Raw genomic sequence first — 144179 nt, forward strand, 5'->3', positions numbered from 1 at the left:
CAACTGCACCAAGACTTTTGAAACTCCCTATTTTTCCATGCAATTATTGTATCACTATACTATTACTATATGACATAGTAATACATAACTCTACTAAAATTATAATGTAGACTAAAGGAAAAAAAAAGATCAGGGAATGGAAATAGTAATAACCATGATTCTCGAATATTATATAACAGTTTTAAGGTTTTTGAAGTGCTTTAAATGCACTATCTTGAAGCTTTAAAGTGCATTATCTCACTTAGGATACAGTATGAGGTCCGAGAAAGAAAATAGCTTTTCTAGAGTCAAGAAGGCCTCCTTTGCCTTGTAGAACATCTACCAATCCAACAGATAGGTTTGAGGAGGGGCATCCCATAAAATATGATGAGAGTCCAAGTGCATAGAGGCCAATTGTATGGTCGTGGTTTAATTTTGTTTTTCATTGTTATTTTAATGAAAAATAACTGCATATTAGAGAGACAGAAACAGAGAGCGAGACAGAGAATGAGACAGAGACAGAGAGAAAGAGAGACAGAAACAGAGAGAGACAGACAGACAGAGAGAGAGAGAGAGAGGGAAGAAACTGTGTACTCTAGTGTGGCTGAAGCATGATGCCCATGGAGAAGTGTGAAACGAGGCTGGAGAAACAGAAAGGTAAACTCATAGATTTAGATCTGGAAGAGACCTTAGTGAACTTTTAGGGAGTCATTGAGTAGCAAAGAACCTTGAGTGCCATGATAATGAATATCACTGGAAAGGCAATGAAAGGGCTCTGGGGGAAAAATTGGGTAAAATAGCCAGATCTTCAAGTAAGGAAAACTGATCTGGTTGCAATATGGAAGCTGGAGAAGAGGCTGAGAAACCATCTAGAAGATGACTGAAAGAGTGGAAACTAGGGTTTTGCATGGTGGTATTGTGACTATAAGCAAAGGAACAGATTCTTCAGTCATCATTTTAAACTCCTGTTCTTCCAGGTCTCTTGTTTTTGTTTTTAAATTTTTTTTCAATTGTGAGGCATTTGTTTTCTTCTTTCCTCTTGCCTCCTCCATCCCTCCACTGAAAGAAAATAAACAAAACAAAACCCTTATAATAAATATTCTTAGTTTATCAGGGAAAATTCCTATATTGGTCAAGTCCAAATGTATGTTTTTATTCTGCATGATAGGTCCATAACTTATCTCCTGATTTCTTTATTTTCATTATGGGCCTTCTGCTGTAATATGTTAGCTATTGTTATTATTCTAGCCTTCCAAATATGTGCCTCAGATTGTTCTTTTGTGATTATTTTTTTTCCCTTTTGCAAAAAATATTTGGTGGGATGGGTTTGGGGGATTATAGATTGTTGGAAGAAGGGGAAGAGGAAGTTGTTTCTTAAAGCCCCTGACTATGGTATTTCTAATGGATTATGCTATATAACACTCTCAGTTACCCCTGCTAAGGCCCTTTCTGTCAGTTCTTTCTGTAATATTGCATACTTCCCTCTAGATAAAGTAAGTTAGGGAACTAGCCTTTTGCTTTAGCTGTTATTTATGCAATGGAAGTTGGCAGAATAGGACAATGGAACAGAGGAGTGGCTATGCATTTAATTCTTATTTTCTCTCTCATCAAGAAAGGGGAGAGAAGCCCAGACGAGTAATTTGGGGAGAGGCCTCTCCCTAGGCATTTACAAGTCTGGTATTTCTGGTGGAAACTGAATTTTAAGGCAGACTATTGGTGATAAGCTGGAGAAATAAGTAAAAGGAATAAGAGAGTGGTCTGTGAATGGAAACTTTGTTCTCCTAGATTCTCTGATACTGTGTGTGTGTTTTAGTAAATAATTACTAATCAGTCCCAAAGAGATACTAAAGAAGGGAAAGAGACCTGTGCCAAAATGTTTGTGGCAGCCCTGTTTGTAGTGGCTAGAAACTGGAAAATGAATGGATGCCCATCAATTGGAGAATGGTTGGGTAAATTGTGGTATATGAATGTTGTGGAATGTTATTGTTCTGTAAGAAATGACCAGCAGGATGAATACAGAGAGGCTTGGAGAGACTTACATGAACTGATGCTAAGTGAAATGAGCAGAACCAGGAGATCATTATACACTTCAACAACGATACTGTTTGAGGAAGTATTCTGATGGAAGTGGATTTCTTCAACAAAGAGAAGATCTAACTCAGTTTCAGTTGATCGATGATGGACAGAAGCAGCTACACCCAAAGAAAGAACATTGGGAAATGAATGTAAACTGTTTGCATTTTTGTTTTTCTTCCCGGGTTATCTTTACCTTCTGAATCCAATTCTTCCTGTGCAATAAGAGAACTGTTTGGTTCTGCACACATATATTGTATCTAGGATATACTGTGACATATTTAACATGTATAGGACTGCTTGCCATCTGGGGGAGGGGAAAAATCGGAACAGAAGTGGGAGTGCAAGCTTCATGGAAAAATATGTAGTCATAACACACTATAAAGTGTAAAAACATTATTAATAATTTCTCCATCACTTTATTAAGATCAGGCAAGCCACAAAACAATAAATTAAGCCTTGATTTTGTAATTTTTTGGGTCAGTTTCCAAGGCATAAATGCTTGCACTAAAAATTTAACAACTGGAACTCCTCCACATGTGATAAATGTAGCAGCTTTTTGTGGTAGCAAAGAAGTGGAAATTGAATAGATGCCCATCAGTTGGGAAATGGCTGAACAAGCTATGGTATTTAAAGGTAACAGAATATTAATGTTCTAAAAAAAGTGTTGAACAAACTGATTTTAGAAAGGCCTGGACAGATTTATAAGAACTGATGCTGAGCAAAACAAGCAGAACCAGGATACATTGTACACGGGAACAGTAAGAATGTGCTGCTCAATGATTCAGTGATCCAAAGCAATCCCAATAGACTTTGGACAGAAGATGCCGTCTGTATCCAGAAAAGAAAAAAAAAAAAAAAAAAAAAAAAAACTAAGGAGACTGACTGTAAATCAATATATTCACTTTTTTAAAAAATCTCTTCCATGGTTTTTCCCTTTTGTTCTGATTTTTCTCTCCCTAATATGATTCAGAGCAATGTGTATTAAAACAAATAAATTTACAAAAAGTTAAAAAAAACACCAAATAATTGGCATTCCTGGCTAGTTAGAGCTAGCTCTAGTATACACATATATGTCTATATATGTATAAATATATTCATATAAGTATATATTTATGGAAATATATGTATATATACTTATATGTGCATATATCACATTATATACACACATGTTGTGAACTTGCATATACAGATAAGTGTGTGCACGTATTTCTAGCAGTCTTCAAAACTATCACTGGGGAAATAAATCCTATGAAGGGGCCAGCCATCCTCACTCCTACTAACCTATCTCCATGCACAGGACAAGGCAGATATCCTGAGGGAGAGACAAGAGGCAGCCTCAATCCACTCAAGTCAAATAACCATCATCATTATTTCCTCTCTAACTTTGATGGAAACAATCTGGAACCTTGATGCCCCTTTTGTCCCCCCAAAATAATACCAGCTTTCTTTCAGTCCAGCCCCCACAACCATTAATGAGGGGAGAAATCATTATAGAAATTATGAGGAAGGCTCACTTTGTTCCTCACCACTGGCAATAACTGCTGACCAACTGCCATCACCAGCCATTTAAGTACAGGAGTCTTGAGAAAAGTTGATGCATTTCCTGGACTACCATGAGTCCTTCCTTTCAACCCAACTCTCACAGCCATGCTCCAGGGAAACAAACCCAGTGAAAAAGGGAACTGGTCATTTTCACCAACTGCCATCCAAAGCAGCAAGGCACCCAGAGGGAGAGACAGCCTGGCCAGGTAAGTCAGACCACCAACTCGACCATCTCTGCTCAGACCTCAATGGAAACAGCCCAGGATCCTGAACCCATTTCTCTTTGAAAGGGCCATGTATCTTCATGGGAAACAGCCGTTATGGGGATGCAGCTTGGAGACTTGTCCATCAGATGCCACGGCCACAGTTCTTGAAGACCAGAAAAGAAAGTTCTTGCCACCCAGGCTTTGCCATCAGCAGATACTTCACCATCAGAAGCCAATGTGATTTTTTCATTAAAAGTGCAGTGAAACAAGAGGCTTTTGTCTACATGACTGCTGCATACTAAGGGTCTTCCTCTTTTAACAGTTCATGGGCATGCTTTGTCTCCTCAATTAGAATGTGAGCTGCTTACTTTGTGTCCCCAGTGCTTTGTCCTCAGTCCCCAAGTATCAAGCACATAGTAAGTGTTTAGTAAATGCTTCATTTATTTAAAGTACTAGTTTCCCATGTGAGCTTGGGCAAGTAACGTTCCCACAGGCCTCATCTAAAATGAGAGTGAATCATAGAACCTCTAAGATCCCCCCTAATCCTGCTTCTACAGTGACCCTCGGTAGCAGAAGAGCTGCATAACCCACATGTAAGGAAAGTCTGCATGTGAATACTGGCCCTCTGAGCTCCTTTGCTGCCTCCCTGTCACCTGACCTGCCATTTTTCTGGTCTCTCTTTGAATTTCTGTAGTGCTCCTGCCCTCTTTATAACACATAATTCAACCTCTGATCATGTCTTTGTTCTCTAATTGCTACTTATTGTGTGCCCTCTCTGTGTGGCCTGTTAAGTTATGTGGAAATTCACTTTACAAATCTGGAGTTCATCTTCCTTATTTTGTTGCTATAATGTATATATAGCTTTAAGGTCAGCAAAAAGCCTTACAAATATCACCTCATTAGATTCTCACAACAACCCTGGGAAGTAGGTGATTATATCCCATTTTACAGATGAGGGAACAGGCAGAAAGTAAGTGTCTGAAGCTGGATTTGAACTCAGACCTTCCTGATTCCAGGTCTAATGATGTCATCACTGCACCCACCTAGATACCTTTATACTTTTTCCAAGAGATATGTTAAGAGATCAAATGAGCTAATAACAAATAGATCTAATAGATTTAATAATAAAAGTAAAATGATAAAAAACTTTTTGCCTTTAAATAATTTCCAAGGTAATTGTAATTATTATGGCTTTTATTATTGACAACAATAATAAAAATTATAAGCACTATTGTGTACTCCAGAAGTCCTCTACATAAATTTCATGACAGACTGGATAAAGAGAATTAAGGGAGAGTCCAGCTAGTGCAATATAAGCCCATCACTGTTTTTGGAGAAAAAACTCTCAAAGCCATGTTCTTTTGACTATCCGTAACCCTTTGTTTCCTCAGATGTAAAATGAGGGAGAGAAGAGGGTAGGGAAGGGAACAAGCATTTATGTAGCACCTACTGCATGCCAGGAATGTGCTAAATGCTTTAAAAATATCTCATTTAATCAAATAAAGTCATTTAAATCATTTAAGCAAAAATCAAACAAATATTTAAATTAATGGGGATAATAGTTGTAGTGCCTACTGCAAGTGGTTTTTATGAGGCTCAAATGAATATATGTAGTAGGGGACCCATACCATTTTGGAACCTCTATCTCAGATGTGTTATGGGATGTGTCAAGTAATCAAAATGAACCACTTTAATGAATCACACACCTAGGCCAGCATCTAAGGCATCATCTACCAATAAACCAAGCAGAAACATAAATCAAATAGCAAAGCATTTAATTAAGACAGAAGAGCAAAGTAAATAACAAGGGAAAATCAAGTCATTGAATCACTCTCAGACTCCCCATACATGAAGGGGTATACTTTCTCACAGACTGCCACCCTGTTGGGAGAGGACCTACTCCCCAGATGATTAACACCCCTAATGTTCTAGAATACTTGTCATGATTCTACCTTGCAAGAACAGGTTGTGCCTTACTACTACAATTTCGATTATTTCTAAAATCAGAGCTATCCAAAAGTGACTGGGCTGCCTCTGGAGATCCTGGATCCCTCACCGTAGTCTTCAAGCAGTGGGTAGATAACCATTTGTGGGTTATATTGTCGAGGGGATTTTTTTTTTCCAGAAAAGGCTTTATCTAGATGGCCTCTAAGGTCTCTTCCCACTCAGAATCTGTGAGTTTATGAAGGCAAAGATTTATCTGGCTTGTAGTCAAGAATATATTCTATTTACCTTTTGTTCTTTATGGAATAGACAAGATGTAAGAGGGAATAAATCCTTAGCTAAGATCACATTAATCAGGATTGGATTAGATATTCTCTAAGATCCATTCCAGTTGTGAAATCTGGACTTTTCTGCTTTTGCTAATTTTATCTAGACACTATTTGAATATCACATCACTTTTTCTAGAACCTTCTTGTGCTCTTTACTGACTTCACAGTAAGTCTGAGCTCCTTTGTTTGGCACCGAATATCTTCTATGATCTGCCTCCCATCTACCTTTCTAATTTTCCACTTTTTTCTGATGAGCAAAACTGATATCCTCACTTTCTCTCCCAAGAAATCATACATTTCCCCTTCCTACTTTTGTACATCTTATTCTCCCCAAATATCCCACTCATCTCCACCCATCCAAATCTAGCTATCCATCAAGACAGTTCAAGTTCATTTTCTTCATGAAGCTTTCCCTAATCATGCTAGCCAGTGATATTTTTTCCTTCCTCTGAATTTTGAAAGCATGCTATATCATTTGGCCCTCATTGCATTGTTTTGTTATTTTGTTGCCTAAATATGGCTTCTCTCTCACTAAACTGTAAGATTTATAATAGCAGACTTTTGTTTTCCCTTGTTTCCAAAAGGCTTAGCATAGGACAGAATAGGTATCAATTCAGTAAACACTTCCTTGAATTGATTCTTTAGTTAGAATGCCTCAACCATTTTTTTTTTTTTTTTTGGTGACCTTTTGTGGGGAGAAAAAAGAGGGAGAAATTACTCATGCAATTCCTTCTGCAATCCACTTAGAATCATAGAATCTCCCAGTAAGAAAGAACCTGACAGTTTCCAAGCCTAGTTGTACTGAACAGGATTCTCTTCTTCAATGTCCCAGATGCCAGTCATCCAGACTATCTGAAGACTTCATTTCTACTTTTGGACAGCTCTAATTATTAGAAAGTTTTTCTCACCCATCGTGTCTCCCCCTGACTCCTGAGGCCAAACAAAACAAGTCTTAGGGATAATCCCTAAGATGACAGTCTTTCAAATAAGAAATCTGTGCCAATTGTAATTGCTTTGTAGTGTGGCTATTTGTACACCCATTTAATTTCTCCCATTAATTTCTCCTGGAGAACAGGTTATACCCTTCACATTGCTATATATTCCACAGTGCCTAGAATGGTATCCCAGGCATAACAAGTACTCAATATTTACTGAATGACACTTGGCCATTTTCAAATTTTTTCTTTATTCAACTATTCTCCCGAGACCTCTTCTCACCATATAAGTTGAATCCAGTCGATGGGCACAATTGTGGAAAAGGCTTTTCTCAATCAGTGGGTCTCAAATTTTCTGGCCTCAGGAACTCTTTACATTCTTAAAAATTATTAAGGACCCCTCAAAAGAGCTGAGTTGTTATACTTACTGATATTTATACCATTTTAAAAATCAAAAATCATAGTATTAAAGTGTTTTGTATTTAAATACAAATAGCATTGAAATAAAAAAAATCATAGTATTAAAGTATTTTATATCATAAATCCACAAAAGGATCTTATGAGGTATCCCTTGACCATACTTTGAGAACCACTTTTCTAGATAATTCTAGATTTTGCACTGGCTAGTACTGTCCAGGATTAATGGGGGGGAGGGGTGCAGTAGGACTGGTGACAGGCCTGGGAATACATTCTCACATCAAAGCTTGATAAGCCAGATTATTGGGGAAATAGGTAGCCCTCAATAAATACTCTTGTTAACTGGAGTTTAAGTAGAAACTCCTTTTTTTTTTTTTAATTGTTATAATCCTTATTAAAAATCTTTCAGTACAGGGAGGTGTGGGGCAAGGATACAATCTGTCTTGCAGATTTTAGAAGTAACATTCTGAACATCAGTCATTTTCCAGGCTTAGAAACTGCCACTGACAGAGATGATAGGGTTAAGTATAGACTGGTCCCAAAAGATATACTGCCATTTGGTGGTACAGTATGATTTGGGAGAGAGATCACTGGACTTCAATTCTTGTCCCAGACCTGCCGCTAACTCAGTTTGTGACTTTAAGTCCTCAATTTACTTGGGCCTCAATTAACTTCCTATAAAATGATAGCTGGACAAGATAATCTCTAAAGTCCCTTTTCCACTTCCAACATTCTGTGACTATTCTGTAACAACATTCCTATCTCAGCTTGAGTTATCTTTTTTTATTAAAATTGGAACATAGCAAAAGCAAACAATTAAAAAAAGCAACTTCTGATAAAACTGGATTCTAATTGAGTTTTGCTATATGCAGCCAAACTGGAGAAAGCTCCAGCACTGTGAACATGTCAGTGTTCCATCACCTGTAATCTGGACACCCCTTTTATTTTGGGGGTCTAGGAGAAGCTAAAAAGACAAGAAAAAGGTTCAGAAGCTGCGAGTTCAAAAGGGATGGCATGGAGGGCTGCCTTCTCATTGCTGCTCCCAAGGCAAATCCCTTCCAAAGTGGGAGAGAAGCAGGGGTCAGAGTGCAAGGGAGGGAAAAGAAGTAATTTTTTTTTTTTAAATAAATGCATGGAGAGCCCCAGGGCACTTCATCCCACCCTCAGTGGACTTATTTTTTTTTTTAATTTTTTTTTTTTTTTGGTAGGGCCATGCAGACACACAGACACAAATAATGTGGCCCCTGGGGAGTTAAGGCCCTGGGGCCACATAATAGATGCACACATAAAAAAAGGGAGTCAGGTGGCGCTCTCTAAAAAAAAAAAAAAAACAAATCCAACAACAACCAAAAAAACGCTCACCAGGCACCATGACACGTTAGGATCAATACCCATAACTGTCTTCAACTGTACAGATAGCACCAATTAAGAGAGCCCAGGGGTTAAGGGGCGAGGGAGGAACCACAGCCAAGGCATCTCAGAACCTCGGCTGGCACCTACTTGACTCTTGGGAAGAGTCTGCCCATCCTTCTGGCATCACAACTCTAATCCCTCTTTACTATCCTGCTCCTTTGAGAAGCTGGATTAAATCAGTTTTGGTCCCTTCGGCAGGACAAGATCTGACTCCAGGGAAGTGCTAGCCCCTTTTTCTCATGCAATCAAAATAAGATGCAGCTCTATCAGCTCTTGAGGAAGGAGATAGGCCCCAGCTATTCCTCCCTCAAAAGCTCAGTGAGATTTGCACAAATTGCAGCAACATCATCTTCAGCCATGGGATGGGGCACAATGTGAGCCATCTGCCTTCCTATTTCCCCCACCTACAACAAGTAACCACAAGCACTCCTTGTTGGTCCTAAGGAGGGTGGGCAGGAGAGGACCAGGCTGAAGCATGTGCTCACATGACTGAGGTAGGACAATATGGTGGAACAGCACAGGCACTAGACTAGAAGTCGGGAGGATCTGAGTTCTGGTCCTACTTTGTGACTTCAAGTAAGTTGCTTAGTCTCCCTGTGGGTCAGTTTCCTTATCTGTCAAAAGGACATAAGGCTATCTTGACTCAAGATCCATCACCAGCAAAGGGGAAGATCTAGGGTATCTGATCCAGTGGATAAAGAAGGAGGCGGTGAAGGTGAAAGGAGGAAAGAGCCTAGAAAGTGCTTTGTGAACATTTAAAGCACTATTCAAAGACAAAGTGGTGCTACCATTGTAGATCCCATTCCTTTCTGCCTCCCTTTTTTCTGTAGGGACTCTCCTACCTGCAGTATAAATGATTGTCCCTTCAGGCCTGGATGGGCCTGAGAATCCCTGGTTCACCACCCTTGGGCTCAATGCTGTTCCAGGTAATCTTGGGTTCACTGCTTCCCTTGCTCTGGATGAATGTATCCAATCAAGGAAGGAGCAAAGGGAGGGTCCCCTCCCTATCCCTTACCTGGTTAGGATTGAGAAGCACAGCTGGGGTTGAGAGCTGACTCAGGCCCAGTAGCACCAACCACTCCTAATTTACAGGTGTTCAGTCTAAGACTTCTGTACCATCACCTTCTGAAACTGTTCCCAACTCTTGGGTAGGGTTCTACTGTCAGCCCCTTTGGTCCATGGTCCAGTGGGTGAGTGAAGACCTGAGCTCTCCATTCAAGCTGGGCAGGGTGGATCAAACATCCTTGCCCAGCTTTCAAGGGGCTGATGTGGAGTGCAATTAAGGTCCCCAAACCCTAGGACCATGTAAGGGGCATAAGGAGGGGGAGAGTTACTAGTAATTTGTAGTTCTCCTATCTGGTTGCCTGTCCTGTGTTTCCTCAGAGGGTTTCAACCCTCCCACCTTCCTCCAACCTCATTCTATCACCAGATTCCCCTACCCTCTCCCCCCATATCCCACCCCCACCCCTCAGCACTGGCCTAGTCCCGTTCCAGTGCCTGGTGGGGCCGAGAGGTCCCAAGGCTGGCGCTATGCACCCGAAGATGGTCCTTGAGTGACTCCTTATATCGGAAACTCTTGCCACACTCACTACACTGGTAGGGTCGCTCGCCTGTGTGGATGCGCTGGTGTTTAAGCAGATTTTGCTTCCTGATGAAGCTTTTGCCACACAGGGCACAATGGAAAGGCCGCTCCCCAGTGTGTAGACGTTGGTGATTCTGAAGGTGCTCTTTGCGGCTATATGTTTTCTCACACTCAGAGCATTTGTAAGGACGCTCACCTCTGTGGGTCATCTGGTGGCGGATCAGGCCTGAGTGGCAATTGAAGCTCTTTGCACATTCAGCACACTCAAAAGGCCGATCTTTGGTGTGGCTCCGGTGGTGAATCATCAAACTCTTCCGAACATCAAACGTCTTGCCACACTGAAGACAGAAGTGTGATTTGTCTTGTCCAGGGGAGAGGAAGTGACTCCGCTGATGCTCACCTGTTATGCTGCTACCATCACCAGTGCCACTCTCACCTGTGGGGCTCCCTGGAGGACTATGGAGACCTTCACAAAGGCCCCGTTCCCTCGGGACCATTGGGAAAAGATCATCTAGCATCCCCACAACTCCCCGGCTCGGCCCCCCACCTGGATTCTCAGTGCCAGGGAGTGGGGTCATATTTTGTTGGTGGGACTGGTGTTGGGGTACAGGTAAGGTAGAATTCTTGACCATTAGCAGCCCATCACCTAGAAGAGAGAAAATGATTGTGACAATAATAATGATCCTAAGCCCTTTATCTTTTAAGGACGTTCACCAAGCTTATCTCATTTGATTTTAATCTCATAGCCCTATGAGATGGGTAACATGTATATTTTATTAGCCAAATTATAATAACAATTAAAATAATCCTCTGGTAATGCTAATCTGATGATGCCTATTGGCAAAAAAGTAAACAGACTTTTAAAGACCAGTTATTCTGGAAAGCAATTTGGAACTGTGCTCTCAAAGTTATTAAATTGTGCACAATCTTTAACTCAGCAATATCACTAAAGACAGAGGAAAAGGACCTAGATGTACAAAAATATTTATAGCAGTTCATTTTGTGGTAGCAAAGAATTTTAAACCAATGGGATAGCCATCAATTGGGGAATGGCTGCATAAGATATGATGTATGAATACTATTAAGTTGTAAAAAGTGATGAGGATGGTTGCAGAAAAACCTGAGAAGACCTTTAAGAACCTGGAGAACAATTTATGCAATAACAATATTATAAAAGTAATCAGCTTTGAAATTTTTAATAACTTTTATCAACACAATGACCAATCAAAATTCTAAAGGACTCATGATAGAGAACCAATAGACTCAAAGGATAAACTGAAGCATACTTTATTTTTTCTTTATTTAATTTCTGACTTTTTTTTGGTGGGAGGAGCACATTGCTAATATGGGAATTTATTTTGTGTGATTATACATATCTGTAACAATTGCCTTTTCAATGGGTGGTGAAGGAGAAAAAAAAGAATAATTCAGATCAGAAAAATTGGGGAGACAACTATCTTGAAATTAGATACTTTTCTATTTTAAAAGGTTTTTCTTTCTGTAGGCAGAGAAAGGAAGAAGGCACTTTTCCTGGCTCTCCTTAACTAAATTTGATGGTTACAGTAAGGAACAGTCAGTCATCTCTCTTTGCCACCGTCCCAGCCAACTAAAGTTGAGACAGCTTGGGAGGCCCTAAAGAGTCTAGAAAACTTTACTCAGCAAGGAATAATGGTTACATGCCCAGGGACTATTTACTCGAATAGCACTCAGCTGATGAAGTCGCAAGCTCCTTGAGAGTTTTTTGCCTCTTGACTCTCCAGTACTTAGCACAGTGCCTGGCACATTTGTTATTGTTCAGTCATTTCAATATTGTCCCACTCTTTATGCTCCACTTGGGGTTTTCTTGTAGAGATACTGGGGTAGTTTGCCATTTCCTTAACCAGCTCACTTTACAGATGAGGAAACTGAGGCAAACACAGTGAAGTGATGATTTGTCCAGTGTCACACAGCCAGGAAATGATTAAGGCCAGATGTGAACTCTGGTGTTCCTGATTCCAGCCTGGCATTCTATCTACTGTACCACTTAGCTGCCCTGCCTGGCACATAGTAATCACTTAATGTTTACTGACTGATTTATTCTATAGGTCAGAAGTCACCAAAGGATCAACAAACATTGTGTCCATAGTCACTCCAGGATGCCCAGCAGAGCAAGATGGGCCCTGCATGGAGCAGACTCAGTGAGAGGATTTGAGGGGATGTGACCAGAGTGACTTGAACCACTGACAGCTATTATGGAGGTCTTGCATGGAAGGAGTTACAAAGTGTGGGGGGTAAAGAAGAATTTAAAGTGGGCAACAATGACCACTGCTATTTGATACAAGCACATGAAAACCAATCTGGAGGTCTTCATAGCAGGGCCGTAGTGTAGGTGATACAAGGAGGTCTCCTCCTCCTCCAAATGAAGATGCTAAGGCTCAGTGGTTTGTCCAGGGCACAGAATCTGGTAAGTGGCAGGGGGGGACATTTCAGCTACAGGGACCTTGCATGTCCCAAGGAACTCTTGCATTCTTCATTATATCTGGGCATCCATCTCCTTTTTCAAAAATTCTAATTCAACTTCTTGTAACTCTAAAATGGGCCAGCTAGGTGGTCCTGTGGACAAAGCACTGGACTTGTCATAACTCAGATTCAATCCAGCCTCAGACACATGCTAGCTATGTGACACTGGAAAAGTCTATTATTTGCCTCAGTTTTCTCCTCTGTAGTGAGCTGGAGAAGCAAATGGCAAACCACTCCAGTATCTTTGCCAAGAAAATCCCGAATGGGGTCATGAAGAGTGGGACAACACTGAAATGACTCAACCACCACCAACTCTGCGACACACTAACTGCCTCTGAGATGTTCCATGATGAGAACTAAAGACAGTCCACAGACTGGCTCTTTGTTATGGGGAATGGCCATTACCCAACAAGACTCCTCCCTCTAAGCAAAGGCTCAAAGTGGCCTTTTCTTTCAGGAGCTCTAGCAGTTAGCAAGTCAGAGAATATAAAACTTGGACTCGTTTATCTCAGGTCAGTATTTTGGAAGGATTAATGTTCCCCTCCAAGTATATATTGATGGGTCGCTCGGACTTACAATAAGATCTCTTCCTCCACAGTTGCTCCTGAAATTTACCATGTTGACTTAATTCTTTGCTCTCAGATTCCCTTTGGGGTATTACTCACCAGCACTCGCATCAATAGCCATATCCCTTTCCATTGAATCTGATGGGCCCCAAGGATATGGCTCCTCTTCCTGTTTTATCCATGATAGAATATCATGTGCTGAGATCAGAGATTCTGGACATGTCAAAAAAAAAAAAAAAAAAAAAAAAGCAGCATTAGACTTAGATGACTCCAAAAGAGCACCCAGCAATTTGTGAGTCAATGTCATTTCAGTATTGTTATTATAATTATCATTCTTTGAATATATTTACCAAATTTGACCTTCTAACCTGAATTCACAAAAATGACTTCATTTGATCCTCACAATATCCATGTAAAGTGGATGCAGTAAGTACTGCCATTCACATTTAACTCAGGCGAAAATGAGGATCAGAGATAGGAAAATGATTTGATTTGCTCAAAATCAATAGGCTGTGTAACCTCTCTGATCCTCAGTTTCTTCATCTTTGGACTAGAAGACCTCTGAGGTCTCTCTAAACTGGGTTTATGATCTTATGATTCCCTTTCTTGGGAACCTTGGGATATTTCCACTAGTTTCCTAGTTTTCAATGTTATAATTTAAAACATAAATAAAAATAATAAGCAGTAGAAACTGTAAGATTAAAGAAAAAAGTCATAAATAACAGCTGCAAGTGATAATCTTGAAGCTTTAGGACTCTTGATGAAAGCTGGGTTAAGATTTTGGTTTTTTCTTCTGCCCTGGATGAGAGAGAAGTTTTTTTTTTTTTGCTAATCAAAAGAATTATATCTAGGAGCTACAAGGAGAGCTGGAGTCTTCTCTGGTTTCCTCCTCCTGCAAAATAAAGGGATTTGGCTAAGGTTTTGAAACTATTAAGTACTAAGATACTATCTGTCTCTTGTAGCCTAATGAGTTGTCAGCCAGAAGAGATTCTACCTATTTTTTGTTCTTCTAGAATATATCTTCTCCAAAAGTCTCCAAAGGGCAATTCTAATTAGAATCAGGATCAATTACCTAATAGAAAAATTCCCCTTTGACACAGACATTCATGGAACTATTAAAATCTCTCTATTTTGTTCAGGCTGCTTCAAAAATGAGAGATTAGGCTAGATTAAGTACTGCAGTTAAATGAACACAGCAATACATTGTTCTGAGGATGCATGATATGCTGGAAAGATGAGTATACTAGGAAGTGGGAGATTGAAGCTCAAATTTAAACAGCTCTACTAGTTACTTGTCATGTGACCTTTTGCAAGTCCCTTAACCTTTCTGTGCTTCAGTTTCCTTAACTGGAAAATAATGAGTAAGAGATTTCTTAAGGTTATTTCTGATATTCCATAATTCTCCGATTTTTATGAAATCTTTTTATGAATGTTGTAAATATTCATGCTTAGAAATTCACTCTAACTCTATAACTTAACTCAAAAAAAATCAAACTGTAACTGCTCTATGCTTTAACTATTTTGAAACAGCCTCTTGGCCAATTCCTGTAAAATCTCAGCACCCAGACTTTTATGAAAATGCATTTACCTGATCAGTAGGATGATTTCAGGGAGGCTTGGAGAGACTTACATGAACTGATGCTAAGTGAAGTGAATAGAAACAAGAAAACATTGTACACAGTAGCAACAAAATTATGTGACAATCAATAGTGATGGGTGTTGCTCTTTTGAACATTGAGATGATTCAGGCCAATTCCAATATATGTGAGATGGAAAGAGGACTCTGCATCCAGAGAGAGAGTCATGGGGACTGTGGATCACAACATGGTATTTGCACCATTTTTGTTATTATTTGCTTGCTTTTTTTCCCTCATTTTTTGTTTTTGATCTGATTTTTCTTATGCAGCATGATAAATGTGGAAATATGTATACTATTGCATATGTTTAACATACATTGGATTATTTGCCTTTTAGGGGAGGGGGGAGGGGAAAAGGAGGGAGAAAAATTTGGAAAACAAAGTTTTTCAAGGGTGAATGTTGAAAACTATCTTTGCATATATTTTGAAAACAAAAAGCTATTATTTAAATAAAAGAAATGGGTTTACCATTTGTCCTTAGTATTTTGTAACCAATCAAGTTTTCCTCACCTGAATTGGGGTCTGTGGGAATGTCCCTTTCCTCCAAATCTTGCTGATCCCACACACAATGTTGCTCCTCCTGCTTAATCCGAGATAAGATGTCCTGGGTAGAAATTGGGGAGTCTGTCATGGGGGTAAAAGGAAAAAAAGGAATTAATTTGTTTTCTCATTTCTTACACCCTATTAGAATTGGTTACAGCAATCTCAAACTATGCCCATTTTTCATTTTGAGGAATTACAGCAGTCAAGCAGGATACAATTCAACCTGAGGTCCTTTCTTCTAGCCTTATTTCTCCACAATAGCTAAATTATACCACTTGTCATCTCCTTTAGACATTCAGCATTTTCTCATTCTATGTTTAGACTCAATCTTCCCCTATACTTGGAATGTCCTCCTTCAAGCTCCTCTTTCAGAAATTCTATCTATCCTTTTTTTTTTTGGGGGGGGGCTGAGGCAATTGGGGTTAAGGGACTTGTCTAGGGTCACACAGGTTATATTTGTTAAATTTCTGAGGCCGGATTGAATTCAGGTTCTCCCGACTTCAGAACCAGTTCTCTATCTACTGTATCATCTAATAGCCCCAAGTCTATCTATTCTTTAAGACTTAATTCAACTACCACTTCTTCTACAAAGCTTCCCCTGGTCTCTCTGGTAAAACTGGCCTTTCCTTTCTCCAAACCCACTATGTTGCCTGTTTCATTCAATTCTGCAATATACTGCTGAATATTAGTATATATTTCATACCACTCTCCCCTCAAACAGATTGCGACCTTCATGTAAAGCAGCAACAATATCCTGATTATCTTTGCTTTTTCCTCAATTCCTAACAGTGCTTTGAATATAGTAGGTATTTTTATAAAAGATTGATGAATGAAAGGCATTTTTTCAGCCAAACAATAGGTATTTTTATAAAAGATTGATGAATGAAAGGCATTTTTTCAGCCAAACAACAGAAGTTAATTCAATGACCCATAGTTCCACTTTACTTTACTTTTTTTCCAAGTAAATTTATTTATTTTTCAATATACATTACTTTATGAATCATGTTGGGAGAGAAAAATCAGAGCAAAAGGGAAAAAAATTTTAAAAAACAGAAAAAGGAAGTGAATATAGCATGTGTTGATCTATATTCAATCTCTTTAGTTCTTTTTCTGGATGCAGATGGCATTTTCTGTCCAAAGTCTATTGGATTCTTTTGGATCTCTGAACCACTAAGAACCAAGTCTTTCATAACTGATCATGGCACATTCTTGCTGTTACTGTGTACAATGTGTTACTGGTTCTGCTTGTTTTGGTCAGCATCAGTTCATGGAAATCTTTCCAGGACTTTTTAAAATCAGCTTGTTCATCATTTCTTAGAGAATAATATTCCATTACCTTCGTATACCACAACTTGTTTAGCTACTCCCCAACTGATGGGCATTTACTCCTTTTCCAATTCTTTGCCATTACAAAATGAGCTGCTACAAATATTTTTGCACATATAGGTCCTTTTCCCTACTTTAGGATTTCTTTGGGATACAGACCCAGTAATGGCACTGCTGGGTCAAAGGGTATGCACAATTTTATAGCCCTTTGGGCATAATTCTAAATTGTTCTCCATAATGGCTGGATCATTTCACAATTCTATCAACAATACATTAGTGTCCCAGTTTTCCACATTTCTTCCAACATTTATCTTTATCTTTTCCTGTCTTCTTAACCCATCTGAGAGGTGTGAGGTAGTACTCCAGAGTTGTTTTAATTTGCATTTCTCTAACCAATAGTAATTTAGAGCATTTTTTCACATAACTATAGATGACTTTAATTTTTCTTTTAGCTACTTTTGTTGAAAATCTTTCAAAAATATATTCTTAAGTAATATATATATATGCTGGAAATAATCCATTATTAGTATAAATTTCTAAGATTCCTTTTTCAAGTCCTATATCCTCTTTTCCAATTATTGATTCTATTGTGCTTTATGACAGACATCCTTGTATGTTACCGAGGTACACAATGCTATTTGCCCCTACCCTAAATGGTCTTGAACTGCTGTGTTGTTTTCTTTTTGATGTGATTCTTTGGTCCAGGTTTTATAGTCTTTCTTCTACTTCAGTCCTCCTGTTTATCAGTGTGTTCTGCTGCACCTTTCTATTTATTGTTATTATTTTGACACATGAGGCTTTTCACTTATAGTATTCTTATATAAAAAAACAGGTAAGCAAAACCACTTAATATGGTGATTTTGACAGATGATATATGATGCTTTCTATTTTTTAAGTTTACCATTTTCCACTTTCCTAATTTATCATTTATTAACAGAAAGGAAGGCTGTATGCTTTAATCATTGGAAGCAAAACTGTCCATTGCATCTGACCTGAGTTTTGCGGCTAGTCCTAATTTAACACTGTTTTCTTGGCCTTTCTTCACCTTGTTCCAATTCATACAGGTTTTCTCAGGTTTCTCTGAATTATTTGTATTTGTCATTTCTAACAGCACAGATTTGCATGCCAAGATTTGTTTAGCTATTTCCTTGTTGCTGTTTCTAGCACTTTACTATTTTAAATAGTGATGCTCTGAATATTCAGGTAGAAATGGGTTCTTCTTTCTGTTATTGACCTCCTTTGGGTATAAACTCAGTACTGGTTTTTCTAGGTCAAAAGAGATGAAAAATTTTGTAATTTTTCTTACATAATTTATAATTGTTTTTGAGAAAGATTAAATCAATTCATAGTCCTACCAACTGAGAATCACAAGATCACAGAATTAGAGAGTTGGAGGGAAGAATCAAAAACAATCAGACTTAACTTATGTATGAAAGGCATTCCCACCAATTCCTACATGACAAGTGGCCATCTGGCCTTTTCTGGAAGACTCCCACAATCTCTCAAGACAGCCCATCCACTGTAAGATGACTCTCACTGTTAGGAAAGTCATTGGGGTTTTTTCTTGTTTTTTTTTTTTTTTTTAAACATCAAGACCAAGGCAGACTTTTTTGCACTTTCTGTCGAGTTCTGCCCTCTGGGGCCAAATAGAACAAGGTGAATTTCTCCCTAATATGATAGCTCTTTAAAATTTGAACATAGTATTTTCATCTTTTTTGTTGTTCGCTTGCTTTTTGCTTTCTTTCTCATTTTTTTTCCTTTTTTAACATGAAAATATGTAAAGAAGAACTGCACATGTTTAACATCTATTAGGATTACTTGCCAACTAGGGGAAGAGGTGGGGGGAAAGGAGGGAGAAAAAATTTGGAACACAAGGTTTTGCAGGGGAGAATGTTGAAAATTATCTTTGTATGTATTTGGAAAATAAAAAAGCTATTATTTTAAAGAAATAAAATTAATGAGGTAGCTCCAATACTTCCTTTTTTGAGCTTCATAAAAAAAAAAATTTTGAACATAATTATTGTGTCTTCCCCGAGTCTTCTCTTCTCCACCCTAACAAGTCCAGTTGCTTTCCTCACAACATTCTCTACTAATCAAGGACTTTCTTAAACCATGGCACCCAAAAGGTCTAATGAGGTCAGAGAATAGTGGAATTATCACCTTCCTAATCCTAGAAATTATGCCTTTTAATGCAGCTCAGCCTTTCTGACATTGCCTTTTTCCATCTTTATCAACTTGATAATATAGAGAATCTTTAATTCTAATAAACAGCTAACACATAGCACTTACTACATGCCAAGGGTTGTGCTAAGTACTTCACAATTATCATCTCATTTGATCCTCATATAATAACCCTGGGAGGCAGATGTTATATTATCATGCCCATTTCACAGATGAGGAAATTGAATCAAAAAGAGGCTAAATGATTTGCCCAGGATCACATGGTTAGCAAATGCCTAAGGCACAATTTGAACTCTGGGTTTTTCTGACACCAGACCTGGTACAATATCAACTGTGCCCCATAGCTGCCCATCTATTCATTTACAAACACGTGCTAAGTACTGGTGAGCCTAAATCAGCTATTTTAATGTGCTTTTCTGATTATTAATCCTGCTTTCTTTATTTCTTTTTTAAGAAAACCATTCACATATTTAATCAAACATCTATTAGGGAATAGTTCTTAGTTTATAATATTTTGTGTCTGATTACTCCAGGTTTGGGATTTCAGACTTTTTAAAAAGATGTTTGATACAAATATTGCTTTCCAATCCATCTCTTCCCATTCCATTTCCATTTATTTATTTGTTGTTTTCTTAGTAAAAGACTTTTAAATTGAATATTTTTGAAATAACTACTTGTCTTGTTCATACTCTTCTTTATCTGGTACTTGTTAAGAACTCTTCCTCTAGCCAGTTGTGAACCATGTAACTTCCTTTGGAAGATGACCGAAAGAACATGGCTAGGACAGAATGCTATTTCACAGTGAATAATGGCAAATATTAAGAATTTTTTAATAGCAAGATTTGTATGGATTGAGGTAGAGCAAACTAAGTAGAAGAAAAAGAACAATGTGCACCTCTGACTAAAACATAAATTAAAAGGTCACTAAAAGGAATCTGAATTCCAAATAAAAACTAGTAAAAGTCCCATAGAGCAATATATAAATATACCTACCCCCTCATGGCAGAGAGGCAAAGGACTCAAAAGATGAAATGCTGTCTGTAATAGGCTTGTATACGCTTTTCAGCTGTAGTCACTGTAGCGGAGGTTTTTATCTGTTTTTCTTTGTCAGGAGGATTTATATGGAAGGAGGGGGGAAGGGAAGCATTGAAATTATTGTGAAGACAAAAGGTAGTGATGAAATATATAGATATTTTTAAAAATATGATCTTCCTTTCTCTAGTCCTATTCCTTCTGTTCTGTGCTGCTTTAACCCATTAATTTGTTGGGATAATTTCTTAAGATAGTTTGATGTTGAAAGGCTTAAAGAGAGGCAAGGCACATGCCACTTATAACATAGAAAACCTCTCCCCTCTACTGGAGCAGCTGAGAATGGAGTGATGATAATAATAGTTGACATTCAGATCACAATTTAAGGTTTGTGAAGCATTGCTTTTCCATTTGATCCTCACAACAATCCAGAGAGGTAAATGCTATTATTATTCCCATTTTACAGATGAGGAACTGAGGCTGAAAGAGGTTAAGTGACTGGCCTGGGATCACGCAGCTGAGTATCCGAGGCAGGGATTCATGTTTCCCAGACTCCTAAATCCAATGCTCAATTCATTTGGTCCTTTAGCTGCCTAATTAATTATAGCTCTGCCATGGCATTTGGGTCTTTGAACCCATTGGCAGATTTCTGGTGTATGAGAAAGTGGATGATTGAGACTAGTTTTGACAAAGAGAATGAAATGTAGATCTGAGAGAGAGAATCGGGCATGAACCATAATCAAAGGAACGGTGCCTCAGAAGATGTGAAAAGATGGCCTACATCTGGGAAGGACCAAAGGGATCTGGGAAGCAGGGCATTGCCAGAGTGGGTGTCATCTATCTAATGTGGGGGGTCACTGATTGAAGATCGAGGCTTGGCTGCCCGGGAAGCACCACAGATTCACACCTTTGGGAGCATAGAGTGATGGCAGTTTTGAAACCAGACCCAGTGTTGTACTATTTGTCTGAACCAAGTCAGCTGAGTTTGCTTCCAGTGGCTCTGAAGAAGAAAGGACCCCTGGGAAAGGAGCCGGGTATTCTTAACTGCCTTAGTGAAGTTCTAGGGGTGGTTTCCCACCATTCCTACAAAGTGAAATAAATGACCTTGGGACAACTGTCATCCCCTACTTTGAAGCATAATCCCTAGTTGAACTTGCTGGACATCTGACCTACAGAGAGACCTCTGCATGTGAACAATGTGAATCCGAGGCTCAGGGCAGAAAGGCCCGGGTGGTGATCGAGTTCATCCACACCTCCAGCATCTGTCCCTACCTGACAGAGCCCCCCTCCTCTTTTCCTTCTCCCCAAAGTCATCAAGTGATCTTTCCACTCACTTACCAGTAACAGTGTCTGCAACAATTTCTCTTTCTTCTGAGCACTTCTGAACTCTGGAACACAATGGTTCTTCCCTCTTCACCTGAGAGGAAGCAGCTGGTGCTTGGATCAGAGCTTCTATAGCTAGGAACAGAGAACTGCATCATTACACCAATTTTTTTCTCCCTTGTAGTTTTTCTACTATCATTTCCACAATGGAATCCAGAGTAGCAGCTGGCTGGCAAAACCACTGGGGGAACACATACTTAAAGTGGACCAACAGAGTAAAATGGGAGGGGGAGGGGGGTTAGAGTCATGGGGGATCCTGAATAACAAAGAGAAATGGAAAGGGGAAGTGGTCATCCTAATAAGGCATGATGTCTGTAGATCTTTTTAACTTTTACAAGGCATCTGGTATGCAAGTATTTCTTTGGACACTCTTAACAACACTCCGGGAGGTAGATGACACAAGCATTAGCCTCATTTGATGGAGGAAGAAACTGTAACCCAGAGATTACCTATGATCATAGAGCTATTTAGAGCCAGAGGTGAGATTCAAAAGCAGGTCTGCTCATTTCAAGATCCCACTCTCCTCTCATAGTGGGAGAAGATCAGAGAGAGCACACCAAAAATAGGACTAAGCAGGAACAGGACTGTTGGTACATTTTTAGAGCAGGACTCCCTCACCCTTTGTGATGTCAAGAGAGATGCCTTGGGCAGTTTGGTAAAGACTTATAGACCCTTTCTATGGATAATTTTTAAAGCATAAGTGTAAAAGTAAACCAATTATATTTAAATTCCAAATATATTTAAATTTATTTAAATATAAATAAATAAATATTGATATAACTATCAAAAAATTTTTTTTCAATAAAACCAAGTTCTGTGGTCGTGAGTTGAGGATTCATGACTCAGAGCTTGGTGCCAGCAAAGCTATTGGTTTCATTCCCATGCCGACAGCCAGCTTTGCTCTTTTCCCTGGCCCTAACCAGATTTCCTGTAAATACATGCTGCTGGTCCCAAAGAAGAGGTGGAGAATGTGGGACTCCTTCAGAACAAACCCATTCCTGACATGTATAGGACACCATGTGCTCCTCATGGTGTTCCATAGTGCCATCTTTGGATAGGTTGCTGGAAGCAGGCAGGTGGTGCAGTGGTAGACTGCAGAGCTTGAAGTCAGGAATATCTGAATTCACATCTCTCTTCAGACACTTAGCAACCATTGGACCTTGGGCAAGGTGGCCCCTGTTTGCCCTAACTGTGAAATGGGGATCAGCAGCCCCAGGTAGGGGGTTCAAATGAGATAATAATTGTAAAGCACCCAGGACAATGCCTGGCACATGGGGGCTCTTGATAAACACTTGTTTCCTTCCTTCTTCTATGAAGACAAATGAATCCTAGCCACTCAACACATCCCATGGAAACTCAAAATGGTCACATTGTGCTGAAAAGTTACCAAAGAGTAGAAGAATGGGGAAGGCTGGGATCAGAGAGAGAGAACTACTGCCTATTCTTGTGGATAGTGGTGAAGGCAAGGTATAGGGAAGGCAGGTAGCTTCTGTCTCAGGGCTAACCTCAGCTGTCTGGTCTCATTTCTGTTTCCATCTAGTTTTTCTTTGGTGCCCACTTCCCACAGTTTCTAGCTCTACAAAAAGTTGTTTCTTCTTCTTTTCTTTTCTTTCTTCCTTCCTTCCTTTCTTATTTATTTTTTGTTGTTGTTGTTGTTGTTGTTGTTATTAAAAGGGTTTTGGAAATTAGATGTATCTCTAATATAGTAGTTATTTTGTGTGAACTAAATCTCTTAATAAATGGTCAGGACTAGGACAATGTACTCAAACTAAGAAGTAATTGAGCTTTCTAATTGCTGGATGCTTGCTTTTAGAGGTGCCCACCTGTGTTAGGATCCATTGGAATTTCTCTCTCCTCTGGATTATGCTGTTCCCACACACATGGTTCCTCCCTAGGTTCTACCCGAGACTGGACATCTGACTTGGGCACTGGATTCTCAGCACCTGTGAACAAATTTGATGGAAATGAGAGAGTGCTCATTCAGGAACATTTATCAAGAGAACTATATACAAGGTAACAATTAAGATACATGGCCCACCCTCTTCAGATTCCATTCAAATGTGTGAATCAGAGAAATCATAAAAATTGATATAAGACAGTCAAATCTCTAGTAGAGAGGGCAGTCAACCTCAAAGAAAATCAACTGATCAAACTGACTTTGACTTCTTTGAAGCCTATGAAACTGGAAAAAAGAGGCAGAGGGGAGTAGAAAAACCTAAGTAATGAGCATCTTAACATCATAACTTTAATGTAATTGGCTTTACAATGAGCAGCCTGAATGTTGCAAGGATACATAACCATGGTCCTCAGTGGGAAAACCCTCCAGAGATACAACCTTTGAATCCACTACTCCTCTTTAAAACAGACAAAAGCATGTATATTCAACTATAAAACCTAATTACTTTGGATTGACTTGTGAGGAATAAGAAAGTAAATTTTGAATTAATGATAAGTCTAAATACTAGAATTCTACACAAAGACTGGATTTTTATTTATTCAAACTAAAGCAACCAAAATGTTAAGCAGCTATCTTAGAGACACTACTTTAATAAAGAAATAAGACTTGAAAACACATGTGTGAATTGATGCAGAACCAAGTGAACAATTTATACAATAACAACATTGTAAAGATAATTAACTTTGAAAGATTTACAAATCTTAATGTGATGATCATATGTGATTGCAGAGGTCTCATGATGAAGTATTTCCTAACAAGTGATAGACTCAGGATACTGATGGAGACATAAACTCTTTTGGAAATAGCCAATATAGGAAATTGACAATGCTTATTTGTTATAAAGATTTTGTTTTTCTTATCTTTTCTTTTTTTGATGGAGAGAGGGAAAAGGTAAGAGGGAGAGAAAACAGATTTTTATTCATTGGAAATAAATGAAATTAATTGTTTTCATTTGAAAAAGGATAAGCAGAAAGAAGACTGTGGGGACTGAATGTGGATCACAACATAGTATTTTCATCATTTTTGTTGTTTGCTTGCTTTTTGTTTTTTCTCACTTTTTTCCTTTTAGATCTCACTTTTGTTGTGTAACATGATAATTGTGGAAATATGTATAGAAGAATTGCACATGTTTAACATATATTGCATTTCTTGCTATCTAGAAGAGGGGACAGGAGGGAGAAAAAAATTTGGAACACAAGGTTTTACAAGGGTGAATGTTGAACACTTTGCATATATTTTGAAAATAAAAAGCTATTATTTTTATTGAAGTTTTTTATTTCCAAAACATATGCAAGGATAATTTTTCAACACTGATCCCTGAAAAATCTTCTATTCCAATTTCCTCCCTTTTCTCTCCACCTCCTCCCCTAGATGGCAAGTAATTCAATATTTGTTAAACATGGTAAAAATATATGTTAAATTCAATATAGGCATCCATATTCATACAATCATCTTGCTGCACAAGAAAAATAAGATTAAAAAAGGAAAAAAAAGAGAAAGAAAATAAAATTTGAGCAAACAACAACAAAAAGAGCGTAAATGCTACGTTCTGATCCACCCTTGGTTCCCACAGTCCTTTCTCTGGGTGCATATGGGTCTCTTCATTACAAGACCATTGGAACTAGTCTGAATCATCTCATTGTTGAAAAGAGCCACATCCATCAGAACTGATCATCTTATGATCTTGTTGTTGTTGTGTACAATGATTTCCTGGCTCTGCTCATTTCACTCAGCATCAATTCATGTAAGTCTCTTCAGGCCTCTCTGAAATCATTCTGTTGATTTCTTATAAAACAATAATATTCCATAATATTCATATGCCACAATTTATTCAGCCATTCTCCAATTGATGGACATCCATTCACTTTCCAGTTTCTTGCCACTACAACAAGAGCTGCCATATACATTTTTGCACATATCTCTTTCTCTCCTTTATAATCTTTTTAGTATACAATCCCAGTAGATATACTGCTGGATCAAAGGGTATACAGTTTGATATTCTTTTGAGCATAGTTCCAAACTGTTCTCCAGAATGGAGATCTATTTACAATTCCACCAACGACGTCCCAGTTTTCTCACATCTCTTCCAATATTTGTCATTATCTTTTCCTGTCATCTTAGCCAATAAAGAGAGGTGTGTAAAGGTACCTCAAAGTTGTCTTAATTTACATTTCTCTGATCAATAGTGATTTAGAGCATCTTTTTATATGACTAGAAATGGTTTCAGTTTCTTCATCTGAAAATTGTCTGTTCATATCCTTTGACCATTTATCAATTGGAGAATGGTTACAAAGCTATTATGTAAAAATAAATAAAGAAAAAGAAAAAGGATAAGACAGACGTATAGTTAATATTTGCATGCAGTAAATCATTTGCACAAAAAATAATGCTTCTAAAGTGTTTAGAAATAGTTTGTTCTCTTAAGCAGTTTTAACATGCACCTGGAAATCCTTTTGTTTTTCCATTACTAATTTGCTCAGTAAATCCTTCATTCAGAAATAGGGTAAAAATAAAGGTCAGCCTAGTTTCTCTGCAAAGGATCATAAATTACATATAAGTGGGATCCAAACTAATGGGATTTTACTGTACTTTAAAACTGATAGTAGTGTGAGACTGATATAACAGGAGATCCTACTTTTATTAACTCTACTGTAATTACCATATCAGTTTTAAACAAATTATTCCTCTAAGATATGCTAGATGCTTTGCTTAAAGTATGAGTATAAACTTGGATGACAATCTATTTGTTTATAGCTTTATATTTTAAAAAATACTTTCACAGGTAAAGACTCTACCTATGATTTCATTTAATGAAACAATTTAGGGAAACTCCCAGTGAGAAAACTCCTTTTACCCAAGCCTATCTGCAAGTATTCTGTAACTTGTCCTCTTAGAGGGGAGAGCTGGAAAGCTGAGAACTTAGGTATGCTACCCAAATTCATAGAGCCAGGTGGCTTTCTGGGACCCAGGCCTTCTGGCCTCCCAGACTGATTGTCTAATCAGTACACAATGCTGCCTCTATTCATAGACACAATCTTTATTTTATTCCTACCCCACCTCTCTGAGATAGAAAGGAATTATTCTCCATTACACAGAAGAGAATACTAAGGCCAGGGGAGATCGCCTAGACCAAACAGCTATCCCAATTCCTAATCCAATGCTCCTTCATATTGTTTCGGGATTTCTACAGTCTCAGCCAAGCATAGACAGAGAGAGAGGAGAGTAGCAGCTTTTACCTAGCGACATTAAGGTTTTGTAGTTCTCCTTCACGAGGTTATTGTAAAGCTCTTTCTGCCACTCGTCCAAATTCTTCCACTCGTCCTCAGAGAAGTAAACGGCTATATCGACAAAAGTCACAGGCACCTGAAAAGACAAGTGTCCCAACTCAGTATCTCTGGGAATTACTGCCCTCCCACTTTCTGGTAGAACCAAGTCCACAACTCCGTGGTGAGAACCACATAACATAGCTCTTTCCCATCTTTCCATCTTTATTTCCCAAGGCGTATCTTCTATCCAGCCAGCATCCCTCTCTCTCACCCATCTGGCATCTGTGACTTTGTTCACCTTGCCAGGAAAAATATCCATCTTATTTGTTTTTCCATTTAAAGAAATCCTAGTCATCCTTTACAGCCCACCTCAAGTCTCTTCTACAAGAACCTCCCAAACTACTGCAATCCACACTGAACTCTAATCTGCAATAGCAATTACTTCCCATATTACTCATTTTAATTGATCAGCAAGCCTTTGATAAGGGCTATAGTGCAAAGTGCAAGGGTTATAAAGAAAACAAATAGTTCCTGCCCTCAAGGAGCACACATTCAAATGGAGAAGACATGTAAATATCTGTCTGTACAAGATAAATGAAACAGAAGAGAAAGGAAACCTGAATTAGGATGGCACTAGCTATGAGGAGAGGAGGAAGATGAAGTGGGGATAGTAGTACCAAGTCTTGAAGGAAGCCAAGGAAACTAACCAACAGAGCAACCCAAATAATGGGCCGGAGTCCAGGCACAATGATAGGTAGACTGGTATAGTTGGATCACAGTTTGTGAAGGGCAGTGAGGTGTGAGAAGGCTGGACGGGTAGGAAGGGGCCAGGTTACAAGGAACTTTAAATATCAACAGAGGCTTTTATATTTGATCGCAGAGGAACAGGGAGCCACTGAGGCTCAGCAGGCTGGGGGTGGTGCGGAGAAGGTGAAAACTAGCTTGGCAGCTGAGGCAGGGGACGGATTGAAAGAGGGTGAGCCTTGAGGCAGGGACAATATTTAGAAGGCTCCTGAAGCAGTCCAGATGAGAAAGGATGACAAACAGAATGAGGGTTGTGAATGGAGGAGTGACAAGGTGAGAACTAGAACCTTTGAGAGTTGTGTAGGAAGAAATCAGATTTGACAATTTCTGGGCCAGTGAGAATCTGAGGAATGAAGGATAACACCATGGCAGCAAGCGTGGGTGACCAGGGAGGGGAAGTGCCCTCAGCAGTAACAAGGAAGTCTGAAAGAAGGAATGTTTAGGGGGAATGAGAGATGTAGGCATGTCTAATTAGCTTTTTGTGTATTAGGTAGCTACCTAATACACCTATAGGGTTCTTACTAGAACATGGAAAACGATACACACTTATTTATATATTTTTACATATATATAAAAGAAATATCAATTTCATATACATTTCTCATTTTTTTCTATTCTTTGTTCATGTTTGTTCAATTCATAATAGTAAAAAAACTTAACAAAAATATAACACCTCCCCCCTCACATGTATGGGATCTAACTCTGGAGGCATGCCACTGAAACCTTTGTTGTATTATAAAAGTTAAGAATTCATACATAACAGTGTCCTGAAAATGAGGAATTTACTTTATTCCTCAAATAAGGCAGAATTGGTAGCCAGATCATTAGAAAGGTTTGTGGTAGAACAACAGATATGGGATTGAGAATGTCTTTTTGTCAACCAAATGGAAGAGTGGTGTCCCTCTGGTTTTGGTTTATCAATGACTAGATGGAAAGGAGGAACCAACCAGTCTATGACATTACCTGTTCCATGGTGTCTTCTTTAGTAATTGTTTAGTATTTCTAAATGCTATTTCTCAATTGTTTAGTAATTCGAAATCACGAAATGCTGTACTTAAAAAAATAACTGCCACATTGAAATCTAACTTTTATTTCACAAAGAACTATAAGAATGTGTACTGAGAACTGCTTGAGGAAAGGAAGGTCTTTTTTGAGCTAGCAGTGGGGATTTTGCAGTCACTTGTACATTTATTAAGTGACATGTCTGTTCTAGGGATGTGCTATGATTGAATCAGTTCCAAATGGCTTAAAAGAGTAGATTGTTAATTTATCCGTGTAAACATTTATACCTTTGACACTGGGAAATGCTACAAAATCAGGGTTTGATTTATTGTTTATTGCTTATCTAGACTTAAGAAAATGATGGAGAAAATGTTAACAATGCAAATTAAACTTAAAAGTATGTCCTGTGAACATCTCTTCTCATCCCTTGCCTAAGGGTTGATTATTAAACATTTACCAGCATAACACTGTGCCTCTGGCAAATTTGGCTAAAAAATAACAGTAGATTGTTTCTCTTCCACATAACTTTAACAGCCTTCACTTCTACTTAGAGATCAAGGCCATATGGTATGAATTCTTATAATTTTTCTTGTGCTCCTTGCCTCCTATTTTAGAGAACTAAATGCCTTTCCCTCCTTTTCAAGGCTAATTCCTTTTCCTGTGCCCTTAATTTTCACCTCCTTCAGGATCTTAGTCCATCAGTTTCTTTTCCCTTATCCCCTTCAGTCTTTCTCTTTCAACTTGCTCCCTCTTCTCTGCCTATAAACATGATTAGGTTGTCCTATCCTGGAAAAAAAAGAAAAAAAAAACTTTCCTTTGATCTTTTTACCACCTTTGAACTTTCATCTTTACTTTTACAGTAAGATTTTTTAAAAAATGTATAATTTTATCTCTATTTCCTAATAACCTACTTGTTCTTTAGTCAAATAAAATCTAGGTTCCTTTCATCCAATTCATTCTGCTCTCTGGCACCAAATTAAACTTCCTAAAATACAGTTCTGATAAAATGTCTCCTTTACCAGAGGTGTCAAATGTGTCCATAGCCATGTGGTCCACTCCCAAGTTCTGTCCAAGTCAGATTAAAATGTAATTGGGAAAAATGTAACAGAGTAAAAATACAAGAAAATACAGATAATATTACATTTTAGAACTAAGTAAATATGTGGGCCATAGGGAAATAGGTATAGTTAGCTGGCACCTCCCCCCATTTCTATTTGTGTTTGATACCATTGTCCCACCTCATCTCCTCAAAGTCTCAATATATACCTGTTGTTTAAAGAATAAAATAAACCTCAATCAACTTTTCTTGTCTCCCAGTACTTCTCTTCACATATGCTATGTACAACCAAAGTGGAATATCTGTCAATAGCAAAGGACACCCAGCTACTTAGAACAGAGGAGTCTGCCCTTTATTCACACATACAACATAATAGGGATCAATGGGAGGTTCTAAAACTATGGAGTATCATGATAAAATCATACATATTGTTTGCCTGTCTCCCCCTACCATTTATGGTTCACAGCATACCTTAGGGACCTCGCCTTTACTGCCTGGGGGGAGGCGGAGGACCCAGAAGTTCCTGTTTCTCAGCAAATTCTCCATGTTTTCCAGTCTCCTTTGCAGAAGACCATACTCCTGGAGTAGGGTGCCCAGCATGGCCCATTTGCTCTCCATGTGGTTCCCAAACTCCACTGCTGTCTTCTCACAATCAGCAAGCTTTTTCTCTGCCGTCCCTGTCCGCCCCTCCAAGTTCAGCAGCTGACTGGCCTGGGCATCCACCTTCCTCTCCACAGCCTGAATGGCAGCCACCACAGTCCAGAGGGAGATCTCAGCTGTGGGCAGCTGGGGCTCCCTCATCATTCGGTCAGGGTAAACAGGTGCCCTCTCTGGGAAGGTAGGAAACTGAAAGGGCATTGGACGCCTGGTGTCCATGTCCCATTCTTGAGCCTGATGACAAAGAAAGAAAAAAGTTAGATGAGGATGATGATCTTTCTGAAAGGCAAGAGACTGGTTTAAGCAAAAGTCTTTAAACAGGAGTTGGCCATTCAGCATTGGATGCTTTTCAACAGCATCACAACCTTCTCCTTGCCTACAAAAGATAGCTTCCATCACTCAAAGAATTTCTCACACTCCTTGCTTCCTATAAGTTGATTCAAAATTTCTAACACCTTTAGTTTTGACAGAGTCAATTTTATCAACACCACCCACCCCTGGGAAAGAGAGAACATTAGTTCACCAACTTGACAAGTCATTTTTAAAACAATGCAGACCTTCAGCCTAGAACATCAACTATCATTGTCTTTGAGTAGGATGTCACATTCCTTAAAGGCTGCACATAAATAACACTGATATTTATCTAATATTTTATAATACTTTTTAAAGTACATATAGATCAATGTACCTTTTCACATGTGCCAATGTGTATGTGAACAATGATGTGGAGAGTTGTGATGAGAGCACAGTGAGTAGACTACCTTAAGGGTAGCAAAAGAAGACTAAATTACTTTGAGCATATTTTCTTAAGCAAAGCAAGGGATATATATGTGATACATTTTAGAAAGTTTTTTTTCCAAAATGTTAAAGAAATTAAACCACCCCCATTCCCAACCTACCCCTCACTCCCAGGCTTTTTTGGTTCTTTAAATTTGGTGCTTAGATTATCTGAAAAACTCACTAATTCAAGTAGGCAATTTTCTTCAGGTAAGTGCATACACATGCAAGCTTATATACTTATATACCAATACTAAGTCTTTTGTAAGACTAAAAGGTCTGTTAATACCTAGAAAGATTTCATCCCATCCTGACCCTATTTTAGTTCCTTAAGGTGATTCAGTTTGTACTCTGTTGGGGAGGGAGTGAAGGAGGAAAGAAGAGAGGGAGAAAGGGAGGGAAGGAAGGGAGAGAGGGAGGAAAAGAAGTAAAGAAGGAATGGAAGGCATGAAGGAGGGATGAAAGAAGGAAGGAAGGAAGGAAGGAAGAGAAAGGAGGGAAGAAAAAAAGGGAAGGAAGGGAGGGAGGGAGGGGAGGGGAAAAGAAGAAGGAAGGAAGGAGGGGAAAGGAAGGAAAAAGGGAAGGAGAGAGGAAGGAAGAAAGGAGGGAAAAAGGAAAGGAAGAAAGGGAGGGAAGGAAGGAAGAGAAAGGAGGGGAAGAAAAAAAGGGAAGGAAGGAGGGGAAGAAAAGGAGGGAGGCAGAGAAGGAGGGGAAAGAAGAAAGGAAGGAAGAGAAGGAAGGAAAGAAGGAAGGAAGGAAGGAAGGAAGGAAGGAAGGAAGGAAGGAAGGAAGGAAGGAAGGAAGGAAGGAAGGAAGGAAGGAAGGAAAGAAAGAAAGAAGAGGTAAGGAAAGGAAGAAGAGGAAAGGAGGGAGAGAGGAAGGGAAAGCAAGGAGGGAGGAGAAGAAAGGGAGGGAGAGAAGGAGGGGAAAGGGAGGGAAGAAGGAAAAGATGAAGGGAGGGGAGGGAAGACTCCTGGGCAGGGTCTGGGGCAGGGCAGGGTGCTGGAGCAACCCGACCACATCCCGGCCAGGCCTGGGGCTTCCGGAAGTAGGACCCAGTGGCCCTTGCTCAGGTGCGGCCAGCAGAGAGGGCAGAGCCCCCAGCCCAAATTGTTGGCCGCCAGCCCTTAGTAGCTCACACCCGGGCAAGGTGGGCCCTGCCTGGCGGGAGAGGCGGGGCCTGCTCTGAAGGACCAAAGGCCTCCTACTCTGGTGCCAGCCTCTTCCTCTCGCCGGGCCTCAGTTTCCTGTTCTGTCGAAAAAGGGGTGGGGGCCCTCTTTCGGGCCCGGCGGGGAGCTGGCGGCTGCGGTTTCCCCACCCCCCGGCTGAAGAGGGGAGCGGCTGAGAAGCTTCCCTCGGCCCCCACTCTCAGACGCTGGCCTAGGGCTGGGGGGAAGGGGGGGGGCGGTCCGCACCTGCATGGGAGGAATGCCCTCGGCCATCTCCCCTGCTCGCGGCGCGCCGGGCTCCTGGGGGCAGACCTCGTCGGGGGGCAGCGCCTGGGCCCAGCTCCAGCTCGCGCTGTCCAGTCCCAGGCCCTGGATGGCCAGCTGCTGGGGCTGCGGCCGTGTTGACACAAACTGCATCCTGGGAGTCCTGTTCCCCTCTCAGGCCGGCCAGCGAAGGGAGGAGCGGTTCCCAGCCTCCTTCCCCCTCGCCGAGGCCGGACAGCTCCATCTACAGCCCGTAGGAGCAAACAGTCCCCCTCGGCTCCCCCCCTCCCCGCGGCCCGCGCGCCTGCCTGCCGGGGCTCCCGCGCTGGGCCCCGCCCCTCCTCCTGGGCCTCGGCCCCTGCTTGCAGCGTGGGGATGGGGGCGAGAGCGCACCCCGGGTAGCCCCCCACTTGGGGAATGAGGGAATACACCCCGGAAGTCCCTCATTGTGGGAATAGGGGCTCGGAGATCATTCCCTGGACTCTCCAACGTGAGGGGCGTGAGTCCCCGAGTATACACACCCGGGTCTCCCACGGTGTAGGGACAAGTAGCTCAGAGGGGATATTTGGGGTCCCAAGTCTGAGTATACACAGAAGACTTGCTAGCCCAAAGCGCACACCCTGGGAGGGGGCTGGGAATGCAGAGAGCACAATCCGGGGCTGCTCGGGAACGAGGAGGGGGAGGGCCCACATTTTACATGTTGGGCTCCCCAGCATGGGAACAAGGGGCCCAGAGCACACCTAGGGTCCCCAGTCTCAGAATGTGCCCATCAGGGACATTGGACCATAGTGCACAGTCTGAGTTACTTGGTGGTGGGGGACGGAGGAGAGGGCGCAGCACAGAGCCTGAAGTGCACATCCAACTCTGAGCCCAGCCCATAGGCGGGAGGCCCAGAGCACATCCTCCGAGCAGCGTGGACTGGTGCATTCCCTTGCATTTGTAATTGTGGTCTACTCAGGGTGGATATGGCTGAAGAGATGTGGATGGCGTACTGGGCCTGGAATCAGAAAAACTCAGTTGAGGGTTTAGACTTGCTAAGTGACCCTGGGCAAGCCACCTAACTTCTATTTGTTTCCTTAATTGTAAAATGGGGATAATGACAGCATCTACCTCTCAGGGTTGCTTCCACGATCAAATGTTATATTTGTAAAACATTTAGCTCACACAGTGTACAAGGGGGAGGCTTGCTGGTGGAACAGTTTGAGGCGTAGTGAGACTTTGTGCCTTCCCTAAATCATAGCCTGAACAGGGTTACTTTCTCAGTGTCTGGGGAAAACCAATTCATCTTTGTCATCAAAGAGCTCTCTATAACTACTTCTTTTCATAAGATGGTTAGATGAGAAAATGAGAAAGGTTTAATATAAATTAATTTCCAGTGACATGGTAGTATTAGACCCAGAATCAGGAAAACTGAAATCTATATTCTGCCTTAGGTGCTTATTAGCTGCTTAAGATACTTACTAGACCCTGAGCAAGTGACTTATGTGACTCAGTTTCTTCACCTGTAAAATAGATATTAAAAGTTTCCTGCTCCCAGAGTTGTTGTGAGAGTAAAATGAGGCAAAGCACCTTGCAAATATAAATTGCTAGATAAATGATAGTTATTATTACTCCCAGAAACAGTTCAGACAATGGGTCAGGACATGGGTATGAACATTTAAACAACCTATTGCCGTCTTTCCTGTGCTAAGATTATGTCACCAATAGGCTATTAACTTTGAGATACTTTCTAGTTGTGAGTAATCTCAAAGGGTAGCTAGATAGGGATTCAAATGAAGTCTAAGATCACTAAGGAGGGCAAAGTTAACTGACCCATTTCAAGGATTATCTCAGGGCATGCTTGAACCACTGAATTATCCCCTCTATTATGGCCCATCCCTTTTTGGCATAGGCTGCCTCTGCTCCAGACCCATCACTTATTTTTTTCCGAAAAATTCTATCCCCCATCCCTATATTGGATCCTTACCCTTTGCTTGTGAGATCAGAGATGGGAAACCAGACATTCTCCTTCCAATCAATCTATGAATTTTTCTTTGTTATTAAACTGTCCTGGAGTATTAAGAAAATAGGACCCCAATAATTTTCCACATCAGTGAGATGGAATCACTGAGCTGGGGAAGCTGAGTATGCCAAAATCTAGGAGTATTATGTCTGTAGAACCACAACTTACCCCTTCAGTCTCTAGTACATAATTAATACTTTGTTTTTTGGATCCTCCTCTCATGATCTGCTGACCATTGTATTCAAGATTTGCCAAATTCCCTTGTTATATCCTTCTTCTGTCATATATTAACCTTAAATCTCCCCTTCTTTGGGTTAAAACAAATCAAAATAGAAGCCTATTGCTATGAATTACTGGCCTGGCTGACTTTTGTGAATAATTCTTAGAAATCCCTAAACCAAGAAAATGGGGTACAGACTGGAACACTCTCCTAATAGATGGAACCCAGAACTGAATAAAATACTCCAGGTATGGTCTAATAGGGCAAAATAAGTAAAATAGTCATCTTCTTTGTTTTGGATATTCTATTAATGCAACTTTTTAATAGCCTTTTTCTTTTAATAACAATTAAGTCGTCTTGTTGATATCTATGCAACTCAATTCCTTCAGGTCTTCTTTTTTGGAAGTAAATTAGGTTTCCTTCTCTGTCTTCTGGAAATTGTTTGAACGTAAATAATCCATATTACATTGATCTCTTTGGATTCTGCCCATTGTCCCCAACTGTCATGAAACCTTTTTTTTTTTTTTAAATAAAGTTTTCAATTCATTGTTTTTACTAACCTAAGATGTCCAGGGGGAAAAAAAAAATCCTAGTCTGAAATTTCTTTGTGGCCTGAAAGTAAACTTGGTTTCCTGAAGACCATGCTAGGATACTGCAAACTCTAGCAGGTTCTATCAAGCTGTAAAGTCTTTAAATATGATCCAGACTGTGTCTTCTAAGGATCAGTAGGTTGGCTATTGGGTGATGAATTCTTTGACCATGGCAATTTGTGAAACAAAAAAGTATAACATAAAAGATAGAGGGTGCTAAGAATTATAGTTTTTAGGTCATCCATAAACATTACTTTAATTGTTGATACTCTAAATGTGAGATCATGTCCAATGACCAACAAGTTGACATATTACCAAAAAAATAAAATATAATCAGTTTTGACATTCTCACTATAAGTGAAAAATGAGATGAGTAGTAGTTAAATGGAAATTCTTTTTGAAGAGGCAAATAAAGGAACTGGTAAAAATTGGTTTTATTTTTCATCCAAAGGCCACAAAAACAACATATAATGGAATACACCTTGTCATCTCGTGTCAAGTCAACAAAAAGAGCAGTAGAGATACCTGATGATTGTTAAGTTGGAGACTGCAAATTAACCATGAAGAAATACATCAGAAATAGCATAAAGGACATAAAAGTGATGGCCAAAAAACAATAGGTCAGTTACATAGCAAGAGTGAGGGATAACAAAGAGATAGGCTGTATTACCATTGATACCCACATGTCAAGAAATCTAGAGCAAAGCTTTAAACACGTTAAATGGATCCACTATGGAGAATTTATGGAGGAACAAGAAAAAGGGTCACACAAGTATGAGTTGTAGATACATTGTGACTTGTACCACTGGAGGAAGTACTTATCTCGATGAGTATAAACATCAAAGAATAAATAATTCTGCTTTATTTCTGATTTCTTAAGTGGGAAAAAAGACCTCCTGTATCCATGCTTCATTAAGATAAATTACTCTTTGATATCTTAATCGGAAGGCCTGTGTTGTACCTATTTTTGTATCCCTGGCACTTAGTATGATGTCTTACACAGAATAGGCATTTAATAAATATTGGATTTAATAGAAGTTTATCTGGAAGAGATCTATGAACTTATGTCACTTGGTTAATTGGGTTGAACAGGCACATTGCAAATGAAGCAAGCATCTAAAGATACCAGAGATCTTGACAATAAACTGGGGGAAAAAGGAGGCACAGGATGATAATGGCAGATTTAGAATTTTGCAAAGGACCATTTATCTTTTGTTAAAAGTACTTTTCCACTCACCTGATTTCAGGATTGGTTCTCTTTCGATGAACCTCTTTATTTACACTTATTAAAAAAAACTCAATAAACAAAACCTGTTGTTTCTTATAGACCAAGTTTTCTTATTTCTACTAATAGCAGTTTTGAAAAATGATCATTTTTTTCTATTTTGCTGAGACAATTTTGATTCTCCCCTTTATATTTTATTTTCAAGGAACTATGACTTTATATTATTAGCTATCTTTTGTATGACTTGATTTTGTTTTGGGTTTTGAATGTCTATCGTTCCTTTACAGGTTCTATGAGGCACAGGTATTTGGGTGACAAGCCCATATAAGCTCCAAGAATTGTTCTGAGATGGACCCCAAGAATGTTATGGAAAAATTTTTAAATTTACCAGGAACAAAAGAGGACTTCTCAGCCGGGGTCAGTGCCTCTGAATACTATCTGGCTAATCTCATAATGGCTGTTCAGGTGAAGGAGTTAGCAGTTTTAAAACAAAACTGGGAGAGGCTTGAGCTAAAAAAGCACAATGGCCTCATGAACTTACATCTTTGCATGCAGAACTCATATATTTGTAGAGGATGCCATTTGTTAGTAATTGTCCAGAGCCTGTGGCACATTCTTTTGAATGTACTCAATGGTGGCAAATTTCCATTGTTTGAAAGTAGATTTTTATATTTGGAAACAGACGTCATCAGACTGTTCAATTCTGATGAGTCAGAAAAAGCTGGTCAAAAGTGTTCTTTGGGAGGAGGAGGGAGGAGACCGGAAGAGAAATCATGCTTATAAAGAGACTAGTTTTCTTCTGTTTTAGCCTTTAGACCCAACTCCAGTAGGATAATTGCAACAATCTTTTGTCATACTCAACTCTCCCCCTCCAGGATGTCCCCATCCCCTTCCATTCCTGCCCTGGAATTATGTTGGGGCCTACCAGCTGGGCACAGTGGGGACCTAGGGGCAGGACAACTCCTTCCCTCCAAGTGACCCACATCTTTCTGGTGCTGAGGGCTTTTGTGCCCCTCTGAACACCTAAGTGAAAAGTCCTAACTGGGAGCTTTATTATTCACTCAAGCAAGCCGCCTCTAGGGAGGCAGGTTTGGAATAGGCTCTAAGAATCCAGGATGAATCTGCTACACTATTGCTTGGGAGGTTAGTACACCTAACAGAGCTAATGGCACCATAAGCCATTCTGGGACAGGAATTCCAAGCCTGATTCGGACAATGGCTACAATTCCAGAAGACATTCAAAAGGTACCTACTTTTAATATGGTGCAACTTATTGGACTAAAATCCCAACATATTTAAACAAAATCTTATTTCAAGTCATATTTCTACATGTTAAACACCTTTTCTTGAAGAACATCAATGATATCAAACATTAAGGAAATATTAGGTCTCATTTGATAGAAAAGTCACCAAGACTAGGGAAGATTATTTGCTGACTTTTGTCTGCCTGCAACTTACGAAATGTTTCCTATAAAGCCAGTTTATAAGAATGTCATTTGGAAAAACATTTTGATCCTACAAGCTCATATAACCATTATTCACATATCAGGCTGGTTAGTACCATCTGGAGGAGCCATTTTTATGCCCATATCTGCTGCCTCCAATCCAAATTCCTGAAGGAGAGCAGGAAATACTACTTTGCTAAAGCACCATTCAATTTGCCTTACTTCCAACTCAGAGCCCTGGAGTTCCTGCTAGGATCTAATAATGCCTTATTTATGAGAGAGGTCAAAGACCCTTCACTTTTGCATATATCCCACCCACATGCTCCCTAATCCAGTCAAGCAATCCAACTTGAATCTATGCTTTTACTTTTTTTTTTGGCTTTCTTTCCCTTTTGTCTTCTGTGCCACAAAACATCCTTTAACTCCTTTCCAGATTAAATTCTGATTTCCCCTAAAATTTGAAAGATTTTTTTTTAACATTCTAAAAACATTGAGAGGAAACCAAGCTGATATGTTCTTGTTTATTTTACATCTAGCACAGAATTTAATTAGTACATTTTTATCCAGTTAGGTTTCTCTTTTATGGATAATTGTATAAGTATCTTGCTTTCTTAGTTTATATGCTGCACAAAAGCTAGCTTTTAAACTGGAAGTACATAATGCCTTTTACAACATCATTCGTGTGTTTAATATTTAATTTACTCTTATGCCCTCATCATGGTAGTCTGAAACTGGTTATATCCTTATGTCCCATGTGATAAGGTTAACTTGAGTTGGTCTACAACTCAGGTTAAAACCTATACCTATCACAAAGTCCCTATCCTACTAATATTCAAATAACTAACAGACTTACCACTAGAAAAGGTAAATAAACTAGAAGGAAAATACCAAGATTTCTGAGTCAGAAGCCAGACGAAGGTTTAGTGTGGTATAGAGCAATGCATTTGGATTTAGAGCCAATAATCATTAAGCACCTACTACATGCCAGGTACTATGATAAGGTCTGGGAATACAAACAACAGCAAAAGATACATAATAATAATAATTTTAAAAGTCTAATGAGGAACACATGTAAACAACTATGTACAAACAAAATATATACAGGAAAAACAAGTAATTTCTAAGGGAAGGAAGGCACTAACATTAAGGGAGATTGGGAAAGGCTTCTCACAGGTGGGATTTTAGCTGAGATTGAAATGAAATCAGAGGATGCAGAGATTAGGAGGGAAAAAATTCTAGATGTAAAGGACAACCAGTAAAAATGCACAGAACAGGGAGATGGGAGTGTTAGTTACAGGAACTGCTAGGAGGCCAGTCATGAGATCATAAAGTACATGGTGGATAGGAAAGAGTAAGGTGCTGAAAAGATAGGAAGGGGCCAGGTTATGTATGAAAGGCCTTAAAAGTTTATATTTGCTTACAGAGCTAGTTCATAGAGAGTCCCTATAATTCACTGAATGGGCTGTGTGACATGGTCAGATCTGAGCTTTAAGAACACCAATTTGATTGCTGAATGGAGAGAGGCTTGAAGGAGACCAACTAACAGGCTATTACGTGTTTAGGTATGAGGTGATGAGGTGATGAGGGCCTGCAATGGAGTAGCAGCAGTATTAAATAAAGGAGGAATGCTGCAAAGGTAGAATCCACAAGACTTGGCAATTGATTGAAGATGGGGATGAGAGTGTTATGTCAAGGATGACCCCAAGATGTAAGCCTGGGTGACTGGGGAAATGGTAATGGCCTCAACAGTAATAAAGAATTTAGGAAGGGAGGAGGTTTGGAGAAAAGACAATGGGTTCAATTTTAGATAAATTTAAGATATCTATGAGATATCCAGTTCAAGATAATCATTAGACAACTAGAGATGTAAAGATGGAGATAAGCAGAGAGAAATATCTACACTGCTAAATCTACAGGAGCAGATGAGATCATCAAATAATGTAGAGGAAGAAAAAGGCCTGGGACAGAGCTTTGGGAGGTTATTCTGGTATGGGGATGTGAACTGGAGGTAGATCCACTGGAGTGAAGTCAGGTAAGATAGGTAAGTCAGCAGAAACCTAGAGAAAAGATTAGCAAAGAGAAGAAGGTGGTCAACAACTTTAAAGGTTGCAAAAATCAAGGAAGATGAGGGTTTTAAGAAGGCTATTAAATGTATCAATTAAAGAGATTATTTGGGGAATGGCTGAACAAATTATGGTACATGAACATGAAGGAATATTGTGCTATAACAAATAAGTAACTGGATTCAAAATTATATGAACTGATACAAAGTGAGCAGAACCTAGAAAATAAATTATATAGTAAGGCAACATTTTAAAGATAATTCCAAAAGACTTAGTAACTCTCATCAACACAATGACCAACCAGTTTCAAAAGTTCACAATAAACCATGCTATTCACTCCAGAAATAGAACTGACAAGAGTGCAGAATGAAGAATATTTTCTTCTAAGGCTAATATGGATGCTTGTTTAGCATCTCTATACACATTTGTAATAGGTATCATTTTTCTTGCCTTCTTAATGAGTGGGGAAGGGAGAAAATTTGGAACTAAAAATAAGGCAAAACTGAATTTAAAAATTAAGTGCTAAAATCATTTAAAATGTTATAGATAGCAATTTCAGTTGAATGATGAAGCTGAAATGTAGTCAGCAAAAAGCAGGGATCCTCAAAGTATGGCCCGCGGCAGCTGAGGACATTTATCCCCCTCACCCAGGGCTATGAAGTTTATTTAAAGGCCCACAAAACAAAGTTTTTGTTTTTACTATAGTCCAGCCCTCCAATAGTCTGAGGGACAGTGAACTGGCCCCCTATTTATTTTATTTTATTTTTTTATTTAATAATAACTTTATATTGACAGAATCCATGCCAGGGTAATTTTTTACAACATTATCCCTTGCACTACTGGCCCCCTATTTAAAAAGTTTGAGGACCCCTGGAACTTTAGAGGAAAGGAAATGGAGGAACTTGAGTTTAGCCACAAGAGGGAGAAAAGATCTAAGAAGATAGCTAGTGGGGATAAATAAAACAAGTGAGGGTTTTTGTTTGTTTTTTTTTTTTTGAGGATGAGAAAGACTATTATATGTTTGTGGGTAGAAGGGAAGTGGCCAGAAGACTGAAAAAGTGACAATAAGTGAAAGAGTGGATAATCTGTTGAAGAAGATGAGATGGAATAGAATTACTCCTAAAAGGGTTTGCCTTAGCAAGAAGGGACACCTTTTCATGGTAGACAAGAGTGGAAAAATGGCAGAATACATCTGTTTGTGAGATGAGAGTGCTGGCACAGAGCCTCAATGTTTTCAGTTCAAATGATAGAACCTGGATCCAAATTTTAGTTTTGCTACTTAAAACCTGTGTGATTTTAAATGTCATTTCACACCTTTCTGAGCCTCAATGTTTTGGTTTGGATTTTTTTGGTTTTTGTCCATCTATAAAGGGGTCAGATTAGATGATTTCTAAAATCTCTTCTAGTTTTAGATCCCCAAAGAGAATCACAAACAGTAAATTGATTGTAATTGACTTGAACATCTATACTTTAATCTTACCTTACACTTACCTGATGCTATATTTTCCAAAGCATTTTTTGCTTATTTCATTTAACAATGTCTATATCTCTAAGTTATTGTGAAGATAAAATAAGAATTCAGATAAAACTACTTTGAAGACTGGAAAGCTTATGCAGAATCATATAATTCTGGCCTTCAAAGTCTTGTACAATTCCATCATTTTACAGGTCATGATGCAAAGGGCCAGAAAAGTGGTGATTTATAAAAAAAGCCACACAGCTGTACAAGTAGCAGCATGGATAATCTGACCCCTTCTCCAACTCTCCCAGTCTTCTCTGATCCTCTTTATGGTTTTTCCCATTCTAATCACTAAATCAGTATTTAAAGAATGCTATATAGCAAGTTTTGTGCCAGGCATTATGGCAGATACAAGAGATTTGGAAAACAAATTCCTTTTCTTGGGAAACATATGGCTGGTATTCACTTTACAGACTTTATCAACAGCATGTTCCCCCTTTTTCCCCTTCACACACCCACTTGGGGTGAGTTCATGAAAGGGGAACTTAGCATGTAGAATCTCCTTCTCCTAATGCACATTAACATTTCATCCATGTCATAGTCTTAAGAGTTGGGTTGGGATACACAGAAGTCAGATCTTGCCTAGTCACAACCAATACCTAACCAATACCAAAGGCAAGTCTAGAACCTAAGGTCTTCCTGATTCCTGTTAAATGCTTCTATATTTACTACTCTACATTTTGTCCCTACTGATTTTTATCACAAAATAAAAACTCAAAGCATGAAATTTTACCAAAACTCCTATGATTTTATTTGAACTGCTTACTCAACAGTCATTCAGAACACCCTGATCTCGTTTCTGGTCTGCCCCTCTGCTTCTGGCAGGCACTTGATGTTTGCATTCTCTGATGGGAATTTGGTTTTTCTTTTTGTATTCATGAATATATCTAGTTGTTTGGAAGGTTCTTTCTAAAACCAAGGTTGACATATATTGTGATATGAAGTCTATTTTTATTTATGTCCACTGAAAGAAAAACTAGAGTAAAGAGGAGCATTTGTGAAAGGACAATCTAAAGCACATTGCTCCAATGATACTTCAGGAAACAGAACTCTTCATGTTCAGGTCACAAAAACTGCTAAGACAAAAAAATTGCTCTTTTCACCAACACCTATGAGCAAATAGGCTGTTCTAATCTAGAAACATGCTGAGGAAGAGTGCAGATAAAACTTGACAAGTAACCCACCAGAACCCTAAGATCACCAGGGAATTTTTCCTGGTCACTTATTCATTGCCTTAAGGTCATCTTTAAATACTGCAGACAGACTTCTGGATTGACTTTTACTGATTCAGCCAGTCTCCTCATTCTGCAGAGGTTGAAGAACAAACTCATGACTTATCTTTATAATGTATGAAGACTGTGGGAGCAAAAACTTTGATCCCCTAATCACAGAGATTTTAAGGATTCCTTTTATTAAGACCAAAATCTTAGATGATAATATGTTATGGAGGTTTCTGCTGTTACTCCAGGGCCTACAATAAGGTATCCCCAATATTGGGGCAACAATTTTTCTTGCTATATAACAAATTAATTACAGGCTGATCGTTCACCAATGTTCACCAATTTTCAAATAGATTAACTATCATTCCACAAAAAACAATGAAAATACACAACAAAGAGTAAGTCTTGTTTATTCTGATGTTCTTAATAAACCAATTGAATTAATTAGTGAAAAAAGCTACCACTTGGCAACTGACAATTACAATGGTTGAAAATGGCCAAGGGGATAGATGACATCCTGTGTGGACTGAAAGGGAAGATGGGATGGTGAATAGTGGAGACAAGTTAGTCTATTTGTTAAATTTCTCTCCTACAAATGAAGACTACTCAAAGAATCCAAGGTGAGATAGGGTTGCCTGGATCTAGAACCAGTGGTTAGGGTTCATTACCTTTGTATCTTAAAGCACCTTTTCAAACTGCAGTCTAACAGCCTGGTCCTTATGAGGGACTTGAAAGGTCTATGTGGAAATTGCCCCCCCAGATACTTTTCTACTTATTATGAGATTAGCCCTTTTCCTAACATTTTGATTATCCACATTCTTATCTTCAAAAACAAACTTTTAAAAAAATTGCCAACCTGTGGTTCTTTTCCTAATTAAGGAGTGGGAAAGTAGACAAAATAATCATGAGTCCATGTTAAGTTCTCAGCTTGTGTCAGTGCTCAGAGTCTGATACCTGCTGAACTACTGTGGCTTCTTCCTGGAAAATCTGTATGACTGACTATGCCTCATAAAATCAAAATATCTCAGATCTGGAAGGTCATTTAATAATTGTACAGAGAAGGAAAATGAGACAGAGAGGGGATTTGCCTAAAATCACAAAGCTACTTCATGGCAGAACTCAGATGTCCCAAGCTCATATCCAATACTCTTTCCATTACATATTCCATAGTCTTTCTGCTCAGAATGATTATTATTCCTGCTAGTCAAGGAAAATACCTTTCCTCAAACCAGCTACAGGCAATTATGCCATCTGGGTGAGAGCTGAGTTTAGAATGTGAGGGGAAGACATGTCCTTCTCACTCAAACCACCAAGTAAAGATCCTGTCATTGAATACCATGCACCAATGTATTCTCTATGAGAAGAGAGTACTTGGTGAGAGAAGCTGTGAGCCTCCTTCCTTTTGGCTGATGCTAACAACCCCTCCTGCCAATGTGCAGGGCTGCAGCTTAGGTAAAAGAGCACCACTCATGTCTCCCACAGATTTTCAGTTTTTAAGAAAGTACATGTAACTCTAGTAGATGTGGGGCAAGCTTCAGCCAGAAGTCTCTCCTTGACTGCTGCCCTATTCAAGTCTGCCCACAAAGAGGCTGAAAAATAATTAAATGGGGTTTTGGTAGGAAGGAGAACATGCCACCCGACAATCACATTCTTCTGCATTTCTGTAGAACTCTTACTTCAGGTCTTGTTCCTCATATCAGCTGTCTGACGTGAAATGGACAGGGACTGTTCTTAATTTACAGAAAGCTAAATTAGGGTCCACAGCAGGAAGTAAATGGCCCAAACTCAGTGAAGAATAAAACCAGGTGGCTCAGTTGCTCCAGGTGATTGGGAAACCCATACACAATAACTAATAAGCTTGTGCACACAATATCCGGTAGCCCTGAGAGCATGATATGGATGGGATAGATAGATTGTTTATGTACAAGGAAGGGCCAGCTACCAGCTAGGGAGAAATCTTCTTGATCTTACCACGTTCCCAGGGTAGGGCCAAATGAGGATGAATATACACTTCCTCTAATGGTTTGAGCCAGCCACATTACCAAAATGGCTTTGTTTCATTGCTTGTGAAACAAATGTTATGTCTTCAGCTAGTTTGAAAGCTGTGAGTTGTAATCTTTTCTGCTACAACAAATGTCCAAAATATCAGAAAGAGAAAAGCCAACTTATTTCTGCAGACATAGAAAAATGTATACATTAGATGTACTCACATCCAAAGTTGAGGGACTAGTCACAAATCTTGGGCTGTGCCCTTAGAGACATGGCCTGTCATTTACTCCAAAGAATCCTGTTTTTCAGATTTTGGGGTCAGGGACTGAGAATGCTAATATCCAGGAATTTGAAATTTCAGTAAAATCCTGAATACCAGAGAGAGAAGACTGTAAACCAAGCCAGTAAAAAGTTCAAAATCAACTAATTTTCAGTAGGGAACTTCCCAACCTACAAAATCAGATCTCTTACCCTGGGCTGATCCAATATTTAAAGAAAATCACATTGATTAAATCCAAGAAATATTATACCAGGCCAAGTCTTGAGTTGACACGGATGAAGAAAAGGAATCTCCATCATGCTGGGTCTATTTCAGGAAAAATAAGCAGGAGTACAAGTAAGGTGAGTCTAAGCTAGAACCAGGAGGAGAGAGTGCCAACTCCCATTTGGCAGCTCTAGGACAGCACTCCCCTCTAACAATCAACTCACCCATCCAAAAGTTAGGGAGAAGTCTCAGTGTCCCACCAACCTCACGGTACAAGTAAAGTATCAAGTTTTAGAAATTTCCCCATGCTACCTGTCCCTCCCTTGGATTTCAATCTACAAAAAATTTGGATTATCTGCCAGTGATTTACCAATTTCTTGCTTTCAGCCTCTTTGCAACATTATCACCTCTTCAACTCAATAATTTCTTCATAAGGACAGGGTGGGTGGATTTTTTCCAAGCTTCTCCAAATTTTGCAATGTATCTTCATTATTTGCAGTATTGTGAAGTTCCAGACAACCAGGTATGTCCCTAGTTAGATGTACAATGGCCAAAATGCACTGAAGAGCCAATTTAAAATGATCTTGGGCTCCCTGTCTTTGGGATTCTCCAATTGCTGGATAAACAAGAGATGAAGGATTTACAAAACACCCCCTCCACCCCCCTCCCCATACCAGTGGTTGGTTTCTAGGCCATCAGTTCCAATCCCTAAACCCGTGGGCTCAAGCCCAGGTAGGAGGAGGCCAGGGGGATCTGGCGGCTGCCCTGGTACATCTCCATCACCACTGCAACTTCCATCCTGACCTGCTCGCAAATGGTCCTTGAGTGTCTGTTTGTAGCGGAAGCTCTTGCCGCAGCAGGGACAGGGATAGGGCCGCTCACCTGTGTGGATGCGCTGGTGCTTCATTAGGTGGTGCTTACGAATGAAACTCTTGCCACAGTGGGCACAGTGAAAGGGCCGCTCGCCTGTGTGCAGCCGTTGGTGATTCAGCAGGTGCTCCTTACGCATGAAGCTCTTGCCACAGTCGCCACACTGGTAGGGCCGCTCACCCGTATGGATCATTTGGTGGCGGATCAATGCTGAGTGGCCATTGAAATCGATGCCACACTGAGGGCAGGAGAAGGGGCGCTCTTGGGCATGGCCCCGCTGGTGGAGCAGAAGACTAATTTTCAGGCTGAAGCTGCGACCACACTGAGCACAGCGAAATGGCCGCTCACCAGAGTGACCACGTCGGTGGCTGGTGAGCCGAGATTGGTCAGTAAAACGCTTAGGGCATTCCGGACATGGAAAGGGTCGTTCACCGCTATGGACCCGCAGGTGGTAGGTAAGCCGAGAGGGGTGCACAAAACTCTTGGAGCAATGTGGGCAGGTATGGGCCCGCTCAGTTGTGTGCACACGGGCATGATTGCTGAGGTTAGCCTGTTGGGCAAAGCGCTTGGGACACTGGGCACACGCAAAGGGACGCTCACCAGCATGACTACTCTGGTGGTCCATCAGCATTTCCTTCTGGTTAAAATTCTTGCCACAACGACGACAAGGGAAGAGTTGTTGTTGCTCCCCAGATTGGGGAGGAAGGGGAAGATTGCCCAGCTGGGTGAAACTAGGCTGTCCTCCAAGGGGGTCAATGGGATTATTAAGTGGAGGTCCAGAGGACAGTACAGGTTGAGGATGCTGACTCTTAAAAGCTGCATCCTGGAAAGCATCTTTTGTCATTACTGGTGGATTGGCAGAAGTAACCTGGGCATCTGAACACAAAGGGGCTCCAGCAAGCCCTTCAGCTTTGATGGCAAGCTCATCATCTGAAAGAAAGGACTAGGGTTATACAACACAGAAATTGCTTTTTTTTTTTTTTTAAGCAATTCTCACCACAAAATAGTAGCTACATTCCCCCTGGTTTTCACAAATTGCTCTGGCTTTTATTCACTGAGATTGTATAGGGAAGAGATTAGTTCAAAGGAACAGAAACAGTTCGGTGAAGTTCTGAGGTGAGAATCCAGGAATCTAAGATGTTATCTCTACATTATGATATTCCCTGGTTTGAGACAAGGGATAGGAAAAAGCAAAGTTTTAAATTAAATTTTCCTAAGACATTGCTTTAATCATGTCACTTCCCTGCTCCAAAAAACTTTCCCTCACTCCCTTTTGCCTGATGATTTAGCCTCATCCCACTATCTTCATCTGCTCTTCCCCAATATAAATCTTCCAATCTAATAGGGCTTCTCTGCTGTCTTTTCTCCCTCCTTCCCTCCAAGCCCTAATAAAGAATCTCATTCATTTCCATGGTTCTCATAGTGTTCGTTTTGTCTTTGTTTTTTTTTGCTTTGGGGGGGTGTTCCTGTAAAGGCTTAGTTTCTCTGTTGCACAGCACTAGAGGCAGGGCTTAATATCCACTCGATTACTCACCAGTATATGTGCCTTTGTAAATGTCACTTTCTCCAGGGTCCTGTGGACCTTCTACTTGGGGCTCTTCTTCTTGTTTTATCCAGGAGAGAATGTCTGATGTGGAAATGCCTGGCTCTGTTTGTGGAAAAAGAGAAGCAGAAATTTTTGTTTTGTTTTGTTTTTAGTTTCTAGTAAGGATCTGAACAGAATCTTAAACTAAAAACTGGAATTAAACATGCTAATTTAATTTCAAGCAACCCAAATATTCATTTGTAACTAAGCAATAAATAAAACTTTTACTAAATCATCACAGTTTCTGCTTTAGAGATGTCCTAAAGTGATCTAACAATGTGTCTTCTATTTCCACTGAACTTTCATCTTTAAACTGCTTTACTCTTAATTCTTCTTTCACAATAGTCCTTTAATATAGATAAGGCAAAGTCTCTTAACACAACAAAGATAATTTATTAAGTGCATAGCATTATGCTATACATTATGGATATAAAGATAAAAAATGATACAATCCTAGGTCCTCAAGGATTTTATATTATGACAGGAAAAGACACATAAAGAAGTAAATAGAATACAGAATAGAATGTGACAAAGAAAAAGGAAAAATAAATACAAAGTGTTATAAGGAAATTTAAGGATGGAGAGATCACTTCCCAGGGAGTGAAGATAAAGAGTGAAGATAGTGGGGCGCATCATCAAAGTCTTCATGGAAGAGGTATCACTAAAGGAAAAAAAAGTGATTTTTATAAACAGAGGTGAATATCAAGAAAATCCTAAGCATAAGGGATGATCCACATTGATGGAGAGAGGTAGGAGGGAATAAGAGCTTAACTAGTAAGTATAGTGTGCAATGGGAGTGAATCCCATTGGAAAAGCATGCAGTTGTCAGATTTTTGAGGGCTTTAGTTGCCAGGCTAAGTAAGAAGTTTGAATATTACACTATATACAACATGGAGCCCCTGACAGGTTTTTGGCAGGAGAATAATATAATCATATGTATGCATTAGGATGGCTCATTTGGCCATTTTGTGAAGGGAGCACTGGAATGATGGAACCTGTGGGTAGCTAGTATAATTATCAATACCAATGGTGATGAGAATCTATATTAGGATGGTGCCAGTAGGAATGAAGAGAGGTCAGGTCCAAAATGAGACATTAGTAAAGATCACTTAGGTTGAATATAAAAGTTGGTGAAGAGTGAAAAATCAAAGATGACAGTATTTTCAAGCCTGATTGATTGGCAGAATAACAGTGACATTCATGGAATTAGGAAAGTTGAGGGAAAGAGGAAGTTTTGGATAAATGATGATAATTCAGTTTTGGACATGCAGAACTAGAGACGCACAAAAACATTCAAATGGAGAGAATCAAGAGGAAATGTTCAACCAGACATGAGGAGAGATTACAAGCCTATTTGCAAATAAAAATTATTTTACAGAAGTCATAATTAAAGTGACAAGATTACATAAAATCAGTAAAGGAGGTAAGATTAAAAACACCAGAGAAGATAGCTGAAGATAACATTCAGGTGACTGTCAATAAATAAAAAATGAAGAATGAAGAAGAATGGACAGAAAGCAAAATGTTTGGTAAGTCCAAAGGGAAAAAAGTGTTATCAAGGGAACAGTCAACAGTATCAAATTCTGCAGAACACTTAAGAAATATGAGACTAAGAAAAGGTTGCTGGATTTGGCAACGAAGAGCAAGAACAGAAGCCAAACTCCAGAAAACCATGGAGAAGGTTGATCTTGAAAAAGAGAAAAGAATTTTACTCTTTTTTCTAAAAATTTAATAGGGAAGGGGAGGAAACATAAAAGACAACAGTTTGAGGAAGTAGCAGAATCAAGACAAAGTTTTTGGGTTTAAGAGAAGGCTCACTTGAGGGAACATGGTGTAGAGCAGTGATATCAAAATCAGATGCAAAGGGATGCCTGTCAGTTGCATACTGATTTAGAAGACCACAAACTAACCTTATCTGTTCTGTAACATTTTTATTTATTTTGTGAAACATTTCACAATTACATTTTAACCTGGTTCCACAGCTCAAATCTGACTACTGGTGCAGAGGACAGAAAGTAGTTCTCATAGTCAAAAAGATTTGGGTTCAAATGCCACCCTTGATACAAGGTGGCTGAGTGATGCTGGATAAGTCTTTTTAAATAAACAGCTTGTTTTCTTCCCCCTAAATAATAAATTTGATATTGTCTGAATTTTCCCTAGTATCCCTCTCCTTCTTCCTTCCCCTCTTCCAGGTAATCATAACAAAGCTCCAAACCAATATCTCTTCTTTATAAACATGTTTTACAACTTTCACTTTGATTGTTTTGTGGTTATTTCATTTTGGGGGATGTGTGTGTGTGTGTGGTTTTAGTGGGCTCAGCTTACTTCTCTTTGTTTATGTAAATTTTTCCATGTTATTCTGTTTTCAAAATTTGTTTAGCCATTCATTCTCCAATTGATGGGTTGTCTTCTTTACTTTTTTTTTGGCTACCACAAAAAAATGTTATTTTAAATATTCTAGTGTATATGGAACCTTTATTTTTGTCAGTGACCTCTTTGGAGTATAACAAGTCCAGAAGTAGAATTTGGGGTTCAAGGGGATGTACATTTTAGCTACATTTTGTTATTGTTGCATAATCCTAAAATGCTTTGTAGAATGGTTGACTAATTCACACACAGAATTATGAATCTGACCAAGTCCTTTAAAATAAATTCTCTATGTTCTAAGAAATTCTCTAAATGGAACAGAGATTATCTGCACTGGTAAAGGAAATTCTTCAATGAGAGTTTCTCACCTGACAAAAAAAGCAATGAATATGTTTAAAGCAGAGGGAAGAAAGGAGCCATTAGATGGGGAGATATTGAAGATGAGAGGCAATAATAAATGGACCAAGATTTGATAGTAGATAAAAGAGATAGGCTCAAGGACATGAATGGAAAGAGTAAGTTTTGTTGAGGAAGAATAAGTCATGATCCTCTGGGATTACAAGGGAGAAAGAGATGGGTCAGAGAAGCCAAAATGCCTACAATCAAAAATGCCTGTTTAACCCTGCTCAAGGTAAAATCCTAAGGAAGGTCTAGTTTTCTTAAAGCCTTCTGTTAACTTCTAGTCCAATGGGAATATGGAATAGCAGAAAGAGATCTGAACGTGAAACCAATGGACCTGGATTTGAATCTTGCTACTTTCTACCTAAATGACCTTGGGTCACCATTTCTTCTTTGGCTCTCAGCTTCCTAATTTGATGTTCAAGAAGTTGTACTGGATGACCTCAACAACATCACCTAGCTCTAAGAGTCCAGGATTCTTATAGGGGCAAGCGCCGAATTTCTCAGTTTAGTTCTCATCCGACTAAAACCTCACAAATAGCTTTTGTCTTTACTCTTATCATCAATAGGATTCTGTTTTGTCAAGTACCTTTTGAGAAGTACAAACCCATCAAAATGTAATACAGCCTGTCCAAAGGAAAAAGAAAGTAAGACTGAGGCCCAACAGACAATGCTGGGGATAGGGTTAAGAACAAAGGTGTGCTATTATAAAAAGGGGAGAGGAAACAGGAATAGAAAGAAAGGAAAATAGAAGATAGGAAGGAGAGAGAAAGAAGACAGATCAAATAAGATAGATAAAACACTACGAAAATATAAGGGATTAATTTATAGTTAATTTTGCTTAAAGTAAGAACCTGAAAGTTAGGAGATCATAAGATTCTGTTAAATAAGTTTTTTTTTTGCCTTGTACCAACTTTGACCCCTCACTTTCATTCCCCCATATATCATTTCCACTTCTAAAAACATCTCTTGGGGCAACTAGATGGTGCAGTGAATAGAGCACCAGCTCTGAAGTAAGGAGGATCTGAGTTCAAATCTGACCTCGGACATTTAACATTTCCTAGCTGTGTGACCCTGGGCAAGTCACTTAAATCCAATTGCCTCAGCAAAAAATATATATATTTTTTAAACCAAACATCTCTTGAATTAATTTCCTTATCTCTATTTACAAAGTCATCACCCTAATTTAGGTTCTCATCACTTGCCTAGGCTATCAAATAGCCTCTATAATTGATCTTGGCTTCAAATTTTTCTCTACTCAGATCCATTTTTCATGCAAGTACCAGTGTCATTGTCCAAAAAGGGAGATCTATTCATGCCACAAGTTACTAAACAAATTTCAGATATTCCCTATTACTTCCATGATCAAATATGAAATCATAAAGCACTTAAAAGCCCTTCAAAATCTGTACCTCACTTATCTTTCCAGTCAGCCTCACAATACATTACCAAAAGCTCCTTGCCATATCTTTCTCCCACCAAGACACAATATTCTAATCACAATGGCCTTTTTATTCTCATGAATGATACATAATCACCTGCCTCCACACCTGGAATGTGCATCTTCCTCACTTCTGCTTCGAAGAATCCAAACTTTTCTTCAAGGACCAGCTTAAGTATCATTGTCTACACCCCCAAATTATCTTTTCTCTCTTTTGCATATACTAATTTTGTACATGTTGACTCTTTTAACTTATATTATAAGCTTCACAAGGGCAGAGATAGTTTTGCTTTTCTATCTGTATTTCCAGGGCCTACTCAAGTACCTGGCATATAATGCCCATTGATTGAATGATTAAAAATAAAGCAACTTGGTAACTTAAATTAGTGACAAAGTTGAAATTATAAGTCATTCATCTTTAACTGTTAGACTAGCATCAAATCCTGAGAGTGCAAGACAGACTGGAGGAGTGAAAAGATAAGATCTTTTCTATTCACCATCACTGGGTTCTGCAGCCATCTCATTCTCATCTGGTCTTGCTTGGTTCTCTGTATTCTGCTCTGACTCTGGATGAGTTTGAGACAAAACTTCAGGTTGTGTCATGGCATAATCTAGAGAACAAAGGAAAGAGGAAAAAAAAGTAAAAGTTAACAGGGATGAAGATGATATTAATTCTAAACAGATTAAGCTACAGGCATATGGGGCTTATGGAACTAGGGACTTCTTACACAGTCCCTATCCCTATTTCATCTACAAATTAACCAGTTCTTTCCCAAATGGATGGGGGCAGACGGCAGCAGTAGCTCCAGAGCAACCACTGCTACTGTCATATTTTTTTCATGCAATTTCACTTTTATCTTTGTTCCTAGATCATGCTCCTCCCATCTGACATGAGGAAGGAAAGGCTAAGGTAACCATAGCTTTTATACTGATTCCATGTTCATAGGAGGAAAAGGCTGAGAAGGTACCTCTTCTGTGTTTTGGGCCTAGAATCCAAAAAGAGTGAGGATGGGAAGTTGGGAATGGGGCAATGAACAAAACTGCTGAGCTCACTTGAGATGTAAACCACTAATCTGACAGAAGTCAGCTCAGTCTCACCCATTGAGATGAGAGACTCATAGTTGCCCTTCATTATGTTCTTGTAAAGTTCCTTCTGCCATTCTTCTAACTTCTCCCACTCTGGCGTAGAAAAGTAGATGGAGACATCATCAAACGTCACTGGCACCTGAAATCGTAAGCATGTGGGTCTAAGTTCTTCCCTCTACCATTTCATTTGCTTTAAGTTTTTATTAAGAGACTACTATTGGTGATAACACTGTGCTAGTTGCTGAGGAATGACATAAAAGAGAGATGAGATAGCGCTTCTGTATTTCAGAAGTTTACATTTTAATTGGTAAGGTAAGACGTAACTACACAAAATATAACCATATATGTGATTAGGTATTAAAATAAGCAATACAGGTAATGCTAAGATAATTCCAAAAAAATGCAGAGATCAAACTGGACACAAGTGGTCAGGAAAGGACTTTATGATTAGACTAATCTTGAGATTTAGATAGAAGAAGGAACTTTGGGCAGAGATAGATGGGGTAATGTTTCATCATAGGTTCTATCATACAAGTTATCAGCTTTGAATATAGTTAAGACTTTCAAAGTTGTTTTTCTTCATAATATTATTACTCTTGTGGAAATTTTTTCCTAGTTTTACTCACATCACTTTATATCAGTTCATACTACCCAGGATCCTGTGAAATTACACTGTGTGTGTGTGTGTGTATGTGTGTGTAGTTCACTCCTAATTTATCCATTTCAGGTAAAATTAAAGTTTATCAAATAAGACAATAATTTAAAATACGTGGCACAGTGCCTAACATAAAGCAAATGCTACTTAATGAGTTCTATTCATTCCTTCTGTTTCCTTCAACCGATGCCCATTTTTACCATTCTTTCCTCCATGTTTATATATCCTTTTTCCTCATGCACCTCAATTATAAGAAATCATGCTATTTTTCTTCTTGTGTTTTTGTTAATGGCGAGTAATAACCATGTGTGTTTCAAGCTAAAGGGGAGGGCAAAAGGATTGGATGGAGATCTCTTTACTTTCTGGCTTATTAGGGAAAAACCTTAAAGAATGCAGGAAGTACTTTGAAAAAAAAACAAAGAAAACAAAGGAAGAAGCAGAAAAATCTACAAGGAGTATGGAAGAATAGGAATGGAGTGACAATTCAATCCAATAAACATTTACCAGTGTAAGACACTGTGCTAGGTGTTGGAGATCTAAAGACAGTAACTGAACAGATAGCACATATACACAAGTAAATGTCAAGTATATTTGCAGCAATTTCAAGAGGGAGAGAACAACCACCACTGGGGGATCAGAAATATCCTCAAGGAGCTGGCCCCTCAATTGGGCTTTAAAATCTCAGAAATCTGAGAAGTAGAGTGGAGAAGAGCCAATGTTGAATACAGGGAGATTGACCACCATTTGTGAGGAACAATGCTAGTAGGCTAGTTTGATTAGAACAGAACAGGTAAACAAAAATAATAAGAATTATAGCTACGAAAGTAAGTGGGAACCAAATTATATAAGCCTGAGGAGGGCAAAAGTAGACCCTTAGAAGAAGTACCTGTCCCTTGAAAGAAATCTCAGGAATGAGGATGAGGACACAGATTTTATCAGAAGTTTGGGAACTCATACTAGTCAGAGGAGGAAGAAATATATTTGGATGGCTGTCGGCTGATGTGAAATGAGGAAATCATGTGTTGTCTTGTGTTCCCATATCTTTGACATGATATGTCTGTTTATTAAGATCTGCCAAATCTAGTCACCAAAAATACCTACCTCTGGCTAATCACCTGAGGATAAATGAGATGCCACAAAACAGACTTAGGAAGCATTTCTAAGGATTATAAAATTTTGAGCAAAGAAATGAAAAAATTTAGGAGCACAATGATTAAAGATAGATATTTTAAAAATGAAAGAAGATCCGGTAAATGAACAATTGGCAAAGATATTGCTTACCAGGCATAGTATTCAGACCTCTGGACCATAGCTTAAGATGTAGAGATGACTAGCTCTTGGCCAAAGAGGGACTATGGCTAATGCAAGGCAGAAAAAAATTTGTTCAAGAAGGCTTTAAGTAGAAAATGGAGAGAAAAAATTTCCACTGTATATCAATTGTACCAAAAAGCAGGATAACATATATGATACAGAGAAAATATCACTGAAAATTACCTATAATTTATAGGATATAATGTCTCCAAGAAGGATAAGTAATAAAATATATAACTTTGGATATTTATATAAAAATTACAAAGTATGGAGTAATACAGTATGCTAAAAATCTTAATGCAAAAACATACATTAATTTTTATTATAAACTCAGTAATCATCAACATCAACAAAATAAACATAAAAAGATGATATATGTTATCCAAACCCATTCTCAGAAGGCAGAAACAAATGAACAAATAAGCCAAAAAAAAAAAAGCTTTTATTTTTATTCCCTTTGCAGGTATGCCTGAAGTTCTACCATATTTAGTCATTTTTCATCCATCTTTCTTTGTCTTTTTTGATATTATGGGAAACTGGCCAATTGGTGGCCAAATTCTTAGTGTACTTACAATAGTCCTTGCTTGCTATTAATCCAACACAGGAAGGCTTGATGGGATGGTACTATTCAGGATGAATTTTCTAACTGGTGTCAAAATTAAAAGAACTGATGACAGCTAGAACCAAGTTCACATACAAATGGTGAGTACAGCCTCTCTGACCTTACTGTGTTTCTTTCTTCTCTTTTAAAGGAGGAAAAACTATGAATGGCTGGATAGGAGTGAATGCTAGTGTAGATATGAGAGACAAACATAAAGACAGACAATTTATTCTTTACTCATCATAAGTAGATGAATATCAGGAGATGAACTGGACAAAGTCTATGATCTTTGAACTCCAAAAGATCAGAATTATCAGACAACTGAGGGCAATGTATACTTGAAGACAACAGCTGCAGTAGTTGGGTTTAGTGATGAGCTAACCCCCAGAGACTGACTTACTTGACCCAACCCAGAAGTGGACTGATGTAGCAAAAAAGATATTAAATCTTAATAGGGGCTAGCTCTGCTTACTAAGAAAATGACTCATATATTTTAGCAACTTATACCCCATGATGAGAAAATTTCCAGAACCAGGAGGTACCCCTCAGTCACATGTGTTCCCTACATCAGGTAGGAATTTAAATTTTGTGCTCTTAAGGCTAAGCCCATCCCCTCAAGACACCAAGGGTATGCAGGAAAAAAGTGTGCTTTTGACTTATGTGAAGGTAAGTTTTTCTAAATTTTGTCCTTCCTATACCTTCTTAGTAAAAGCTAATTTGGAAAAGTTAATTGATATAAACTAGATAACCAAAATGGGGGGGGGGGTTATATTAGATGGGGGCTTTGTATAACGATAGAAACTGCAAATATTCAGGATTACTCCTAGCACTCTAAAAGGAGAGAACAAACAGCGAGTATTTGTATGTGGATCAACGAAAGAAGGGGAAAAAAAAGTTATTAAAACATGCTACAGGGTTGGCCAGTCAGAAGAAAGAAATGGCTAATTATTTGGCAAACATTTAATCTGGCATGTGGAGATGATATAGCAATGATAGGATGCTTCAACTATCTGGATACCTGTTGGATCTCTTTTTGCCAAAATTAGAGCAGCTGATTAAGTTCCTGACTTGCTTTAACAGCAATTTCATATAAGAGATAAGGGAAATAACAAGGGAAAAGTCCATTCTGGAAGAACTAATTGGCAGTAGAGTAAATGTAACAAGAACTTTGGGAGGAAGCTTTAAGCCTGTGATGGGGAAGGAAAAGCTGGATATGGTCCAATGTACACCCTGGATTTAAGAAGCATGGATTTCAAAAAGTTCAGGAAAATAAAAGAGAAGTATGTTTCCAAAGCTTAAAATTTTCAAAGGAAACAGGTCCAAAAGAAATGTTAAGAAAAAAAAGTCAATTTTGTAATAAATATGTGAATGATTCCAAAGAAGCAGTGTTTGGTGGTGAGGATGGGAGGAAAGAAGGAGGGAAAAGAGCTATTAAAGGGATTAATATTGATACACAAGGACTTCACTGACCAATACAGATTTTTCCAATGTCATGAAAAGAAAATGGAATTTTCTCAGCCTCAGCTGTACCAGTGGGATTCAATGCCACAGACTCTAATAGGGTCTTCTACCCCATTGATTTCACAGCTTTACAGATTTAGAACCAGAAAGGACTTCAGAGATCAATCCCCTCATTTTACAGATGAGAAAATTGGAGACCAAAGAGGAAAGGAAAGAAGAAAATAAATATTTTAAAATTAAGTGCCTGTTATTCATTAAGCACTGTCCTGAGTGCTTTACATATGATATCATATTTGATCCTTACAACAACTCTGTGAGATCAGTGCTATTATTATTATCACTTTACAATTGCTCAAACTGAGGCAAACAAAAGTTACACAGCCAGTAACTAAGGCTGAATTTAAATTTGGGTCTTCACAAGTTCAGCATTTTATTCATTATACTTTGCTACCTACTAACTACCTAGTTAACAACTTACATAAAAAAAATAAAATAAACAAGTTTTAAAGTAATATCTAAAACATTTAGCTGCCCAGTGAAAAGAACTCTGGGAGATGACATCCCTCTATTTTTGTCCACCTGCACTTTTGATTTCCTTCACAGGCTAATTGTACACTATTTCAAAGTCTGATTCTTTTTGTCCAGTAAAATAACTGTTTGGACATGTATACATATATTGTATTTAATTTATATTTCAATATACTTAACGTATTGGTCAACCTGCTATATGGGGGAAGGGGTGGGGGGAAGGAGGGGAAAAGTTGGAATAAAAGGTCTTACAATTGTCAATGTTGAAAAATTACCCATGCATATATCTTGTAAATAAAAAGCTATTAAAAAAAAATTTAGCTGAAAGTCAACCCAAAGACACATGTCCAAATTAGACAAAAATCCATTAATAAATATTGTTAATTTTTTTGAGAGAAAATAGCAATTAGAATTATTCCCAAGAAATTCAGGTAGTCTCCAAATCAGAGCCAGAAAAAACATCACATGAAAAGTCATCTGAGGATAGTCATTATAAGGACTTTTGCTCTTAAAATTGAGGAAATCAGAGAACCATATATAGAACCCTTATTCTACTTAGACTGAACAAAGGTTGGTTCCCCTTCTTCCCAAACATTAGTATTTCTAGGCTAACTTCATATTATTCCCTTTTATATATTTTGTATTTATATATATTCTGTATTTCCAGCCAATTTACCTACTAGCTATTTCCCAACAACAGCACTGTATCTCTCTCTTTGCACAGGATGTTCCACCATTCCTGGAATGCCCTCCTTTCCTACTCCTAACTCTTGGAATTCTTATCTTCCAAGCTTAGCTCAGGTCACCTCTAAGTCAGGAGTCAAACTCTTGATCCCCCTAGTTGTCAGGATTCTCGCTCTTCTCAAATTGCTTTACTTTTACTTATCTTTATAACATGTCATATTATTCCAGAAAAAAGTAATCATTTTTTATGTGGTTTCATTTTTATCTTTATATCCATAGTGCTGTGCACTTAGTCTCACAAATGTTTAGTGAATTAAGTGCTTTTCTTTTTGCATCATCCCAATGTATTCTGGGAGAAAGGTAGCGGTACTGGCAGATGATTACAGCAATAAGAACTTATGAAATCTCCCAGTCCTGGTTCCCTATTCATTTCTGATAGTACAATCAAGGCAGAATTATAGTTGACCAATCTTTTGTGGATGACATCGAGAAAGTTCTTTGTAAAAGTACCCCAGCTGTATTTTTATTGAATATACATTATCTCATCTTCTTATCCTACTTTGCATTTCATTTACTATGTATTTAATTCTCTCAGATTCTTACAAAATTAGCTCCAGATGATCCTTTCCAATACCACCCTTTAAAATTTAAATCTCTAAACTAAGGGCTTCTTTGCTAGAAGAAAGAACTGGTATGTTCTGCCACTGAACCCGGCAATGGGCATGATTTGGAAATGGATTATAGGTCTCATGCTTTTAACGTCAGAGATCTCTTTTTCCTTGCTGATTAAGTGATTTATTCAAAGACTGATTTGTCAGGAGTAGCCTTCTGTGTACTTGCAACATGGTTTCTTTTTTTTTTTAATTATAGCTTTTTATTTACAGAACATATGCATGGGTAATTTTTCAACATTGACCCTTGCAAAACCTTGTGTTTCAATTTTTCCCCTCTTCCTCCCACTCCCTCTCCTAGATGGCAGATAGTCCCATACATATTAAATATGTTAAAGTATATGTTAAATCCAATATATGTATACATATTTACAGTTATCTTGCTGCACAAGAAAAATCAGATCTAGAAAGAAAGGAAAAAACCTGAGAAGGAAAACAAAAATGCAAGCAAACAATAACAGAAAGAGTGGAAATGCTAGCAACATGACTTCTAATATAATATTCATTACCACAAAATTCTCAGTCACAGGATCAAATTTAGAGTTAGAAGGGACTTCACAAATCAGATATAATCCAACTCCCTCATTTTAGAGATCATGAAACTCAAGCCCAGAGAAGTTAAATGGCTTTCCCCAGATTATATAAGAAGCAAGTAGAAGAGCTGAGATTGAAAAATCTAGACCTCTTCTCATTCTTCCCAATGAACCATTTTACCATCTCTTATTGTGTAGGAAGCTGCTAAATGAGGATCCACAATTAATGCAAACACTTAATTTTGTCATTTGAAGCTAAATGCCTCGAAATCATTTTTCTCTTTTCATTCTTTCAAAAAAAATTTTATTTTAATACTATATTATTACATGTAAAGATGTTTTTCAACTTTCATTTTTCTAAGATTTTAGTTCCAAATTTTTTTCCTCCCTCCTTCCCAAACTAGCAGGCAATCGGATATAGGTTATACATGTACATTCATTCCACATGAGTCATGTTTCGGGGAAAAAAATAAGAACAAAAAGGGAAAGCCACAAGAAAGACAACAAAATAAAAGGGGAAAAAAAAAAGATGAAAATAGTATGTTTCATTCCACATTCAGTCTCCATAGTTTTCTCTCTGGATATAGATGGCTTTTTTTTCTATCCAAAGTTTATTGGAATCCCATTTTTTAATTAAAAATGTTTTTTTCCAGGGAAAGAAACCTTATAACAATGTACTTCCAGAGGCTGAAAACAACAGGTCCTTAGTTTGGTTTTCTTCACATTTCTTCTGCTAAACATATATTTTTAAAAATTATTTTCAATTAGTGAAAATTTAAAAAGAAAACATAACCCTTTATGTCAGAAATGCTAAAAAAGTAAGTCTCAGTCTGCACTCTGAATCCATTATGTCTCTGTCGGGGGGGAGGGGGGAGGGGGCTACCCAATCACTCAACCAAAACTATCAAGTTCAAAGAAGTTGACTTCTCATTTCTGTTCATTGCTTTCCCCCAGCCAACTGTCAAAGAGGAAATGACACAAGGTTGTGAAGGAAAGGGATGAGACAAAGGAAAACTGCAGAATCAGGCTAAGTATTATGAAAGGTTACCCTAATTTGAGATTAAAACTCCAATGGACAGTAGGATAGGTCATAGGAGAACATCTGTGAGATAAACACATTTAATAACTTCACAATTCCTTCAGCTTATTTTTTTTCCTATTACAAAAAAACTGAAATAGAAAAATTCAATTAACTGACAGATCAAAATCCTTAGTACAAGATTTCATTTTATTTGTAGTTACAGATGTGATATTATTACCTTTGGGATATCTCCTTTAATACCCGGGGGGAGCCGGAGGATCCAGAAATTCCTATTTCTCAACAGGTTCTCCATGTTTTCTAGCCTCCGCTGCAGCAGTCCATATTCTTGGAGCAGGGTCCCCAATACAGCCCACTTCCCCTCCAGTTGGTTCCCAAGATCCGCCACTGTTTTTTCACAGTTGTTCAGCTTACTCTCAGCTGCTCCTGTCCGGCCTTCCAGGTGCAGAAGCCTCCGGCTGTGCACCTCCACTTTTCTCTCTACTGCCTGCACTGCTGCTACAACTGTCCATAGGGAGATAGCTGCTGTCTGCAGATGAGCCTCACTGGGCAGTGGGAGGGACTGCAGTGAAGTGGTACACTCTGACTCCCATTCTGGAATCTGTTTAACAGGAGAAAAAGAATATAATAGTGAGCATTAGGAGCAATATCGGCTCAAAAATCAAAACTTTATGAGATCTTCCATTACAAGTTCAGATAAAAAATGATGCTTCTCAAGTCTTTATCTGAATATAGGATTTGCATTTAAATGTACTTAGGGCTAGTAGCACCATCTTTGGGATGATTTAAGATAACTAGGTAAGATGGGGAATAGAACCATTGGGTATTTTCTAGAAATATTCAGGAAGCTCAAGTCAGAATTATCTCATTTGTACCTATCAAACAGAAATGACATGGCAGGAAACCCCTTTGACCACGTTCCCCTTAGGTTCACTGACTTCTAATAGGTACAAGGACCAGAGATAAATATATAAAGTTTTCAAAGCCCAAGTCTCCATTGACAGGATCTATAGATTACTTCATTCAAATAAAGGAATAAGGAATATTTAGTTTGGGTGAAGCTGACAATGCTAATAACACACCTTTAAAATTTACAAAATGCTTCATAAAAATTCTATGAAGTTGATAGTACAATAAATTATCACTTAACTAAGCATCAGATAAAAAAATTTTCAAATATTTAAAGGCCTTTTGTTCAGAAAAAGGAGCATATTTATGCTGTAAACTTTAACATCTATAAAGCATTTTACATCCATCATCTCATTTGATCTTAATAATGATTAATAAGTTAACTTTCAGGTATTATGATCCTAGATTGTTTTGTAAGTGAGGAATTTGAGAATCAAGGTCAAATAAGTCAAAAATGAAAACTGGGTCTTCTGAGTCCAAACACAACATTCTTTCAAGTCCTTGTCATTGTCTTCAATTAATCTCCACTGTTCTCCATTACTTTGGAATGTGGTTCATAGTTTTTGCCTCTATCTCTTCTCTTGCTATCAGCTTGGGAAACTTCATTTTTAATGACTTTTTACAAGGTATCCAATGATCTTTTAACACCATATCCTCATAATTCACCGAATACCTTAAATCCCATGATCTCCATTCATTTTATTGCAGCTGTATATACAGCCATGAGTCAATTTGAGAATTGACCAAACTGCTATTTCCCCAAGTTCTTTAATTCTGAAATTTCCCTGACCATAACCTGCTGTCCTTTAATCTCTTCTCTTCCTTATTTCTCCCATACTTGTTCTTGGTTTTAGAGGTTTTTTTCCATATTTGTTCTTGTAGGCAGCTAAGTAGTGAATTGGATAGAGCAGTGGATGTGGAGTTAAGAAGATTTGAGCTCAATTATAGCCTCAGATACTTACTAGGTATGTAACTATTTGTGTAAACTTTGCCTCAGTTTTCCTCAACTATAAAATGAAGATATTAATAATAGTACCTACTTCTCAGAGATGTTATAAGAATTTTAAAAGATATTTGTAAAGTGATTAATTAACATATCTGACATAAAGTACCCACTTAATAAAGCTTCCCTCCCTCCTCTTTTATCATGAGCTATCAGTATCTCAATTTCTCCCTATTTTGTAATTTCATAAACCTTACTCTGGCTTCACTTCTCTTCAATTAACAATATTAAGTATCTACTATATTCCAGGCATTGGAGACACAAGAATAAGAACAAACAATTCTTATAATCTAATGAGGGAATAAAACAGGTACATTTATGAAAATATATAGCTTAAATAGAAAATGAACACAAACATACACAAAGCATTTAAATTACAAGCCAGTTTGGAAATATGAATGGTTCAGGAAAGTCTTGATACAGGAGGTGGTGTTTGAGTCATATTTTTTTTGATTTTCAGATTCTCATACTTTCCAACTCTCCCTCTTCCCTTGAGGAATCGAGACAAAACCTGTCATAAATATGTATAAATTTTTTTTTTAATTCTGCAATGTGTGTCTACATCTCATGCTATATTCTGAACCTATACCTTTCTATCAGAGAATCATGAGCCCTCTGAAATCGTTACTGATCATTGTGTTGATTAGTTCCTAAATCTTTCAAAGCTATTTGTCTTTACCATACTGTTGTTATTGTATGCGTTGTTGTCCAAGTTTTGATCACCTAACTAGTATCAATTCACTAAAGTCTTCAAGGTTTTTCTGAAAATATCCTCTTTATATTTCTTACAGCACAATAATATTCCACTATATTTATATATCATAACTGTTTTAGCCATTCCCAATTGATGGATATCCTCTCAGTTTCCAATTCTTTTCCACCACTTAAAAAAATGCTGCTATTACTATTTTTGTATATGAGTTATTTTCCTTTCTTAGCTCTTTATGGGGTATAGACCTTGTGATAGTAATAGTGGGTTAAAGAGTATACAAAGTTTAAAGATTTTGAGGCACAGATTGCTTTTAGAATGATTGAACCTTTCCATAATTCCATCACTAATGCATTAATTTACCTGTTTTTCCATAAGCCTCTGTAGTATTTATTATTTTCATTTTCTGTCAATTCTACCAATCTGATGGGCATGAGGTAATACTTCAGAACTGTTTTAAATTCCATTTCTCTAATAGTGATTTGCATTACTTTTTAAAATATGGGTATTGATAGCTTATATTTCTTCTTCTGAAAACTGGCTACTCATATATTTTGTCCATTTATCAATTGGGGAATAATGAACTATGCCTTTAAAAAAGGTATAATATGAGATAGCAGTAAGAGAAGAATACACTCCAGTTTTATAGGTAGACAAGTACAAAGGCAGGGAGATGGGAAATGTAGTGTTGTGTGTAAAACACAAAGAGCTCAATACAGCTATATTAGAGAGTGCAAATGGGGTTAAAAGTTCCAATGAGGCTGGAATCAAATTGTTTAGGGCTTTAGAAACTGACCAGAAGCATTTTTATTTTATCCTTGAGCAAAGGTTCTTAATCTTTTTTTGTATTCTGGATTGCTCCTATTTATCTTTTCTCAGGAAGATACTTTTAAATGCATAAAATTAAAAAGTATACCAATTATACTGAAATAGTTAAAAAGAAATATTTTTAAAAGATCATAAATCCTTTATACAAACTGATGCAAAGTAAAGTAAGCAGAGTCAAGAAAAAATTTATATACAATTACTATACAATGTAAAAGGAAAGAATTAGTTTTTTTCAAAGTAAATGTTGTAAAATTATAAAGAAGATATGAGGAGATACTCCCTTCCCACCCTTTGGAGAAGTGGAAGGTACACAAGTATTGTATATTGCACATATTTCCATATATTTTCAATGTACTATTTTTTGCCTTATTTTTTCCTTTAGGCAGTTAGCTGGTACAATGGAAAGTCAAAGACCTGGAGTCAGAAAGCCGAGTTAAAATTCAGCCTCAGACAATGAGCAGTTGTGTGACCCTGGATAAGTCATTTCATCTCAGTTTTCTCTGTAAAGTGAGGATCACAGCCCCTATATTCCAAAGGTGCTGTGAGGATCAAGTGAAATACTATCTGTAGAACACCTAGCAGAGTATTAATTTGTTTGTTCCCTTCCCTGATGTGATCTTTAGAAACACACTCTTTATTATATGATATGATTCTTTGATAGAAGAACAAAGAATACCAGAAAAAACTAAGCTAATATAAAAAAATTAATGAGTACAGACATATTTAAAATATTTTTGAAAAGTTTATGTATCTCAATTTAGGAACCTTTGTCCTATAGGCAAGAAGAAGCCTCTGGGAGTGGAGCTGCATAATCAATTAAGTATTGAAGGAAAATAAATTAGCAATAGTATTCATATGGTAACTAACTGGATACATGGGCTAAGAGAGAGACCAGGAACCTGAGACAAGAATGGGCAAATTTGGAAGGATGGATGGTTGGAGAGGTAGGAGTGAAAATAAGAGTTCAGTTTTGGATATGTTAAATTTGAGGTATCTCTGAGACATCTAGAGTCCAACAGTGATACAGGGCTGAAGTTCTGCTTAGAAGTGCTAATTAAATCCATGTAAGTTGACATGGCTACTGAAAGAGTAGAGAGGGCCTTAAGATCAGACTCTAGATGATGAACCAGCAAAGAAGACTGAGAAGCAGAAAGACAGGTAAAAGGAGAAGCAGGAGTGTAACGTTAAGAAAACCTGAAAAGGAGAAACTATTTAATATCAAATGTGGCAGAAAGGTTAAGAAGGATGAGGACAAAAACCATAAAATAAAAAGATCACAAGTAATTTTCTATTTAGTCCTGATTCTAAAATCAGCCATTTCAATAATAACCTTTTACCTATCTTTCAATCTCTTGTTCCCTTGCTCTTCTATTATTCCTAACTTGATAACTCAATTTCTAGCCAATTCAACTACCTGCCTTCTCCATCCCAATTCCCTAGCAGCTGAACAATGAAGGAGAGAAATCACAAAACCAGGCTGACTAAGTCCTACAAACTCATTCAAGTAACCCAATGTGGCATTCCTCTTATTCAGCTATTAACTTTTTCCTCTCTATCCCCAGGAGATAATTTCTTTCAGTTCCCTCCTAGTATTCCTTTAGATTTCTCAATGTCCTACTCGTCCAATCTCAGAGGAAAAGCAAGTCATACTTCTTTCCAAAGTGAACCCCTCCACTACACCCCTAATTCTATCCCCTCCTATTTCCTCTATTAACCTGCTTCATTCCTTGTCACAAGCATCATTTCTTTCTCTACTGGCTCTTTCTCCTCAGCCTACAAATAAGTCCCTGGCTTTCCTATCTTAAAAACAAAACCCCAAACATTAGCCCTACAACTCCCCCATACTTCATTGTCACAAAAAAGCAAAAGTTCAGTCTGATTCAATTTCCTTACTGCCCATTCACTGCTTAACGCCTTGCAATTCTGTCCCCAATACTCTACAGAAAGTGCTCTTTTCAAGGTCACTGATAACTCCTGTACCACCAGATCCAATGGGTTATTTTTCTTCTCTTCATTGACCTTTTTGGACATATTTGACACCATTGAGCAGCCCTTTCTACTTCACACTTTCTCTTCTCTTGGTTTCTATGACTTTACTGATTCTTTTCCTTCTTTTACCACTACTCAAGCTCTTCTGCTACCTCATCTACTTCCAATCCCTTTAATATGGATTTTCTTTTCAAGGATCTGTAGTGGTCCCTCTTCTCTTCTTTATAGTCTCTTTCTTGATACTATCTCTTCAATTATGACATATATGAAGGAATTTTAAGTACAACTGCTGAGGATTCTATTATGGAATGGAAGCTATTTGATAGACACATTAATTATATACTTAGCTAGGGATTTTCCTGGACTGTTCATGTATTTCATGATTCCCATTCAATATTTCTCTGGCAAAATTGTATATTTACTTAATGAGGTTAAGTTTTCCAAGCACTCTATATTAGCCAGTGACAAGGAGAAACCTGGCCTTCAAGGACACTGCACATTTATGTAGATGACAAACATGAACTACTTGGATGAAAAGGCTATTCCTTCACTTGTAAACTCCATGAAGGCCAATGACTAATTTTTGTCTTTAGATTCCTATCTTTTATTAGAGTAACTGTAAACATATTTAATAATTGGTTGAAATATTTGTTCATATGAGGATAACATACCCTACTTCTCCCCAAGAGATACTACTTCACATTTTAAGTTAAGCAACACATAAAAAAAAAAAAAAAAACTGTTAGCCTTCCCCTTTATTTCTACTAAAGGCATCACTACTGTCCTCATCAATAAACTTGAAATCTCAGAATCATTTTTGAGCCTTCACTCTCTTTTATTGCCTGTATCCACTCCCAAGTGCTATTGCTCTTATCTTGGAGTATTTCTTTTCCATTTCAGCCAGGCACACCCTAGTGTATGCACCACCTAAATTCATACCTCCAGATTATATCCTCGCCATCTATCTTTCACAATACTGTGTGCTTAATCTATCTGATACATTGCTTTGATCAAGTCATTTCATTAAACAAAAATCTTCAGTACTGTCCTTTAACCTGCAAAACAAATTCTGGATTCTGGGATTAAAACCTTCCATGATGTAGCTCCAACATATCTTTCCAGTCTTATTTCATGTTATTTTCTCCCTTCATATATTTTACTTTCCCAGTAAAAACCAACTTTTCTCATTTTGTTATAATTCACTTTTGTACATTAACAGCCCCCCACAATTCCTCCTCCCCCACCTTCATCTATTAAGTGTCTCTTTAAAGGCCCAACTTAGATGTAACTTCTTTGATGAAAACACTTCTGATACATGCAGCCAAAGGCAATCTTTCTCTTCTTCAGATTTCTCATATTCCTTTACTGAGACCTCCTTCTTTGCAGTTTTGTCATCCTCCTTTTAAAATATAGTCATTTAATTTCTTTACTACTACTTAACATTTGTTATTCTAAGTTCCTAGAGAATGAGGTCAATTTTTCTCTCTATGTCTAACACCTAACAATCCTTAGCCATCATTCCTTATAACTCTAAATCTATGATCCTATAAATAAATGAATCAAAAACTCCTGGTGGACAATGAACAGCTTATTTGAATGTCAAATTATGGAACTCAAAACAGGTATTAAAAACAGTAGACTATAACATTTCTATTGTATTCACTATCCCAGATGGTTTTTCATCTTTTATTTATTTGGCAATATAGTTTCTGAAACACAGGACTAATGCTAGACAAGGACTAAAGCATTTGCTCAAAAACACATGGAAAACTTACCCTTTCTAAGGACATGGAAGAAGAGTAATATACAAATTCCAGACATGGACCTGATATCTAAGGAACTTGCCTACCCTTCTGGATGGAGGTGAACAGATGAACCTCTAAGAATGTGGATTCTCATTCTTGTCTTGCTACTGTAAAGCAGAACAAGGTCTGGAACTCAAACCTCATCTGTGGACATTTGCTAGCTGTGTAACTGAGAGCCAATATGGAAATGGAAGAATAGTGGCTTTGGAGTCAAAGGATATGGGTTAAAATATATATATTTGTCTCCACCTGTGTGACCCTTGGTAAGACATAACTACTCTGGTCTTCCATTCTATATTTGTGAGGAAGGGGAGAAGTTGTACTTTATACCCTTTATAGCCCTTTTCAGTTCCAAATTTAGGATCCTATCACTATGGGCAAGTCACCTCAAATAGGAATATTGTCATAGATGTAAAATGGGGCGTAACTGTCTGTACTAAAGACTTCTCAAGGTCAAACTATATTTCTTCTATTCCATTGATTTCATCCCAGAATGTCTGGTGCCAGAAGCAGATTTCCCTGGTTATAAACTATTATTTACAAAATATTAAAGAAAGTATTACAGACTATTTTCTGTCTAACCTCCTAATTTTTACAGAAGACCTTTATATAATGCTACTTCAGTACTATGGTAGTATCAAGAAATTCTTATTTAAAAGGGGTCAAGTAATAACAACACCACAACATTTGTATAGCAATTAATATGTGCCAAGTGCTTTGCAAATATCTTTTTTGATTCTCACACAATTCTAAGAGAGAGGTGCTATTATTATTATCCCCATTTTACAGATAAGAAAACTGAGAAAAACAGAAGTTGAGTGGCCTGCCCAGGATCTCATAGCTACAAAGTGTCTGAGACCAAATCACTGTACCACGTACAGGCATTTATTAAACATTCATTAAGTACCTACTATGTGCCAGGCACTATGCTGAGTACTGGGGATATAAAAAAAAAAAAAAAAAAAAAAAAAAAAAAAAAAAAGGCAAAAGACAATCAGAAGCTCATGTAATCTATTTGGTCCACAGAATCTGGGGGATTCATGTTTATTAAGACCTATTATTAGTGGCTAAACAAACTTTTCTCTTTCCTATCCCTCAGTGTTCCTGCAGTTTGTAGGTTCTGATGTTATTAGGTATTTGTAAGTAGCCTTTCCCTCTCTCCTTCCCTTCCTCCTCTTCATTCCTTCTTTCTTTTCTCCTTCCCTTTTCTTATCTTTCTTCCCCCCTTCATTTCTCTACCACTCTCCTTCTCTCTTCTTCTCTCTCCTCCTCCTCTTCCTTTCTCTCTCCCCCTTTTCATTTCTCTCTACTACCCTCCTCCTCTCTTCTTCCCTCTCCCCCTTCTCCTGTGCCTTATCCTTCTTCCTTCTATCCCTCTTTTTTTTTCCTCTTTTCTCCTCCTGTCTTCCTCCCCCTCCTTCCTTCTATCTTCCTCCCTCTCCCCCTCCCTCCTCCTCTCTTTCTCCTCCTTTTCCCTCCTCCTGTCTTCCTCCCTCTCCCCCTCCTCGATTCTTCCCGTTCCTCCTCCTCCCTCCTCTTTTCCCCTCTCCCCCTCTCTTCTTGCTCCCTCTCTCCTTCTCCCTCTTCGTCCCTCCCCCTCCCTTCTTCCTTCCCTCACCCTTTTCCTCTCCTCCTTCCTCCCTCCTCCTTTTTCCTCTTCCTCCCTATTCCCTCTCTCCTTCCCTCTTTCTCTCTCTACATCTCTGTACAATGAAAAAGATTCCCAAGTCGCACCTTGAGGCTCCGTAAGGACAGTGGGGGAGGGGGAGAGAATGACGACAGAAAGACACATCATTCTAAGCTCGACCAAACGAAGCTGGCCTCGCTACCACGGGCCCTTTAATGTTAGGGGGAGCGTGCTCCTTCTCCCACATCTGACAAACCCCCCCAGGATTTGGCTCCTCCGATCTCAGGGCCTCCCTCAGTTAGCCGGGGGAGGGCACGTTTGGAAGGAGTGGGGCGGGGTGGCGGAGCTGCTGTCAATCGTTGGGGCCTAACTTGACACAGAAGAAGGTTCCCCCGGCCTCTGCCCGCGGCCCCGCTCCCCCGCTGGGCCCGCGCGGGGTTATTTCTCACCGGAGGGGGCGCCGCCTCGGCCATGGTCCTTGGTCTCACTCCCCGGCTCCAGGGAGCCTGCGGCGCGTCCGGCTCTTCCCCTTCTCTTCCTCCTTCCTCCTCTCTCTCTGCTCTGCTCCCGGCACCCGCAGGGGCTCCCTGCGGTCGGCTTGGCCCGGGGTCTTGGGCCTGCGTTAGGGCAGTCAGTCGGGGGAGGGTGCGGAGCAGGAGGTCCAAGGGCCGTGGTGGGCTCCGAAGGGCCGGTCCGAGCTGCGCTGCCTCTGCCTCCGCAGCCGCTGCGGCCCGGCCCCAGATCTAGCCAAGCTCCAGGTCCCGAGGGCCCCGCTCCTCTGCAGCTGCCCAGCTGTTGCTTTGTGGACCCCCGGTGCACTCTGGGAACTAGCTCCTTCCAAGACACTCCTTGGGCCTCCCGGCAGGCCCGGTACCTACAGCGCCCTCTGTCTGCCGTAAGATCGAACAGCAGCCGCGCAGCCTCTAAAAGGGGAAAGGGCGCAGGAGATCGAGTGCCTCGAGAACTTTAACCCCGAGGTCTGTCTAGACCCCAAACAAAAGGATTCTGGGCAGCCACCCAAGAAGAGGGTGTATGTCATCCTCTGCTGAAGGATGGATCTGGGTGACCCACTGAGGGAGAAGGGAAGGGGGGAGAGGGTTGGGAAGCAACGAGAGGGAGCTCAGAGAGGCCCAGGGTGAGTCACTGTTGGATGGGCTAAGAAATCTTCCCAGCGGAAGATGCAAAGGGATCCTGAAAGACTAGCCCAGGAAGTAAGGGATTGGGCCTGCAGTCTGCAGATCTGCTGTTCTAATGTGGGTCAGCCCTGTGTGCATGTGCGTGTGTGAATACACATACATGTACAATGACAGCTAGCGTGCACATGTGTATGTGTATACACATGCCTATGCGATAACTATGTATGCACACGTATGTATTCATATACACATGCTAATCACCACCCTATACATGCACATATATCTACACATATCGCTATATACATATGCAATAATTGCTAAAAATGCATGCATGTGTATACGTGTATATAATACACATGTTAACTGCTGGCATATGCATGCATATATGTATATACGCATGCAATAACTTAGTGCACATGCATGTGTGTATGTGTGTACACATGCATACACTAACTGCTGGATATACGTGCGTATACAATAACTGAAGTGCACTGTGTATATATGCATACATTTCACATACACAGTTGGCATATACATACATATACAATAACTATTCAATGTGCATGCATTTGTATGTATATGTGTACATACACACTGTTGGCATATACATATGTGTGTGCATATGCATACATACAAAACTGTTAAGTTTGCATGCGTGTGTATATTTTACTTACACTTAACTGCTGGCATATATATGTGTAGAGGGCTGAAACCGAAAAGTGTACTTGAATCAGATAGCAGAGCACTTAAGGCTAATTATTCGATGTGAGATAATGGCTCTATTAGCATGTACTTAGATGAGATGGTAATGTGATGATTCTTCTCATGATTGGCTTGCTGAATATTTGATGGTGAGGTAATGGTAGGCAAAGATTGGAGGGTTGAAGGAGAGAGGTCAGGGTCACTTAGCTGCAGGATGAAGAGAGAGGCTGGAGACTCCAGACTCCAGAATCCAGGATACATCTTTGGCAAGCCGTGTGGCAGCTTACCTACCTCCTTCACTTCTCCCCTTAAAGACCAAGGACTTTGATTGATTCTGCCTCTGACAGATCCTGAGGCCCTCCAGGGAGCTAGCCGGGACATTATATATGTGTGTGTATGCATATATACATATGCAATAACTTAATGTGCATTTATGTGTGTACACATACTGCTGGCGTATACATGTGTATGCCTATACAAATACATACACAATAACTGTTAGTGTGCATGTGTGTATATGTGTAAGGTCCAGGCTAGTTTTCTGGAGGTCCTCTGGAAGGACCTTGGTCTCATCAGGATAGACACCACTAGAATGGACAAGAATAGAGTCCAAAGTCTTTATTGTCTCCTTCGCAGTCTGTGTCTGCCATTGTGTGAACCAGTCTCCTCCAACAGTCTGACAGTCTCAACCAGTCTCAGTCTGAGTCTGACTTTGTCCCCAGTTTAAATACCCTATTATAATTACATCATTACAATATACTGAGTATGTGTGAACTAGAGAACCATTACATCACCAAGTACTAAGTATATATGTGAACTAGGGAACCATAATCTCATCAATTCCACTGAGTTAACACCTTGTTTTAAGTATACTTCTCCAGAGTTCTGGCTCTCTACATATATGTATATGCAATAACTACTAGCATATACATGCATGTATGTATATACATATACATAACTGCTAGTGTATGCATGTGTATAATGGTATACATGCATATGTACATTGCAACAACTGTTAGTATGTATGCATGTATGTACACATACGTACAATAACTAATAGCATATACATACATTGTGTACATACAAATGCTAGTGTGTATACATGTGTACATATACATATTTATGCAATAACTGCTAGTGTATATATGCCCCCATATACATTTAATGCTAGTATATATATATGTGTGTGTGTATATACATAAACTTTACTATATTCACACACAAATGCTGGGGTGTATACATGTATGTTATGTGTCTATGTATATATGTAAAAGATGAATATGTATATGTAAATACACCTATAAATAGATGTGTATTTATAGATGCACATAAATGCAATGAATGCTGCCATGTGTGTACATATACGTACACAACTATATGCTAGAAACATGTATAATGTATACACAGATTTTATGTACATGTGTGTTTACTTATATATTCATTCACTTATTTATTGTATCACAGCATACAAAGAAAAGCAAAAAAATCTGCTCTCAAGAAGCTCATAGATCAAGGAGGTAGACAACATGCAAAAAATTATGTACAATTGAGAATTGGGAGTAATTTTAGAAAGACCCTATGATTAAGGAGGGATAGGCTATATTTTATTTTTATTTAATTTTCACTTTTCACATTTATTTTTTATTTTAATATTTGTAGTGAAGTACACTACTTCCTAAAATCTCATATTTGTTCCAGCAGGTTTGGCTCACTTTTATTAAGGGATCCTAGAACTGGGGTAAAAAGTAATGTCTGAGGTCTTAGAGGCAGGACAAAAGGGAGCTAAATGTGTTTGTGGCCTCAGAAGACAAACTGAACAAATTGGTATGGGAAAGTAGTACAATCAGAGCAAAAAAGTGTTTTGTGTAAGAGATCAAACTGTAGACTACAGTGCTATCATTTGGGATGTTAAGTGTCTAATACATTCAAGGAACTTTGCTTCAAGTTATTAGGTAATTCTAGGAATTTCTAATATAGCTGAAAGAAAACAAATCTTGTAATAAGTTAATAAATAGTTCTAGAGAAGTACTCATTGCCAAATGAATGGTACTGCTATAAAGGCTACAGAAATTCCAAAAATAGATTTAAGTGGTCTGGGAAGGAATCAGGCTAAATCACAAAGGGTAAGGATTTAAATAAGAAGGAGGTCTGCAAATTAAAACAACTTTGAGGTACCACCTCCCACCTCTCAGATTGGCTAAAATGACAGGAAAAGATAATGACAAATGTTGAAGGGCATGTGGGAAAACTGGGACACTAATGTGTTGTTGGTGTTGTGAAATGACCCAACCATTGTGCATAGCCATTTGCAATTATGTCCAAAGAAAACTATGCATACCCTTTGACCCAGCAATGCCATTACTGGGTCTATATCGTAAGGAAATCATAAAAGAGGGAAAAGGACCCACATATGCAAAATTTTCTGTAGCAGCTTTTTGTGGTAGCAAAGAATAATCCATCAATTGGGGAATGGCTGAACAAGCTATGGCCTATGAATATTACTGTTCTTTAAAATGACCAGTAATACATTGTATACAATAACAGCAACAATGTGTGATGATCAACTATGAAAGGCTTGGTTCTCAGTAGTTCAGTGATTCAAAGCAATCCCAATTGATTTTGGACAGAAAAGGCCACCTGCATCCAGAAAAAGAATTGAGATTGAATGTAAATGATCACACACTATGTTCACTTTTTTTTTTGTCTTTCCTATAGTTATTCCCTTCTGCTCTTATTTTCTCTCCCAATATGATTCATAAAGCAATGTATATTAAAAATAAACTTACTAGAAAAAAAAAAAAAAAGAGGGTCATTCCAGGGATTAGGTATAAGCAAAAAAGCATTGAGGAAAAAAATTAGAGAACAAGGAACAAAAGTTTCTGTAAGTTTAGTCACTGAGGAGGCTGGAAATGAGGGCTATGAATGTATTATTTGGTCTGATTATGTAAGCAGTGGGAATCATTGGTAGTTGACCTTAATATGTTCAAAATAGTATTTTAGGAATATGTCTGAGAACAATATATAGGCTAGATCACAGAATTCCATGGACGAGATTAAATGAAGACTTAAATTAGGGTGATAGCAGAGGAAATAAGGAACACTTTGACAGATCTCTAGTTAAAATCTGAATGCCTCTTTAACAAATATTACTTGGCTAATCAAGGCCCAATTTTTCAAATACATGGAGTCAAATTTGGGTTTTTTTGGTCTCTCCTAAGGTTTTTCCCTTCTGTACTTATTTTTTAAATATACATTGCTTTATGAATCATATTGGGAGAGAAAAGTTGTTCCCCAATTGATAGTTAAATACGAATAGGCAATTTTTGGACAAAATCAATCATATAAAAATGTTCTAAATCACTATTGATTAGATAAATGCAAATTAAAACTCTAAGGTAACATTTTACACCTATCAGGCTAATATGACAAAAAAAGGAAAATTATAAAAATTGAAGGGGATGTGGGGAAACTGGGATAGTAATGCACTGTTAGTGGCGTTGTGAACTGATCCAACTATCCAGGAGAACAATGTGCCAGATTTATATCCCAGAAGGATTTTTAAAAAAGGTGGGGGTGAGGACCTATTTGTACAAAATATTTATAGCAGCTCTTTTTGGAGTAGCTAAGTATTGGAAATTAAGAGGTCATCAGCTGGGGAATGACCAAACAAGCTAGATATGTGATTATGATTACATGTTATTTTTGTGCTATAAGAAATGACAATCAGGATGATTCAAAAAAACTGGAAAACTTTGTTCAGTATGAACTGAAACAAAATGAAGTGACCAGAACCAAAACAACGTTGCACACAATAACAGCAAAGCAGTAGTACTATGAATAATGTTGAATGATTTAGCAATTCTCAACAATACAATGATCCAAAACAATCTCAATGGACTCATTTTGTAACACGGTGTCTTAACTCCAGAGAAAGAACTAATATTGTCTGAATATAGACAGAGGTCTGTTTAAGTATTTTTGTACAAAATAGTTGAACCATCTCAAGGAAGAAGAAGGGAAGAAAAGAAAGAGACAGAATTTGGAAGTCAAAACTTAAAAAAGAATAAATTGTTTTAACATGTAATTGGGTGAAAAAAATAAAACATCATTAAAAAAATAGAACTAGATCCTTGTCCTGGTGGAATTTTAAATCATATTGCAAAAGCAATGACTACATATATGAAATAAATGACAGTATAAGACTGTGTGTGATTTTGTGCTAAATGATTGATCCACATTAGAGGATTTAAAAGAAAGAAAATAGTTTAGGGGCAGCTAGGTGGCTCAGTGGATAGAGCACCAGCTCTGAACTCAGAAGGACCCAAGTTCAAATTTGGTCTTACTAACTACTTCCTAGCTATGTGACCCTGGACAAGTCATTTAACCCATTATATCAGCAAAAAAGAAAAGAAAATAGTTTAAATTAGATTAGTCAGGAAAAGTTTCCTGGAGTAAAGACTTGAATTAAAGCATAAAGTATGGATAACACTGGGATAAATGGGAAGTAGGAATTCAAGTCTGAGTTCAGATTTGGCCTCAGAAACTTGGCTAACTGTGTGATCCTGGGCAAGTCACTTAACCATTTGCCTCAGTTTCCTCATATGTAAAATGAACAAGAAAACCCCAAATGGGATCACAGAGTTGGATACAACTGAAAACAAAGGAATTCTAGGTAGAAGGAAAAGGAAAAATTTGAAATAAGCTTACCTTTTTCGAGGGAATATAAGGCCAAACCAAGAAGATTGTTTCCCCTTTCCCTACCAATAGATCTCACCCTCCCTGGAAGAGGTTTTCATATTTATTATGTAGAAAGAGGACAGATAAGAAACATTAAAATAATCATAATTATAATAAAAACATTTATATAGTGTCTACATTTGCCAGGCACTGTGCTAAGCACTTTGCAAATATTATGGCATTGGATTCTCACAAGTCTGGAAAGTAGATGTTACTATTATCTTAATTTTAAAGATGAGGAAACTGAGGTAAACAGGGTTAACAGCTAATAAGTATCTAAGTCTGGACCGGAATTAGGTTTTCCTCACTCCAGGTTTGGGGCTCAAGTTACTGTGCCATCTAGTGCAGAGGTATTAGAATAATTCCCAAATAAGGAAAAAGCAATAAAGACAAATGCCTTTCATTTTGTGATATGTTTTATACTTCAAACCATTTCCACAGGAACCTGCCTCAAGAGGTAGATTAGAGCAGGCATTTCAACATGCTAAATGTATATACTTCAAACTTGTCTCTGCTCAGCAAGAATTTTCAGCGGCAATTCTAATTCAGGAATAAGCTCTTTCATACAATTTAACCCAGTAATCAGGGCTTTTTCTGGTCCTTTTAGGATGAAGCTGAAGACTTTTGATAGTCTCGTAGCTCCAGCATCACACTCAAATTTCCTATAAGTATTCAGAGCTAAGTCTTCAGAAGTATCAACATCTGTTATACAAACATCAGACAACGATGAAGGGTTATCAACTGAGAGCTACACAACTCCACTATAAAACCCCAAGGAGAAAGCTGAATCTTCCCCAACTATGAATAAGCAGACTTTCTGAATTCAAAGATACTTTATTTATTACTGCAATTAACACAATAAAACTGAATAAACTTGCCAATCACATCACCACTGAAACACGACTTGGGCACAGAAATTGGGAACATATTAAATAGGAGCAAGAGGGTAATCATAGGACTGCTTCCCATTTACTGAGTTTGAGGACCTGTGTGATTTTTTTTTTTTAAAACCTGGCACCATAGCACTTTGTATCTTGTGTTTGATAGCCTGAAAATGAAAAATGGTTAGTCTATACAATTGGGACAGGTTAACAAGGGAACCCATCAATCACTGTTTTTCTAAGAGCACACAGTTCTCTAAAGTTTTATCCAGAGGCTTTTTAAATCTAAAGGTAAAACAATTATTTCCAATCAATCAATGAGCAAGTATTTGCATATTTACCATAGCTCCTATTTATACAGACTTTTAAGATGTTAAAAAAGGCTTTCTTCACAACAATCTCATGAGAAAATGGGTAGTATAAGCATTACTTATTATCCTCAACCAATTTCTCTTACATGAATAAATGAACTTAGACAAAGTCCTTTGAACAGAACTTTCAGAGAAAAAAAAAGAACAACATCTCGGTATATTCTCCAGGTGATGACTGTAGCTCTGGTTCATCCCCTGTGCTCCTCCACTGTTGACAGAACTCTTCAGCCATGGCAATGCAATTGTTGCTGGATTATCATGAAACGAGGAGAAACTTGTCACATCTGGAACCACTAGAAATGCAAAGAGCCTCTCCATGTTACTGATAAAATGAGAAGACAACACTAACCACTGCTACTGTGAGAATCCATCGCTTTTGAAGTTTTCTTATGAGAAATGTAACTTTCATCTCTAAAGAAACCAAAAATAAATATAGAATCAAAATATGTTTAATCTGGACAGTCACAGAAGATCAAGTATTCTTTCTTTCTTTCTTTTTCCCCCTGAGGCAACTGTAGTTAAGTGACTTGTCCAGTATCACACAGCTAATAAATATTACATGTCTGAGGCCAAATTTGAACTCAGATCCTCCTGATTTCAGGATCAGTGTTCTATCCACTGGGCCATCTAGTTGCCCCAGATCAAGCATTCTTAATCTTTTGATGTCATGTGTACCTTTGACAGTCTCATAAAGCCTACAGACCCCTTCTCAGAAAAATATAACAAAATAAAATACATAGGATCACAAAGGAAACCATTCATATTGAAATAAAGATGTAATTTTCTTTCCCCGACTTAAGTTCACAACTGACCCCCTCTATTAGATACAAGAATAGGCCCAATAACAACAGGGCTTCAGTAGGACATTGCCTCTTAAATATTTTATAAGCCCACAGATATAGGGCAAGGAACTAAGGTGAAGGGAGGGAAGGAATTAGCAATGATAGTAATTGAAATGAATTACTCCAGGGACAATGATTATATCCCTTTTACATTTTCTCCAATCAAAGTGAAAATACAAATCCCAAGTAGAGGCTTGAGAAATGTAATTCCATAAACTCAGAAAAATGCCCTGTGAAAGTGAGAATGGAGGAGTTGTGAACTCGAGCGAGTTTTTTTTCATGAACAGAGGGGATATCTAAGAAACTTTTCTTTCTTGCTTTTTTTTTTTTTTTTTAAATCTCATCTAGGCTGGAAATGCAACAGCCACTCAAGGCCATATTCCACCACTGCTCTGCCTTGAAACCCCCACCTGCTATATTTTCAACAGTGTTCCCATTCACCATCCTGGTGCCAGACTTAGTGTGGACACAATCTATTTTACCACTCTGGAGCTCCAAACACTCAAACCTAAGTGATCCATCTGCTTCAGTCTCCCCAGTAGCCAGGACAACAGATTATATCATACCCAACCTTTGTTTTATTTCCAAGGATTTTTGTGTCCTTAGTTGTTCATTCCCCACCAGGCTACACCCTTCTGGACTTCATCAGTGCTCTCCAGACTTTCATCATCCTGCAAGATTATTCCAATCCTGGAACTCTCACACCTCTTTATATTTCCTGCCACAGGGACTGTTCCCTTCCTCTGATTAGAAAGATTAGAGGATATAAGCTCCTCCATTTAAGGAGAGTATCTAGGACTACTATCTCATCATTTCCTACTAGGCGCACTCTCCTGAACTTCATTATACCAGTAATGCAAGATATGCTCCCCACTCCCCCCTTTTCAGTTTGTTCTTATGTCTTACCTTTCTTCAGTAGATTATGAGCACCTTGAGAGCAGGGACTAAAAATAATAAGCTCTTATTAAGCACTTCTGTGCCAGGCACTGTGCTAAGCTCTAGGGATACAAATATGAAAAAAAGAAAAGCAGTCCGTGTCCTCAAGGAGTTTACAATCTAACGGGGAAGCTGAAAAATAGGAGATGGGGGAGAGAGAAAGTACTCAATGCAGGGATATAGTGAAGTCAGTAAGATAGGTCCCAAAACAGCCAAGCGAAGAATGAGATGTCTGAAATGAGCTCTCTCCTTAAATGGAGGTTTGGAGCTCATGGACCCACTCCCACTCTCAACTGGAGAGGCAGAGGAAATTCCCAAGACTGATGAAATCATACTGGATGATGAAATTATCCTAATAATGAGTTTCCTGGAGTGTGATTTTTTTGCCTTTCTTTGTACCGCCAGTGCTTAGCAGAACCTGGCATATAGCAAGTGCTTAATGTTTAACTAAGTGGACACCAATGTTACTTTCATAAAACAACAACAATAGTAACAATCATGACACAAGGGAAAGTGGGGAATAGGCAAAAGATTATCAATAGCCAAGCAGGGGACTAGATGGCCACCTTCTTGTCTTCATTGATTTAATATTATTCTTTCCCATTAAGTCTTACCTGAGCACAAAGACCTGCATGACAAGTCACATTAGGACTACAACTTGTCAAATTCAGTTTTAAATAGAGTTTAGGATGTATTATTCCTCTAGCCCACACTAATGAGATTTTGATTGAGCAATGAGCTCACTTGAAAATCACAAGGGGGAGGGGGCAGCTAGGTGGTGCAGTGGATGGAGCACCACCAGCCCTGAAGTCAGGAGGACCTGAGTTCAAATCTGACCTCAAACACTTAACACTTCCTAGTTGTGTGACCCTAGGCAAGTCACTTAATCCCAATTGCCTCAGCAAAAATAAATAAATAAATAAATCACCCTAGGAGGCAAATCATTGACTCATGGTGACCCATACAAGTCTTGGCTTAATAAACCACTAGATATAATGTTCATTGTTCAACATAATCAGTTCAAAAATCCTATCACAACAGAGTATGTCATAGGTAGAGCTGGCCTAGGAACCTTAAAGGCCATCCTTTTTACCGATGCTGAAAATAAGATTCATAGTAGTTAAGTTATTTGTCCAGGTTCACACAGATAATAAAGGGCAAAATCAACAAATGAACTTAATTCTTCTAATACTGGCTAAATTCAGCCCTCTTTTCACAATCAAGAAATTCAAGTTTTTCAATAGTAAGCTATATGAAGAGAAATCTATAAGCTGAGTTAACTATTATTCAATTACAAGCATTTTAATACCTGCTAACATAACACCTGTTTTTGTGATCAGAATTGGAAATACAAGAACTTGAGATCTAGTCTATGACCAACTGTTATTACACAGAGGAACATGGCCCAAAGATTAAATGCTCTGTTCAAGATCACAACAGTCAGACTGTATACTGACCCAGATCCTCTAATTCCAAATCCAGTATCTTTCCATTGTGCAGTGCAGTAGCTGTGACAGGTGGTTTTTAGCTTTACTGGCTTACCTTTACTTAGATGTTATTTTTGGCTGAAATCTTGAGCAGGCTGAACTCCTTATTTATCCCACTTAATGATCCTTACTGGATCATTAGGGCTAAATATGATTCCTCTCTGCTAGTGGCTTTTTAATTTGCTAATCCAAAATATTAAGTTCCTCAAATCTGACAAGAAAAATGAAGAACTCCTCCTGGTGCATTCAAACAGAAAAGTTACTAAATATAACATGAAAGAATTTTCTTTGAGGACATGGGCCTATGTCCCTTTAACAGTTCTATCAATCATTCTTGCTTTACTAAAGTAGGTCAGTAGCACATTAATACTATAGCAGTATTACTATTTACAGAGGAATAATGAGGAACCAAGAAGAAAAAGACCAATTATACCCATCGAGTTGATTAATTAAAATATTTTAGACTTTCTCTGCCCTTTTTGCCAGCCAGTAGTGTTCTTCAAATGTAAGGCTCAGCTTATAATAATAGCAGCTAATATTTATACACCATCTTAAAGCTTATAGAAATAAATACTTTATAGTGTTATATTTGATACTCTTAATAAACATGTGAGATAAGTGCTATTATTATTCTCATTTTACTGATATAGAAACTAAGACTAATAAAGGATCATATAGCTAAAATTCTACTTCATTATGGTCATAATCCTATCTTACTTACCCTCAAAGGCCTCCAAATTACAATGTTCATCAGTACCAAAGCTATTTGTTTTTAATTGAGTCTCCTTTATCACTGAAGTACAGCCCTTCCCTTCATTCAATCTTGGAAATCAATCTGGTTTGGAATCTGCACAAAGAAGTCACAGAGGTAGTTTTATATCCCTTACATCAAAAAAGCTTGCTCACAGTAAATCATTGATGATTCCCTAAATGGAAAAAAAATGTGAGTTGAAGTTACCTTGGGAATTTAAAATCTGATTGAGATTCACTCATTTTACAGATAAATGAATTGAGGTTTAGAGAAATTTACAACCTTGCCCAAGAACACCCACCTAATTAATAATAAAACGAGAATTAGCACCCAGGTTTCAAGCATTTTAGGGTCCTCCCCCTATGCCACAGGTTCTCTTGCACATGAAAAGACAATGAAAATGGAGTTTGGGTAAGTTATAAATGAAATATGCTTTTACTTTCTAGTATGTTGATACCCAAATTACTTTAGATTTTTAAGTCTATCGTTTAATTTCATCAAACTTCCTTCCATTCTACAAATACAATGTGACATGTAATATGCATTTACAAAGGAAATTAATTTTTATTCTGAAGAATTTTTCAAGAATTAGGTGACAGCCCTTGGATTATACATCCTAGAGTCACCTAACCAAGGCTAAGAACAGATGCCAAAATCCAATTCCACATTTCACAAATTAGTCTCTTTCCACTTGGATAATCCACTAACACCCCAAACTCATCATCTCCAGCAAACCATTGCCCTTCCCAACAACCCCATTTCTGTCAGCATTATTCCAACTCTTCTTACCACCCTTTCTCCCCACTTGACATCATTGTTATAATTATACCTTTGAAGTCTTTTCTTTGACTCCGGCTCCCATCGTCTTCTTTGGCTAATTCTTTTTAATGATATAAATTCCTAGGCCATTTAAAACTGCTAGTAAGGAATATTTTTGTGGCCTTTAGAGTTTTTAAAAATCTGCTATCTCTTGGTCTCATTCCCAGCAAGATGGTATGATTTTGGTGGGGGGTTTTTTCCCCCAGAAGCTCTAGTTTGAGCAATGCAGTCAACATGAGGAAATATAGACCTGACTTTTCCAGATCTCTCCTCCTGCAATATGGAAGAGATTTATTTAAATAAGAAATAATTTCAAAACTAATTCCTAATCTCTAGTACTTCAAATTCTTCAATATTTTACTATTTGTTTCAAAACAAATGTTTTAATTTTCTTGGACTTTTTAGATACATATTCCATAAAGATATCTATCTAACTTCTTGATGTACTTGAAGACTAATTCTGCTCTTTAATCCTTTGCATCTCAGTTTGTCAGTATAGTTAAAACATTTGTACTTGTTCATTTCTAATAAACTGCATTGGTTGTTTTTCAGTGGAATATATTCTATCCAATGAGAAGCTGAAAAGGTAGATAGTGCCACATTTTGGAAGTTACATGAGAACCCTAATAGTAATATGAATATATTTGAGGGGAATAAGCTAACAAATTCCAAGTCCTGATTCTGAGTTCTGAGATCCAAACTGCTAGTGATTCCCAATGATATTTGTTCCCATTCACCAGGCTGTTCTGACCACTGTTGCATTTTCCCAGCCAGTTACAGTTCTGATGCATTTTTTATAATTCTCATTCTGTCTTAACAGCAACAAAGCTCTAATGAATTGAATTACTGGCACTGTTAGAATCAATGTCCGGCTTACTTTGGTAACTACAGGGTTTCAACTTGTCGTGCAATTTAAGGTGAGTATTAAGTGCAGATTTCTGAGTGAAGTCCTTGCCACACTCACAAGAGAATGGTCTCTCCCCATTGTGAATGCGTTGGTGGACCTTCATATCAGCCTTCAGACGAAAACTCTTATCACACTCAGTGCACTGGAAGGGTCTCTCTCCTGTGTGTACAAGCTGATGGTTGAGCAGGTGGCCTTTCTGATGGAAGCTCTTGTCACACTCAGTACATTGGAAAGGCTTCTCACCAGTGTGTACTCGGAAATGTTCAGTGAGTTTATACTTTTGAACAAACCCCTTACCACACTCAGCACAGGAGAAAGGCCTCTCCCCACTGTGGAGGCGCTGGTGGACTTTCATGTAAGCTTTTCGACAGAAGCTCTTGTCACACTCAGGGCACTGGAAGGGTCTCTCACCAGTGTGTACAACCTGGTGTTTGAGGAGGTATTTTTTTAAACGAAAACTCTTGTCACATTTTGGACACTGAAAGGGCTTTTCTCCAGTATGCATTCTCATGTGAGTTGTAAGTTTATACCTTTGAATGAAGCCCTTTCCACACTCATTGCAAGTGAATGGTCTTTCCTCACTATGTTTGCGCTGGTGGGCCTTCATGACAGACTTAAGGCGAAAAGCTTTGTCACATTCAGAACACTTGAATGGTTTCTCCCCACTGTGCACTCTGATATGAACTGTGAGTGCAGACTGCTTGGTAAAGCCTTTGCCACAATCAGCACAGGTAAATGGCCTCTCCTTACTATGTAAGCGTTGATGGGCCTTCATGACAGCCTTTAGGTGGAAGCTTTTTCCACACTCAGGGCACTGAAAGGGCTTCTCTCCTGTGTGTGTAAGCTGATGGGTGAGAAGATCTCTCTTCTGGCTGAAACCCTTGTCACATTCTTGGCACTTGAAGAGCTTCTCCCCCATAAGATTTCTGATATGGGTATTGAGTAAAGATGGTTTGGTAAAGCCCTTGCCAAGACCAGAGTCAGAAAATGGCCTTGTCCCACTGTGTCTTCGATGGTGGGCTTTCATGACTGCCTTCAGGCGGAATTTCTTGTCACACTCAGGACACTGGTAAGGCTTCTCCCCACTATGTACTCTAATGTGTTCAGTGAGTTTATATTGCTGGGTGAAGCCCTTTCCACAGTCACTGCAGGAGAATGGCCTCTCTCTGCTATGTAATCCTAGGTGGGCCTTCATGACAGCCTTCAGACGGAAGCTCTTCTTGCACTCTGGACACTGAAAGGGCCTTTCACCTGTGTGCAGACGCTGGTGATTGAGCAATTGTCCCTTTTGTCGAAAGCTCTTGTCACACTCAGGGCACTGGAATGGTCTCTCCCCAGTATGCAAACTTTGGTGATTGAGTAATTGTCCCTTCTGTCGGAAGCTCTTGTCACAATCAGGGCACTGGAAAGGCCTCTCACCAGTATGTACAAGCTGATGGTTCCGTAAGTCTACTTGGCGCCTATAACTCTTTTCACACTCACTGCACTGAAACCGTTTGTCTCTTAAGTGAATTTTTTGGGGTAGCTGGGGATCAGATGACTTGTTGAATTTCTTCTTGAATTTTGGATATTTGCATGGCTGATCTTGACAGCAGCTCTTCTGGTGGCTCACCAGGTGGTCATTCACCTGGAAAATTTTTCCACAAACAGGACAGGGATAGATTCTCTGTTCTGGGGGAATTTCTTGGACCTTAGGTGAATCCTGGCTTTTGCGGCATACTTCTCCCTCACTCTGAATGGATGGTTTAGTGCTACAAATTTTTTCCTTTTGGGGAAGTGTGTCCTGCATGTATTGGCTTCTCCATATGACTTCAGGTTTAGAGCAAAATTCTTCCTTTTTATTTAATGAAGGTCTAGATGGGTCCTGGCTTTGAAGACCATATAAATGGCATTCTTCCTTGTCAATATTCACATCTCTCTGATTCCCTGAAATGAAAAAAAAAAAAAGAAGAATCTGTCCTTACTCATTTCTAATTCATTTCTTTCCTTCAATTCTAGTAAAATCTAGAACCTGATATCTCTTTTAAAAATAGTTTTATATTGTTTAAATGTTTCAAATATGTGGTACCTTTAAAAGGGTCAAATCTTTAAAAGAGAGCCATCTATACTGAATAGGGAAATCCTTATGGCTGAAGGCACAAATTGTATATTTTTAGAAGTTAAAAATATTATTTGAGGAGATGGCACACTCCTTTTAACCAGCAAAATTATTTTTTTAACAATAGCTTTCTGTTTTTCAAAATACATGCAAAGATAATTTTTAACATTCACCCTTGCAAAACCTTGAATTTCAAATTTTTCTCCCTTCCTCCTCTCCAATGCCCCTCCCAGACAACAAGTAATTCAATATATGTTAAACATGTGCAATTCTTCTATACTTATTTCCACAATCATCACGCTGCACAAGAAAAATCAGATTAAAAGGAAAAAAGTTGAGAAAGAAAAAACCAAGCAAACAACAATAAAAAAGGTGAAAATACTATGTTGTGATCCACATTCAGTCCCCATAATTCTCTCTCTGAATGAGGATGGCTCTCTCCATCTCACATCTACTGGAATTGCCCTGAATCAACTCATTGTAAAAAAGAGCCACATCCATCACAGTTGATCATCACATAATCTTGTTGTTTTGTATAATAATCTCTTGGTTCTACTCACTTCATTTGGCATCAGTTCATGTAAGTCTCTCCAGGCCTTTCCGAACTCAGCCTGCTGATTGTTTAGCAAAATTATTTTCAATTGAATTAAGAAAAAGACAAACATGAGCATTCAGTTTTTTGAGAATTATTGTACTAATTTATACTTTTCTTCAAAACACTGTCTTTAACAATCAGCAGGAAGATTTCAGAAAGGCCTGGAGAGACTTACATGAACTGATGCTAAGTGAAATGAGCAGATCCAGATCACTGTACACAGCAATAAGATTATATGATGATCAATTCTGATGAATGTGGTTCTTGCCAATAATGAGATGATTGAGGCCAGTTTCAATGATCTTGTGATGAAGAAAGCCAACTGCACCCAGAGAAAGGACTGTGGGAACTGAATGTGGATCATACCATAGCAGTTTCACTCTTTTTGTTGTTGTTTGTTTGCATTTTGTTTTCTTATTTATTTTCTTTCCTTTTGGATATGATCTTTCTTATGCAGCAAGATAATTGTACAAATATGTTTACATGTATTGGATTTAACATATATTTTAACATGTATAAAATATATTGGATTGCTTGACATCTAGGAGGTGGGGAGGAAGGAGAGAAAAATTTGGAACACAAGGATTAATGCAAAGATTAATGTTGAAAAATTATACGTGCATATGTTTTGAAAATAAAAGGTTTTAATTAAAAACAAACAACCACTATCTTTCCCTCTCATGGTTGGGTGAGATTGTAGATAGCTGACACTTCAAGGGAAACTAAAAGTATTACAAGAATCAAATGAACTACATAAATATAGGGATTTCAGGATAGAGTCAAGTTATTTCCATTCCCCAACATCTACCCCATCAAAAAAAAAAAAAAAAAAAAAAGCTTAGTCTAAACACTACAGGAAAGATCTAAGGAAAAAAGTTCACACTATTTCATATCCATAATTTTTCACTCACCTTGTAAATGTGAAGAAGTACTCTTCGAGTCATGTTGTTTATCAGCACCACATCTTAATGCAATTTCTCTGTTCATTAGGGTCCCATAATCTCTAATGAACGGCTCTTCACCCCGCTCTATGTGGGTTATCAAGTCTGGTTTGGGAATAGCAGAGTCTGTACATAGGTCACAAAGAGTTAATTAAACTTCCTCAAACAAATAATCTGAGTACACTGACAATGATCACTAAGGTTCCCTTGATTCATTAAAGATAGTAAACAACAACAACAACAAAAAAAAACTGGTACTTGGAGAATAAAACTTAATAAAAAAAAAAAAAAACAACTAGATCACATTCAAGAAGTGATCACTAAATATTCTGGTTTTGAGACATTCACTGTTTGATTTCACCAAATCAAATGCAAAAAATAGTTGTTATGTATTTAAGCCAGTTAAATTTTGTTTCAATAATGCTGAGTTATGTGATATTCCATGAATTGACAAATCTGATTTTAAAGCAACTAACTCTGATTTAAAAGTTTTCCTTAGCATTCCATGTATCATATTTTTTTAAATCACCATCCAACCCAGGTGGCTGAAGTGAGATTAAGGCCTAAGTAACTGCTCAAGTGTCTGTATAAATGAGTACAATATAACTTCTCTATTTAATTTTCAAAGACCTACACAATCTAAACTCAATCAATCTTCGTAGCTGCACTGAACAACACTGAATTCTTCAATTTGGTTAGACTTGGTCTGCTCTCTGTTCTGGCAAACCTTGTTCATATCTCCTTTGCTTTGCGCTGGCCATTCAACAAACTTCCATTTCTACAAAATCCTTCTAGAGCTAAGTGAAGTAGCAAGATACCCAAAAGAAAGGATGCAGCATGTTCCAGGCAAATCAAACCAACATCATTATCTGTACTACCTCCCACTGAGACCCTGATGGAGACAATGCAGAACGTTTGGTGAACCCAAGAGTTTCTAGAATAGCAATGTTTCAAGCCCAGTACTCATAGCCAACATCTTGACTCCTATATAGCTGCAACTTGGCAACTGATCTTACAAGGGTTACAGCCACATCTACTAAAGACTTAGAAAAAAAAGTTGTCATCAAAATCTTTGGTACTGCTAAATGGTTCAGTAACAAGACACTGATATGACTTTGTCAGTGGAAATGACATTAAAGAAGAGGAATTATCATGTTTTGCTGCCTGTATTTTAAAGACCATGGGAACTTTTTTTCCATCTGACTTGCAAATGAAACCTTCCATAGGTATTATCTTCCCCATTAGAATGAGTTTGGATTGTCTTTTCTGTTCGGATCCCTTAATTCCTTAAAAGTTAAGCAGTGCTTAACGAATGTTTCTTTCGTTCTCAAATTATCTTATATTTAACTACTTATTTTGTATGTATTTGTTGCCTCCTTCATTAGAATTTTGTGTGTAGGGATTATTTTATTCTCTGTATTTTTATTCCTAGCACCTAACACAGTACCTGGCATATATTTATTGACTCAAGTCAAAAGTTAGAGGAAAAAGGACAAGTTATGGCTTGAGTATCACAAATCAGAGGTGCTAGACAGGATGTTGAGCAGAAAATTCTAATGGTCCTTGTAATCTTGTATATTCACCACAATCTGCCTATTTTTCTCATTATTCTATTGAAAATGCTCTCATATAAGGTCATTAGTCAATATATTAAATCATTTTTATAAACATTATAAAAATAAAACATTTATTCACTGGCTCAAACTCCTCATCTAAGTCATTCATGTCCCTTTGCAAAACCATGTATTCCCAATCTATTCATGTCATCTTGCCAATATTACTCAAAGCAAACCCTCTGCTTCAAGGTGTCTCTTTGATGTCCTTTGCAGTCTCTACATTGCTTATGCTGTGAAGTTTTTCAATCAGTTTTTATTTGGATGAGGACAATGATTATTAAACATACAGATGAAATATTCAACACTTTCCTCAATGCCTTTCCAAATGGCATCATTTTCGCTCCACTCCAGTTCTACTTCTTTTATGAAGTAATCATTATTCCAGCCTGCCTGTGTTAACATCTCTTTGAACTCTAGAATGTTAAGTCTTTATTTCAAAACCTGTTAGTTCTGACATATCCAAAAATATAATCCTATTGCTCTCTCTAAAGTCACAGGCTCTTAGAGATAGAGTAATCCAGTACCTTCATCCCATGCCTTCTTTGTGCAATTGGAGAGTTAGAGAGAGACAGAGAGAGAGAGAGAGAGAGAGAGAGAGAGAGAGAGAGAGAGAGAGAGAGAGAGAGAGAGGAGAGAGAGAGAGAGAGAAAGAGAGAGAGAGAGAGAGAGAGAGAGACAGAGACAGAGACAGAGACAGAGACGGTTTAGTCCAGGGAAGTGATTTGACCAAATCACCGAGTGAACTAATGGCAGAATCAGATCTTCTAAGCCTCAGTCCAGAATCATTAGTCACTCTATCTCCCTCACCATAATGGTTTCATATAAATATCTTATTCACCCAACAAGATGGTAAACTGACAGAAAAGATTCTATTTTTTAAATATGGCATATCTTCTCTATTGCCTGGCATGATGATTTTATCCTTTATCCTTCACATATCAAATGATTTGCTTCATTTATCATGACTCAGGCAGGATTAAGAGGCTAATTTAGGAAATATAGTGAAAGGATTCATGGAATAACTGGGCAAAAAATAGTGCTATTTTTCAGCATCCTATACTCAATCACGAAAAGCCTCACTTTGGCTACAGATGTCAACAGGAAAAAAATAACTTCATATCTCCCAAGTGAATCATTGCATCCTTCTCCATCAGACCATAACTATCACCAACTCTTAAAACGACTTTCTTCAATGTTCATAGTTCCCTCGGGCTAATTAATTCTATGCCACTGTTTGTAGAATCATCATATTGTATTTGTATTCATATTTATACTAGTAATATACTGAGTTAAAATTCATTGTAACTCACTCAAAATTATTTCTATCTTTTGAAGCAAAACAAAAATAAGTCTATTACCTCTTAAACACACTAGACCTTTAAATACTTGAAAAATCAATACATCTATTTTTTTTTCCTCAATGTAAAAAAGCTCTAGTTCATCATCAACTTCTAAATTTTAACTAGTTTGGTGACGGTCCATTGTAAAAAGAGCACTAGCACCAAATCAAATTCCTCAGGTGTGATGTGACCAATGAAGAGCACAATAAAACTGTCTTCCTTAATTAGATACTATATAGTTAACTACTAATGCAACTTCAAGACTGAATTTATAATCAACTGTTCCAGTGATGAAAATTTTTTTTATTAATTTCAATTTTTTAAAAAATTATTTTATCTCCAACATCTCTGCTTCCTATCACTGAAAAAAAAGAAAAAGAAAACCTTTGTAACAAATATGCAAAACAAAGTAATATAAATTCCCTTATTAGCCACACCCAAAAAAATGTCTTATTTGAAGCATGCTTCATTATTGTAATCATAGCTAGTCACTGCCTTGATCAGAGTTCTGAAGCCTTTGAGGTTGTTTTTCTTTTCATTGTTGTTATTCTTTTGGTTCTGCTCACTCGACTTTTTATTAATTCACACACTTTTTATTAATTCCCAGGTATCTCTGAAGCTTCCATTTCATCATTTCTTATGACACAACAGTATATCATTATACTCAAATGCTATAATTTGTTCAGTCATCCTTCAAACATGGTAAGATCTTTTTTATGTGAATGGCTGTCTCTCATCCTATAATTGAGCAATTATATAATTGCCAAAGCAAGCACAAGCAATTATTTTTAACCTAAATGCTAGGCTTTTATATTTATCCCTGTTAAATTTTATCTTGTTTCAGATAATCATGAGAGCTGATAATAAATTTAAAATCCTGCTTTTGTCATCCACATTAGCTCTCCCAACTATCTTTGTTTTAGAGTATATTTGCAGTTCCACTATCTTTAACTAAGCTGTAATTAAGAACCTGTTGAATAAGAGAGGAATAAGGGAGAGGCAGCATGGTTCAAAGTTGATAAAGAGCTGGTTCAAATCCTTCCTCTGATACTTACTGGCTTTTTGACTCTGGGCAAATCACTTACCTTCTCAGTACCCCAAGGCAATTCTCTAAATTTATAGGTTGCAGATTAGCTGCTGATCTGCACTGGTAGAGAGAGTTTCTTCATTGGAAACTCCCTACATCCATGAAATCATAAGTCTGGACAAATAAAGAAAGAGGGCTAAGAACAAAATCCTATGGCATCCTGAAAGGAATAAAATGTCCCTACAGGTGGACAATAACTCATTAAAGAAGTCTTTAGATGCAGTTAATTAGCTCAAAATCCATATAACCACAGTTTAAGCTAGCTATATTTTATATATTTATATATATATTTACTTATATATGTATATAGCTAGCTATATTTTATATATTATATATAACCTATTATATACATATATACATATATATATACATATATATATATATATATGTAGCTAACTATATTTTTATATCTCCTACACAAAAACATCAGAAATTTTGATAAATGCCTTGCTGAAATATGACATGTGAATGAGCATTCTGGAGCAGAATGGCCCTGAGGCTGGATTCAAGAGAGATCTGGGGATGAATCCCAATTCTAACCCTAAGCCTGTGATCTGCAGCAAGCCACTTAACTTCTCTAAGTCTCCGTATTCTCATTTGTAAAAGGAGGGCAGAATTACTTGCCATACTTATCTAATAGCAGCATGTGCTAAATTAGCTCAAGTGAGATGATATAAAGAGTTTTGTAAAAATCACAAAGAGCTAAATCATGGTCAGGAATTATTATTATTACTACATATGAGATACATCACATTATATTAACACATCTATGGAAACTCCCTATTCAGCGGTCTCAAAAGGCCCAATGTAACTTTTTGATTCCATTCCTTTCACACATTCTTTCTTGAGTTTACTGCTTAATCAGAGGAGGGGCAAGTATTGTTATTATAACTTGACATCACAATGCCAGTTCTTCCATTGATTAAACAGCAAATTCAAGAAACATTAAGTGCAAAGCTCTATTAGGCATTCCAACAGCATTAACAAGTAGGTTAATATTCAATATTTTTTATCTAAGTTGTTTATAACAACCCGTCAACAGGAAACTACTGATGTGGCCTATATTTCTGGGAAGTTAGCACATCAAGTTCTCAATGAATATTATCTTACCCAAGGAGAACAAGGTCTCATAATTGACGGTCATCACATGCTTGTAAAGCTCCTTCTGCCACCTGTTCAGGTTTTTCCATTCTGGTTCTGAGAAATATATGGCCACATCCTCAAACTTTATAGGCACCTGAAACAAAGGATCATCCCAAACAGGTCATCTGCTGGCTAATTTCAAAAAGACAATTTACTTCTAACTTGTTCTCACAAAAAAAGTCTGGCTAATATTTTGAAAGTGATTTTATGCTTTTCAGCCCTATAAGAAGAGATCTGTGAATGCATTTTTCAAGATAGCTGGCCCTATTTCCCAAATGCAACAAAAATTTTGCTGATTAGTAAGCACAGTAAGTACAACAGATCTGTCCTTTTATAAGATCAGGAGGGCCTTAAAGGTATAGGCTAGTTGTATTCCACCTATTCAGTATTCCCTGACATAAGAGAAGATAATGGACAGAGAAAAGGCTTTTACCAGAAGTACTACAAACCTTCCTAAGTTCTGAAACATGAAGTGCAACAAATAAGGTTCATTTTTGTGGGATGAAATGTCTTCCTTTCATCTTCCTACAATTCACCTGCCCAATTCTGTCACACTATGCTTGAAAAGGTGTCCACAAATGGCCCTAATTTGTTGCAGTAAGATGGAAAGCCAGTGAGAAATGGATAATTTGTACCCAATAACATGATGCAAAAATCAGATAAAATGAAAGATCTTCACTATGGAGCCTATTCCAACTGCAAAATGAGAAAACTCTCTTGTTATAGAGTGAGAAGTCAAGTCATCAAACACTCATTAAGTGCCTATTATGTGCCAAGGGAAGAAAAACACAAATAGGGGAAAGGAAATCTAAACAGCTTCTAGCTGCATTAAGGGTGGGGCAAGAAATGTTATTCCAGAAAAGAAAATATCTAGTTTCTTAGTCTTCTGTCACATTGTAGGAGAAAGGAAATAAAGCAACAAGTACATACGATTTTTAAATTAAAGCAGAAAATAAAAAGTTTGCAAGTTTAAATGTAAACTTCAGAGGTATGGCTGGAGTTATTTTCCTACCTTAAATCTCAAGGTACCGGTGGCCAGTCATATTCATTATATAAAGGCACTATTTCCATTAAAATGCCTACTTCAGTCTCTAAACTTCACTTTTATAGAAGGATCATGGTATGAAGGATTAGCAGCTCACCTCAACCTTGTGAACTCAGGTTCAAGAACCTATTCTTGGCATTCCTGGGCAATTTCTTTAAACTCTCAATGCTCCAGTAAGACTATAAATTGTATTCCTAGTGTTACTCTTCACTGGTAGAATTTCCTCATCTAGGAGTTCCCTAAACTAAATAAACCCTAGATCCAGTCCCTAGTACTTATCCCTATACTTCAACAGTCTGTTATTTTCTCCATGTGAACATTGACTCCCCTGCAGACCAAAACCGTCCCATAACAGGCCTATGTTGGAGAACATTTCCCATAGATAGGAATTTCATCGGTCATACTGTCGTGATACTGTCTTTTGCTTATATTCTGCATAAGGAGGGGAAACGATCTCCACTGTATATGCTTTAAGCTTCAAGCAAATGCCAGATCCCTGCCGTAGGATTGTGGAAATGGGGGAGGGGGGGAGAAGAAGGGGGGAGGAAGGTACCCAAAGGCTCCAGAGCACACACATAAAAGAATGGCCTCTTTTTTTCTGTCCCAAATATCAAAATTTTGCCACAGCCATGCCGGGATTAGGCATCTTCCTATTTTTGAACCTCCATAAAGCCCCACAGCCGGCTCCCGAGACCCCCCGGGGTTACCGCAGGCCCGGAGTCCGTCTGTGGCCGCGGGGAAATGGCTCACCCGAACGGGAGCCGTCTTGGCCATTTCCCTGCGTCTCTTGCCCGGTGGCTGGGGGAGCTCCACAAGCGAAGCTGCCAGGCCGGGCCCGAACTCCGGGGAGCCGGGGCCAGGAGCGCCGGGGACAGGTGGCAGGGCAGAGGCCAGCCCTTTGCAAATTCCCGCTTCACCCATTCTTGTCCTCCTCACGCGGCAGCGGTTGCCACGGACACGCGGAGCATCCTGGGACTCCAGTTTCTTCTCTCCCTCCTTCCCTCCCTCCTATCGCTGGCTCCGAGAAGCAGCTACTTCCGGCGAACTCCAGTCTACCGCGCCTCCTGGGGGCGGGAGGAGCAAAGGACTTTCCAGCCTGGCCCATAAAATGCCCATTCCCGAATCCAGCTCGTCCATCCCCTCAGGGCTGGAGCACCTTCCTAGGTCAGACTACTCCAATCCCTGGAAGAGCCAGAGCGTTTACAAATCGAATCGAACTGAATGGCCCACTTCTAGTCGGCAGTTTTTTCTTACTCGGGGCTAAAATCTGGCTGTCCACTCAAATTCCACACTACAAAATCTGACCTATAAAATCCCTTACAACCGTTTAATCTAGCATCCTTGGTTCTGAAACTTGTAGCCTCGGTCCTGGAGCCGAGCAACACAAATCTAATCTGACGTCCATGTGACCACTCTGCCAATGCTCTAAGGCAGGTCATCGCTAAGCCAACATCACTATTTCTATCCTTTAATATCATGCTGGTTGCTCTCCATTGGACATTCTGTAGGTTGTCAATATTGGTTATTAGTGCTTGGCAAATAGTGGGCACTATTGCCTCTTAAACATATGGCTATAGTTCTCCCTCGATACAGTATCATAAGCCAAAATATGCACATATTTTGAAAATAAAAAGCTATTATTTTTTTTTAAATACATATGCAACTCTTAAGTCTTTTACTCTACAGAGAGCACTGGACCCTCTCATATGTGACCTCTTCATTCTTCATGCCAGAAGGCTGCTCCTGTAAAAAGCAATGCCTATTCACTCTGTCCACTATTTTTACAAAGGTGAAATAAGGTTAAAATCAGCTATTCTCAATTGCGTTGACTTTCTCTTTGAATCACTGGCCAAACCACCTCTCAAAGCTTAGATTGTGGGGCCCTTGCTTTAATTTGGGAACTCATCCCTCATTCTCTTCCCAGACATTACAGAATTAATATAAATCTAAATGTATTCATAGGGAACTCAAATCAGCAACTTGTTTTAAAAGAACATAAGCAGAAAATGGAAGCAAAGGCAAATAGTTATAGATGAATTTACAGAGGAATATTCGGTAGAGTCCTCTAATAATACATAATGTCAATAATGCCAAAATGCAGATCTGAAGGCAGTAATGAATAAAAAGGACAAAAAAGAGAGAAAAAGATAGAACAAAGGAGGCATAAGATTATTAGGGTATATAATATAATCTCACATTGTACTTTAATCTTCTACACCAAGAAAAACTGCCCTGACAAGGAAAGATAGCCAAATTCTGAATTGATTTTAAAAAGTTAAAAGCAAATTCTTCATATTCTAGCCTACTAAGTTTACTTGAACTTTAAAAATTCTAGAAAGCAAAAGAATGTTTAGGAAGGAAAGTGGTGATTTCTAATTGCTTCTACAGGTTCATTAAGAACAAGTTATATTTTATTTTTGAGAATGATATTTATGTTCATTTTGAGACTGATAAATGAAGGGAACACTATATATATGCATTTCAATGGGGCACTTGAAAAAATTTCTTATGATATCTTGGCTGAAAAGATGGAAAGTTGTAAATTGGATGATATTATACTTTGGTGATTTCAGAACTAGAATAGAAGAAGGTCTCCGGTGTAATGTTCCACAGATCTGTCTTTGGCTCTGTTCCATAATTTTTATCAGTCACTTTGATGAAGGCATAGAAGATATATTTAATAATTTACAAATGTCACAGAGCTAGAAGGGACAGCTTATGTGACATATAACAAAATTAGGATTCAAATATATCTCAAAGGCTAGAAGAATAATGAATCTAAGATGAATCTAGGCAGATATAACATATATATATTATATATTGAATATATAATTGAACGGAGATAATGAAAATAAATTTAAATGTATTAAATTTGGGTTAAAATCAATTGCACAAATAACAGTTCTGGAAGGTTACTGACAAACTGAAGTGTTCAAAGGAATAGACCTGGGGGAAAAGTCCTAGAAACCAGGCCAATACCATATAAGGCTGAATTGAAAGAACAAAATTTGTTTAGTCTAGAAAAGATTTAGGAATAGTTATAACTTTTAAAATATGAGGACAGGTGTAGACAACTCAGTGAATGGAACCACTGAGCCTGGTGCCAGAAAAAACCTGAATTCAAATCTAGCTTCAGTCACTTACTAGTATATGACCCCTGAATCACATAACCTCTGTTTGCCTTAATCCACTGGAAAAGGAAGTGACAAACCACTCCTAATACCTTTGCAAAAAAAAAAAAAAAATCTATACACAGTAATAACATGCTAAGGATCAGAGGCTCACAAAGAATTATATGTGACTTAACATCCCAGGAAGAAAGATATTCATTCTGCTTGACTCCAAAGAGAACTAGGTGCAAAAGGTTATAGATGGCTGTAAGCTATAGAAGCAAATTTTGGCTTTACTTAAGGAAAAATTTCCCAAAATCAAGACCTGCTAAAAACTGGAAGGACCTGATTCACTAAGTAGTAAATTCCTCAAGACAGAAATTCTTCTTTGTGACCTTAGGGAATATACTTAAAACTCTCTGCTCCTGTTTCTTCATTTATACCATGAAATAATTGGACTAAATAATCTTTAAAATCCATCCAATCCTGGATATACTGCAACATATTTAACATATATAGGACTGCTTGCCATCTTGGGGTGAGGGGGTGGAGGGAGGGAGGGGAAAAAACGAAACATAAGCGAGTGCAAGGGATAATGTTGTAAAAAATTACCCTGGCATGGATTCTGTCAATACAAAGTTATTATTAAATAAAATAAAATTTTAAAAAAATCCATCCAATCCTAATATAGATAACTACTTTTCAGGGATGCTGCAAGAGAATTCTGTTCAATTATGCATTGAATGAAATGACCTATGAGCCCCTTTAGCTCTAACACCCTGCAAACCAGATCATGATTCATATAGAAGTAAGACAAATTATTCATTTTGATGCTTTCCACCAATTATTTGATTTCTTCACATTTATTTCTTTTTGCAGTATAGGGATATTCTATTAATGATTAATAATAATAGCAAATATTTATATAGTGCTTAAGGTTTGTGAAGTATTTTATTTTATTTTTTTAAATAATTTTTTATTGATAGAACGCATGCCAGGGTAATTTTTTACAGCATTATCCCTTGCATTCATTTCTGTTCCGATTTTTCCCCTCCCTCCCTCCACCCCTTCCCCCAAATGGCAAGAGTCCTTTACATGTTGAATGGGTTGCAGTATATCCTAGATACAATATATGTGTGCAGAACCAAACAGTTTTCTTGTTGCACAGGGAGAATTGAATTCAGAAGGTATAAATAACCCGGGAGGAAAAACATAAATGCAAGCAGTTTATATTCATTTTCAGTGTTCTTTCTCTGGGTGTAGCTGCTTCTGTCCATCTTTGATCAATTAAGGCTCTCTTTATCAAAGAGGTCCACTTCCATCAGAATACATCCTCAAACAGTATCGTTGTTGAGGTATATAATGATCTCCTGGTTCTGCTCATTTCACTCAGCATCAGTTCATGTAAGTCTCGCCAGTCCTCTCTGTATTCATCCTGCTGGTCGTTCCTTACAGAACAATAATATTCCATAACGTTCATATACCACAATTTACACAACCATTCTCCAATTGATGGACATCCTTTCATTTTCCAGCTTCTAGCCACTACAAACAGGGCTGCCACAAACATTTTGGCACATACAGGTCCCTTTCCTTTCTTTAGTATCTCTTTAGGGTATAAGCCCAGTAGAAACACTGCTGGATCAAAGGGTATGCACAGCTTGATAACTTTTTGAGCATAGTTCCAAACTGCTCTCCAGAATGGCTGGATGTGTTCACAATTCCACCAACAATGTATCAGTATCCCTGTTTTCCCACATCCCCTCCAACATTCCCCATTATCTTTCCCTGTCATTCTAGCCAATCTGACAGGTGTGTAGTGGTATCTCAGAGTTGTCTTAATTTGCATTTCTCTGATTAATAATGATTTGGAGCATATTTTCATATGTCTATAAATAGTTTCAATTTCTTCATCTGAGAATTGTCTGTTCATATCCTTTGACCATTTATCAATTGGAGAATGGTTTGATTTCTTATGGATTAGGGTCAGTTCTCTATATATTTTGGAAATGAGGCCTTTATCAGAACCTTTGATTGTAAAAATGTTTTCCCAGTTTATTGTTTCCCTTCTAATCTTGTTTGCATTTGTTTTGTTTGTACAAAAACTTTTCAATTTGATATAATCAAAATTTTCTATGTTGTGGTCAATAGTGATCTCTAGTTCTTCTTTGGTCATAAATTCCTCCCTCTTCCACAGGTCTGACAGGTAAACGATCCTATGCTCTTCCAATTTATTTATAATCTCATTCTTTATGCCTAGGTCATGAACCCATTTTGACCTTATCTTGGGGTACGGTGTTAAGTGTGGGTCAATGCCTAGTTTCTGCCATACTGATTTCCAATTTTCCCAACAATTTTTGTCAAATAATGCATTCTTATCCCAGAAACTGGTGTCTTTGGGTTTGTCAAACACTATATTATTAAAGTTATTGGCTGTTTTGTCCTTTGAACCTAACTTATTCCATTGATCTACTAGTCTATTTCTTAGCCAATACCAGATGGTTTTAGTAACTGCTGCTTTATAATTTTAGATCTGGTACAGCTAGGCCACCTTCATTTGATTTTTTTTTTCATTAATTCCCTTGAAATTCTTGACCTTTTGTTTTTCCATATGAACTTTGTTGTTATTTTTTCTAATTCATCAAAGTAGTTTTTTGGGAGTCTGATTGGTATAGCGCTAAATAAGTAGATTAATTTAGGTAGTATTGTCATCTTTATTATATTTGCTCGCCCAATCCAAGAGCATTGAATATTTTTCCAGTTGGTTAGATCAGACTTAATTTGTGTGGAAAGTGTTTTGTAGTTTTGCTCATAAAGTTTCTGATTTTCCCTTGGCAGATAGATTCCTAAATATTTTATACAATCAGTAGTTACTTTAAATGGAATTTCTTTTTGTATCTCTAACTGTTGGGTTTTGTTAGTGATATATAAGAATGCTGATGACTTATGTGGATTTATTTTGTATCCTGCAACTTTGCTGAAGGTGTAGATTGTTTCTAATAACTTTTTGGTAGAATCTCTGGGGTTTTCTAAGTATACCATCATATCATCAGCAAAGAGTGATAATTTGGTTTCCTCATTGCCTATTCTTATTCCTTTAATCTCTTTCTCAACTCTTATTGCCAAAGCTAGCATGTGAAGTATTTTACATATTCTCTCATTTTATCTTCACAACAACCATAGGAGGTAAGTGCTATTATTACCTCCATTTTACAGATGAAAAAAATGGGGTATATATGGACAAATAACTTGCCCAGGGTCACACATCTAGTAAGTATGTGAAGCTGAATTTGAACTCAGCTCTTGCCGATTGCATTTAGCTACCAATAGGGGAAGGTGGCATCATTTGTGATACTGGAGTAGTTTGCCAATTCTTTCTCTGCCTCATTTTACAAATAAGGAAACTGAGATAAACTGAGTTAAGTAACTTACCCTGGAGCACACAGCTAATAAGTGTCTGAGGCCAGATTTATATTCCGAAAGATGTCTTCCTGACACTTCCAAGCACTCTATCCAGTTATTTTTCAATCGTTGAACATTTATTGTCTCCAACTGATGGTCATCTACTTACTTTGCAGTTTTTTGCTACCACAAAAAAAGTGTGGCTAAAAATATTTTGGGTGTATATAGGACCCTTGCCCTGTCTTTGACCTTCTTGGAATATATACTTAGTAGGGAGATTCAAGGATATTCAAGGTCAAGGGACATAAACATTTTATTCAGGTTTTTAAAAGTATTATTTCAAATTAATTTTTAAAATATTTGGATTAACTCATAACTCCATGAAGAGTTCATTAGTATGTTTTTCTTTCTGTTGCCTTTCATGTCAACAATGACTCCCTGCTATCATCTGATGATTTTTTGAGTGTGAATTGATATGTCATAGTTATTTTTATTTGTATTTCTTTTATTATTAGTGATTTGGATTAATCTTTTGTATGATCATTTCACCTTAAAGTGCTCATAATAAATGAAAACCCGCAAACCACCACGAAAATAGTAGTAGCTTATGCAAGAACATCTGTGGAAGAGAAAAAAGAAGTAGCAAAATTCTATGAAGAGCTTAACACAAGGATGGGGAACATTTTTTTTTCTATCAGGGGCCATTTGAATATTTATAACATCAATTATGGGCCATACAAAATTATCAATTTATAAATCTCAAGCAATGGGAAGTTATTATACTTAGCTTTCAGATCATTATTTCCTGTGATTGCCCTGTCTTAACAAATAGGCCAATAACCAAATCAAGCCAATAACCTTGTTGGCTTATTCAGTTGTGGAAAATGGTGGGAAAATGTGTTGGAAATATAGCTTTAGTTAAGAAATTACATTAGTCAAAGACTTATAATACAATAATAATATAATACAGAAACCTCACACTTCTATGTCATTAATTTTTCTTGATGGGAAGTAACCACCACAGAGAAAAAAGAAAATTGACTACATCTTACTAGACAGAAAATTACCACTTATCAATGTGGGACTCATTTTAGAATCACTTATCTACATTTGTTAGTCAAAGGAAATTCTAAGTTAACATCAAATTATAAGTATATTGCTATATAGGTGTATGTAATTATAGGTCAGTCACATGGGAGTTTATAGAAAATAAAAGAAGAGGCTTGATCAGCTTTGTCTATTCAAATTAATTCTTATGTGCTCTTTGCTTTGTAAATTATTGACTTGTGATAAATTGCCACACCCAAAGAAGAAAGGCTATGCAAAAATTAGGAAACGAGATTTACTGAAGAATATTTTTGTAGTCTGTAGGAATAGAATGTTTAGAGATAAGATGAGCTAATTTATGCTTTAATATATTTAACATCTACTGGTCATTCTGCCATCTAGGGGAAGGAATGGGGGGAAGGAGGGGAAAAATTGGAACAAAAGGTTTGGCAATTGTCAATGCTGTAAAATTACCCATACATATAACTTGTAAATAAAAAGCTATTTTAAAAAAAAAGAGAGAGAGATAAGATGAGAAGCTGTCCAGGTTGATATCTTGATTTGGGTCTACACCAGCAATTTAAGATCGCAAAGTTTTTTGGTCTCATGTTTGGTCAGGGGAAGAAAAAATAGTAGCTTCCTAAAGGGATTCTGGGAAGGGGATAGATGGTATCTCCTAGGTATCTCAAAGAAGTATACATGATCAGAGATGGCATTCAGTCAGCTAAATGGATATTACTGAGGCATGCTGCTATCTACAACCAGCTAGTGCAGATGGAACTGAGAAGTGCCGGAATTCATGTTAGTCCAAGGTAATAGCACTAAAGAGGTATCAGCTCAAAGCTTTCACCCCTCTCTCAAATCACTACCCAACAAATATTTATTAAAATGATTATGAGCCAGACATTGCATTGTTGAGAAAACTACCAATAAATAGATCTTGGACACGAGAAGCTCACTTTCTAATGGAGAAGGACAATATACAAATAACTAAGAACATGTAAGACAAAAACAGAATAGGTGGGAAATCATCTATGAAGGAGGCACCGGCAGGGGAAGAACTGAGGCTTCCCGGGTTAAAAGTGACATCTGAGTCTTTAAGAAGCCAGGAAAGCCAATAGGTGGAGACAATGGAAAGCATTCCAAACATAGTGCAGATGCATGTATTTGGAAGCTGCATGTAGTGCAGGGTAATTGAATGTAGTTGCCATGTGTGAGCTCCAGCAAGTATGCCAGTGTAGATCATAATGTGTGTGGAAGGGAATAAAATATTAAAAGAGTGAAGAGATAGGAAAGGGCCTTGTTGTTTGGGCCCTTTTAAGTGCAAAACAAGACATTATATTTAGTCCTGAAGGTATTAGGGAGACACTGGAGTTTATTGAGTAGGGCTATGATGTAGTCAGATCTGCAATTTAGAAAAGTCACCTTGGCAGCTCAGTGAAGGAGGAATGGAGTGAAGAGAGACTTGAGGCAGGGAGACCAATTAAAAATTTAATGCAATGAAATGTGAAAATATGCTTAGAAGAATTGTATATGTTTAACCGATATTGGGTTACTTGCTATCTAGGAGAGAGAGGTGAGGAGAAGGGAGGGAGAAAAATTTGGAACACAAGGTTTTGCAAGGGTGAATGTTAAAAACTATTTTTGCATAAATTATATCTATAAAAGCTATTTATTATTTTTAAAAAGTCAATGCAAGAATGTAGGAAAGTTGATGAGGGCTTGAACTAGGGTGGCCGTTGTGAGTGGTAAGTAGATGTGCAGTACCAGTCCTGAAGTCAGGAGGACCTGAGTTCAAATTTGACTTGACACACTTCCTAGCAGTGTGGCCCTGGGCAAATCATTTAACCCCAATTGCCTCAGCAAAAAAAAAAAAAAAAAAAAGTAGATGTGTGCAAGAGATGTGAAAGTAGTAGTACTTCACTCCATTCCTTCACTGAGAGGGATCTGTAAGCAAGGCACCATCCGGACCCCAAGTCACAACACCAAGACTCCGTAGGCCCTCCGCTCCGTAGGCACCGGGGAGGTGGGGTCTTTCACCCTAGCAAGAGAGGTAGCCGCCTCGGCCACTGCTCTCCATCTCTTTCCCAGGTTCCGGGGAAGCTGCTGCTTCTCCTTCTCCTCCTCTTCCCCCGACTACTCTCCTCAGTCCAGGTCGGTTGGGGTTTCCCGGGCTCCGGCGACATCTCCCCCTGGACTCCTACCCGGCTCCTCAGAAACACTGAAGCCAGCCGATGACCCGCCCCTTCTGCCCCCACCTCCTCCAAGGCTCGGCTCGGCGTAATCTCCCACTCTCCTTCCATACCGCCCCCCGGCCGCAGCTCTCTGTTGCCAGGGATACACGCGGGGAATCCTGGGAATCTGCTTCTTTTCCTTTTCCCTCATCTCTCCATCCTCTCCTTCCCGGGAAAGGCTCCTGTCCCGTAGCGCCTCCTGCGGGCTGGAGGAGCAAAGGGGCGCATGAAAGACCGGGGCGGTGAGGATTAAACCAAACAGAAATTCAGGTAAAATGAAAAGACGCGTGGGAAGAGTAATTGGGGACTTTACCCTTCAGGGGCCGAGGATTCATAGGTTTTAGACCAGAGGATGATGCATGCCATGCAATGTTTTGGCATTATTCTGGTAGCAGGGATGGGGGTAGGGGACAGTTTCGGTGAGGGAGAACTGGAGAAAGAAACTTTCATTCTTGGCAAAGATACTGAAGTGGTTTGCCATCTCCTTCTCCAACATATTTTACAGATGAGGAAACTGAGGTAGAGTTAGATGACTTATCTAAGTTCTACTAAGAATGTAGTCTCATTCTTCTATTCTGAAGAAGAAAAGTTTGGAAGGGAAAAGGATGGGTTCAATTTGAATTCTTTGGCTCTTTCTACAATCTTCCTCTCATGAATCTGTTCTTTTCTGATCCTTTAGTTCTGTTTAATTTTTCTCTTGAGTTTCCTATAACAAGATTTCTAAAACTTTTCCCACTCGTGACTCCTTTTTGCCTGAGAAATTTTTACACAACCCTGGGTATGATAATGAATCATCATTTCACATCCCCCACATTCAGTTAGGTGACCTCACATGGAGCCAGTTTAAGCAGCTTTGTCCTGTACCATACTTGAGAACAGGTTGTATTGTTGTATTCTTTGCTCTCCACTCTAATTGCCTAGTACAGTTCCTTGCACAAGGTTAAAAGGATTCACAGAATCATGAAATGTTGGAACTGGAGTCCCTTTAGTCTAACTATTCTTTTAAGTCTTCCAATCCAACCACCTACTCAGCAACCACTTCAGCAATATCAAAGATCATCTAGCTTATCTCAACACTTCCAGTGAGGGAGAAATCATTCACAAGGCAGTATAATCCATTTCTGAACAACACTGAAAGTTCTTCCTTACATTAAGCTGAAATCCCTTGTAATTTCTACCATTAATTCTTTTTTTTCTAACCTCTAAACAAAATGTCGTTCTTATGAGAACTTAAAATATATGAAAAGTTATCTTGTCCCTCAGTTCTCCACCTCCATCTAACCCTGTCCATTGAAATCCTCCTTATCCTTTATAATTCTGCTACAATTCTACGTCCTTGAAGTTGTTGATATTATAGTTAAGAAGGTAGGAAGATCAGGATCACCAGGTGAGACGAAGTTGAGACTCTAAGTTGTCAGCAATGTGGCAAGGGAAAGCTTCTAGTGATATACTGGTGACTTATATAGTATCACTATTATGGAAGTATAGGGACAGATATAAAAGAAATACGTCAGCAGCTGGAAAGGTTGATGTTTGTGTCTTTGGGGGCTTTGAATTGTTCATTCAGTGAAAGTAATACCCAAGTGAAACTCTAGCATGTAAGAAAGTTGAAATTATATTGATTTTCAGAATGAAAATGTCTCTTTTATGGATATGTCTCTATATTTTTTCCTTAAGTACTTACAGGAAAGCAGCTAGATAACTGTGTCTACATGCTTCTCCTTGGGAAGTCATATGGCAGTGCTTATATTAAGTGCTTTGTAATATAAGGGATCTCTGTTTCAGGTAATGCTTTATTCTTGATGTTTTCTGTAGCAGATTATAACAATGCTTTTTCTCAAATCTTCCACCTCTACCAATTGCTTCTTTCTTTATTGCCTTCAAACTCAAGTTTTTCCCATTCTTAAAAAGACCTTCATTAGATCCTATCATCTCATAAGGTTCTTGTCCTACATCTCTTTCCTTTTTTAGCCAAACTACTTTTAAAAAATGTCTATGCTCATTGCCCTCCCTTCCTCTCTTACCCTTGAACCTTTACAGTCTGTTTTTTTTTTAAACCCTATCAAAACCTTCCTCTCCAAAGTTATCAATGATCTTGTGAAATCTTGTAAAATTATGGATTTTTTCTTGGTCCTATTCTCCCCAAACTACTGCAGACATAGTCTAAATGACTTGCCCAGAAATACAAAGCCAATATCTGAGGCTGAATTTGAACTCAATTCTTCCTAACTACATTCCTAATACTCTATCCACTGTGTCACCTGTAGACCAGAAGGGGTACAACATGTATATGACATCTCTCCTTTACAATACAAGATTCTTGGCAACAGGAAGTATGTAATTTTTCATCTTTGTATCCCCAGCACCAATTGCAAGTGATATTTATTGAATTGAGCTACTTCTCTCCTATCTTATATTGAAGTTATGCCACTGACTCAAAATGGGCGTTGACACAAGATCCATGATTAATCAAAAGAAAGCAATCTTAATAATCAATGCTAGAAATACTAAATTGATGAAAAATACCCATTCTTCAGACTATGATGAAGTTGGTTGAACTAATTCATTGCATTATGATATCAATATGTTGCTGGGATAGATACCCCATAAAGATGATGAAATGAGCCCCCAAAGGAACAGGAAGAAACAAGAATTTTATTTGGAAAATTAAGCAGTATTTTCAATTATTTTAACATGCCCTGTCATATGAAATGTCTCCCATTAATACTCTGTGAGTACAAATCTTGGTCACCATAATTGCCAAAGAATTAGTTTAGGTGACTCAAAAGGCGATGAAGACATACACGATGGATACAAATTTACTGCAGCACACTTTTAAGGATGACAAGTGCAAAAAATAATATAAAGAATTTCATGGAGGAAACCTATTATCATTAAAGGAGATAGATTAGTCATGTGTTGAAATGGAGTTTAGATAGAAAGCATGGATTACTACATTGGCAATTACAAAATGTAAAAGGATCTAACAATGCTTCCAGCTCACTGGGTGAATCTTATGTGAAGGAGAAATGAACAAATAATACAAAACAAGGATGTATGGCTAGGGTTAGATCTGTACCAATCGAGAGAATACACATGTTGGTAGAATAATAAATAAATATATTAAGAGAAATAGATTTTATTTTTAAAATTTTTCATTTTTAAAAATTCTAAACACCACATAAGCATTTCCATATACACTGAGGATTATTCATGAAATTATCTTTATTATCTAAAACTTGCTTTTCAAGTGCATTAAAAACTTAACATAACTTTCAAAGTTGTCCTGCTTGTCTATGATTCCTTTTGGCTTTCTTTCCCTTCCCTTCTGTTCTGTTCTTTTTTGGGGAAGGGAGAGACTATCCCAGCTCTCTCTCCTTCAATAATCCCCACCCTACCACTGAAAAAAGGCCCAAAAAATCATCCTTTGTAATAAATATGCATAGTTGAGCAAAACAAAGTCATAATGTCCAAAAACATGTGCTTTGTTCTGTACCTTGAGTTCATCACCTTTCTGCCGGGAAGTTGTAGTGTGCTTCTTATCCTCTGGTGTCATGGGGATCATTTCATCTAGGAGAGAGCTTAAGTCTTTCAAAGTTATTTTTACATTTAGGGTTATAAGATAGTCCAAACCAGATAAAAATGTCTCTCCTCGGTTCATATCCTTTATTGACTGGTCTGTCTCACATTACTTATTGTTTTATTCATATCCTGATCATCACTATATTTAACATCCAAGTTTTTCTTGATCTTTTTTGTAACCTTCCTTCCAGTGCCATGCTCTCAAATCTGCTTTATATACATTTTATCATATCCCAGTTTCTCTTGGCTTTCCATCCTACCTTTAAGTGCAAAAGAATCTAATCTTTGCTTTTTATTACAAATGACAAAAACACTTTCACAAGGACTGATATATCAACTTTGATCCCGGAGATTTTTAAATAATAAAATAGCTTGGACTATTTCCTCCTTCAGATAAATCTAGGAAAACCTAAATCTGACTTATTTAAAGGCTGTTTGAATCAGCTCACCTGCAGGCAACCAATATTTTGAATATGAACATGTTCATTATAAAATAAGGATGTGAATAGGACCTAAGTCCATCAATAAAGAGGTTACTGAAATCAGTGAGAGCTAATGCAATTGTAAGTGAAGACTGTGTACCTTTCTCGCCCTGTTCACTTGGCTTGGTCCAGTATGCTGGAGCTTAATATGCTCTAGGTATACCCTATCCTTTTTGGTCCCAAGTTCATAATTTTTCATAAAACTGACTTAGGGAACATGACTGCTTACAGTAGAAATATCTATCAATAATTATCACTGTTCTTTTAAACATCTTTTCTATTATGGTCTTTTCTCTACCATTTATCTAGTCCTTTGAGTGTATACCTTTCATAACCTTTTGCACTGGCCCCAGGTCTACTGTAGCATGATTCATATGAGAAATAAAAACTCAATCAGATGGCTCTCACACATATCTTCTCACAACTTTGGGGGATTCAGCTATCTGTTCACTGACAGACTACTTGATTACCTTCTATAGTATTCATACATTTAACCTAACTCATAAGAGTGGATTTTCCAAGAGACAGCAACCCCTCAAAGCATCCTGAGTTCACACACCGAAAGATATAGTTCATCACTCAGTCAATAAATATTTTAATACCTACTATGTGCTGTGAATATTTTAAAAAAAGTCACTGTAATCAAGGAGTTCATATTCTAACAGGGACAACAACTATGTGAAAACTAGATGTATAGTGGATAAATTGGAAGTAGTCTTAGAAGGAAACCATTAGCATTAAAATGCATTGGAAAAAGCTTATTGCAGAAGGTGGATTTTATCTGAGACTTGAAGGAAGCTTGGGAACCAGGACAGTCAGTGAACATGCATGATGATAGGAAGTCTCATGGGAGGAAAATCAAGGAGGCCAAAGGTCACTAGATGGTAAAGTAAGTAAGAGTCAAGTTAAGAAGGTTGGAAAGGCCATTAGTGATAATCCTGAACTTTTTGGCCTTATCTAGGAGCCTTGTTCCATTAATTATCTATTCTCTTTCATCTGTAGTTTCTGCCTTTTTACTGGCTCCTTAATGTCTCCTTATAAATTATTCTCAGGTCTTTCCTATCTTGAAGAAGTATTTTTTCAGTGTTGAAGGGGTTTTGGAAAAATAGGTATATTAATACTATGAAATGGTACAAAAATTTTGAAAATCAATTTGGAGTTAGGCAAATAAAGTAACTAAAATATCCATATCCTTTGAACTAGAGGTTCCATTACTGGGTTTATACCCCAAAGAAGTCACTGATAAGGGGGAAAAAACCTCCCCATCCTCATACTCCTAAATATTTATATCATTATTTTTTATAATAGCTAATAGTCGAAAACAAAGTAGAGACCCATCAACTGGGGAATGGCTAAACAAATTGTGATATGTGCTGTAATGGAATATTGCTGTGCCATAAGAAATAATATGTATGATGATATTCTGTTGATGGAGCTGTGAATTAATAAGACATTTTGAAAAGAAATTTGGAATTATGCAAATGAAGGGACTAAAATGTCCACATCTTTTAGCACAGAAATTCCATTACAGGGTTTATATCCCAAGAAAGCCATTGATAAAAAGTTCTCATAAACACCAAAATATTTACCACACTTTTTGTGATAGCACAGAATTGAAAACAAAGTAGATGTCTGTTGACTAGAGAATGGCTAAAGAAACTGTAGTATAGGAATATAATGAAAATATCACTGTGCTAAAAGAAACATTGAATGTGATGGATACAGAGAAGTACAAAAAGGCCTATATGAATTACTGCAGAGTGAAGTATTCATAGTCAAGGAAAAATATAATGATTACAGCAATGTTGAAAAGAATAACCACACACACAAATCAGAAGCACACATAGTAAAATTAAAGATCAAATATGACTCAAAAATAGAGATATGAGAAGATACTCCCAACCCACCTCTTTGTAGAACTGGGAAATTCAAAGTTGCTGCACACTGTATATGTTTTTGGACCTTTTCAGCTACTGATCAGTTGTATTGATTTTCCCCCCTCTTCTTTTTCTTTTCTTGTCTTTAAAAAAAGTACTATTTGTTAGATGGGGTGACTGTCTAGGAGAGGGAGAAGAGAAATGCTCGGGAAAACTATGAGGATTAAAAAAAACTAAAAAAAAGAAAACATATAGAGATATTATACATGGCAATATTAATAATTAAGAACTTTCTTCCCTCATGAGGATCTTTGTGTATAACAAGTTTACCTTATCCCTGCCTGTAGAGGCTGAGTTAGTTTTCATATGTAGAATTCAAAGAGAGAAAACCATAAGTACTTCCTATAAGGTCATTGATACTCTCTTGAGTGATTAACCCAAAGTCTTCTTCCTGGACCTGTTTGGAAAGATTTAAATTGACTCTCTTGTAGTATTTAATTGCTTCTTGCTTTCTTTTATTTTCATACCTAAAACTAGCCAAAGAGGCTTCCCCAATTATTTCACAGATTAGTGTCCACCTGGGCCCAAATATCCCCATAGCATATCAGACTATCGATAAAATCCTCCATTTTTCCCTTTTTAATTATGAATAAACTGAGAACTTTTCCAAAACCACATTCTCATTCCCCTCACCCAATTACTGTGCTCAAAGACCTCAAAGCACAGACGTGGAAGTGAAGTAATACATCTTGAGCCTCTGAAGGCTCTCAAGAAGAGGGAGTATCTCTATATACCACAAAGATGGGACTTTCCTATACTAAAAGGAAAAGCTAGGAATTCATTTCTGAGGAAGCTGTCACTTTGTCACCCCAAACTATAGAAGAGTAAAGTTCTCTTATATCCACTCTCATATCCAGCTAGCTCATCTGTTAAGATCCTCTACTAAAGATGCTCTTTTGGACACAAGTTTTGTGCATGAGTTTTCTCCTTTTAAACTCTCTGATGGAGATAATGGGTTACCACATAACCATTCATTTATAGCGGTATCTATTACCAAAGAAGTGAATGGGTAGGAAAAATTGATCACAATTCTGTTTAATTTTAAAACTTCTTCAACACATAAAGCTCTTATTCTAGTTGTGGCAGTGATCCTAATTTGGGATTTGAATCCCAGTTTTACATTTACTTCTTGTAAAGTAGATAGAAGTCCATTTCTTCCTGAGGCACTAGAATCAAGGAAGAAAAAGGGAATGAATAATAGAGATTTTGAGGGCTAGAAGAGGGCAGAAGAAGCTCACAACAGATACTGCACAGAAAACAGGTCAGTCTGCAAGAAACAGAACAGGCAAATGGGAACCACTTCTATTACTTCAGCCTTGAGAATAATAAAATTATTTTCTTCATTTTTCTCTTTTCTATTTCTCACTTAGGAATTGGTTTCAATGTTGCTTCAATATTTGAGGCTGAATTCAAATTACAGAATGACAGGAAAAGAGACAAGATGGGTAATGGGGGAATACATATTCTTTTGAAAATGAGGCTAATTTTTTTCATCTCACCTATGTCTTTTGGTTAAGAATTGGCTCCTCTTCCTGATTTCTGCCCATTATCCATTCTTAGATGGCCATAATTATGCCACATCTTTCTCAACTCCAATCAGCTTCTATTAAAGCAAATATGTGTAAACGCTTGCGTGTACTATCAGCTTCACTTGGGACATCACAGGACTTACCCTTAGTATGTACTCTGAAGTGAGTGGCAAGTTTAGATTTATAAATGAAGCCCTTGCCACATTCTCCACAAGAGAATGGCCTCTCAGGTCTGTGAATGCGCTGATGCCTAAGGAGATGTCCCTTTTGTCGAAAATTCTTGTCACATTCAGGGCAATGGAAAGGTCTCTCCCCCGTGTGAAGGCCCTGATGACTAAGCAGCTGTCCTTTCAGGCGGAAACTCTTATCACATTTAGGGCACTGGAAGGGTTTCTCTCCTGTGTGTGTTCGAATGTGTTCAATAAGTTTAGATTGTTTTGTGAAGCCCTTACCACAATCACAGGAGAATGGCCTCTCCTTACTGTGTAAGCGCAGGTGGGCCTTCATATCAGCCTTCACACGGTAACGCTTATCACACTCAGGGCACTGGAAGGGTCTCTCCCCTGTGTGGAGGCGCTGATGGCTGAGGAGCTGCCCTTTTAGACGGAAGCTCTTACCACACTCCTGACACCAGAAAGGCTTCTCCCCACTGTGCACTCTCCTGTGTTCAGTGAGCTTCGACTGCTTGGTAAAGCTCTTGCCACATTCAATACAAGAAAATGGCTTTTCTCCCCTGTGTATGCATTGGTGGGCCTTCAAAATGCCCTTGAGACGAAAACTCTTGTCACATTCAGGGCACTGAAATGGCTTTTCCCCACTATGTAGCCTGAGATGTTCAATGAGTTTACTCTGATGAGTGAAATCCTTGTCACATTCACTGCAGGAGAATGACTTCTCCCTACTGTGTGAACATTGATGAGCCTTCATGTCAGCCTTCAGATGGAAGGTCTTCTCACAGTGAGAACATGAAAAGGGCATCTGCCCTGTGTGCAGGCGTTGGTGCCTCAGGAGCTGCCCCTTTTGGCGGAAGCTCTTGTCACAGTCCAGACACACAAATGGCTTTTCCCCACTGTGTACTCTCATGTGTTCTGTGAGCTTACATTGCTTGGTGAAACCCTTGCCACACTTCCTGCAAGAGAATGGCCTCTCCCCAGTGTGCACTCGCTGGTGCACCTTCAGCATGCCCTTCAACCGAAAGCTCTTCTCACACTCAAGACATTGAAATGGCTTCTCCCCTGTATGTACTCGGAAGTGATTGATGAGTTTAGACTTTACTAGGAAGCCCTTGCCACACTCACTGCAAGAGAATGGTCTGTCCCTACTGTGCACACGCTGGTGAGCCTTCATGTCCCCTTTTACGTGGAAGCTTTTGTTACACTCAGGACACTGGAAGGGCTTCTCCCCACTGTGCACTCTCATGTGGCTGGTGAGTTTAGATTTCTCAGCAAAGCCCTTCCCACATTCTACACAAGAGAAAGGCTTCTCCCCATGATGTTGACGACGCTGATGAGCCCTCATGTTGCTCTTTTGGCGAAAGCTCTTATCACACTCAGGACAATGGAATGGTCTTTCTCCACTGTGCATAAGTTGATGGTTGATCAGACTCCTCTTATGGCGATATGTCTTTTCACACTTGGGGCACCGGAAGGGCCTCTTCTCTGTGTGCACAATCAAGTGTCTGAGCAAATATTGCTTCAAACGAAAACTCTTGTTACACTCGCTGCACTGGAAACACCCCTGCTCCCAAAAAAGCCTGGGTTGCCAATGGAGATTAGGCTGCCTTCTAGTTTTCCTTCTATTCTTGGAATATTTATGTGACTGTGTCTTCCCATGAGATCTTTGGTGTTTTACCCAGTGGATCTTTGACAAGAATCTTTTCCCACAGATAGAGCAGGGGTGGAGCACTCTCTGCCCTGGCAATCTTTCCTGACAATCAGAGGGATTTTGGTGCTTGTGACAGGGTCTTCTTTCACAGTAAGTTGATTCTAGGGTGCTATGCCCTTCTGGAATTAGATGCCATGTGTCTTTGCTGTAAAAGTTTCTTAAGGAAGCTTCTTGATTAGACATAGCAGAAACCTCTCTTATTGCATTTTGTAAGGACTCAGAAGAACCCTGAATTTGTAGGCAATCTAAATAGCCTTCTACTTTTCCTGGATGCATGGATCTGTCAGGTCCTGGAATTAAAAACAAAGATCAAAAAATATTTATATCAATTTATTCACCAAGGCCCCACTGTATATCGAATCCTATGTTGGGGATACAAAGATAAAAATCAAACAATCCCTGACTTCAAAGAGATTACATTTTAACAGAGGAGAACTTTTTTACATGTAATGAGGGTACATGAGCAGGTGAGCCCTTTCTCTTCTGTGTGAGCCTGAACCATTTCTGGTGGGCTAAATGGACTCTGGTTCAGCGCTGCAGAACTCTGCACTTTGAGATATAGAAGCAGTAATTTAGTGGCCTCATTGGCCACTGAACCAGAAGGAGATACTCATTCAGTAAAATTTAAAAGGAAAGAAACTTCTATCCTTCTTCTGTCTCCTTCTCTTGAATGGGTGAGAGTGAACTCTCTTTCTGGGACTTCTCATGGGTGTATCTCCTTCTTCCCATGTTCCCTAACATGTATGCCGGCTGATTCCCCAAGAAAATGAGCACATGTGCTATCTAAGTGAACCTGAATCTATGCCTTGGAACCTTAGTTGGTTCTTCTGCTATTATTCTTTCCCTAAGAACAGGTGATTGAATAGCATTCCTGAGACATGCATTTACAGTCTTGAAGACAACCTCAATGAAATCCCCAGAGTTCTTAATTTACTGCAGAATGTTCTATGGCATAACATTCCCTTCCCTTCTCCCATAATAGTTATTACAGCTCTTCAGACCATGGACAGGAAGATAAGACTGGTTTAGCTGGCTTGTTAAAAGAAATGGAAATCTTGTATATCTTAAGCATTTGAGAGGTAGGGAATGTGGGGAAGGAATTATGGGATGGAACATAGAATATGCAAAGAGCGGTCCTATCCTTGACCAATAATATACATGGAATACCTTCCTAGGTTCATTTGGGAGAAGATGGAGAGATCCCATAGATGAACAAAACCTAAGCTTTAAGTGACTTTTTCCCAGGGCTCTGGGATCAAGGAGTAAAGAGCAAGAGAGAATGTGAAAAGAGCTTGACCATTCTCTTTAAAAAAGGCTCCCTCAGGACTGAATCCAGCCTGTGCATAAGCCCAGTGCAAATCAGATACTGTTTGCTGGCTCAGCTTAATCCAGAAGAAAAGGGACACTCAAGGAACAGAGCTAGGAAAATCTGACCACATCATCTTAAGTTTCACAGTATTGATTCCTTACCACTTACCCCAAAACAACTGTTCTATAGGGTTAAAGTCACTAGAACTGATAGCAGTTTTTGGTTCCTGTGAATCCTTCAGATTTCTGATGAAAGGTTCTTCTCCCTGTTCAATCAATGATATCAAATCTGGTTTGGAAATTGAACAGTCTGCAAAAAGAGGCCATAAGAGAGGCAGTTTAGTTTTTTGGGTACTCAATTTGAGGATGCATGTTCAGTGGTTTATAAAGTTCCCTTACTTTATTAGAGGGATAAGGCATGTAAATAAATGTAGGGAAAAAATGAGGCCTAAGAATACTATGAAAAGGAATAAAACAGTCTGTATGTCTGAATAATGCTGCCTCAATTTAGTTAGATTTTATGTCCATTTTTTAAAAGTTTTAACCACATCTCAGAAAGTGCTATATTGCTTAATAAATTTGATTACAGGTGGTTTTGTTTTCAGAATTATGTAAATAATCCTTGAGTTAACTAGAGATATCACAAATGTTTTATTTTAAATGAGCTATAAATAAGTATTTTAAGAGAATAGAAAATATCTGGCTGTCACTGAAATCTTCTCTACAATATTTCTGAGGACAAAAGCATCTTTGAGTTTAACAATTTTGACTGTGAATTCTGAGATGATGACAATTCAAGTTAAAAGTAAAGAAGATGACTAAGACAATGCATTAAGTATCAAGCATCAGGAGTGCTGGATGCAGAGAATCTGCCAAGCTGGAATTCAGAATGGCCCATAGTCCCTTCCTACTTGTCTGGAAATTCAATAATATATTGAAACTGCTATCATGAAAATCAGGAGTAACTTCCAATCCCTATTTCTAGCCCCAGGATCCTACTCCAGCCCAGGTGCTCACAAAATATCTCCAATGACAAAATATGCTGTCATTTCTGCTCAAAAATGAATTCATTATCTTTGTTATCACTCTATCACCCCCAATTCATGTAGTTTTTTATATTTTGTACAATGACATCCCACATTATCTCTAAGTTTAAACTCTTGAGGTAATCAATGATCCCTTTTCTGAATCCACAAAGTTAGTCAGTCATTGAATTCTCTTAATTTTTCTTTTTTAATGTCTCTTAGATTGGATTCTTTCAGCATTCCCATTGCTATTATGTTTAGTCATGATGTTATCACTCATGCTTCAGTTGCTGTTCTCTTCACCTTTCCTCTTCTAATCATACATCAATACCAAAGCAAAAGAAACCTCTCTAAAACACTACTCTTATCATATATTTCTCTAAAATTTAAGCATTTGGAATGCCTCCCTATTGCTTGTTTGATTAGAAAAACTTCTCAATGAGCACTCCAGGCTCTTAATAAACTGAACATACCTGACCTTAATAACGTATTTCCCAATTTTCTTCTCCTGTCAGACCAGTCTCTATTCTGTATCATAAATGTTACATGTTCATGCCTACATTTTTACACATAACTCTTACTCCACTTTAAAATATCATCCCACATCCTCACCTACAATAATAATCTCCATTGTCTCAGCCATTACAAAGCCTTCTTCAATTAAGCCAGATGATAAGAAAGTCTTATGTGAATTTCTATAGAACTTCTAGCCACATCACTTCCTTCTCTCAGCCTCAGTTTCTCCACATGTACAATGAAAATGTTGAACTAAATGACCTCTGAGGTCCTTTATGAATCTAAATATATGATCCAAATACCATTACATTAGATATTTCGTTCTATAATAATTTTATGTTTTCTTCTATCATCTTCATTTATGCAAATATTATTTCTCAACCAGCTTTTAAGTTACATGAAGATTTTTGCCTTATGTTCCTTTTGTATCACTCATAATAAACAGAACTCAATTACTGACCTTAGTTTTTTTATTTCATTTTTTCATTAAAAATCTATTTTCTCTTCTTTCTACTCTTCCTCTCCACCTCCAGTCATTCTGTATATTTTTATCCTGATTCTACTTATTCCATGCAATTTATACAAGTCTTCCCAAGTCTCTCTGAATCCCTTATAGTCACAATTTTCCAACCATGCTTCAATTGATGGTCATTCATATTCCAATTTTTTGCTGCCATAAAAAGTATAATTATGAAAATTTGGCCAAATATGGAGACTTATTCTTTGACTTCCATGGGATATATAGGATAAACTAGAATTTTGAGCAGTAGTGAGAACATTCTATAAGACAATGAATAGTTTAGTGATTTTTCTCACAAAATTCAAATTATTTTTCCAAGCAGTTGATCCAGTTCACATCTCCAGCAACACTTTATTAGTATGCTTGTCTTGCCATAACTATATATCTTGTTTATCTTTGTCAATTTGATGCAAACATCTATTGTGGAAAGCAGAAATTAATGCACAGAGAGCTTAATAGGCCAAAGTTACATACATCGTAAGTATTGGAGCTGGGACTGGAATCTAAATCTTCTGATTCCAAATTCACTGCTCCTTTTACTAGACTACTTTGGGGCTTTATCATAAAATAAACACATAAATGCCATTGAAAGAATTGTTGGTTATTAGAAATTAGGCATTCATAAAAAGTCAAATTAAAATGTCTCCTCATAGCTTTCACTTTCCACTCCCACTGCTTATTTATATATATGCTAGATTAGAGGTCAACAAACTATGGTGAGAGAACCTCAAGCTAAGAATGGTTTTTATGTTTAAATAATATTTTATTATATTTTAAAATATAAAAAATCACTCAGCCCATTGGACCACATGGCAGGCTGGTTTGGTGCTCTGTCTAGTTTGTTAACTCCTGGACTAGATAGTTGTGTACCCTAGCTACTTTACTTCTGCTTAGATTTCACAGACGACTTTAAGCCCATAGTGTTGTCTTCCCATCTCTCAAATCTTGTAACATAGATTACTTCTACTATTAATTTTGTAACTATCTGTTTACTGTCTTATCTCTGAAATAAAGGTATTGAATTATTGTTTATCTCTTATACTGTCATTTGATTAGAAGCAAAATAAAGTATAGAGGAAAGAGTAGTGGATTTGTAGACATGGAATATGGATACAGCTTTGTGTTCTGTCACTAGCTGTACAATCCTGGCAAGCAATTTAATGAAGGATCATGTCAGACTAATGTAATTTTCTTCTATATTAATAGAAATTAACAACAATAATGGTAAGAGCTAACATAAATATCAATCATTGTATAAGCCCAGCAACATTAAGTGCATTAAATTTATCCTCACAACAATACTGAAAGATAGGTAATAGTATTACCTATTTGACAAATGAGGAAATTGAGCCAGATAGGATAAATTGCTCAGAGTCACAGAACTAGTAAGAGTCTGAGTCTGGATTTAAACTCAGGACTTCCTTATTTCAGGCCTACCATCCTGTGCACTGCCCTTCCTAGCTGACGGAAAATGGAAAAAGAATCTGAAAAGAAGGGCAGGGAGATGACTAAGGACAGTATGTAGATAGGCCTAATACCTCCTTACTCCACAGGGGTAAGCTTTTCTTTTCTTTCCTTTTCCTTTTCTTCTTTTTTCACAAAATTTTGAAAGGCCCCTGCTATATACATACACTAAGCTAGTTTCTCTCTAAAAGGACAAAGAAACTGTCCCGAAGATTTAACTGGCTTCCAATTTGTCTTCCAAGATGGTTATTCTGGGCATGAAAGCCAAGTGTGCCAGGAGAACTCCTAAGACTCAGAAGAGTTCTCCTTGTCACTGTAAGTTGACAGGCCCTTCTGCGTACTTTGGGCAGCACATGAGGAGATGAGAAAGGCTACAATCACTGAAACGATGGTAACATCTTTGCTGAAGATCCTGTCTATGCCAAGTAAATCTTTTCTGAAATATAATGTAGCTTACCTGGGTCTTAAGTCAGGCTTGGCTTAGAATAAGCAACTTGGATTATTAAATTTCAATTATGAACAGCCTACTATCCCATTTACAAAGATAAGAGATAGAGACAGAAGGCTGAATATATAGTGTAGAGGATATTTCCTTCCTCCCTCAAGGCACCTGGGGTGACTTGCCCAGGGTCACAGAGCTAGGAAGTGTTAAGTGTCTGAGGTCAAATTTGAACTCAGGCCCTCCTGACTTTAGGGCTGGTGTTCTATGCACTTCGTTATCCAGCTACCTCCTAAAAGGTACTTTTTAAAATAATATGATCTGAACTAATTTTAGAAATAACAACTAGCTCAGGGTGTATAATACATAAAATTCCCAACTTCTAGACATTTTGTCAAACTTGCTTTATCACTGAATCCAATTCTCTTAAATTATGATAAAGACTTAAGTTTTTAATCTATCAAAGCTTTAAAAAGTAGCTTAATGAGAAACTATCTTCCTAGGATTGATTTTTGAGCATATTAAATAGCACACAGAAAGCTTCTTTGGCTTCAATGTGTCTTCCAAAATCTGATTCCATGAAAGTCACAAAGTTTTAATTTATACATTTATATTTTTATAAAATTTTAATATATTTATATATTTATGTATGTCGATATATTTATACATATTACATATTTTTATAAATTTATATCTTACCAAGGGAAAGAAGTGTTTCATAATTATCTTTCATTACATGTTTATAAAGCTCTTTCTGCCACTCAACAAGTTTCTTCCATTCTTGCTCTGAGAAATACATGGCTACATCATCAAATGTCATGGATACCTGAAATCACAAGTGAAAAACACATGTTAGTTTTACTGATATTTTGTCCCTTATTGACAATTTTCAAAAGACCATCCCAAATATGATTTTTTTTCAGACAATACTGCAAAAGTGTACTTTTAGGAATTAAAAAAGATCTCCTTAAATTTTCACACATGACAACCCCGCCCCCCTTCATAACTATTTTTGAAATAATTTTATTATGAACGTAACAATTCCAATATATGAAACTGAAATTTTTTAGGTACATTAAGCTTATCACATTAGTAACAAAATTGCTCTGTCCTTGATCTTGTCTAAATTTCCTTGTGCTTGCTTTCATGTCTTTTTTCACCTTAAAATATGAAGGTTTTATTTTAAAAGACAAAAATGATTTTTTGTTGATGTGGAAGATTCTTGAGTCCACTGTCTATGGTACTTCCTGACCATAAACTAATCAGAACAAATATCTAAATTTGTTTAAATAAATACCACAAATATAGGAATAATAATGAAAAAACCTGAGTATAATTTAAGTGATTAAACTCATTAAAAATAAAAAATTGGAAATGAACAAAAACTGATAACATCATGATATATGTAAAAACATATAACAATTTCATTCAGACATCTAAGCAATACAAACTGCTACAACAATGAGACCAAAGTAACATAAAAGCCTTTGTCAGCAAATAAATTATTTTCTTGTTAAAGGGCTATCAAAGCTGTCAAAGGAAACATTAGGTCAGAATATAAATCTGTCTATAAAATTTTGCTGTAAATTTTAATGTAATGCCATTACCAAGCACATGAATGAATGAATGAGTGGTATAAACTAATTGTGACAGTCTATGACCAGCTTGAGGCAATTAAAGAACTTTGGCAGTTGAATGATAGATATTTTCATACTGAAAATTATCTTGTGATGGATGTGTTGAGAAAATCAAGTCACACAGTGGGTTATGTATAAAATTAACAAAACAGTTCAGTTCAGTCTTTTGGTTAAGTGAATCAGTCTAGTGGTGAAATAAGTCATTATAAGAATTTAGTTTAAGAGTTAGACTCTACCACTCTGTATATCTCTTTTCTTGCTCTCTGCATTTCCATCACTCCCCCCCCCAAAAAAAAAATCCCTTTATCATTTGAGATAGGACCAGTAGCACAGAGTGCATTCAGTTGGGATCAGAAAGACTGGACCAGAAGAAGACAGCACCTTAAGCTTGGAGTATAAACACATGCAAGCTCAGGCTATGACTCTTATGGAAGGGAGAAGGGCCAGTTATGGAAATCTTTAAAAGCACATAGGAGAAAGCCTTGTTGAAGAACTGTATGAGAACACTATGAAAGAAAAGGAAGATTTCCAAAGACCAGGAGTTGTGTGTCCTTAATAAGGGCTTCCTCCCTCTGTACTTTAAGCCTGTCCCTACTACCTAGAACCTTGAATAGAGCTGTGGGAGAGGGTAACCTTGACTTGGGAGTGTTTTTATACCTAGGCTTTTGCTATCAGAGCTTAATATCTTCTAAAAGATAATTCTGTCAAGCTGATTGTTAGTGAAAGTATACCAATGGATCTTGTGAACCACAATACCAAAAACTCAGGTCCTCAGGGCTGCCCCTCCAATGCTGACAGTAGTTAGCCACTTCCTGGGGACTAGGCCTGTCAATTTAAATGCCAGCTGAGGAAGAAGTTCTAGCACAGGTATTATTACATTATGAAGAAGATTAATGAATGATAAGAAGTTTGATCTCATAAAGGAGAACAAGCAGAGGAAGAGAAAACAAGTTTACATAAGTGTGGAAAGATATCCAATTAAAGCCATCCAAAGACATGAAAATGGAAAACAAACAGCAGATGGAAAAGATTTGTAAAAAGTATTTTGACAAACTTTTTTCAATGAAAGATTACTAGACCACTACACTTGGGCCTTAACATCAGTTCTGAAGTTGCTTATGAAGGAAATTTAAAATGGCAGTAAGAAGAAGAAAGGAAAAGCAGTTAGAATGGATCAAGGATATACAAAGGGGATATGTGATGAAGATGATACAGTTGTGAGGGTGTTGGGGAAATCAATATACAAAATATCTGAAAGGGAAAATAACAAAGTTATGAGAAAAATCCAACTACTGAAAAAATAGTGAATCATACTGATATTTAAATACCATTTACTAAATGCTAGGCAACATACAAATATTATCTCATGTCTTTCTGACAGATGAGGAAACTAAGATATATAGAGGTTAAATAACCTGCCCAGGGTCACAAAGCTAGTAAATATTTAAAACCAAATTGGAATTCAGGTCTTCCTGATTCCACTATATTATCTAGCTGCAGAGAATAAGAATATGAGTAACTATTAATCTAGTTTTCCACCTGTACAAAATCTTTTTAAAAATTCATTTTCAATTCCTATTCTCTCATGACCTGCCCCACCCTTCTTCTTTACCCAATGAGAAGGCAAGAAAAACAAAGCCTATTACAAATAACATCTATATAAAATCTTAAAAACAAAGCCTATTACAAATAATATCTATATAAAATCTTAAAAGAAATATCTACAAGTTTGAAGATATCTTTAAGATTGAAGTCATCTTTGATGAGGGTATTATTAAGAATAAGCTTTCTCAAGTGATATTTAACAATGCACCACATTTTTACCTTCTCATAATTAAGATATAAAGAATATTAAGATTCCATTGAGTTTATTATTTATTATGAAAAAGCAATTTATTTGCTAGAATAAAACATTTCTTTACAGACTCTTTTATAGGAATGTATCATAAATATATGAAGGTCATTCAAGATTCCTTGCAATATGTAACAACTAGAAACAATCCTTTTCAAGGATCCTCTGGTAATAAACATGAGAGACAAGGCAATGATTGCTCACCAAAGATATTGCTGCAGTGACAGAAGAGATGCAGCACAGAGTCCTGGTGAAAGAAAGATTGCCTGTGGATTGGGAGATCCTCTAGAAGTTCAACTTTGTAGCTGATATTATGCTGACTGCATCAACTCCCAGGTCATTCATTACCAAGATCTATACTCACTCCAAGGAAGATGGCTTCTCTATTCACAAAGGAAAGACTGTTTGTTGGCCAGAATTCAACATGTATTAGAATCAGAGACAAATTCTGTGTGTAATGAGCAGGGCCCAAAGTTAAAACAGAGTGGACAAGATTGTTCTTGACTAACAGAAGAGCCTCTGTTTCATCAGGGGAAAAAAAACAAAAAACAAAACTCATTTTCCATTGTGTCACAGGAAGAGAAGATGGATTGGTCATGTGGCAAAAACTAGAGATGACTACCAAATAGCCATTGTGCTCCAATGATACCCTCTTTAATGTCAGGAAAAATCTCAGAAATCATTTAGTACATTGGGCAGAACACTGTGGCAAACTTTTGAAAAACCATAAAAAAAAGTCACAAGATGGGGTTTTAATCTATTAAAGGGATTCCAGAATCAATATTTTAAGAGTTTTTAATTTGAAGCTTCAGATAATAAGCCTCTCAAATATAATGACAGACCCTTAATAGAGCTAACATTTATAGTTAGAATTAAATTTAAGTTTGCAAAATACTTTCTATCACCCTTGAAATTCATAACCACCTTTTAATTGCTATTAATTCCATTTTTAAAATGCAGAAATTGAACTTGAAAAGTGACTCACCCACAGTTATATAACCAGTAAGTTACTGAAGTAGGATCTGAACTCAGGTTTTCCTGATTCCCTTTATTCATAACACCAGAAAAGTCAAATTTGAATCCTACAAAAACTCTCTAGTGAAGCCCAAATAAGATGACATAATTGAGAAATTTTTAACAAAATGCTTTTTAAAACTAGATGTTAATTTGTGGTTTTCTAAGTCATTATGACATGCAGGGATTTGTTTCTACTTTGAGTTTGACACTACTGCACTTAGTTGTTAATGTATCTTGTTATTTTATATCCTGTACTGCTGACTTGTCTTTTATCATGTCTCCATTATATCAATATATTTTTGCTATTCCATACTTTTGGTTCTCTTTTTTTTCTAATTTATGAGTTCTTTTTTAAATTAAAAAGTAACTTTTCCATTTCTATTGATGTTAGAAAAATGGAGGTTATTCAAGTCTTTTCTCCAAGTTTTTTCAATGTGTCATAGAGAAAACCCTTTCTCCCTTAAAAAAAAAAAAAAAAGCAAACTATTAAAGGCCCTCAATTGCATTTCTTTAATAGAATATTAACTTCTTTTGAAAAGGTGTCTTTTTGATGAGAGGAATGTATTTGCCTATTTGTGGGTGTTTCCTTTGCCCCTCTAATGTCAAAATAATGACTTATTTTTTTGTCAGTTCATACATATGCCATGGGTGTTGTCTCTATCTTCGAATTGAGGTTGGTCTAGATAGTCTGATGTCCTTTCCACTTCTAAATCTATGGCACTGGAATTAGAGTGTATCGTGGAGGAGACAGGGACTTAAGGGAATTGAGAGCTCCAGAGACTGTACCAGACGGAAGCAGTTAAAAGTAGCAAAATTCTAAGTTACCTCAAGAGTGAGAGCTAACTGGCTCAGCCTGAGGGAATCAACATCAGAGTTCTTGTACACTGCAGAATTCCTAAAAGGAAGCTAGAGAAGCAACAAGGGACAGGGCCATGTTGTGGAACAAATTCAGACCCATTTTTCATGGGTACCATGAATACTATGAAAGGTATAGGGCTTGAAGATGGGACTCTTCAAGAGTAATAAGCTGCTTGACTTCTTATGAACAATCCTAAGCTCTTTCCTTGTTCAGAAGGAGCATAAAGCCCAAGATTATACAATAGGTTAGAGTAAATTTTTTTTTTTAAGAGTGGCGGGGAGGAGTCATCACAACAGAATGCAGCTTTACTCTACAACAAACCTGAGTCCTAGATCACATAGAATCCTGGGGACAATATCTACCAGGGAAAGAAAGAAAATTATCAGAAAGTAATTCCTGTAGAGAAAGGACCAGTTGTCCCTACTAGCTGTCAACTGCTCCTTTCAGGACAGGTAAACCCAATTAGTAGAAAGAACAAGACATCCAGAGGAGCACATAGCAGACAAGTCAAACAAATCATCACTTCCCTTAAGTCAGAAACCAGAAGCCAGGAGCCTCCGGAATAATAGGATAGTTATTATTCCCCAGTGTTCCCCAGACTACTAAACCCTGCCTGCAGCTCAGTCCCCCCAAATCTCAGCCAGTTCTATAGATGCCACAGCTCTTTCCAGCAGCCATATCTAATTAAGTTTTTACCACCAAGGTCCTTGATACCATCCAATGGTTTAACACAGAAATGAGTATTTATCATTAGTATTAAAGAACATATGTGACTACATACTTTGCTGTTACATCCTAAGGATCCCGATTTTCCCATGAGTGCCAGCTGAAACTATCTGTGTTTTTTCTCCTTCAGCATGTGAGCTGCTTGAAAACACACTCTCTTACTTTTCTATTTGTAATCTTAGCTCTTAGCACACTAAGTAAGCACTAAAACATTTTTTTTTTCACTAACTCATCTTAATTTTAGAATCAGGTGTCCTTAGGGTAATTTTTTGTTGTTAAATACTGTCCTATAGTGATAATTTTCTTAACCTGAGCTCTTACATGTAACCTTTCTGTTATTATTTTTGGGGAGATCACAACATGAGCCAGAGTTTTATGTTCTATTAGAAAAACTAATAAGGCGAACTTTTCTTCTTTCTAGAAGAAAAACTTGTTTGGGGACAAAAAGTATGATTACTAAGAATTTCAAAAACAAACTTATCCGTGTAAAAACAGTTTCTGATTCTGATACAGAATTATAAGCATGAAATGTTTTCAAATAATTTCATTTGGCTTGTCTGCTGTCCGGACTTCTGGGGATAAATTACAATTCAACTTCCCTTTCCTGCAAAAGAGATATTCATTTCTTTTCTTGATTTTGTAAAATATAAGCACGGCAAATTAAAATTTTGTGTATGATTCACAAAATATCGGTATTTTTTTTTTTTGCCAAAATTCGTTTATTCCACTTTTTTAAAATTAATGCCTATTTTCATTATTTATTTTTATGATTTTAAGCAAAGGCTTTTAAAATTCAAATGGACATAGGAAAGAACAATGAATTTGCATTCAGAAAACCTTGGGAATGAGTCCTGACTCTGCCAGATCTGTGAGATCTTGGCCAAATCTATTTCGCCCACCCCAACCCCGTCTGTCGAGAATGAATCCGACTGTCAAGACCAGCGGCGAGATCGCCCCAAAGCAGCCCATCTCCGACCTCCATGGCCCGAGCCTGCTTAGCTGCTCCCTTGGCCAACAGCAGACTCTACCAGGGCCGGGCCACCTCCGTATTCTAGGAAGTCGGCCGGTCGCGATCTTTAGCACCTCCCTGGAGATGAACCAGGCCCCCCAATCTTGGCCCACCCCCGACCCCGGCGAACAGCCCGGAGTCACCGGCGGCCCAGCGGTCATCCATGCGCGACGGTGGGAAATCTCTCACCGGCGCAGGAGCCGCCTCGGCCATGGCCTTTAGTCTCCTTCCCACGCGCCAAGGAAATCAGCAGAGGAGGGCTCCGAGCCGGCCCTTCCCCTCTGGCTGTTCTCCGGCCTCCAGCCGCCTCTCCGTCCGTTCACGCCCCCTTCACCTCCACATTGGCAAAGTCCCTCCCCTTCGCCCCAACGGCGGTAGTCAGAGAAGTCCGCGATGTATTCTGGGACTCCACACCCTTTTAACGCCGGAAGCTGCCTATTCCTGGAAGCTGGTCACACAGCGCCGCCTCCGGACGGGAAGGGTAGATGCGTAGGTTTAATTCAAGAGCTTTAGCCTTGCCTGAAGCCTTTTTGGAGATGGGAAGAGTCGGTGGAGGCTTGCAATCAGGAATTATTATTTTGATGAATGTGTAGATTTAAGTGATGAAGATGTTAACAATACAGATTAAACTCTGCGCTCTGCCTTTTTAGATTAGAATGTTAATCATTTACCAGCACGTCCCTGATTTACAACCAGCTTTTCTTCATCAAAGGTCAATAGAGGTGGTCTGCATGATTAAATGTATTAATATATCAAGTAGAAAGTCTTACAAAAGCAAAAAAAAAAAAAAAAACCCACCATATTTTACAAATATAACAAAGACAGAAATAATCTTTATTTTAAAAATACATAAAACCAGAAAATTCAACATCAAAAGATATATATCAGCCAATGCAATACCGGCATCATTTTCAACATTTGTTGAAATTAATGGTACACTGTTCCTTCTTCAATGGCTTTCCCTGCTCTCAAGGAGCTTACAATCGAACGGGAAGACAACATGTAAACAAATATATATAAAGCAAGCTACTTACAAACTAAGGAAATAATTAAAAGAACACACTTCATCTAAAAGGTTTTATGTCAAAGTATACTTGAAAAAAGGTTCCGCATCTTCAGATCACTACATTAAAGACTTTTCCCAGGATTACTGATAGAGTCTACATAGATTTGTGCTCCTAAGGTCTAGATAATCTCCGCTATACAGCCTATTCCTATAACTGAGGCAGCTAGTAATTCAATCCATAAAAGACTGGGCTGGTGTCAGGAAGACTGGAAAAATAGATCTGTTTGCCTTGATCTACTGGAGAACGAAATGTCCTTGCCAAGAAAACCCATACAGGGTCATAAAGAATCAGACATGATTGAACAAACAATTCCCATTACATGATGCACTATTTCCAAATCTCAATGAATACACCGGTTCTTGTAGAATTGGTGAATTCTTGCTTTGAGAAGAATGGAGGCTGACCTTGGGTTTCCAAGATCGGAAGGCAAATTAAATCTGGTAAGATTTCTGGTGCAGGCAGGCAGCCTAAATATATGTGATCAAAGGACAATCCAGTTTAATTGAGAAATGCCACCAGGTTGGCTTCAGGATCATGACTTCTTCAACTACAACAACTCTTAAAGACCCTCTCTACAGTAAGAGAAGAGCTGTAAGCTCCAAAAGTGAAAGGAATTACCCCACTGTCAATTATGTTGTCAACAGATCTGCTACAATTTGAAACAGAGAAAATATAATCAAATAATGAGTCTTCTCATCTATCAAGATGAAGCTAAAAGAATTCTTCCAAACTAATGGAATACTCTATATCTTCTCTATCTTTCATCATCTTCTCTCAAGACTCAGCACAAATATCACTTTTTTTCCCTGATCACTCTGCCTTAAATTTTTCTAAAGTCCTTTGTCTGGATCTTTTTTTGCCCCTATTATCTATGTCTTTAATCTTCATCTTCTATTATACTTCTCTTTATATGCATCATATCTTTCCTCATATAATGTAAGCAGTTTGAGAGCAAGAAATGCCATTTTTAATTGAATTGAAAATAACTTATTAAAATAGCTTTTTAATCTTTGTAATTAATGAATATGTTACAGGGAAGATGCAATTTCCCTTATTTCTTGTCAAAATATTTTGAGCTTATGGAATAAAAAAGATTTTCTACAACTCTTCACTATGCACATAAAAATTAGATTCAAGTACTGGGAATTAATTTAAAAGATACAACCTAAAAGATTTTAAATCTTTATTGAATCTTAGCTAACCATAAATTGCTAACTGAGAGAAGTTATACTATTGTAGTTTAATGATAAGATATTTGATTACAATTTCTTTGCCAAAAGATACAACTTAACAGGATTATAAGAAATTTCTTCTGTAACCATGGCCTGAAGCAAAGTTTGGGATTTACTTGGCCTGGGGTTCAATATTGTTTATTTCCCTCAAATCACTCTTTGCAATCCTTCTTTAATGGACAAGTGAATAAAATACATACATAGTTTTAAAAAGAAATTATCAAGTAACAACCTGAAAAAAATCATTAAAAAATATAATCAAAGAAATGAAACCTAAGGGATTACTTCACAATAGGCAAGACAGTGGTATAATTTTGGTGGGTTGTGAATTCTTTTTACTTTTTTTTTAAGTTGAAAAACAACTTAGAAGCATGAAAGGTGTAGAGAGCTGGAACACTGAAGAAGTATACTTGAAACAAAGTGTTAACTCAGTAGAATTGATGAGATAATGGTTCTCTAGTTCACATATATTTAGTACTTAGTATGGTGATGTAATGGTTCTCTAGTTCACACATATTCAGTATATTGTAATGATGTAACTATAATAGGGTATTTAAACTGGGGACAAAGTCAGACTCAGAGGGAGACTGGTTGAGACTGTCAGAGTGTCAGACTGCTAGACTGCCAGATTGCCAGAATGCCAGAGGAGAGGAGACTAGGTCAGACTGAGATAGACACAGACTGTGAAGGAGATAATAAAGACTTTAGACTCTAGTCCTGTCCATCCTCATGGTGTCTATCCTGCTAAGACCAAGGCCCTTCCAGAGGACCTCCAGAAAGGTAGCCCAAATATTACAAAAGAAAATAAATGAAATTATTCGTATTGTTTAAGTGGCTTCTAAAAACAACAGGAGAATGTGCAAGAAAACCTGGGATATATCTTCTATCCTATGAGAATCCACTATTTTGTAAGACAGGGAATATGGACTTTTAAAAGGAGGAACAAGTCATGGAATATGTGTATGTGGGGTCTGGGAACCTAATATGTTTGTTAAATATCTAAGATACTGCTAAGCACTGAAGGGCTGGGAAGATAAAAGTTTGAAAAAGAAACATGGGAGCTTGAAGCTTGGTAGAGAGATATCATAGATACATAATTATCTATAATACAAAAAAGAGACATAAAAGTGGCATGAGATGTTCTGAGGGAGAAAGTTCATTATTGATTGTAGGCAGGTCAGAAAACAGTATGTTCAAAGAGTGACATTAAAGATGGTAATTTAAGGAGGAATAGGATTAAAATGAATAGAGAGAAATAGAGAAGATATTCCAGACATAGGGAATGGCCTGAGCAAGGACATAGAGGTAAGAAAGCCCACATGTACCCAGAGCTGTGAAGAATCTGTATTGTCCAAAGTATGGAATATGGAGAAAACAAAAAAAGTAATAAAGTTATGAGTGGAGGATGAGGTGGGGTGCCAGACTGTGGAAGGCTTTGAAATGCCAGGTTCAGGATGTTCAAGTTGATTCCATAGGCAATAGGGAGCCATCCAAGGATTTTGAAGGGAGGTGGGGGACAGGCTCAGATGTTGGAGGAGGAGGATGGATGGGAAAGAGAAGACCTAGTGAGTCTCTTTCCATAGTGTAGAATGAGGCACTAAGTGTTTATGTTAAGGGGGAGGCAGAAACCACAGTACCTAGTAAATGACTGAATGAATGGCAGGAGAGGACAGAATCAAGCACTAAGGACAGAATCAAGCACTAACGACAGAATGAATGATGATGTCATTAACAGAAATAGTGAAATCAGAAAAGAAGCAAGCTGAGGGGGAAAATGATAGCTTAACCCAGCCCCTGCACATAGTGGTGCTTAAAGAATGTTGACTGATTGATTCTGGCTTTGCTCTGGTTGGGGCTGCAGTGGGACACAAAGCTTCAGCAGGCCTGCGGTTGCAAATGTAGATCTAAGCTCAGGAGGAGTCAGAATTAAATATATAGAAGAGATGGGAAGGAGTAATTCAAACAGTGGAAGTGAATGAGATGGTCCAGACAGAGCAGACAGTACAAGAGAACAGAAGTAAGCCAATAAAATAACTTTGGGAGAACACAAAAAGTTCTTCTGGGGTCAGGAAGATTAAGAGAAGCTAGGTGCTGAGACGTACAAAAATGGCCTTCAATTTCTCTGATTGAGCCAACTCCCACGTGGAAAAACACCCTATACACCTTCTCTGCAACTCCTAGTCTCAGAGCAGAGGTAGCTGATGTGCTTGCCTGGCACTCCCAACTAAGTCACTAGGGATTTTTCTGGGCAGATTGAGGCTCCTTCAGTACTAAGAAGGTATCTGACTTGCACAGGGTCACATAGTTAGTATGTATTAGGAAGAAAAAATTAGGATGGACTGAAGAATAAAAGCAAAAAGACCAGTTAGTAGGCTAATATAATAGCTGAGGTGATAAGGTTGTAAAATAGGATTGCAGGAAAGGAGGGAAAAGATTTGCAATAATAGATATGTTGGGATTTAAGAGAGAAGAAAAATTCCTTTACATATTTTTAGAAGCTAGATTTTAAATTCCTAAAAGGTAAATTCTACATCTTATTAGTAGAGGCCAGCCCTCCATCTACTATATCTCCCTGCCTTTAATGATAAAAAAGTATTAAATAAGGCAGTCTATTTTCTCAAAGAATTTACAACATAATAGGAGAGATGACAGATAACATGAATTAGAATGCAATATGTATTAAAAAAAAAAAGGTCTAGCAAAAAAAATACAAAGATCTATGAAAATGAAGAGGAAGAACTGGGGGTAGGGAAAGACTTTAGAGAAGAGATGGCATCCAAAAGGATGGAAACAGAGGTAGAAATCTACCAGACAGGCTCATGTGAGCAAAAGCAAAATGAAAACAAAGAGCAGGCTCTCTTCCAAGATGGCTAGAAAGCAAACTGGGTAAAGGAGGCTGCAAAGATGGCCATGCTGATGTTCCAGGAGGATCCCCAACATCCATAATCCACACAGCCAGATTGTGGAGAATGGAAACTGACAGGCATATTATTTGAGAGTCAAAGGGAAGCTACTAAAGGCTTTTAAGGAGAGAAGTAATGAGAGTAGTACATTGGGACAATCCACACACCTGCAGAGTTTTGTTTTTATAGAAGGAAGGATTATTTAAGTTCTGCTCACACATAATATTCCCATGGGCAAACACCACAAACTGGCAATTCTGACTCCACATTACTGACTTTTTCTGTCTAAATCCTGACCAGCATTCTCCTGTGATAATTCCTTTTTTTTTTTTTTTTAATAATCTTTTATTGATAGAACGCATGCCAGGGTAATTTTTTACAGCATTATCCCTTGCATTCATTTCTGTTCCGATTTTTCCCCTACCTCTCACCACCCCTTCCCCCAGATGGCTAGAGTCCTTTACATGTTGAATAGGTTACAGTATATCCTAGATACAATATATGTGTGCAGAACCAAACAGTTTTCTTGTTGCACAGGGAGAATTGAATTCAGAAGGTATAAATAACCCGGGAGGAAAAACATAAATGCAAGCAGTTTATATTCATTTTCAGTGTTCTTTCTCTGGATGTAGCTGCTTCTGTCCATCTTTGATCAATTAAGGCTCTCTTTATCAAAGAGGTCCACTTCCATCAGAATACATCCTCAAATAGTATCGTTGTTGAGGTATATAATGATCTCCTGGTTCTGCTCATTTCACTCAGCATCAGTTCATGTAAGTCTCGCCAGTCCTCTCTGTATTCATCCTGCTGGTCGTTCCTTACAGAACAATAATATTCCATAACATTCATATACCACAATTTACTCAACCATTCTCCAATTGATGGACATCCTTTCATTTTCCAGCTTCTAGCCACTACAAACAGGGCTGCCACAAACATTTTGGCACATACAGGTCCCTTTCCTTTCTTTAGTATCTCTTTGGGGTATAAGCCCAGTAGAAACACTGCTGGACTCCTGTGATAATTCCTAATACTCCCTTTTGGGAAACCATATTTTAGCTTCCTTCTTTCATATTTTCATATTTTCAAAATATTTTGTATTTTAGGAAACCATATTTCAGCTTCCTTCTTTGCATCACAATAACTGGGCTTCAATCAATCATGCTCCATCCAAAAGCCTGCCCACAGATCCATTAGAAAAAATTAGGATGGACTGAAGAATAAAAGCAAAAAGACCAGTTAGTAGGCTAATATAATAGCTGAGGTGATAAGGTTGTAAAATAGGATTGCAGGAAAGGAGGGAAAAGATTTGCAATAATATATATGTTGGGATTTAAGAGAGAAGAAAAATCCCTTTACATATTTTTAGAGGCTAGATTTTAAATACCTAAAAGGTAAGTTCTACATCTTATACTTCTTTTCCATCCCCTAAAATGTTATATGAAAGGTTGTCATTCAAGAAATGTCTGCTAACATGGCTCTTTTCATCAGCAAGGTCAGTCAGGCCAGTCCCAATGGTTTTGTGATAGAGAGCCATCTGCACGAGGGAGAAGGCTGTAGACTGAATGTGGATCACAATATAGTATTTTCACCTTTTTGTTGTTGTTTGCATGGTTTTTGTTTTCTTTCTTATTTTTTCCTTTTTGATTTGATTTTTCTTGTGTAGTATGATAAATGTGAAAAAATATATAGATGAATTGTATATGTTTAACATATGTTGGAATATTTGCTGTCTAGGGGAGAGGGTGGGGAGAAAGGAAGGAGAAAAAAAATTTGGAGCACTGGGTTTTGTAAGGGGGAATTTTGAAAACTATGCATATATTTTGAAAATAAAAGGTCTTAAAAAATACTAATCTGAGGACTGAAAAAAAAGGTCTGCTGAGACAGTTCCAAAGGACTCACGATGAAACATGCTACCTGCCTTCAGAGAAAGAACGATATTGTCTGTATACAGGCTGGAGAATACTCTTCTTCTTTCTTCCTTTTCTTTCTTTTTTTTTATGTCTTCTTATACAAATGTTTTATATGAGATGTTTTACATGATTACACATGTATAATATATATTGGATTACTTATCATCTTGGGAAGGGCTCAAGAAAAGAAGAGTTAGACTTTGAAACTCAAAACTTAAAAAAAACCTCAAATGTTGAGATTGTTTTAATAAGTAGTTGGTGGAAAATATTATTATTTAAAAAAAAGAAATATCTATACTACATACAGGAAAAGATAATAACGAATGTTGGAGGGGATGTGGGAAAATTGGGACACTGATGCATTGTTGGTGAAGTTGTGAATACATCCAGCCATTCTGGAGAGCAATCAGGAACTATGCTCAAAAAGTTAGCAAACTGTGCATACCCTTTGATCCAGCAGTGGTATTACGGGGCTTATATCCCAAAGAGATCTTAAAGAAGGGAAAGTGACCCACATGTGCAAAAATGTTTGTGGCAGCCCTTTTTATAGTGGCAAAAGACTGTAAACTGAGTGGGTACCCATCAATTGGAGAATGGTTGGGTAAATTGTGGTATGTGAATGTTATGGAATATTATTGTTTTGTAAGAAATGACCAGCAGGATGAATACAGAGAAGCTTGGAGAGACTTACATGAACTGATGTTAAGTGAAATGAGCAGAAGATCATTATGCACTTCAACAACAATACTATATGAGGATATATTCTGATGGAAATGAATATCATTGGCAATGAGAAGATACAATTCAGTTCCAATTGATCAGTGATGAACAGAACCAGCTACACCCAGAGAAAGAACACTGGGAAATGAATGTGGACTGCTTGAATTTTTGTTTTTCTTCCCAATTTATTTTTACCTTTCTAAATCTGATTTTTCTTGTGCAACAAGAGAGCTGTATAAATATTTATACATACCATATATACTCGAGTATAAGCCGAGTTTTTCTGCCCAATTTTTGGGCAGAAAATCCCCTCCTCGGCTTATACTCGAGTCATTAGATAAAACATGTGTAAATATCCCTTTGAATGCCCCCCTGCTGTGTAGTATACAGCGTGAGTGCCGACTGTGATACTACAGGGCCAGCTGTTGCTACGGTGATGCTGCTGTTCCTGTAGTATCACAGTCAGTAACAGGACTGTATACTAATGCTGGCAACCGCTCTACATACATATACCAGCACCTGCTCTCCTCCTCTGCAGGCACCGGTGCGCTACCTAAACCTACTGATATAATAAGTTTTCCCAGATTTTTGGGTTAAAATTAGGAGCCTCGGCTTATATTCGGGTCGGCTTATACTCGAGTATACGGTATATTGTATTTAAGATATACTTTAACATATTTAACATGTATGAGACTGTCTGCTATCTAGGTGAGGGGATTGAGGGAAGGAAGAGAAAAGTTGGAACAGAAGTGATTGCAAGGGACAATATTGAAAAATTACCCGTATTCTTTCTACATATGAATTTCAACCTAGTCCAGAGAAAAAAATATTTGGTGTTATGTCTTCCTAACTGAAGAGAGTATGAGTCTCTTCATACTCACCAAAAAACTGCCACTGCTCAATGTTTTCCAAATTACATTCCCCTTCATCAGCACAGCTGAACACTATCTCTTCTTTCTAAATCTACTAGATCTTTGATAAATGGTTCTCTAACCTGTTCAATCCATGATATCAAGCTTCATTTTAGAACAGTATGATCTGAAGAGGCAAAAAAGAGGCAATTTAGATGCTCTGAACACTCAGTATGCAAATATGTTCAGTTATTTTATTTTCCTTGATTGACTAGAAAGACAAAGTATGAGAAAAACATATAAATCCAGAAAATAGATAGCCTTGGAACAACTGAACATGACCAAAATGAGGGATATGAATCACTGCCCAAAGAGATGACATTGTAGCTAATTAGCATCTACTTGAAATGTTTGTCTTTCAGCTAAGATTTCCAGTTGGCTCTTTGATTAGTCTATGGTGTTAAGTGGCAAAATGTAAACTAAAGATGGAAGTTCTGGCTCTATCCTATTTTGGGCATAGTAATATGTCATGAATATTTTTATGCTCTAAATTCTCTCATTTAATCAGATAACCTCTTCTTGCATTCACTTCAACTTGATTTCACAAAGGTCACCAATTAACACTTTTAGGCAAAATCCCATTAATCCTTTCCTCCTATTTAGGCTTTCTACATCTTTGGACACATCAAACCTTACCTAATTTTCCTTTAGGAAATTTCCATTTCCATAGTCTCCCCCCCCCCCCCCCACCAAGGAAGTTATTAAAAATTCAATGTCTGTTGATTGATTAATCCTATTCATTGATTGTTAGGTTTTAAAAGCAGAGACTTTGTCTTATTCATCTTTGTAACACCATACCATCTAGCATACCATCACTATACAGATGTTTACTGCATACTACGTGAAACCAGCATGTACTTTGATGGGAAATGCCCAACAAATTTCCAATAAGCTCCATCTTAACCAACGATGTTAAGGTCTCATAATTCATTCTCATCACATGCTTGTAGATTTCCTTCTGCCATGCTTTCAGGTTTTCCCACTCCTCAGAGAAATACACAGCAACATTGTTTATGTCAAAAATAACTGAAATCACAAATATTGTAGATACACTTAATGTGCTACCCCCAACATCTTATTATAGAATTTACAGCCTTAAAAAAAAACTATCTGCTTATAACCACATATTTTATTCTTCCTATACTCCATTAAGGCATTCTCACCATGACCTCTAATCCCATCACCCTTCAGTACTTCTTTTGTTCATCATATTAGCTCTGGCTTCATTTTTCTTCCTTCCTAATCTCAACCCTTTAACCAGTTCAACTCTATAGAATTTTTCTGGTCTTGCATCCCTTCCTACCCTACATCAAAACACTTTCAAGATGAACTTAACCTGAGGTGAGACCAGCTCATGGGCCTTGTCAAGGAGAAAGTAAAACGTGGGACAGGCAAGAGCTTCATCAATGAAGTCCATTTATTGATCTGAGAACCAGGGTTATATATTCTTTAGGCTAAACTAGTAATAGTGCCAGATGTCTCTAAGTTAATTAGTTTACATTCCAGCTAGGCACTAAAGTGAAGCAAAAACTAATACTACCGTCTATTAATGGCAACACAATTATAAAATTGTCTCATTTGTGATGTACGGTTCCTGATACAGGCATTCCTTGCCAAGGCCATCTTATGTTTATATTAGACATGTCTTCTTGATGCCTACATGACCACACAGAAGACTCCTAGATTGATTGTGTACTTGTGCCAGTAGCATTTCTTGGTATTTATCAGGTTAGCTCATTCCATTCTCAACTTTGGTCCTGAAGGAGGGGTGAGCCTGCTGCAAATCAATCCACAGCTCCACAGAGTATGTTAACCCCTGAATAACTTTTTAGGAGATCTGCTTGTTGTGGCCCTCTATATCTCCCCCCCTTTTTTAAACTCAAGGTATCAATTAATGCTGAGAAACTTTTAGACCAATTTTAAACAGGGAGTATCCACATGCACATATTAGCATAAGGAGCAAGAAAAACAAGCCAAAATGTAAACTCATACTTTGCATATTATTAAGTAACTTATTCCTTATCTTAATTCAGTTGACTCCAGATTTCCAAATTCAAAGGACCAATGATATAATAGGGAGTACTACAACAGACCCAAAGTGGATGATTTCCTGCCCTTAAAATAAGGTTTAAAGTACTCCAGTGTCTAATTGTAATCAATGATTCATTATGATAAAAAGATACCTGTAAGAATAATGTTATATATTTTTACCATCTTTAACATGTATTGGATTACATGCCATCTAGGGGAGATGAAGGGGAGGCTAATTGGAGTTGGAACATAAGGTTTTTCAGTGGTCAATGTTGAAAAATTAACCTTACATATGTTTTGAAAATAAAAACTTCAATAAAAAAGAATATGTTAAAAGCTGAAGGTGCATAATGAATTCTTTTTGCAGCAATGATCTTATTTCTAATTGAAACACAATGGCCCACAATGTATTTAGTAAAATAAATGGGGGAGCCAGCTGAAGATTATATCCTGTATGATTGAAATTTAACACCTGTTGGTCAGTGTAGGCCTGAAATCTATTGTGTAATGGATTATAAAATATTTCTCCTGATAATCTCTCCATATCCAATATTGTGACTGGCCCCACCTATTGATTCCATTCCATAGTTCTATATAGTTTTCATTTCCTGCTTTTCTGCCAGCTGCTCCTCCCATTGTCAGGGCTGTCAGCAAGAGAATCAAAGTTTTTGTTGGATCGTGTCTACAACTCCATCGCCACTTCTTTCAGGTCTTCTTTTCCTGATACAGGTCCATGTCTTGTATTTTTTTTTTTTTTTTGGCACAGGCCCTGTACCACACAGATATTCCTCTCTGAGACCCAAATCAGCTCTTCTACATCTGAAGTATACAAGCAAAACCTCGACCCCTTGTTAACAACTTATGTGTCCCACTCCATTGCTCAGTTTGGAGATCCTTCCACATGACTCTTCCTAAAGAGTCCCTATTGGAACAGAATGTTTTGTGTTCATCAAAAAAACATTCTGCTGGGGAGAGGTATTAGTCATTAAGTGTAAAAAAATTAAGAGTATATATATATAACTTTGGCCAGTCTCATACATGGCTTATCTTCATATCCCCTTTCTTTTTGTTTTTGTAGGAACATTTTAATGTCACAGATTTTTCATTCAACAATTGCCCCTGTGGATTAAATTTAGATGATATATAGGCAGGATCATTACCTGTTTTTTTTTAAATGAGCTATACCTATATAAGCAAAACCAGAAAGCATGTGTTCAATAACATGTGTTGTAGACTCTCGTCTCGAGAGTAGCCACTGTAAAGTAAGAAAAAGTATCTACAAGGATGTGTATAAAGGATTAATGTCCAAAAGATGGATAATGAATAACATCCATTTGCCAAAATGAAGATCTCTTGGATGGTGGATTACTGACTTAATCAGACAATCATACCTGTATTCAAAACTCCAAACTATATTAGATATAATCTCAAGAAATTTCATCTTAAATAGCAATTTTTACCAATTAAAGATTCAAATGGATTTAGCTCTCAAGGATCACACATTTTAAATAAGAATTTATTATCAGAGCAATCTGCTAGTGGCTGATAGGTGTTATGGGACCCACCTGCTAATGGCTGCTGGTAATCTAATTCTGACAAGGGGACTACAGATCCCTTCATGTGAGAGGATGATGATACAAGGGGACCGAGAGGCAGTTGCGTTCTCTGACCTCTCTCCTCTTCCCTCTTGTCTCCAATTTATTTCATTCCTAATGCATAAGCAAATATCTGCATCAGTAAAGACTGATTTGCAGTTCTTTCAAGTGTTCCCCACAGTTGTGGGTGCTTTTGGAGAATCATCCTGCCCCTTCACACTTAAGCATAGTCTTTAACAATTCCTCATTTTTTTTGTTTTATAGGAACACAATTATTTTCCCTCAACAGCATGGTCAGTAAGTTTGTCCAATATTGTGAAGTGGCTGTTATCTGAGTCTGCAGGCTAAGGAATGCAAACAGCACTATCAAAGTCTTTTCCATCCTATTCCTCTGGATGGTTGCAGGGCGAGCTGCTATAGCTGGTGTTAAAGGCAAATTTTTTTGGAGGCAAACTTTCTAACAAATGGAGAAGAGGACTGTAGTCCGAACAGGCATTTTTCATAAGTCTCTCATCAGTCTCCTGGCTCAGCCCTTTGATTTGTGGCATTTTAATTACTTTGACTGAAAAAGTCTTTTTTTTTAAATAACTTTTTATTGATAGAACTCATGTCAGGGTAATTTTTTACAGCATGATCCCTTGCATTCACTTCTGTTCCGATTTTTCCCCTCCCTCCTTCCCTCCACCCCCTCCCCTAGATGGCAAACAATCCTTTACATGTTGAATAGGTTACAGTATATCCTGGATACAATATATGTGTGCAGAACCAAACTGTTTTCTTGTTGCACAGGGAGAATTGAATTCAGAAGGTATAAATAATCCGGGAAGAAAAACAAAAATGCAAGCAGTTTATATTCATCTCCCAGTGTTCTTTCTTTGGGAGTAGCTGTTTCTGCCCATCTTTGATCAATTGAAACTGAATTAGCTCTCTTTATTGAAGAGATCCACTTCCATCAGAATACATCCTCAAACAGTATCATTGTTGAGGTATATAATGATCTCCTGGTTCTGCTCATTTCACTTAGCATCAGTTCATGTAAGTCTCGTCAGTCCTCTCTGTATTCATCCTGCTGGTCATTTCTTACAGAACAATAATATTCCATAACATTCATATACCACAATTTACTCAACCATTCTCCAATTGATGGGCATCCATTCATTTTCCAGCTTCTAGCCACTACAAACAGGGCTGCCACAAACAATCGTACACATACAGGTCTCTTTCCCTTCTTTAAGATTTCCTTGGGATATAAGCCCAGTAGAAACACTGCTGGATCAAAGGGTATGCATAGTTTGATAACTTTTTGAGCATAGTTCCAAATTGCTCTCCAGAATGGCTGGATGTGTTCACAATTCCACCAACAATGTATCAGTGTCCCTGTTTTTCCACATCCCCTCCAACATTCTGCATTATCTTTCCCTGTCATTCTAGCCAATCTGACAGGTGTGTAGTGGTATCTCAGAGTTGTCTTGATTTGCATTTCTCTGATTAATAATGATTTGGAGCATATTTTCATATGTCTATAAATAGTTTCAATTTCTTCATCTGAGAATTGTCTGTTCATATCCTTTGACCATTTATCAGTTGGAGAATGGTTTGACTGACTGAAAAAGTCTTGCTGAATCTCTTCGTTCCTTCCCTGCAGGTTACCAAAGGAACTCTCCTGGGAGGATCCTACTCACGAACAGCTCCCGAGCACTGCTGCTGCTTTATTTCTTGTGTTTCTTGTGCCCCACATTGGGAGCCATTTGTTATGGGAGCCACCAGCTAGTGGCGGCTGGGGATCTACTTCTGACCAGCAGAAGAGATGCCTTCATGTGAGAGGATTATAATGATACAAGGAGACTGAGAGGCAGTTGCATTCTCAGACCTCTCTCCTTTTCCCTCTTGCCTCCAATTTATTTCATTCCCAATTCATAAGCAACATCTGCGTCAGTAAAAGCTGATTTGCAATATCTTCAATACAATCAATACCTTCAATACAATCAATAGATATGGGGCCTTTCAGAAAATCTACCTGCCCTTTCACACTTAGACATAGTCCTTAACAAGTATATCAACTATACTTATAATCTTGCATTGATAACAGTAAGAGATTCATCCCTGAAAGTTCACAGCTTATCTTGACATCTGAATAGATGATTTTAAGTTAAACATTACACAAATAATTTTGCTTAAAAGATACCCAATAATCAATAACCAAAGGCTCAAGTTTTAGAAATATATAAAAAAATTCCAAATTGCATATTGTCTATAGCAAAAATATGTTCAGATATTAAACATGTTCAAAGGGACAAAGGCATACACTACTATTCTCAGAATCACTTTAAATAATGGGAATAGACATACACTGTATACTTACTATCTGAAAAAATGTTGAGAGGTTCTGTAACATCTTCAATGTGGAGGATTATTATTAAGATTTCAGCCTTATGTGCAGAACTGTTATGAGTTTCCATGGCATTTATTTCTTATCTATATAGTATTCTGATTTCCCTAAACTAGAGTTATGGGTAAATGCAGTAAGTGCAGAATCAATAGGATAGTGCTTTATTATCTTTGGGAATATTCAATGATATTTTTCACAAAAGTTGAGTAATTTTATAGAGGGTCTATGATTATCTATCTTACCATTGTAAGTAGAAATAAAATCTTGCCACTCTTCATTCTGAAATATTAAAGATATTACTTCACATAATGTATATAGTTGATATATGATGAACAAAGAAGAGCTGTGAATTGGACATGTCATTTTAAAAATTTATTATATATGGCATAAGTGACAAGAAATTGGTGAGAAAAATCCATTCAAGTATTCCCTATGATTGATATGAGGCTGCAGTAGGGGGCATAGGAGTAGTAAAATTGTCCCTTATACCTTTTCATAAGTAAATATTATTAATTGGGCCTCAGATAATTTTTTTTTTCCTCAACAAGATATAGTTCACATTTTGCCTCTGAAAAGTCTGAGAGTTTTAGTAGAGTTTTAATGAAGGGTGTCCTTATAAAATAGAGAATAAATGGGAAAGTTGATGTATGGGTATCTGTAACATGGGTCAAAGTCAATAAATATCACTTAACCATATTTGAAAATCATTAAAATTTTGTAATGAATCTGTATTTGTCTCAAATTTCTGGGATCAGATTAGTTGAGAATCTGTCACATAGCCATTTTATAGAAAAGAGGCTTTTTTTCAGGAGTAATTACCAAATCTCATAAATTTAGGGCTTACTTTAAATCATGTATTTAGAAATTGAAATTGTTTACATCTTTACTCCTCTATAAAATATCATCTATATAGTGAATTATTTTGGAATCTGGATATTTCAGACTCATTCATGAAATAGCTTGGATAACAAAATTTTTGGCACATTGTACAGAGCTCTTTTTCATATCTTATGGCAACACTTTCCATTGCAATCTTAGTGCAAGTGCCTCCACATTTACACTAAAAATAGTAAAGGCAAATTTAGCTTTATTCTTCTTTGAAGAGGAATAGTGAAGAAGCAGCCTTTGAAATCAATAACTAACAGGGCTCATTTGGCAGGCACCATGGTAGGGGAAGGAAGACCAGGCTGAAGGGGACCCAGAGTGACCATGGTATTATTTATTGCATTACGAACATGTAATATTCACCATTTCCCTGATTATTTCTTTATTACAAATACTGGAGAATTCCAAACACTAGTAGAAAATTCACTATGTCCTAATTTGAGCTGTTCAGAGACTAGTGATATAGAGCAGTTAACTTTCTCCTTTGACAGAGCACACTGTTCTACCCACACCAGAGTGTGACAAAGATTGTTCATAATGACCTTTAAAAAGTTTGCAGTCCATGACTGGACGGGCTAAATATGCATAATTTCATCTATTCAAAAATGTCTTTGCCCCATAGATTTATAGGAACTTTTTCTAAAGTATAAGGTTGAAAATAGACATTATTCCCTTCAGGATCTTTTCTATTTCAATATTTTAGCATTTTGTTTTGATAATGCTACTATGCCTATCTTTCTTGTTTTGCATGCAAAGTAATTACCAATAGTCCTCTTAATTCACAAGCAAAGGTGGAAAAAACCAATCCTCTAAATTACATTTACTGAGTTAGCAAGGCTGATAATAGATTTTTATACACATTTTCCACTTCTGTTGGTTTTTCAGTTTTTAACAAGCCAAATCTGGGCTCTACAATCTCAGAAGGAACCCATGACTAAATCAGTTCATCTAGAAACAAATATATCACAACCAGTTTCCAATTTCAACACACTTACCAATTTTAAAGTTATCTAAAAATTAACCAGTACTTTAGTTTGTGAAATTCCTTAAAATCTACCTAGATATTTCATTCAAGCCTCTTCTCTTTAGTAAGCCAAGAAAGAGTTAAAGCCAATTCTTGCTTCATATGGGTTTTTACCTTGAGATTCTTCCTGGTATGATTCCACAAGCCTAAGTTCTGATAACAAAGTTACAGGGTCCTTGCTTATAAGAGTTTTTAAAGTGATAGCACACTGATCTTCCATTTTCTTAAAAGTTCCCAAACTCTAATCTCTTTCAATCTATGCTCTTCTCATTTTTGTTTCTATTTTTTTTAATTAAAGCTTTTTATTTACAAAAGATATACAAGGGTAATTTTTCAATATTGACCCTTGCAATACCTTGTGTTCCAAATTTTTCCCTTCTTCCCCCTTCCTCTCCCCTAGCTGGTTGGTAATCCAAAACATGTTAAATATGTTAAATTCAAAATATATATACATATTTATGCAGTTATCTTTATGCTCTTCTCATTACTACATGCTTAAACCTTCTCATTATTTCACTATATTAAATATATTTTTCCTTTTCTCTTTTCCTCTTATGCAAAGGAAAGTTCCAAATCCAGGACAAACATGAAAGCCACCAGAAGTTCTGATATGGCATCTGATTTCAGGTTTAGGTTGGGAGATCCCCAAGAAAGGAGTTAAAAATCTCAGACAAGTCCTATCTGTTTTCCTGTTATTTCCCATTTTTCCCAATCAAGAGTTCCCTGGGGTGGGATACATTTGTCTGCACATATCTCAAATTCCTTTCATTGATCAGTAGTTATAAGCAATCCTCTTTTATTACCATTTTTTTTCCTTTTTAGCACTTTTAAATATACCCGTCTCTTTTTCTCCTGATTGAGATTGTCCTATTTTGCTAAATAACGTGAAATTAAAATTAGCCCAAGACTTTAAATGAAACTGTAGCTCCTCTTCCCGCTGTGCCTGTTGATTTCTAAGCTTTCCTGTTTCCCCTCTTGCCTCTTGTTGCTCTGGCTCGAATAATTAAGGGTACTTTCTCCGCAATGCTTCTCTGCTTCAGTGTTTATGTCCTTGTTTGGGGATCACCTAAGACCAGCTCATGATCCTCATGGAGGAGAAAGTATAATGTGGGACAGGCAAGAGCTTCATCAATGAAGTCCATTTATTGATCTGAGAGCCAGGGTTATATACTCTTTAGGCTAAACTAGCAATAATGCCAGATGTCTCTAAGTTAATTAGTTTACATTCCAGCTAGGCACCAAAGTGAAGTAAAAACTAATAGTGCCATCTATTAATGGCAACACAATTATAAAACTGTCTCGTTTGTGATGTACGGCTCCTGATACAAGCATCCCTTGCCAAGGCCATCTTATGTTTACATTAGATTTGCCTTCCTGATGTCTACATGACCACATAGAGGACTCCCAGATTGATTGCGTACTTGTACTGACGGCATTTCTTGGTATTTTTCAGGTCATCTCGTCCCATTCTCAACCTTGGTTCTGAAGGAGGGGTGAGCCGGCTGCAAATCAATCCACAGCTGTACAGAGTATGTTAACCCCTGCATAGCTCTTTAGGAGATCTGCTGGTTGTGGCCCTCTACCCTGAGGCTCATATATAGAGTTTAGAGGGACCAATAACATCTTTATTTTCAGTAACCTCTAGTTAAAATTTAGTATTTTCCTGAATCACAGAAAGCACACTTATGTGGGAATGGGATCTATAGGCTTTACCAGACAACAAAAGATGTCTAGGGCACAAAAAAAGTTAAAAATCGTGTTCTTAGACCTTACACCAACCCCTCAACCCTAGTTTACCTCCATTCCCTGCATCTTCTTTTATCCTCATGTGCTGCTGAGTAGAGCTTAAAAATGTTTATTTTCTTGTGTGTATGTGAGGCAACTAAGGTTAAATGACTTACTCATGGTCACATAGCTAGTAGGTATTAGGTGTCTGAGACCACATTTGAACTCAGGTCTTCCTCACTTCAAATCTGTTGCTCTAGCTACTGCATCATCTAACTGCCTCCAGAATTTAAGAATAGAAGTTATGTGACTATGCTGAGTTCATCTACCAGAAATTCAAATGATCTATTCCCGGCTAGGTGCTCATTGCATATGGCAATTCCTTGCTATCCTCCCAAATTACTTAATATATATCATATGCATAACTCTATATGCATTGCTAATTCCTAATAGAATCTAGACTCCTTAAGAGCAAGGACTAATGTACCTGTCTTTGGATTCCTGCATAGCACAAAAACAAGCACTTGATTTATGCTTATTTGCTTATTAAAAAAAAAAAAAAAAAAGGGAAAAGAACAGAGTCTGCAAACCATCCCCGTGGAGTTTGATTTCAATTTCTGAGACGATTCTAAAGCAGATCATTAAGGAGATGATTAGTGAAGCAAAGGAAGTAATAATTACAAAAAGCATAAATTCAGTTTTCATGCCAGGATAACCTCAACTTCTTTAACAGGGTTACTAAACTGATATATCAGAGGAATGATACGGAGCTTACCTGTATTTTAACATTTACTCAAATAACTTATGCAATCTTCATGGAAAAGATGGAGTGAAGTATACTAGGCAGTAACATAATTACATGAATCAGGGCCCAGTACATAGCTCTAGTCAGAGAGCTGACTGTCAGCTTGAAAAGTCTCCAGCACAATGTTCCAGGGATTTGTACTGTTTAACATTTTTATCGATGATCTGGTCAAAGGCAAAGGTGATAGATGAATTAAGCATTTATTAAATACCTACTATGTGTGATATGCTATATTTAGAACTTTACAAATATTATCTCATTTGATCCTTAACCAATCCTGTACATTTACAATTTATTTTCCTTAAATTTAGAATTAGGCACACATTCAAACTCCTCCCCAAAGTGATAGTATAGCAGCTCCCTGGCTCTTGGGCTAGGGAGATAGGTGCTAGTATCCCCATTTTACAGCTGAGCAAACTGAGGTTAAGTGACTTGCCTGGGATCATACAGTTTATAAAGGTCTGAGGCCATACTTTTAAACTGAGGTCTCCCTTATTCTAAGACCAGTAGCACCCACTGTATCAGCTAGCTGTCCCAAGTGGCCTGTTCATCAAATTTGAGGATGAC

At 37.7% G+C, this 144179-nt stretch overlaps 5 protein-coding genes and 1 long non-coding RNA gene across 8 annotated transcripts; 1 reads left to right on the plus strand and 5 right to left on the minus strand.

Annotated features, from left to right (window-relative positions):
- The first annotated feature begins 578 nt into the window (after positions 1–578).
- LOC127563946 (uncharacterized) lies at positions 579–6007 on the plus strand. The gene is made up of 2 exons (XR_007954155.1): positions 579–3803; positions 3888–6007. It is a non-coding gene; the product is annotated as an uncharacterized LOC127563946 (long non-coding RNA).
- Positions 5562–32778, minus strand: ZNF282 (zinc finger protein 282). Its single transcript, XM_052000130.1, has 8 exons — positions 32524–32778; positions 30145–30564; positions 26781–26907; positions 23411–23530; positions 21543–21662; positions 15636–15749; positions 13588–13701; positions 5562–11069 (listed from the first exon to the last, which is right to left on the minus strand). Exons 1-8 carry the CDS (start codon positions 32692–32694, stop codon positions 10321–10323), a joined length of 1935 nt encoding a protein of 644 aa, XP_051856090.1. The 5' UTR covers positions 32695–32778; the 3' UTR covers positions 5562–10320.
- Positions 32779–35763: 2985 nt separating this feature from the next.
- Positions 35764–70236, minus strand: ZNF398 (zinc finger protein 398). Its single transcript, XM_051963236.1, has 6 exons — positions 69849–70236; positions 60750–61130; positions 53059–53185; positions 52458–52571; positions 47703–47816; positions 35764–47098 (listed from the first exon to the last, which is right to left on the minus strand). The coding sequence occupies exons 1-6, from the start codon at positions 69870–69872 to the stop codon at positions 45939–45941; spliced, it is 1920 nt and encodes a 639-aa protein (XP_051819196.1). The 5' UTR covers positions 69873–70236; the 3' UTR covers positions 35764–45938.
- A 6552-nt stretch (positions 70237–76788) lies between these two features.
- On the minus strand, positions 76789–88776 carry LOC127564374 (zinc finger protein 260-like). Of its 3 annotated transcripts, XM_052000860.1 has the most exons (5): positions 86573–88776; positions 82939–84894; positions 82072–82334; positions 81213–81338; positions 76789–77637 (listed from the first exon to the last, which is right to left on the minus strand). In XM_052000860.1, exons 1-3 carry the CDS (start codon positions 86646–86648, stop codon positions 82291–82293), a joined length of 2076 nt encoding a protein of 691 aa, XP_051856820.1. In that variant the 5' UTR covers positions 86649–88776; the 3' UTR covers positions 76789–77637; positions 81213–81338; positions 82072–82290. The 3 variants fall into 3 exon arrangements, with proteins under 3 accessions (XP_051856820.1, XP_051856818.1, XP_051856819.1); XM_052000858.1 differs by having other exon boundaries at positions 82072–84894; XM_052000859.1 differs by having other exon boundaries at positions 81213–81417; positions 82072–84894.
- Positions 88777–91072: 2296 nt separating this feature from the next.
- Positions 91073–93784, minus strand: LOC127564375 (putative zinc finger protein 735). The gene is made up of 2 exons (XM_052000862.1): positions 93584–93784; positions 91073–91882 (listed from the first exon to the last, which is right to left on the minus strand). The coding sequence occupies exons 1-2, from the start codon at positions 93752–93754 to the stop codon at positions 91721–91723; spliced, it is 333 nt and encodes a 110-aa protein (XP_051856822.1). The 5' UTR covers positions 93755–93784; the 3' UTR covers positions 91073–91720.
- An 11476-nt stretch (positions 93785–105260) lies between these two features.
- Positions 105261–124625, minus strand: ZNF786 (zinc finger protein 786). Its single transcript, XM_051962374.1, has 5 exons — positions 124533–124625; positions 118012–118138; positions 113518–113658; positions 110300–112330; positions 105261–109793 (listed from the first exon to the last, which is right to left on the minus strand). Exons 1-5 carry the CDS (start codon positions 124623–124625, stop codon positions 109750–109752), a joined length of 2436 nt encoding a protein of 811 aa, XP_051818334.1. The 3' UTR covers positions 105261–109749.
- Positions 124626–144179: the final 19554 nt, after the last annotated feature.

This window comes from Antechinus flavipes, chromosome 5, assembly GCF_016432865.1.
Source record: "Antechinus flavipes isolate AdamAnt ecotype Samford, QLD, Australia chromosome 5, AdamAnt_v2, whole genome shotgun sequence".
Classification (NCBI taxonomy): Eukaryota; Metazoa; Chordata; class Mammalia; order Dasyuromorphia; family Dasyuridae; genus Antechinus; species Antechinus flavipes.

Coding starts and splice junctions, on each gene's coding strand:
- ZNF282 (XM_052000130.1), bottom strand. CDS start 32,694: ATGCAGTTTGTGTCAACACGGCCGCAGCCCCAGCAGCTGGCCATCCAG. Junction 23,531..26,780: donor CAAAACCTTAATGTCGCTAG/GTAAAAGCTGCT, acceptor ATTTGTTCACAG/GTGCTGAGAATCCAGTGCCC. Junction 21,663..23,410: donor TCCAATGGATCCTAACACAG/GTGGGCACCTCT, acceptor CTCTGTTCCTAG/CTATAGAAGCTCTGATCCAA.
- ZNF398 (XM_051963236.1), bottom strand. CDS start 69,872: ATGGCCGAGGCGGCGCCCCCTCCG. Junction 47,817..52,457: donor GGCTGCAGAACCCAGTGATG/GTGAATAGAAAA, acceptor TTCCACAAACAG/AGCCAGGCATTTCCACATCA. Junction 47,099..47,702: donor TTACAAAGGCACATATACTG/GTGAGTAATCGA, acceptor CCTTTCTTTCAG/ATGATGAGCTTGCCATCAAA.
- LOC127564374 (XM_052000858.1), bottom strand. CDS start 86,648: ATGAACAGAGAAATTGCATTAAGATGTGGTGCTGATAAACAACATGAC. Junction 84,895..86,572: donor TACTTCTTCACATTTACAAG/GTGAGTGAAAAA, acceptor TTTTCATTTCAG/GGAATCAGAGAGATGTGAAT.
- LOC127564375 (XM_052000862.1), bottom strand. CDS start 93,754: ATGGGTGAAGCGGGAATTTGCAAAGGGCTGGCCTCTGCCCTGCCACCT. Junction 91,883..93,583: donor CCAAGACGGCTCCCGTTCGG/GTGAGCCATTTC, acceptor CCTTTGTTTCAG/GTGCCTATAAAGTTTGAGGA.
- ZNF786 (XM_051962374.1), bottom strand. CDS start 124,625: ATGGCCGAGGCGGCTCCTGCGCCGGTGAGAGATTTCCCACCGTCGCGC. Junction 113,659..118,011: donor TGAAACACTTCTTTCCCTTG/GTAAGATATAAA, acceptor CTCTTTTTGCAG/ACTGTTCAATTTCCAAACCA. Junction 112,331..113,517: donor TATAGAACAGTTGTTTTGGG/GTAAGTGGTAAG, acceptor TTTTAATTCCAG/GACCTGACAGATCCATGCAT.